The following is a 140,371-nucleotide window of genomic DNA, read 5'->3' as shown; positions in this document are numbered from 1 at the left end:
TTTGTATCTAGTCCATAAACATGCACATGTTTAAATTTTACTTTTTTTCTTAAAGATTTTATTTTTAGAGTGAGGGGAAGGAAGGGAGAAAGAGAGGGTGAGAAACGTTGATGCGTGAGAGATACATCCATCTGTTCCCTCTTGCACACACCCAACTGGGGACCTGGCCCGCAAACCAGGCATGTGCTTTGACTGGGAATCAAACCGGGAACCCTTTGGTTTGCAGGCTTGCGCTCAATCCACTGAGCTACACCAGCCAGGGCTAAATTTTACTTTTGCTCAGTGACTACTCATTAATTTAACAAATATCGTGGCAGCTCCTACTAGTTGCCAGGTACAGTGCTAATCGTTGCTGGGGATAAGTGGCTGGCAATGCAAACGGGGTCCCTGCCCTATCGGGGCTCACAGTTGATAGCCAGCAGTTTACTTTTAAGGAAAAGATCCAAAACAAATTATGAACAAATATAGCGAATAAAGGTGCTATAAGATGTAACTATTTTGTTAAGCAAAAAAAAAAAAAAAAACAGGTAAAACTTTTTAGACAATTTAATTATAAGCACATGGTAGTGTTCTTACAATATGACCACAAGGGAAAGGCTTCTAGCAGGCCAATTCAAAGATTCACTCTTGATAAAAATATTTTACAGGAAAATTGAAAAGTTAATCTTTTTAAATTGCGCGTAAAAGAATGTTTAACAGGTCCCTCTATGGGGATGGGCAGAGTGGTGAGGGGAAAATGGAGACAACTGTACCTGAACAATAAGAAACGCGGAAAAAGGTCACTGTAGTCAGTTAAATGGATGGGTGATCAGCTTTCCCAAAATAAGCCCTAATCCAGTTAAATTTTGGAAAACTCCTTCTGCATTTTATTAGGAATGCTAATTTCTTTCCAGTCTAGGTTTGGAACAATCTTCCTCGTATAGTATATTTTAAAAAGACATTTCAACATACTTCTTTGGTTCAACTTTTAGCTGTGAATATATTCTATTTTCTCGTATCGTCAGTCCTGCTTGCCGTGAAACCAGTGGTAGAGACAAGCAAGGATTGCAGGGGAGCTCTGGTTTAATGGAACTGGCAGGGCTGACGTCGCTGGAGCTGGTCTGTAAGTTGAAGAAGTCATTTTTGAGGTCTGAAGAAAGACAAAAAGATAGTCAAGGGAGATGACAGGGGAAATATTCCACTGGGGGGACATAGCTGTATGCAGGCTCCGAGACAGTGACTCTGAAGATGGCATTGCCTGAGGAAAGGGACGGAGAAGGCCTGAGCTCAATTCGCAAAGTTGAGAGTTGGGCTCTGATTGGTCCATTCTGAGCCCTGTAGCTAACCCCATTGGGTAAGGTACTATGAATAATCTCAAAGAAACTAGGTTGAGGTGCTAAGACCAGAGGAAGGGAAATAACCACCCAAGAAGGAGGGGATGGGGGGTAGCTCTTCTTCAGATTCCCATAGAAAAAAGACTTTTGTAGAAATTGATCCTCTGAGGTCATCATCCTCTTCTGCACATCAGGGAAGAGTGACTTCTGTGATTCGTGCCATCAGGGCAAGCCCTGGGAAGCAGGAGCACCTCACTGAGAGGCGTCCAGAGGCTCACACCACGGACTCCAGCTGAAATGCTCTGTCCTGCTGGTGACAGCGCTTATGAGGCGTGTCCTGACACCCTGTGCTGCTGGCCCAGGCAGTGTCTTCCTTACAGACCCAGATCTCTCTAGAGATGGGTTGGAAAGGCTAGATGAGAGGGATTAGGGAAGCCCTAATTTAGCCTCAGACTAAAACCACGTTACTCCCAACAGTTTACAGGAAACCCCTCCCTAGATCTGCTTTCCAATGGCTTCCGATTGGAAGGGGGAGATGGGAGAGATGTGCTCCCAGACCTCCAGCAGATGGATTTTGGTTAGATATGAGGATATCTTGAGATACTGCCTTATGAGTCAGGACTGTTAATTATAAAGACAAAAATTCAACTCAAACTAGCTTAAGGGAAAAAAAAAAGCAGTTTATTTGGCTCACATATTTGGAAGAACAGGAGTGTGTGTTGAATTAAAAGTTTCTGCCTCTCGTTTCTCATCTCTACTTGGCTTGGCTTCATTCTCTGACTTCCTGTCTTCATTCTTGGTGCCTTTAGCCTTTCTCTACCTGGTGAGACAGCATCCAGTAGGGCTACTGGATGTAGGCCTAGGGCCTACATCGCAGCGTAACTACCCCATTTTTCTCTCCAAACTTGTATATATCAAATCCTAGGTAAGATCTCTGGTTGGCCATGCTTGGTTAGGTCCTAACCTTGCTGGTCAGGGGGAGGGGCTCTAATGGGCCAGACCCTGGTTATGGGCCCACCAGTTAGGCCAAGCCTGCCTGAGTATCGTGACTCAAAGTCCTATAAACAGGAAGGGTTAGTGTCCCAACACTAAGGATACTGGAGAGACAAAAACTACAAAATCCAAAATCCAGAATGGGAAGGGAGGTTAAAGGTAAATTATTCCTACAAGAGCAGCACAAAAGAAATGTGAAAATGACTACAGTCTAGCTTGGCCTTTCTCGTCCAGCACTCAATTAAATTATTCTTCTTAAAGAGTAGCTTTTGCATGAAATAAAACTCAGGATAATAAGAAAATGCAGCAGGACAGGAAATAATCTTGTTCTCCTCAGACATGTAGAGAAAGGCAAGAACTGGACAGAAGTGGGTTCCACCCATGAAGCAGGGAAGGACACAGATAGAGATATAGTTCCTGGAACTAAACTTATCTCCAGAAGGTAAAGTAAGAGACAGGCAACACTCTAAGAAAGCACAGTCCCAACAGTAAGTTGGAAGATCTTAGATGGTTCGTGGTAAATGCTTCTCTGTATAGTTTCCAAATATTGAGAGTCACCCATGTGTCGTGTATGTGGGCTGAGGATATGCTGCATGCCTCCAGTCTCTGGTGCACCAAGAACAGGGACTGGGAAGAAGGCAGGGCCTCTAGGTATAAAGTGTGGTTCTCAGCAGGTTTCTAAGTCAGGGATTCAGGCAAAGGGAACAGACAGAGATGTAGTTATGAGATCTGATTACCAGGAAGTGGAAGGATGGTCTTGGAGGCAAGACAGAAGCTTCAGTTGTAGGAACAGGGGGTCAGAGCTGGCCTAACAATGAGTAGACTTTGTGTGCCAAATTTTTGGCTGATGGGCAGGAGGCAGGGATGCCTTTCAAACGTTGAGACTTATTTAAAGGACCAGATAGTTGGTATCTGTGGGCAGAGGGAGGACATAGAAATTGGGAGTCACGCAGTTGACAGAAACAAGGAAAGATTATTCCCTATGCAAGTTGAATAGAATGTGTTTCGATGAGATGACACCCCAGAGTAGTACTGAAATATACCAAAGGAGATATTTTTTAAAAGGAAGAGTCCACCTCTGATTTGAAGCGCCTGTGGCTGGGAGAATATCATGACTAGTGAGCTTAGGCACACTTGGATCAGAACAGTTTGAGATTCACATGCACCTCCAAGGTGTGCCTCTCTGCGTGAAGCTGTCTGGGTAAAGGCAGAGCTTCAGTTTCCAACTAGAAACTGGGCACCATTTCCTTGCAAATTAAAAATACAAGCGAATCACTTACATCGCTCCCAGAAACAAAGATATTATACCTCCAGTAATTTGGACAATGCTGTGGGTTGAGTTTTTACTTATTTATTTTTTAATTCTAATTAAGCTACCCATCACTTTGAGGTGACAGTTTTCTCAAGTATGCTCTTCTTAAAACCACTAAATTTTATTTAGTCTTCTATAGAATGAAAAATGTGGACTCTTAGGGGAAAAATCTCACGAAAGTGGCCATCCGTTACTTTGGGGGAGGGGAGGTGTAGAGGAGTCTTCTCCCATGCTTTCCGTCGGAAAGCCATTGCTCTCCCAGGCCACAGGCTTCTGGTGGGCATGGCAGTTACGAGACTTATGAACTGGCTGCCAAATCAGACACTCTAGGGCCAGCTATTAGCTGTCAGGACCTTTTTTCCCCCCACTTTCTCAGTCAATTATTAATCTTGGATTCAGACTTCAGTTCAAGATTCTAAATGGGACTCTAAGAAACCCAGGTGAGAAAGTGTGGCCAAGAGTTTGGAGGGATAGTCCCGTTTCTGAATAGTTGCCACGCGGCACGTGGAGAGTTTGCTACTTCAGAAATGCTCTTGGCCACAGGGGAGCATCCTCTCCAGGGCTGGGGTCAGGGGTGGAAGAGATCTACTGCCCTCCAGTGGCTTTCCTGGTAACTACGACAGCCCATGCAGCGACTTCCTGAAGACCGCAGAACAAACACTCCTGGCAGGGCAGGAGGGAGGCAGGTTTGCCTGGCAACAAGAGGCAGTAAAATTTCAGATATTACTGTGAATGTGACTGAATCAGCATCTCAACTTGGTGAAACCTGGTGAAATATGAATTGTAAGTTTTCAAGAGAATATACTGCTTTTATAATCGGAGAAGAGGGTATATATAATATATATATGTATATACATATACATATATATATTTTAATAGAGAGGAGAAGGGAGGGAAAAAGAGAGGGAGAGACACATCGATGTAAGAGAAAAACATCAATCAGTTGCCTTTCCTTCAAGACCGGGGATTGAACCCATAAACTAGGCATGTGCCCTGACTGAGAATGGAGACCTTTAGCTTTGCAGAATGACACCCAAACAACCGAGCTACACTGGTCTGGGCAAAGGAATATGTAAGTTTAACACTGAATAAGAATTTAAACATTTTTTTTGAACTGAGAAAGGACCATGCAACCTAAAAATGCAAAATAACTAAAGATGAGGGGGTTAGAAAAAAATTTAAGATCAAGGGTTATATAAATAAAGGCTAAAATTTTACTTAAGTTGGGGAGGATGTTCAAAAAAGGAACCTTGTGCATTGCTGATGGGAATGTAAAATGGTGCAGCTGCTGTGGAAAACTCTACGGCAGTTCCTCAAAAATCAACGCAGAACTGCCATGTGATCCAGTAATTTCACATTTAGGTATATACTCAATATAAGTGGAAGCAGGGATTCAAATAGAGATAATATTCCTACACCCATATCCACAGCAGCATTCTTCACAATCACCAAAAAATAGAAAGAACCTAAATGTCCACCCACAAATAAATGAATAAACAGAACGTGGTGTATACATACAAAAGAATATTATTCAGTCGCAAAAAGGACACACAATACAATATGCGTGAGCCTTGAAAACACTGTGTCAAGTGAAATGAGCCAGATACGAAGGACATACATGTAGGATTCCATTTGTAGGAGGTCCCCAGGAAAGGGGAATTCATAATGACAGAGAGCATAAAGGAGGCCACCAGAAGCTGCGGGAAGTGGGAGATAAGATGTTATTGTTCAATGAGTAAGAAACTTCTGTCTGGGAGGACGAAAAAGTTCTGAAGATACACAGCAGTGACGCGTAACACAACATTGTGAATGTAATCAATACCACTGAATTGTATATTTTAAAATGGTTAAAACAGTGAATTTTATGTCATGTATGTTTTACCATAATAAAAAAAAATTTACCTAAAAAAATCCAGTAAAATGGATTCATTATTTTATCTTTCAAGAAGTAGGAAATGTTTCTTTTGTTTGCTTTTTTAAAATGTTTTTTTGGACTTTATTGGCTGGTTTTTATTACACAATGAATGTATTTAAAGGGGATTGCTATTATATACTTTAAAATAAGGTTGCAATTTCATGGCCTCAGGCATAAGTTTTGTGCATTTGTCCTATGGCCAGCTGAAATGAAACTGAAGGCTGAAATTTTTCCATCCATCTTTCAGAGAAATAGCATTTGAAAGACTTTGTGCTATTTTTTTTTCCATTTACCAGGTAGTGTTTGGTATAGAGGGTAATCTTCAAGTTATTGTGAGTCAGCTATTCCCAACTAACTTAATAGTTTGGTTTGATTCATGGTTACTATATTCAACTTTGCTTGTAATTAGAGAAAAATAAAATGGTTCTAAATAGAAGTCTAAATAAAAGCTTATTAAAAATTGGTTCTCCGAGTGGAACCCCAGAGTGGAAGATCCTATGTTTCTGCTATTGAAGTTTGAACTTTTCCAAACATAGGATACAGGGTGTATTATAAGCTGTGTGAAGCTTCACACAGGAGCTCTGAGCTCCAACACACGGGCCTAGGGCGAGCCTGACTGCACCCCACGGGGCCTGGAACGGGGTGGGCAGGCAGTGAATCTGTGCTCCCTGAGCCGAAGATTGAACGTCACTCTCTCTCCCCGAACCTGCACATCTTCATCTGGGACAGAGAGGGAGGCGGACACAGCCAGCGCGTCTCAGCCCTGCCTGCATGTTGGAGTCCCCTGGGAAGCTTTTAAAACTGCCAAAGCTCACAGACTACCTGCAGGATGGCGCTGAAAGTCAAGAAGCCTGAGAAGACAACCTGGAGGTTTGGTTTGGACTGCACTCATCCAGCAGAAGACGGAGTTTTTGATTCCGCAAATTCTGAGCAGCTTCTACGGGAGAAGGTTCAAGTCGGTGGGGAAACTGGAAATCTTGGGAGAGCTTCTTACAATGCATGCTTTGCGAATAAAATCACAGTGGTTTCCGAGACACAGTTCTCTGAAAGATGCCTGAAATGTCTTACTGAGAAATACCTTCAGAAGAGCAGTCCTCACGCTTGGCCTCGTGGGGTCGCACCTGACGAGGAGACTCGTGAGCTTTGTCACTTCCAGACTGGTCGAGATGAGCATGGGTCTCGGTTTGAGGGCCAGGGGACCCCAGCTGTTACAGGGCTTTGCTTACTAATAAACAAATGGAGCGCACAAGAGAAACATCTAGTAATGGACTTGTAGTTTACCAGTGAATATACAACACAGCGCTCTGCATGTTTTAAAAAAACCCAAAAACTTTTCATGCCACAACATGAAGTTTGAAAACACTACGTTAAGTGAACAAAGCCAGACACAAAAGGACAAACATTGCATGATTCCACTGACGTTTAATGTTGTAAAAACAACGTTAAAAAAAAAAAAAAGTCCAAGCTAAATCCTCTCTGGGGTTGAACAGAGAAGTTTTCAAGAAGGAGGAGACGGCGGTTCCAGGCTCTGACAACCCGTTTCCTGGGAGGCCTGCCTCTCCACTGAGGGTCTCTGCTTCGGATTCCTCGGACCCCAGGACCACACCCGCCCCCAGCAGCCTGGCCGACGCCCTTCCACAGAGGACGGAACTAAGGAGTCTTTCGTTCCTCTGTAATATACCACCAAGTCTCATTTAAAAAAAAAATTCATGAATGAATTTCAGTAAGTAGAAATGGTATAAATATAATCATATATCATAGTATAATAATATATGATATTTAATATCAATATATACATATAAATACCATGCAAGTATTATATAAATAATCTATAAATACAATATATGTAATATAAATATATAAATCATATAGACACCTAGGCAGTCTAAAGAGCATCTCTTAAAATCAAAATGTCCTTACATGGCATTCCAGGATCTTCATAATCTGGCCCCCAGCTTTCTCCCCATCTCCCCAGTCTTAGCCTTTTCCGTTTTCCTTTGTAGCTTTTGTTACAGTGTCTCCAACAGTGTCTGTTGCTCTCAGCATCCTAAATAGGTCAGTGCTGCTCACACTCCCACACTTGGGAACACCAGGGTCCCCTTGCTGGGGGTTGGAATGCCTCTTGTCCCTGTACCTCCTCTTCAGCTGTCACCACCTCTGCAAGGCCAACACCAACTCCTCATGCTGGGCAGACACCCCACCTCTGATCTCTGAAAGCACTGGGATATACACCCAAACTTTCCTGTCCATAAAACTCAACTACTGGTACGTTGTTTGTCAATAAGCATATTCCAAGATCCCAGAATTTCCATGGGAGGAGCTTGGTAATCTGCACGCTTAACAAGCCACTCAGGAGCTTCTCAGTTTCAGAAAAGTTCGGGAAACGCTGCTTTACATTACAGCACTTCTCACGTTGCCGCTGTCTGAATGACCTGTCCTCCAACAGCTTGCAGGCTGCGCGGGTTCATCACGGCATTCCCTGTCCCCACATAGGGCCCAGTTCATGGAAGGAAGCAAAATATGAATGAATGAAAAATCTAATGTGTACGTTTCTTGCTGTAAGGGTCCTGGAAACACTGGGAAAGCACTTTTCTGAGTTCTTTCTTTTTTTTTCTTTTCTGCATTATTCATCCTCTTATTCCTCTAAAACTACACTTAAGCTTTGATAGCTTGCCCTTAAGTGTGTTCCTTCTTCCTTCTTGATGCCTCTGCTGGTCACTTATTTCCCACTGTCCAGGAGCTACGCACCACGCAGGCCTTACCGAGGCTGGAATTACGCGTCAGTGTTCTCTGTACGAAGTGAGAATGTTAATAGTTCCTGTCTCATAGGTTTTTGTGTGAGAAGTAAATGCAATAATATATACAAAATACTTAGCACAATGTCTAATATTAGGAAGTGCTAATAAATGAGGTAATAACAATGACAAAGACCAGTCAGGCTTAGTAATTTGGGAGATGTTATCGCCCTTGTGAAGCCAAAGTATAAAAATGGAATTCACAATGTGATGTTTTGAGTCACTTCCTTGAAGGGTACACTTTAAAAATCCTTTCTCCTCTTGCCACATTTCAACATACTGTCCGAGTCGGCCTGTTTTCCCCTACCACTACAATAACCCACAATTCATGGCAGAGTTTATTAAGAGAAAGAGAAGAATCAGCATGCTAATTCAAATTTATTTTTCCTATTTGGGAGCTTGTCCTTGGAGGTTTTCTCTAAATATTTGTCTTTCAAGTTCTTACTACCTTGCAATGTCTAGTGCCTGCTCATGAGCCCTGATTTCAAAGGGCCAGAAGTTCAGTTATACCCTCACCCCAAGATGCCCACGATCAATACATCAATACCAAAATGTCTTCTTCCAAGGGTAAGATGATGGCCAAATATTCTGGCTGCAAAGAAACCTCAGGTTATCACCTGTTGATTTTGTTTATTTTTATTTATCTTCTTTACTCCTTACTTGAAGCTACAATTATTGATTTTTCAGAGAGAGAGAGGAAGGAGCAGAGAGAGAGAGAGAGATCCATTGATGTGAGAGAGAAACATCGATTGATTACCTCCCATACGTACCCTGACTGGGGATCGAACTCACAACCTAGATACGTGCCCTGACCAGGAATCAAATCCACAACATTTTGGTGCACAGATGATGCTCCAGCCAATTGAGCCACCCAGCCAGGGCCTGTTAACTTTGTTTAAAAGACAGAGAAATGCAAAATGGCAGAAGGCTATGTTCTTGCCTAATCCTAGACAACAAAGGAAAAGAAATATTAACCCAAGATATTTGGTTGCATGCCCAGGCTACTTCGGTGATAATCCAGGATAACCCTCAGTTCCCACTGCTTATCCCACCCCCTCCTCACTCAGCACATTTTTCCCCTACTAAAGGCCAATCTCCTTTAAAATAGTATCTTTACCTACTTTAAACCTACAAGATCCTTTAGGAATGTCCCAGTTAACCTTTCGAGGTTAATACTTGGATCACAATGCATTTGCAGTTTTTTGAAACCTTGGTATCTGCTCCACCCAACTTTGCGCCTTCTGTCAGACTCAGGTCAGGGCCATCCAGGGGCAGGGGCAGGTCTAGTCAGAGTGGTCTCGCCAATCTGCCCATATAGTGATACTTGAACTACAGAATCTATAATGAGACACAACATCCTTCTCAAAAAGCCTCAAAGCTACTGCATTTTAATAGAAAACAACCATACTAGCCACCCTAATCTCAAAGTATTATGGGCCGTATCCCATTCCAGACACACTCAAATGCTTTCTGTGGGAAATACCAGCAACATTTCCTTTTTTTCTGACTCACTTCTCAAGAAATTGAAACCTCCCAGGTCAGATGACATATTTATCTGGAGTAAATTTGTGTGTCACTGTGTGGTCCGGCCCACGTGACCCCCTCAGATTTACAAAGCATTTACTGAGGACCCACTCCGTGCAGGAGATGGTTCTAGGCACAGCCTCAAGCATCTTACTGTGATCTACCTCCTTTTATGGATAAGGAAACAAAAGCTTAGTAACATTAAATCACTTGCCAAGTTTTCAACATAATTCAAACTCTAGTCCTACACTGTTACTTACTCTACCAAAATATAAAATGCAAGGTATCTTTGCACAAAGCAGAATTGAGAAATAATTTTTTTCTTTCCTGATATGGAACAACTTTTTATTCAAGAAGTATTTATTGAGCACCTACTATATACCAGATACTATCCTAGGCACCAGGGATGCAGTGATGAACAAAACAGAAATTTGCAGAGCTTACATCTGAATGGCAGGAAACAGAAAATAAACAAATGTCAACTGATAATATGTAAGATTACAGTTAGTGCTAAAAGGTCCATGTTGCTCAATCCAGAAAGAAACTCCCTGCCCTTATTTTTCTTGTCCCAGCAATCAGCACATTTTGCAACTTTGACACAGTTGATCACGTCTTCCTGGAAGTATTTTCTTCACTAAGTGCAAAAGCAGCTGCCTTCACAGCTGTTCCTTCTCCCCCTCCTTTACCGGTCCCTCCTCATCTCTCCCATCTCTGGACAGGGCAGCCTCCCACAGAGCAGCCCTCCTGTCTTCTCTCTGCCAGCACTCATGTTTCATTCAGTCTCACAGCTTTTTTTTTTTAAGATTTTGTTTATTTATTTTTAGAAAGAGGGGAAGGGAGGGAGAAAAATGCCTATGTGTGAGAGAAACAATTGGTTGCCTCTTGCACGCCCCCAACTGGGGACCTGACCCACAACCCAGACCTGTGCCCTGACCAGGAATCAAACCAGTGACCTTTGGGTACACAAGCTGGCACTCAATTCACTGAGCCACACCGGCCAGGGCCAGTCTCATAGCTTTAAACACCATCTATGCACTGATGACTCGCAAATATAGACATCTCCCTCTGGGGCCTCTCCCCTGCATGTCTTAGTGAAAGATCTTGGATATCTAACAGGCATCCCAGATTTAATGTGAAAAAGGACTGTATTTTTATCCCAGACTTCCGATCACTCAGGTCACAATGGTCAGAGTCATCCTTGACTCCTTTCTTTCTGCCATCCCCACATCCAATTCATGAGCAAATCCACTCTGCTTCACCTTCAAAATACACCCCGAGTCCGGACACTTCTCTTCCTCTCCACGGCTGCCGCCCTGCCCTCGCCACCATCACCTTCACGCGGATCACCGCAGCTCAGCGACACTTTCACCTGCGCTCCCCGCCTCTGTCCTTGCCCCTTCCATTCAACCACCAAATCCATTCGTCTATGTTAGCCCACGCCACTCCTGTCCTTAAAGCCCTCCGATGCGTCCCCACCCCGCGTCGAGTGAAGTCTTAAAGCTCCGATGGCTGCCAAGGGCTTGAATGGTCTGAACCTGCTACTCTTCTCAGCTCATGGGAAGTTAAAGGCATCCACGTTCAGCCGTTTGTGTTACAGCACCCACCAAAGGTTGCCACACAAACGAGCGCTTCACGGTCACTTCTAAATGCGATGCGGTCATGGCCAGGGAGCCTTGCCTCTCTGCCCCCGAGAAAGAACCTGCAGTTCAGCTGCCGGGAGTGCCCTCAGCCGAGAGCCTCCAGCTGCAGCACCTTGGGCTCCAACAGCAGCACAGCACGGCAGGGATTCTTGGGCCTGGCCTTTTCTGTCCAACACGGTCCCTTCGAATGGGCAGTCTTGGCTCCGGAGCTCCCTCTTGGGTCTGCTGAGACTTTGTTGTTTTGACAATCTCCCTACCCAATCCTGCTCCCTCCCTTTTATCTTTCACAGGTATTGCCTGCTCTCTCAACACATCACCTGTACCCCTAACTCCCTCTCAGCATCTGCTTCCAGAAGTGGGCCGAGAAAACAGGTCGGGTTTGGGGACTGGGTCGCTCACCACTTGGCTGGCAAAAGGGACCATCAAGGATACATCAAGAATAGTATGTGTCGCCTGGAGAAGTTATGGCAGCAGGTGGCAGCCGGTTGCTTAAACTTTCACCGGTGGTGACGGGGGAGAATGTTTCAGCGGGGGAGATGCCTCAGCCGGAGCAACAATTCAGACTTGGAAAAGTACAAGGGGCTGGGTGGGGAGGAGGACGGGGACAACATGTACAAGGAGGCTGGTTATCATCAAGGTGCACTGACACTCTACAGGGTGGACAATGAAAAACTGAGGACCAATAACAAACAATTGAAAACCAAATACAAAGGCCAGAGGGCCTCTTTGGTAGCTTACAAAGAAGACCTTATACCTTCAGTGAGAAAGCAGAAAAAGTTGAACACCAAACTCCAGATTTAATATTCAAAGTTGCAGAGCTTCAGACGCAACTGAATGCTCGGCTGAGGTAGCTTATCACCCTGTGGCTGGGGCCCTGGCATGTGGACTCTGGACCTTGACACAGGAAACAGAGTCATCTCACACACACCCCTGACTGTTCTGACTTCCCGCTGTCCTCCAAGTCCTCAAAGACTGGGAAGGTGCCCCCTCCTTACCTGGAGCTAGCGCTGCCCGCTGAGAGAGATACCTTGGCAGGCTCATCCTCACAAGACAACCTCAGCATGGGCCTCACCTCCTCTCCTGGCTGCCAGGTCAACCGCTGTGTGGAGCTGCAGCGTGATTCAGCTGGGTCCATCTGATAGGGGGGGAGGGGGTTATCTCCTAGGAGGCTGCAAAAAAAAATGAGCCAGCGTGTCCCAGGAGAAGCCAGACAGTACTCACAGGGCTGGGTTTTAAGGGTGCTTGATCAAGGGGGACAGAACATAAGACCAGTTAAAGGGCAGTTTATTGAAATCCCATATCCCAAGTCTCTCAGGATTTGGGGTTAACACCCTGGCAAGGGCCCTGGGGATGGTATTCACTCACCACTGGGGTGGCTCTTAGAAGCGTGGAGCAAGCAATGGTCCACTGTGGGTGAAGTCCTGTCTGAATTGCCTCGACAGATGGTAGAGAAAGGAACAAAGAAGCTGAAGGAAGTGGTTTTGTTGGAATATATATTTTATGTGAGGCCAAAAGACCCATCGGGGGATTATGTGACTCACATAGGCCCGGAGTACACATCATTCATCCAAGCCATCAGGCAGATGCTGGTGACAGGGACACCAGCAGCAGTGAGAAGTTTGGTGGTCGCTGGGGCCGCCAGTAGGAGAGACCGCCACAGAGCCTGGCTCACTGATGGAAACGGGCCTGGCGGGCCCCTGAGGCAGTGGAGGCCAGGGGACACTGAACCCCCAGAAGCCGGAGCAGACTGCAGTGATTTGAATGACTGGCTGGGTGGAATGGCAGCCAAGGGAGCTCAGCCCAAAGAGAGCTGTGGAGGTCAATGGAACGTGGCATTGTAAAGGGCAACAGAGATGGACAGCCAATGTGGGTGTTGTTTAAGACATTACATAATTAAAAGAAAGCAAGAACGGAGAAGCAGGTGGCTAAGAACAGCTGCCTTAATAAAAAAGTCCCAACTGGGGAACCAGCAAGAGCTCCATTGGAAGCACAAGCTACGGCTCCTTCCTGGGCATTTGTGGTCCCCTGTGTCCATGGATGAGAAAGCAAGAAGAAGAGTCACCGTCCTGCCAAGGCTAACTGGCTCTAAGGAGCAGGAGGTGGGAGGGCTGTTGTTACAAAACGGGGACAAGGAGACATGCATATGGAACTCAGGGGACCAACCTGCTTCTGCGCTTCACGGCATGTGGACAGGGCAGCAGGCCCAGACAGAGAAAGGTGTGGTTTCCAGTGGGCCAGAGCTCTCAGAAATGAAGATCGTGTTTCATCACGAGGTAGGTCACTGAGCACAGTAGGACAATAGCAAAGAGCAAGTGAATTTAGAATGGATGGTGAAGCTGGGAGAGCAGGAGTACCAGCTGCGGCCCCAAGACCAGCTACAGTAATGAGGACTATGGTTTATCCCAATAGCCTTTCTCTTCTAAGTTTCTCTGCAAGAAAAAATGTTCCCTGGGCCCTGTAGGAGCTGCTTCCCGAATGTGAATGAAGAAGGGGATCCTCGAGGTAAAAGGGGGTGGAGTGAGGCAGTCAGTGGGACGCACCACTTGGGTCTCCCTTTGAGAGAGAACTTCCAGTCCTGGCCAGATAGTAGGTTCGATCCCTGGTCAGGGCACATACACAAAACCAACCAATGAATGCATAAATAAATGGAACCACAAGTTGGTATTTCTCTCTCTCTCTTTCTAAAATCAGCAAGTAAAAATTTAAAAAAAAGAAAAAGAAAAGAACTTCCATCCCACTGCAAGGAGAGCAATCAGCCAGCAGCCTCTGGCTGCAGCGCCTTCGAACCACACCTTGGTGCGTGAGCTGAGGCCACACTCTTCCCGAACAGCCGCCTGGCAATTACTGAACACACTTATTTAACCAGGGCCAAGCTATTTCTGCCCAACACGATCTCGAGTTGGCAAGCTTTGCCAGAACTTCGTCAGATCTGCACTGTGCCCTGAGTCACTCCTTGTCCAGTCCTGTTTCCTGCCCGCTTTTCCTTCACAGGTGTCGGAGCCTCCCATGGCCCACACACTTCCCCCGACCAACCCCGCTGCCCCGCCCTTCTTCCCTTCACAGGCGTTTTACCCCAGTCAGCGCCTCATTCTTCACTCCATCTCGGTGTCTGCCTCCTGGAGACACAGCCGACACAGGTGGTCAGAAAAGGTGACTGCCTCCCCGTGTGACTTTGGGCACAAGAACTTGACCTCTCTTCGCTTCAGTTTTCTCAGTATAAAGTGAGGATATGATGACCTCTCTCACTGGGTTTTTAGGGGGCTTAAATATACAAAACAGTTAAGATTTTTGTGAGAATTAACTGAGGGACTACATGTAAAATTTTTAGCAGACAACCTTGTACATTTGGTCAATGTTAGCTATTATGCTAATGAAACAGATAAGGTAGGCTATGAATGAAAATTCTTTAGCTTTTTTACATCCTGGTGGATATGTTCATTTGCCCAGCAGTGGAGAATTATTATTTTCTTCCCATTGCCATGAACATCTTTCTCTGCACTGAGAAAAGTATTGATTATGCCAAACCCAGAAGGTAGAAACAGACCCCAAGTAAAGGTAACAGTAATGGTTTCTAGAAAGGTGATTTTTAAAAAGACTTTGTTTTTGTACAGAGGGGAAGGGAGAAAGGCAGGGAGAGAATCATCAGTGTGTGGCCACCTCTCACACGCCCCTTACTGGGGACCTGGCCCGCGACCCAGGCATGTGCCCTGAATGGGAATCAAACCGGCGACCCTTTGGTTCACAGGCCAGTGCTCAATCCACTGAGCCACACCAGCCAGGGCTAAACTTTCTCTTATTTAAAAAAAAAAAAAAAGTGGAATACCATTGGGAACTTTATCCAAAGGGTTAGAAGAGTCTAACTCAGAAAAAAACAAAAACAGTCCAGTGGCTATCAACTGTCTATGATACGGTTTGTGCTGAAATCATATCTGAACTCAGTTTATGGTACAAGACTTTATTAGAGTACCTATTACTTCCTCTGGCGAGTCCTTCAGCTAGTGGAACTTTAAAGACATGTAACTTGGAGGATTTGCTTAATTACATTCTGCATTTGATTTTAATGGAGAGACCAGTCATTACAGAGCAGTACACCATGAGACTGAAATAACTGTCCTTTGGGAGAGAAGCTGACATCCTTCTATGTTTAATTTGGTAATTTCCTGACAGCCATGCCATTTTTTGCATTTGTTGCTTTTTAAATTAATTTTGAAGAAATTTCCTTACTGCAAGTGGACAGTGTGAAAATGAAAAATCTCTGCCCCATGAAAACACCCAGAGTACTTTATCTAACCGTCCCACCAGGAACTCACCTCCCCACTCAGATGAATGAATTCACAAATTTGAATGCACATGCTTTTTCTGGAAAAATAATTTATAGAAAAAAAATTTCTGCTGCTCTGTCCATTAGAACTAAAATGATTTCCTTTTCTGTTTCTTAGAATACCATCCTAAATTTCTGTTTCAATTATCTTAATAATTTCCTTGATGATTAATGGAATATAAAAATCATAGCACACATCTGATCCAAAATAATCATTAAACACATTGTCCCCATCCTGCTACTTTAAAAAGACACTAGAGCATAACGTTATGCAGCCTGCACGTTCCCTATCTAGTCATGAGCTACTTCGCAAAGGCAAAGCCACTGGCACGTCACAGAGCGATCCCTCCTGTGCCATCGCTCCTCTGTGCGGCCGTTGAGAAGCTCTTCCCGTCCTTTTGTTTGCTTCCAACATTGCACACATTTTCTTCTCCTGCTTAACAATAAATGTCAAGTTCCTGATCTTTTGTTAAAGATTCATTGCCAAAGATGGTTTCGCAGCAGGAATCTTCCTAGGGAGAGGGTTGGCTCACATTCCTGCTAAGAACGCAACCTGGGAATGATGGAAAAATAATTACAGTCAATGTCAGGGAGCACCGGGTTCTCGGGAGGCCTGCCCAGCGGGACCTGCTCTAACCCTTCCCATCCACTCCCAGTCGGTTGACTCCAGCAGACAAGTTCCTCATATTTGGGTAACTGAAAGCCCAAATCTCACACATATTTCTCCCACATGTAAGTGGTTTCTGAGAAACCAGTAAATGCCTTGCATTTCCTAGTCTCAGTGTCTATAACGCTACTACTCTTGTGTTTTTGTGTCTCTAAATATGAAACTGCCTATTTCTATTTTATCCTTTATCCTGGGTGATCCTTTAAGGTCGGTTCACAGATAGTGAAAGAAATGAGGCCATTTTAATATATACATTGAATGCCCCCCCACTTAAAAGGCACTGCACTTCATGTTGATGTGTATTTCAGCTAAACAACACCCCAACAGACTATGTCACTGTGAAAAGGGGAATAATGCTGAGCTGATTGAATGGCAGCAGAAACACCTGGTGCATATCATTACAGAATAAGGTCCTGGGTGATTTAATTAAGATCGTTCTTGTCACAAAGGGGCTTTCCAAGTACTTTTCCACTGAGCTTATATTTTACTTTACCATCCACCTGCTTTGCTTCTCTTGGAACACATGCCAGGTGGTGTGCAGTTCTTTCAGGAGAGATTATTTTTTTTGTCTGTGACATCTCAGAACACAGGGAAATCAGAAACAGATTTGAATTTTCCTTACAAGCCTCTGTGTTTCAAACATTTGAGGCCTTAGAGCAATTTGCCTCTTTCTCTGCACAGTGGGAGGATAAAAATCCAGTTTCTCTTTTAAATGATCATTCAGTCTATTATTTTCTAAGCATAACTAAACCAATAAACACAATAAATACATTGTATGCTATCTTATTACACAATTCAGAGAGTAGACAAAGGAGGGACATTAAATATTGCTAGTTCTTGTTTCCAATAGTTAGAACATTTTAAGCAAAGAGAAAAAGGAATCGGAAATGAGGGTGCCTTTCGCTACAATAGAGCTCCATTCACAAATCTAGCACTTAATTAACAAAGATACAATAAGCTGGGTGCTGCTTCTCTGTCCTAAGCCCCGTTTGCTCCTATTGAGATACTCAGTGTAGCTGTCTGAGCATTCAAGTCAGATTCTAAAATAAAGATCTTTAGGGGGAGGGGGATACTGATACTGTGATTTCCCCAGCCATGCACCCCAGCCCCACCTCCCACTGCTGCAGCTACAGAGATGAAATGGCTTTTTTCTCCAAGCTTTGTCATCAGCTTTTAGGAAGACTTGTATTTCACTTCTTATTTTTCCCTCAGTATATGCCTGTAAAACCTAAAAAACTCCAAGATGACCAATATCCCTGAAATCAACTGGGTACAATTCTGCATTTGTAAAGTAAAATGAGTCAGAAATGGACTTTCTCACATAGCAACTATTCAGAGCAGGCTGAAAACTGGAATTCAAAAACTTGAAGCATTTTTGACTCAGTAAAAAAAAAAATCCTAGCTCTATTTTCTCTGGTCTGACTGAACCTAGAAATCTTGGCCAGTTTACAAGGTGGCTAAATAAGATTATGAGAGTTTTCCTTTTCTTGAGTAGGCCACGCTGTGCTTATCAATAATAAAAACGCCTCACCCACTCGTTCACTCGTACACCCTAGCAAACTGTGTTCCCAAGTTCATTAGTAAGTTGGCTGTTTAGGAATCCGAATGGCTTTTCTTTAGGCCTGACGGTATACATGGGAGTGAACTTGCGAGCATAAACCCCAAATCTGATTGACCTCTGAGTCACTGGAGCAAGTTCCATAGGAGCCTGATCTCCAGCCGTTAGGAGTCAACATCTGTGCTAATTATTCTCCCCTTGTCTCCCTCTTTGTCACCTGCTCTGTGCTCTGGAAGGCTGTCCGCTTATGAACAGGTTCATTTACTCGGGTTCCATGGCTGGCTGGCATTCACTTGGCTTCAGCCAGGGAGTGGCATCCATCAGAGATGGGAGAGTATGAGGAGAGAGAGCATGGGCTATCACTGCACCTGGCAGTGGCTGCGTCCTTCCAAGCCTACACCTGTAGCTAGGCAGCCCCTCTCCAAGGGCTGCAGCTGTTACTGGCTCCGGGAACCCCACTGTCTCCTGTTGGCCGTCAGCCATGGGGGTTAGCTGCTCACTGCTCTTGCTGGTCTTTAGTATCTCAACATCGGTGCTGGTCCTCTTAACCTTGCCCACACCTCACTTAATAATCCCTTCACTAAATTTTTTTCATTTATACCATCTGAGTGGAATTTCATCCATCTGACCCTGACTGAGAGAGTGAAGGAAGAAGAGTTTCTAATTCCTTCCCGGTGTGCAGAAGTCGCTGGCAGGATTTCAGACAGGCTCTGGATGCATCTAACAACTATTCATTATGCTCTTCCAATGTGCCATTCATTGCAAACAAAACAGATCCAGTCCCTACCTTCCGGAAATTTACTTTCCTAGTTGGGAAGACAAACTTAGGAAATACACAAATGAATAAACAAAATAGTGATATGATCCAGGGAAATACGACATAGGGAATAAACAGGGAGTGCAGTCCCTGGCTGGGGAGGCAATTTGGATGGAGTGGTTGGTGAAGACCTCACTAAAAAGGTAGCATTCAAATGAGACCCCCAGTTTGATCACAAAACAGCCCCAGTGTGAAGGGCTGGCAAAGGCCGGAGAAAGTGTCTTCCACCCAGGCAGAAGGGGCTAAACGTGAAAAAGGCTTCGAGTTGGGAAAAGAGCTTGGTGGGAAGACCAGGACCTATGGCAGCTGTTTGACTTTGGAGGAAGTTAAAGGTGGATATTTGCAAGCTGCAGGGGGAGTTGAAAGCAGAAAATCATGACCGAAGTAGGGGCCAGGTAGAGAGTGGTACAAGACGAGGCTGGATAGGGTGCTCAGAGAACTCCCTCCGAGCAGGGCCCTGCAGGCCATGGTGAAGAGTGTGGGTTATTTTGTAAAAGATGTTATGTGTTTAATTTTAGAGAGAGTGGAAGGGAGGGAGAGAAACATCAACCAGTACGTGCAGGGACTGAACCTGCAACCCAGTCGTGTGCCTTGACCTGGAACTGAACCAGGGGCCCTTCGCCTCGTGGAGCGACACCTGACCAGCTGGGCCACACTGGCCAGAGTGAGGAGGATGTATTTTATTCCAAGTATAATGGGAAGCCATGGAGAGCTTCAAAGAACAGAGTAGTAGGATTTGCTCTATCTTATCCGAAGATCTCTCTAGCTGCTCCATGGAGAACGGCTTTGGGGAAAAATAAGTAGAATCATAGAGAAGAGTCAGAATGCTATTAAAATAATCTAGGCAAAGCATGACTACGTTTTGGGAGTAGAGATGGAGAGAATCATACCTCTTTGAGTTTGTTGTTGGAGGGAGACCTCACAGGGCTTGATAAGGGACTAGCTGTGGGGGAGGCAAGGGACAGGGAATGACCCCCGAGGGTAACTCCCAGGAATCTGGCTGGGGCCCCAGGCTGGCTGGTGGAGCTTTTTATGGGACAGGAGGAAGACAAGGAGACAAACAGGAATGGAAAGTTTGATAAGATGAAGATGTCTCTGAGTCATCCAAGGGAAAAATGTCAAGCAGGCAGATGGCGGTCACAGCCTGGGGCTTGGGGGAAGGGTCTGAGGTGGGGGATCTTTCTGCTAGTCTCTCAGAGGTCAGGCAGGCTTCTCAGGCCAAGCTGGGGAGGCAGAGAGGGGCTCCCCCCCAGGGCCACATGTGCTCACTGGAACTCTGCCTGGGGTTAGATGCAAAGCACCAGTTAGTAAAAAGCTTTCCTGTACCTTGCTTTGTCATTAGAGCACTTTTTTAAAGAAAGATTTAATTAATTAATTAATTTATTTATTTATTTATTTATTTTTAGAGAGGGGAAGGGAGGGAAAAAAGAGAAGGAGAGAAACATCAATGTATGGTTGCCTCTCACACACCCCCACCGAGGACCCGGCCCACAACCCAGGCAGGTGCCCCAGACCAGAAATCAAACCATCGACCCTCTGATTCACAGGCCAGCACTCGATCCACTGAGCTGCACCACCCGGGGCCAGAGCACTTCTGTTCTGAAGGCCCCAAAGAAAGAGACGGCCAGCTGAAAGCGAGATTTGAGCATTCCGAGGTCCCTGACTAAATGCCCTCATAATCTCGCCTCTACAGCTCCTATTTCCACATGACTTAATGGTGTATTTAAAGAACAGCCCCCGGAGTCCAGTTTGGCTGACATACAATAATGTCCTTATGGGGAGACATGCACCCATAATAAGAGATAAGGTTCCAAGGCTCCATCCCCTTGAAAACCTGGTTCCAAGGTTTTCATCCCCGTTGTCATGGCAACAGCAGCAAGCGCTCTGGAGGTAGGAAGAAGAGGGAGGAGGAACCAGGGCTGTGGTGGCTGTGAGTCTTCAAAAGATAATTAAAGACAGATATTTGCAAGCCCCATAGAGAACCCACACTGCACACCCAGGGCAGTTGTAAGTATACAGTTTGTAAATGGACAATGTGTTGATTTTAAGAGCAGAGATAAACACGGAAACTTGATTTGACTTGGGGCCGAGGAGCACACAATGAATCCGTTCTATTCACTGTGCCCGGGGCTCCAGGTACTTGAGCGGATGGATGAGCAAGTGAGGTCCGCAAAGAAGAGTCACTGCTCTACGCATTTCACCTGGGTTCTGAAGTGGCTAAGTAAACAGATCCTTTGAGTAAAGATTCTATTTTACATGAAAATCATATTCGTCTTGTGGGCAGTTATGACGGGGCAACAAGTCTGAACAGAAGGCTCACCCCAAACCAAGTCAGGAAGTCTCACTCCGTGGGATTGTTTCTGATGACTATTCATGAGCCACGGAGGGGGTGTTATGTAACTACACACTTCCCATGAGGGTTCATTAAAACAATAGGCTTTGGATCAGGTTCTTCAGGTGATTAAATATCATCTCTAAACAGAGGATCTTTGATGTGCTGAAAGTTGTGGAAGTGAGGAAAGGTGACGATGTGATGAAGAATAGAGACCCGTGCTCAGGGGGTTTGTCAACCCTGAGTAACAAGGAGACCTGGGGAATGAAAATCTGTTCAAAGGGCTGCAGCGTAGCTGGCGCTCACAAACACCCAGACATGCCCACAGGAAGATCCCAGTGGCAGGGACCCTGCAGGAGCCTTGGTAAAATACCCCTTCAGACCTTTCAACTCATCTTCCCCTTCATTCTGTGCTTACCGAGCAACCCATATCTTAGTTACTAATTGTTTCCTTTCTATGCTGAAGAAGGTCCCTTGGATAAGAAACATGCGTATCTGGGTCCTGGCTGATGTGGCTCAGTGGCTTGAGTGCCAGCCTGGGGACTGAAAGGTTGCCAGTTTGATTCCCAGTCAGGGCACATGCCTGGTTGTGGGCCAGGTCCCCAGTTGGGGGTGTGAGAGAGGCAATCTGTTTCTCTCACACATCGTATTTCTCTCTTTCTCTTTCTCCTTTCCCCTCTCTCTAAAAAAAAAAATAAATGAAATCTTAAAAAAAAACATGATGCCCTGGCTGGCGTAGCTCAGTGGATTGAGCGCGGGCTGGGAACCAAAGTGTCCCAGGTTCGATTCCCAGCCAGGGTACATTCCTGGGTTGCAGGCCATAACCCCCAGCAACTGCACATTGATGTTTCTCTCTCTCTCTCTCTCTCTCTCTCTCTCTCTCTCTCTCCCCCCCCCCTTCATTCCCTCCCTTAAAAAAAAAACAAAAAAACAAAAAACATGAGCATCTGCACCTGAAAATAATACAAAATAATATTGATTGTAAAACTGCAATTAAAAAAGAAAAATAAAAAAAAAGAAACACACATATCTGATAACTGGACAAGTACATTATTTTTCCAAATTGCACTGCAAGTCCAAGTCCCAACCCGCATGACCTAGCCCCCACTGGCCTCTCTGACATCAGCTCCTGCTCTCTCCCCTTCCGTGCTCATCGCACTGGCCTTCTCTCCATTCCTGAAACACTTTAAACTTTTTCCTGCATCACAGTCTTCGCGCGTCCAGGTTTACCTGCCAGCAGTACTCTTCCCTGAGGCCTCCCACGGCTGGTTACGTCTTCCCAGTCGGGTGTCAGCTCAAATGTCACGTCCTCACACAAGTGTCCTCTGATCTCTGTGCCTGTCATTGCAACCTTTGCCCTTCTCTGCCCCATCTATCCCTCATCCAATTTTACCACTAAATAGTATCTTACGCACTTGCTTATCATCTGACTCTCAGACTGGAGTAAGAGCCCAACACAGCTGCAGCCCCAGCACTTACCACAGAATCAACCCTCAATAAATGTTTGTCAAGTGAGTTGAATGTGGGAACCCTGAAGCACGAGTGGATCTAAACCAGAGAGAGGAGATGCGGCCAGGGAGAGGAGGTCCGAGGTAAATGGGACCTTCCCTGAGCCCACACTCTTACTCTTACGAAGCACCATCGGAGCCCTAGTCATTGCACGTGTTTCATTTTTGTGTTTGCATATCCCTTTGCCCCGACTCCGCTTTTGAACACGGACAACCTGGGGACAAAGACTTTGTTCACGTTGCATCCCCAATGTCCCAATACATGTTTGTCCGATCCCTTCACACCCTGCTGGTGGAAATGGGCAGCTTGGAGAAAAATGAAAGGCTTTGTGTAGGGTGGGCTTGGCTTAACTGGTGGGGCACAGGCCTGCTGGAATGAGTTCCTCTAAGAAAATAGAGGTGTGTGTGGATTGCTCGGCCTAGGGCGAGCCCTTTAGCCCTCCTTCCTCTGTAGGGCTCCATCAGCACCTCCAAGGAACCTCCCAAAACATTCCAGGCAATTCCCCAACCAGGTTGCTGCTCTGAGCAATTCCTGCCTAAAATGCTAACACCATCTCTGTACGTACGTGGAAGTCAGACAGAAACCAAAATCCAAAAAAGAGATGTGAAAACAGCCCAGCCGGAAATAAGGGTGCACCAGGGAGGCACCGGTGAGGACCAGCATTCGGCAAGGAGGGACTGGAAAGAACTGTTTCATGTTTTAAATGTTGCCAAGCTGAATGACATGAGACAGAACTTGTTATTTAGCTCAACTATATATAGTTTGCATCCTGGAATTCGCTCATACTATATATAGTAGAGTTTTATTCATGCACTTGAACTGATTGTGTGTGCTGGACTGAAGTGTTCAGTGGTGCCAGAAATGAGGAGGAAATGGAAGTCTTCCATGGACCTGTGGGCATGTTCTGTACGCCCATTGCCATTTTCTCTAATCCGTGGTGGCGGCAGAAAGCTAATTGAGACCAGCCATGGAATAACAGAGTAGAACCTCCCCCAGAAAGAATACCTCCTTTCAGTCTTTCCCTTGTGGAGTATTTATTTATTTAAAAACTGGCTATGGTTGTGGTTCAGAAATAACACACGTTCAAAGAGGGTTGAAAGGCCCAAATAATAACCCAGTTTTTATAACAAAAGAATCACACACACACACACACACACACACACACACACACACAGTTTACTGTCTACCTCAAAAAAGATGGTTCTATTAAACTGCTCATCAACTGTTTCATAAATTTCGGTTTGTGGAATGTACACCATTTTCCTTTAACTTCTGCTCTTTCTTGGTTCAAATAGCAATGTTACTGACCTGCTTTGGAAAGTAAAATGTTCTCGGAATAGCCTATTTCAGGCTGAGAAACTCATTTTAATGCAGGAGTCCTAAATCTCTCTTCCAAAGCCACTCTGGTCACCTCCCCCAAACCTGAGATGTGTGGTGGGGGTGAGCAGCCAAGTCCCGGTGGGACAGAGCTTCTTTCTGACGGGGTGGTGCCGTAAAAGTTCAGTGTCTTTACTTCCCAGCATTGAACATCCCTTCCTGACAACAGGGAATTTTCCCCTCCTTCTCTCTACCTGAGCACTTCCAGTGAAGCTGACTTCACTCCTGTCCCCCCAGCCCTCCCACCCCCCCAGGGGAGCATGTGACCTAGACTAAGCCAGTGACAGCACCCAGCTCTTACAGTGATTAGTTGGGAGGTGGGCACATGCTTCAAAATAGGCCAATCAAAACACGTAAGATTCAATGCTGGAACTTTTATTGGACCTATTAGAGGAAAAGTGGATCTTTCTTCCAGAATTGGTGGTTGTGATGTTGATAACCTGAAGCTACCAGGGACCACTGGCAACTGCAGAACCACGCTGATGCTGAAGAAGGGGAGGGGAGGACTGGACTCTCGTGTCCCCTAGTTTAACGTCTGAGTCAAGCTGTGCCTGAAGATCTATATGTGGACTTCTTGGCTTACATCAAGCAATATTTTTTTTTCTTTGTGTGTGAGTGTGTGTGCAGGTCATTTGGGTTGGGGTTTTCTGACCCTGCATCAGAAAACCCTGATGCAGGGTTTTCTGACTCCTGCATCAAATACAGATAGATCCTTTGGAAAATTTAGTATTTAAGCAGGAGGGGAGAGTAGATCTAGGGTTCATGGGGCTATGTTCATTCAAAGAGTACCCTTATTTGGAATCCTATAGTGCCTTCTATCATTCCTGGTTGCTTTCCACACAATGCTTGAAATGGCTCGGAGCCTTATTTAGTATACCCTACCACTTCTCTGCTCTATTACTCTGGAGACATCCTGATTGAACACCACAGGATTCTATCTCACCAGCATTAGAGAATTCAAATTGAGGAGCTAAAATGAGGGTCCAACTGTAAACGAAAAAAAGAAACACATCTAGAAAGTCTAATCTGAATACCAACAAACAGACTGCTGCTGGGGGAAAGGAGTAACAGGGGAATAGCTATGCAAATAAAAATGCCAAGAAATCTAAATTTTTAGACCGAAAGGAGAAATTAGCATTGACAGATACATAGGCAAATATTCCAGAAAGAAGAATGTATATTGTCACCAAATGATCCATGATTTTGAATTGATGTCCAAATCAGTTCTCTTGGTTGGGCAAAAATCTCTGATCAATGTAGTACATTGACCCATATGCTCTTATCACTCACAGATATCTTACTGACCCTTTCAATAGACAGTGGCTTAAACAGGGTTCTGAACCCTGGCTGGTGTGGCTCAGTGGACTGAGCACTGGCCTGTGAATTGAAAGGTTGCTGTTCAATTCCCAGCCTAGGGCACATGCCTGGGTTACGGGCCAGGTCCCCAGTTGGAGTTGATGTATCTCTTGCACATCGACATTTCTCACTCTCTCTTTCTCTGTCCCTTCCCATTTCTCTATAACTAAATAAATAAAATCTGGGGGCAGGGGAAAGCTTTGCCCTGACTGGTGTGGCTCAGTGGATTGAGCGCTGGCCTGTGAACCAAAACGTAGCTGTTTGATTCCCAGTCAGGTACATGCCTGGGTTACAGGCCAGGTCCCCAGTAGGGGGTATGCAAGAGGCAACCACACACTGATGTTTCTCTCCCTCTCTTTCTCTCTCCCTCTCTCTCTAAACATAAACAAACAAACAAACAAACAAACATTTAAGCAGAGTTGTGGCAGAGGCCTGACAGCTTCCCAACTCAGACCTGAACACACAGGGTAATTCATTCGGGGCAATGTGAAAGGGAACCTTTTCAAACTGAGTCTATGAGGTGGAAGAGCCAAAACAACCTTTTTCTAAAAAATCATAGTTAGCTTTCCATATGAGAAAAATGTCTAAAAGAATATGAATTTCAATGAAACAATGGATTGAAAATGAAACAAAATCTACAGATACACTTGTAATTTCACTGCAAAAAAGACCTAAGAATTCACCCCATTTTATTAGGCATCTGGCGCCTGGGTAGATCAGGCACCGTGCTTGGCACACGCTGGATGCTGAGTAACTCACTCCTGCAGGTGAGCGAACAGATGACTGTCCCTCCTGCCCAATGCGTTCATCCTTGATTTGCCCTCATACCCGGAGGCAAACCACCCTCTGCAGATGGTTCCTTAGTTCATTTCAGCAGTTATGCAAAGGGTTCATAGCTTTATTTGGTAGGGGAAAACTGTTTTGCAAAAAGGAAATTACCATTGGATCTTATTTTTTGGTAAAATAAGATCCAATGGTAAAACTTTTCTTTTTTCTTATATTGTAAAACTATGTATTGACATACCCAGGGAGGGCTGATGTTGTCTCTGGATTGGTTAGATTTTAAATTGGTTACATAACACATTTTCATTTTTATGGTTTCATGCAGGATTTAATTAGAATAAGCCAGGCATTGTTATTTTATCCTTTAAATAATTAGCATTTATTGCTTGCTTTCCTTTTGATCTTCCAAAATTCCAATTGGTGAGTTAGAAGAGTCATGAGAAAAAAATTTTTTAAATACTTAGATAAATATATTTGCCATTTATATCTTACCAAGACTCAAACCCCAGGGAATAAGTACAAATTCAAATTAGATATTCACAAAGCAAAACAAGCCTTCTAACAATGTACTCTAGTATCTGTAAAACATAGCCTTAATAATTAAGAGTTGGAGCTTCATCTTTCGGTCCTAAAAATGAAATATTTGTTTGCTGGTCAGATGATGTTGTAAATGCATTTCCAGATGCCAGGATTTTAAAAAACAATTATGGAACATACTTTATTCTAAAATACAGGCTATTATTAACTTAGGAAAATGTTTTATGCTATTGCCAAATTTCAATAACTTTGTCTTGGTGGCAATAAAGCAGCCACAGAACTTATATGTTGGAGCGAATGCTAAGAAAGCACATTTTATAAGGGCTAATTCAGGATTAAAATTATTCTAGTCATAAATCCTTAGACTCAAAATGTGATTTAGCTCATAGATTTACACTTGGAAAAAAGCAAGGTTTCAATTAAAAGTCAATAGGTTATGCCTAAGCATCAATTAATTTTTGCCCTGGGGCACCTACCATTTCTATATTAAGTAGCCTAATAAAAAACACTTTAGCTTCAAGGTTTTATTTCTTCACTAACACACCATGTGTGAAAAATACATTCTTGGCACAATATATTATACAATAGAGTTTGATTACTTACATATGTTCCTGACCTTTACAAAACCTGCATTGTCCTCAGAAGGTAATACAGAGTACATGAGGCCATATACTACAGACAACAGAAAAACAAATCGGTTTGCAATTTGAATAGACTGGAATGTGTAACCAGGAACAATGGAGACACTCCTTGCCTGTGGCTTTTCTAGAATGTGGTAAACAACTGCCTTTTAAGGACGGGTCACCAACCAAAAATTGAAATAACACAAAACCTTAAGGAAGCAGAAGAGAAACTAGTAAGTACATTAGATGAGTAATCCAAAGGGGGAAAAAATAAAAAAGACAATGAAATTCACAAGAAGATTTGGCCACCAAGAAATCTGTGCTTATATACATTTAGCTAACAACACGAAGGGACTTTTGCTCTGTTATAATGCAGATCTAAGGGTAAGTGGAATTAAAAAAAAAAAACAAAACAAAACAGGAACAGCTACAACAAGGACAATCTTCCCCTGTTTTCCTTCTTTCTCCTAACAGCTAACTACCCTCTCCCAGAGCTCCAGCTTTGTCTTGCTCAAGGATCTTTGATTCACTTTTAACCTTTACAAATTTAATTGACAATGATGCTGTTACCAATATCAAATTACTCCACATGAAATGATCTGCTTTATAATGACTAAATGTCACCATTAAATTCTAAATCCACCTGCCTTATAAAAATGCCTTTATGGGGTGAATCTTTTTTTTTTCCGGCTTTCTCAGAGCTGAGAACATCTTATCAGTCATAAGTTTTAAAAATAGTATCAGGGCACAGAACTTCTAGGTCTCAAACTATTTTATGGGGCATTTATGTCTCAGACATTGGTGCCTCTGTTGCGTTTGTGCCGCGGCCATGCTTTGCCTTGGATCTGAGTTTTTGCAAAGTGGCCTATGAGGCATTAGATTTAATTTAGGTCACGCTCTTAATCACTGGTTATCAGAATGGTAACATTTTCTATGTGCACGTTTTTATATATTTCCAGAACATTACGGTGTTGCTGCTTCCTTTAGACCTTGCAACTCCTTCAATGATCTCAGGGTTGTTATAATCCTTTAAAAATATTAAATTGCTTACATTTAAAAAACCTAATACATATATTTAAAAACAAATTTATACATGATGCTGCCTGTAGCAACAGAAGGAATAATCCCAAACTAAACTCAAGGAGATGTGGAAATTTCTTTGCCCTGGATTATTTACAACAGAGAACCCTGTCCAGTTCTGCTGGCGAAAGAGAAGTTAACTAATGATCAACATTTCACCGGATTCTATCCAACAAGCCTGAATTAAGTTGCTTTTTTGAATGTTGTTTGCATAGTTTAGGTTTAAAAAAAAAGGAAATATCTAGAAAGGTGGGATGGGGAAATAAATACATTCCCGTGATGTTTTAAATTTGTGCATGTGCACTCTAACGATTTAAACATTACTCAACACACATGCTAGCCAGCTCAGGTTGCTAACTAAATATAGGTCCCAGGAGATTAATAAATGTACCTGTCACCTTCGGGGAACTCTAGTTACAGGTCTGCCATTTCCTCTTCCTGTCCCTGCCTCTCCATAAGCAACTTCTGTTTTGCATTATCCAGCATGGCCATGTCCAACCTAAGTAAAACATTCTGGTTCTTAACGAGAAGGGTTTCAAATGCATCTTGCCTTCAGAGTTGGCTCTCAGTGAACAGCCAGGGCTAAAGAGCTGCTGTTAAAAGAGCTGGATTTTCTTTACAGTCAATTCTTGCCTGGAGACGAAGGCATGTTTGGCTAAGGATACTAAATTAAGACAGGCTCCTTCATAAAAAAATAAAATAAAATAAAACAAAAAAGACATTAAGAACAAGTTCTGCAATGTTTTTATAATAATTCAAACTGAAAGCAAATGAATGTTCCACTTTTTAGGCACATGGAAAAAATGAGTATATATTTCATTCTATTTATTTTTCAAATTATTTCCAAGAAAAGGCAGCTCTTTACCCAACCCTGTTTGGACTGAGTCTTAGAAGCACAAAAATGGATTAAGTATCTGTTTTAGGAAGAACGATGCTACAGACCCAAGAAGAGGCACCTGAGAGGGGCTGACGGAACTGTTAAATGCTCAGACTTCAAGGGGCTGTTCCTGATTCGAAATACTGTAGGATATGCAGGGGTTTTAAATTAATTAATTAATTTTTAGAACTAGGTGAAGGGAAGGAGAAAGAGAGAGTAACATCAGTATGTGAGAGAAACATCCTAGTCAGTTGCATCTCACACGCCCCCCAGCGGGGGCCCAGGCCGCAACCCTGGCCTGTGCCCTGATTGGGAATGGAACCAGTGACCTTTCAGGTCACTCTGGCTGGTGCTCTATCCACTGAGCCACATCAGCCAAGGCAGGACCTGCAGGTTTGTTTGTTTTTAATGGCTGTTTTGGTGGTGTTTACCTTTTATACTTTTCTCCTCTGAAACCTTGTACAACCAAATTAAACTATTTTTATTCTCACTCTTAAACAGATATTAGCGTCTCCTCCCATCCCTGCCTTCCCTCCACTTCCTCTGGTACACGGGTTCCCAGCTCTTCCTTTGTCCCTTCTACCCTTTCTTTGTTCTTCTTACCACTCCTCCCAAAGGCTGTTTCTTCACTAAGCAGTGTTTACATCTTGCCAGCCAAACGCCAGGCACATCGGTGCATGGGCTTGGTATGTGACGGTCTCAGGCCTCTTCCTTTCATCTGCCCATCATGGGCAGCCCTTGTATTTACTGCCCAGTCCTGTTATTCCCGAATCTCTCCCGTCCTATTCTTCTCTTCTCAAAAGAGAGCAAGGAACTCTGCTGCTGAGAACATATCCAATCAACATGACAGTGAACACCAGCCTAAGAAAATGTCCCCATTTTCCTTGCTCATGTTTATGAGGACACTTATGATGTGGGTCTACATCTGTGTTATTTCAGTTTATAATATTCGTGAGAGAAAGAGCTATGAGTCCTGGCTCTGCCACTTTCTGTCCGGGTGATTTTGGACAAGTTACTTAACCAAATGCCTGAAACCTTTCTGGAATAAAGCAATATCATAAATAAATAAATGATCTTGCTCACACTTAATTTCTTGATTATAGAGGACGGATCACTTAGAGGTTAAAAGCACAGGCTCTGGACTTGAGTGGGAGTCGTGGACTTGCCGCAGACTTTATAATAGGGCCGTAGTTTCCTCGTTTGTGAAATGGGGCCAATAATAACATTAACCTCATAAGGTTGTGGTGAGCATTCAATGAGATGATGCATTGAAAGCTTTTAACACAGTCCCTGGCGCTCCATAAATGTTAACTATTATCACTTGATGCTGAAACTTGTCATTAAGATCTTGGAGGCTGTATCTTAAGGTTAACAGTAAGATACCCAAAACTCCTAAAAGAACACACAGGCAGTAAGCTCCCTGACATAGGTCCTGGTGATGGTTTTTGGAACCTGACACCAAAAGCAGATGCAACAACAGCACCGATAAACAAGCAGATCTGCGTCAGACAGAAGAGCGTCTGCATAGCCAAGGCAGCTCCCCGAGAGGGAGAAAATATTTGCAAATCACACCTCTAATAAGGGGATAATGTCCACGATCTACAAAGAACTCATACAACTCAACAGAAAAAAAAAAACCCAAAAGCAAAAAAAAAATCTGATTTAAACACAAGCAGAGGGTCTGAATAGACATTTTTTTCTAAACGAGACATACAGATGGCCAACAGGTACATAAAAGTATACCCATGATGAGATATCACCTCACACCTGTTCGAGTGGCCATGATGAAAAAGACAAGAAGTAAGTGTTGGTGAGGATGTGAAGAAAGTGAGCCCTTGTGCACTGCTAGTGGGAACATAAATTGGTGCAAATGCTATGAAAAAAATGTGTTCTTCAAAAAAATTAAAAATAGAACAACCATATGATCCAGCAAGTCTACTTTAGGGCATTTATATTAAGAAAACAAAAACACTGATTTGAAAATATATATGCACACCGTGTTTGTTGCAGCATTGTTTACAATAGCCAAAACATGGAAAGAACCCGTGTCCATAGATGAATAAATGGCTAAATAAATTATATATAATATGTACACATATATATTTAATACTATTCAGCCATAAAAAATCATGAAATCTTGCCATCCGCAACAGCACGGATGACTGGGCCTCGAGGGCATTATGTGAAGTGAACTAAATTAGAAAGACAAATACCTCACCATCTCGCTTACACATGGAACTGAAGCAAAACAAAACCACAAAAGACAAGCACACAGACGCAGAGACTAGATGGGTGGTTGCCAGAAGTAGGGGTGGGGGGTGGTAGAAATGGGTTACAAAAAACTTTTTTTTGGGTTACAATAAATTGAATTTAAAAACATTTTTAAAGGGAAATATCCCTTTATAGAAATAATAAGACACACACTTGTATATTTTAGTATTTGGTTTCTACCCCCAGCTCCTGTCACAAAGCTCCTGAAACTCCTGTCAACAGTAGTGCCTGTTGACAGGCACTACTCACAAAAGAGTCTTCTTTTCTAACGTTCAGCCTTTGACCCCAGTTCCTGACACAGCTCCTGAGCTCGTGGTGCTGTCCCCACAGGAAGGTCTGGCACAGATCTCCTCAACCCTCTGGAACTTCCTGGGAGACTGGATTGTATTTTTTTGGCAGGGCCCTGGATGGAGGCTGGTCACTAGAAAGCCAAAGCCAGGATTAGAACCTCGGGAGTTTCAGTCTTCCCCTTCTGCTCTCCGGAGAAGGGAGGGGATGGAAATGGAGTTAATAATTGGTCACACCTATGTGAAGACGACTTGTAAAAATCACAGTCACCTGGGGCTGGGAGGGCTGGTGGGCGAACACATCGCCCAGCCCGCCCGCCCGCCGGGAGGGTAGCACACCCATCCCCCTACAGAAGTTCGCTGCTTGGGCCTCTTCCCACGCGCGCCCTGAGCGTCTCCGCACCCGGCTGTTCATTCACGTCCTTTAATATATTCTTCCTAATAAACCAGTAAACATAGCAAAGTGTTTCCTCGAGGTCTGTGAGCCATTCTAGCGAATTACTGAACACAAGTCTGATTGATGGGTCGGGTATTCGAGATGTGTTTTGTACCGGGGGAAAGAAAAAAATGTTATAAATGTACATATACACACACAAGATAAACATCATAAAATTAGGGTGTGTGTGTGTGTTACTGAAACCACAATAAGCAGACCAAATTTTTGAACTGGAGCCAGGTTTACCTGGAGCATTTTTTCAAATTTAAATTTTAATTTAATTCCTCTTAGGCCCAAATTCCCATCCTTTCGCCTAAGCAAAGAAAACATTCATTTTTCAATTTCATTTAGCTCTACACTTTTCCAGCCTGAGAAGAAAACCCAAACTTCAAATGCCAGGCTAGAAATGTATCCTAAGAGTACCACGGTTGCATAAAATAATTTTATTTATTTTTGTAGCAGTTTTGCCACGGAACAACCCGGAGTTTAATGCCAGCTTCCTCAATATTTACGTGCCCACCCAGTCTCCTCGATATGTACGCACCCAAATGAACAGAGTTCAGTACTGCATCTGGTCTCTACTGAACAAGTGGGTCAGTGCTGAGTCGAGCAAACTCGCAGGGGCGCGGGGGCAGTCGGGAGAAGGGGCAGCTGGGACACGGGACAGCCAGCTCGGCTTCTGCCCTAAGCCAACAAGTTCCCTTGGATGATATGAGAACAGTGCCCAGCACCTAGCAACAGTGCCTAAGTCAAATATTTATTGAAAGAATTAATACATGATGCTGTTTAAAGAAAAGATAATTTGCACATAAGTGAAAAACTGACAAATGGTATAAATATTTGCCTATTTGCTGTTAGTGATGAGAAAAGGCTAGAGCTACAAGGACTCTTGGTGGTGACCTAAGTCCCTTTCTTCACCTCAATTCAAAAAGGAAAATACGGCTATTGGAGGGGATTAATGACTTTTTTCAGACACGATCTTCATGTTTTGAAAAAGTGAAAAGCAATTTTAGTATTCTGTATATTCCTAATTTTCAGTTCTTGTACTTGATCAGTGTTTCAGGAACTATTGCTGCATAATAAATTACCCCCAAACTTAGGGGTGTAAAAAAATCACCACCATTTTCTTTTGCTAGTGACTTCAGGAGTCGGGAATTCAGGAGAGCTCGGGCGAGCAGTCTGGTCTGGGGACCTCTCACAAGGCTGCGGTCAGAGTTGGCTGAGACGGCGGCCATCGGGACGCACCACGGGGCCAGGAGGTCGAGGTGGCGGATTCACACAGCTGGCAGCTGGTGCTGGCAAGTTGGCTATTTTTCTATTCCTTGGAATTTATTAGTTGAATAAACTGGGTTATGCGTCCTATAAAATTTCCCATAATCTGGATTTTGCTGACTGCACCCCTGTAGTAAAATTTTTTAAAGATCCTATATATTGGGGGTTTGATACCAGTGTTCAATCTGATCCGAGTTTGATTTCTTTGGCAACACTGCTTCACAGGCGGCATCGAGCGCCTTCATCAGGAGGCACAGGACTCCTGGTTGTCTCTCTTTATTTCAACATCCACAGTCTCTGATGCTCAAGGCCCAGATCCATTCATTTGTTAAGAATTACAACATGGTGATCTTTTGTTTCCAAGGTTCTTTTTTCAACCTGTTATCTGGAAGAGTTCTATAAAGAAAAAATGTCCTTGATCTACCATTTGGTTATGCAAGGGTACAGTTTGAATAGGAAAAGGAGAATTGCAGAATAAATGCTTGGTTCATTCCCTTTATTTTTCAGTTTTTAAAATAGTGAATTGGTAGGTCACTTTTAAAAATTCAGGTAGGAATTTATTATGTGAGAAAAATAAACTTTAGAAGTTATAGTGTATATAGTGTATAAGCATCAGTGGTTTTCTGCTTTGTTTTTTTACATTTTAATGACACACAAAAATAAAAGGCTAGGAATTCCCAGATTGGCAGCTGTGGGCAGCCCCAAAGAACATTTGCCCAGACAGGAGCACAAAGGAAGATTCTGGGAGAGTTCTTGGCATGTATGAATATTTGAGAGACATTCTGGATGTGTAGATGGCAGGGTATTGAAATGCGTGGGGAAAAACTGGATGGGTTTATGGGCAAATAGACAAATGAAAAAAACATGTTGGGTTTTTTTTAACATAGGAAAAACAGAGATTGCACAAGGAGCTGTGGTGGAGATGACTGCTTGGCAGGTCTGTCAACAAGGTTTGCTTGGCCAGCCCTGGCTGGTGTGGCTCAGTGGACTGAGCGTGGGCTGCAAACCAAAGGGTCGCTGCTTCGACTCCTAGTCAGGGCACAAGCCTGGGTTGCAGGCCACGTCCCCAGCGGGGCCTACATGAGAGGCAACCACACATTGATGATTCTCTCCCTCTCATTCTCCCTCCCTTCCCCTTTCTCTAAAAATAAAAAATAAATTTAAAAAAGATTTGCTTGGCCATAACACCGTAAACACCGACTTTTGATGTAACAAAAAGTGTTGATATGCTGATGAGGGGAACACGGGAGAGAGGGAAATAGGAAACATAGTAAAAAAAAAAACCCCTCATCTCTAAATCAACCAATCAAAAAGTTAAATAAAAGCATTTTATTTAGACAATGGTGATAAATACTAGTAGAAACAGCTGAAAGAGTTTACGTGACTGCCTCTGAGAAAGAAAATTGGATGGTATGTAGGGATTAGGTAGGAAACCAATTTTTTGTTGTTAGAAATCCTTAGACAATGTTATCTTTTCAAACTATTAATACATGTATTACATGTATAAAAATAGAAATTAACCTGGCAGTAAAGTAATGGAGCCCTGGCTGGTATGGCTCAGTGAATTGAGTGCTGGCCTATAAACCAAAGGGTTGCCAGTTCAATTCCCAGTCAGGTCACATGCCTAGTTTGTGGGCCAGGTCCCCAGTAGGGGGTGCATGAGAGGCAATCGCACGTTGATGATTCTCTCCCTCTCTTTCTCCCTCCCCCTGCCTCTGAAAATAAATAAATAAAATCTTTAAAAGAAAATAAAGTAACGGATTGTCCATACAATATGAAAAATATAGAAAAAAGATTTCTGCAAAGTAGTTTATGGTCAGAAAAACAACACACAGAAATGTTTCCACTTCTATTTTACCTGTAGCTTTAGTTTTAACAATGATCTCTTTCACCCGCTTGCCATGGCTTTCTCTGCTTTACAAACAAAAACTGGATCAATATATTTTTATCTATTTTTGGTACATTCTCTCAACTGTACTCACTAGCTTCCACTTCGGTCCTTTGCAGCTTATTCCGAGAGTTTCTTTATCTTACCTCATTCCTAACTCTAAACCTGATTTCAAGCTATATCCTCCTCTGGAAATGGCCTATCTACTGCATTGATCTCATTGGAATGCTCAGTCCACTATGGAATAGTGCCTAAGGGCTTGGAGCCCTGGAATCCAAAAGTTTACATCTAATCCCCGGGCTGCATTCCTGCCGGGTCACCTGGGGGTTAGAGGACTTGGGAAAGTTGCTCTCTTTGCCTCAATATGTTCATCTACTCAAGGGGTTGGCAGGAGCACCAATCTCACGGGTGCAAAGGTTGAGAGTCCAAATATTTGTAAACAACATAAGTCTCCCAAATAAATGAGTTACTTCTTTTTAAAACAAATCAAATGTCTTTTATTTTCCACTGCAACAGCGATGCCTGGTGTCGCTTTGCTACCTAAGCTGTGCCTGCTTCACAGTCAAGACAGCAGGTAAGATGGTTTCAATAGCAGGCTTCCCTACCTAGCTCCTCCACTCATTTTTTCCATTTTTTGATTGTGACTATCAGTTCATCTTAAATGTCAAACTGTGTCTATTTGTAAAAGATGATTATGGATCTCTTCTATCACATTACAATACATTTCTCAAGGAATATTTATAATATATATATAAATGTACTATTCCTATATGTAATATTCAGAAAGGACTTACTCTTTTTTTTAATCCTCAACCAAGGACATTTTTTCATTGCTTTTAGAGAGAGAGGAAGGAGGAGGGGAGGGAGGAAAGGGGAGATGGAGAGAAAGGGGGGAGAGGGAGGGAGGGAGGGAGGGAGGGAGAGAGAGAGCGAAAGAGACATCAATTGATTGCCTTTCATACATGCCCCAACCAGAGATGGAACCTGCAGCCTATGTATGTGCCCTGCCTGGAATCGAACCTGTAGCCTTTCAGTGTACTGGATGGTGCTCCAACCAACTGAGCCACACCAGCCAGGGCAGAACGTACTCTTATTAAAGAGTAGGCAGACATGCATCTAGAGGCATCTCTGGGAACTCTTACCTAGAGAAACTAAATGCACTGGTGTTCCTGAGCAGGTGGCTGGAGCATTTCATTTACTGAATGCCTGCCAGTGACCACTACATGGTAGACACTGGAATGTAAGATAAATAGGACACATCCCTGGCCTTCGAAAGATCTAACATTAGAGGAGGAAGCAAATGTATAATGTGGTAGGTAGTAGCAAAAAGGTAGAAGAAGGAACATGCTCTCCCTGATGACTGAATGGGGTCACCACGATTCCCCATGTGACAACCACTGTTTTGTACAGTGGCATCTAGAAGGAGAATCTGGGCTCTTCTTCCAGAGCCACAAAGGAGAGCATTTCTGTAAAGCAGATTCCCTGCCCAACAAAGGGACACCAACATGGAATCCCCTAGCACAGTGGCAGGGACGGTAGGTACAGGGGTGAATCTTGCAATGGGCAAGACCTGCTAAGCTCACCACAGATTGTATGATTGTGTTAAGTATCTTCTTAGCCTCTTTCCAAACTGCAATGGACTCGTGGCTGGTGACAGCCCCAGACTGGCCAGGAGAGAGAGGACTAGGAATACAGACAAGAATGAGAAATAAATAAAATCTCTGTGTGAGGAAGAGCAACCTGACCCAGAAGAAGCCTGGCTTTTGCCCTCGGCTATGGAGAGGGGCTCTCTAGGCCCCCGGAATGTCCTGATAGGAGTGTCCTTGTTTGCCTAGGAGCTTTGGTCATTGGGCAATCTAACAATGTCTAACAATGTGATTTACGATGGGGGCTTTGGGCCACACCATGTCAGTTCTGACCTCCAGAAGGGGCTGGAGACTAGAGGTCAGCATTCAGGCAGCATGTGATCACGTCCGGGCAAGACCTCTAGATGCCAAAGGCTTGCGTAAGCTCCCCTTGTTGGCGATTCTACGAGCACATTGTCACACGTACCGTGGTCAGGACTCCGCATCTCCACACGGGGGAAACGATAACCATGTCTGGGCACCCCCCGGACTCTGTCTTTGAATCTCTTCCCTGACCGATTTTATTTTGTATTCTTTTTATATAATGAAACTGTAATCAGCCCTGGCTGGTGTGGTTCAGTGGTTTGAGCACCAGCCTGCAAACCAAAAGTTTGCCAATTCGATTCCCAGTCAGAGGACATGCCTGGGTTGCGGGCCAGGTCCCCAGTTGGGGGTGTGTGAGAGGCAACCACACAGTGATGTTTCTCTCCCTCTCTTTCTCCCTCCCTTCCCCTCTGTCTAAAAATAAATAAATAAATATTTAAAAACCAACTGTAATCATGAGTGTATCACTTTTTGAATCCTGTGAGTTGCTCTAGCAAATTATAGAACTTGAGCGTGATCGTGGGAACCTCTGAGTTTGAGGCCAGCTAGTCTGAAGTAGGGTGGTCCTGGGAACCCACAAACTTGTGGTTGGTGTCTGAAGTGAAGGCAGTCGTGTGGGGACTGGTCACTCCAAATGTATAGTTAGCCAAACTCATTGCAGCAGCTAACCACTGGGGAGCTGCCAGGGCAGGAAAGACCGTGTGAGACCTGTAGGTCCTTTTAGGTGAGTAAACAGATTCTGCTCAACTCTCTAGGCTGTGCTGTGACCCTCACCTCATGCCTCTAACCACTGGGGACCTACCTCAGGTTCAGCACCTCTTTCCTGCAGCCCCAGGTCTCAGAGAACAACCCCAACCTTAGGTGGTAGGGCTGAAGGAGTACTGACCCGCCACTCTTGGGCTCGTCGCCATCACACTGGTTGGGAATGGAGAGATGCATGGCCTAGGAGTCAAAGCCAAAGCCTCCAGCAACAGACAGACCTGGTGGAGAAGCCAGAGTCTCACTGGAAAGAAGACTATTCAAGGACATATCATATGTCCTGGCTAGTGTAGCTCAGTGGATTGAGTGCCAGCCCGCAAATCAAGGGGTCACCGGTTTGATTCCCAGTCAGGGTATATGCCTCAGTTGTGTGCCAGGTCCCCGGGGGTGGGGGGGCGCACGAGAGGCAACCACACATTGGTGTTTCTCTCCCTCCCTTTATGCCTCCCTTTCCCTCTCTAAAATAAATAAATAAACAAATAAATAAACAAAATATTTTTAACAAGAACTTATTATAAAGGGGTTTCCTACAAAACAGTGGGTTCCAGGCAACCACAAGGGACAGGGTGGTAGCTAAGAATAGTAGCCTTAGACTCAGAGACACAAGGGGAGGAAATGGAAGGAGAGGCTTCCACAGAGGCAGCCACTCCGTGGCAGAGCCAGTCGAAAGCAACCTCTCTCTCCTTTCTCCTCGTCTGGAGGGCTCTCCCGTGACAGATACACTGCCGCTGGGACAAGGGAGGCTGTGGACTGCAGCCCATGCAGGTCAGCCCCTTGGGTGGAGAAGAGCAGAAAGCAGATCTGGTGGGACAGACAGAAGATCATTAGCACTCAGGTTCAAATCCTTGCTCCCTCTGTACCTACCGGCTGTGTGATCTGCAGCATGTTCCATAAGCTCAGGTCCTTCTCTGGGAAAACAGAGGGCTTCGGTAAGCAAGGACCAAAGGAGGCAACGCACGTGAAGTGCTTGGCCGGTCCGCCCATTCACAGTGAGGGCTCAGTATCGGCAGACCGTGCACTAAGGAGGACTTCTGCTCCGCCTCTGCCTCTCCGCTCAGCTCTACCAGCTGGGTTTCTGACTGGCACTTGAGACCCAGTTGCCTCCTGAACTCCATTCTGATCATTGGATCCAAGTTATTTTCATTGTGCCCAGAGGCCCTGTCTTGTTATTTGTTTTATCCTGAGGCCTCCTAGGAGTGACATCTTGCTGCATGCTTGTGGGTAACCATGGAAACCTAGTCATCAGGTGACTAAAGACAAGTTGGTAACAGCCTGATGATGGGGGAGAGAGGCTGAGAACAAAGACTTTTAGGAGCCAGGTTAAGCAAAGTCCATGCTCTCCATCCTTCAAGCAAGTTAACACTCAGCTCTACCTCGGGGACCCCCACCCTTACGCCACAGTACTCACAGGAGAGTGTCCTCACGGTGCAAAGCAGGGCTGGAGGTCCCCAGGCCGCTCTGCCTGCAGACTTCCAGGGAGCTCTGCGCACCATGCAAGCTCGGCAGGAGCCGCTTTGGTGGAAAAGGTCACCACAGCTCCACCTTCACAGAGACCTCAGTTCGGGAAACCGGAACTACCTTTGCCAGAAACAGAATGAACCAGGTCTACAATTTTAGAGGAATGGGGTATATATTTTTTCAAGAGTTACTGTAACAAAGTAGCACAGAATGGGGGGCTTCAACAACGGAAATCCATTGTCTCACAGTTAGAAGTCTGAGACCAAAGTGTGCGCAGCATTAATGCTTTCTGAGGGCTGTGAGGAGATCCTGGTCCACGCCCCTCCCCCAGCTTTTGGGGTTTGTTGGCAATTGCCGGTGCTCCTTGGTTTGTGGGAGCGTCGCCTGGTCTCTGCCTTTACCTTCACACGACATTCTCCCTGTGTGATTGTCTTGGTGCCAAATTGTCTTTCTTTATAAAGACAGCAGTCATATTGGACTAGGGCCCACCCTTATGACCTCGTTCTTTTTTTCTTTTAAGACTTTATTTATTTTCAGAAAAAGTGGAAGGGGAGGAGACAGAGGTGAAGAGAAACATTGACTGGTTGCCTCTCACATGCCCCTAACTGGGGGACCTAGACCACAACCCAGGCATTTGTCCTGACTGGGAATCGAACTGGTGACCTTTCGGTTCATGGGCTGGCACTCAATCCACTGAGCCACACTAGTCAGAGGCTCATTCTTAATTAATTACACCTGCAAGGACCCTATTTGCAAATAAGATAATTTTCTGAGGTACTGGGGCTAAAGTCTCAAACATACAAATTTTGAGGAGACAAAATTCACCCCATAACAGGAGGTATAAGTGGAGAAAGGCCATCCCCTCTACCCAAGTATTTTAATTAGCTTTCCTGGCATGAGCAGGTAAGAGGAACAGGTATCTTTCCCTTCCTCTCCAAGGAGAGGAAGAATTTTACAGGTTCCTGAGATTTCAGCAGTGGGCCAGAACCAGATTCTCTGAGTGCTAACAATTATCCTACACACTTCCTAACTTAGCTCCAAAATATCCACACGTTTTCAGACAGGGTCAGGAGCACCTGATCATTTTGAAAAGATAATTTCCTCAGATGAGAAGTGAACCCCATAAGCAGTCATTATGTGCATCCCCTCCTGCTCCTCCTCGGAAGCCAAAGTGTGATTTAATGTATTTTAGGAACCAAAGTTCAAGATGTGAATTTCCTGCGTAGAGAAAAATAATCTGTCAGAAAGCACTTAGGAAAAGGCAGAGCAGACAGCTTAAACAACCCCGTTCACGAGGGTTCCACCCCCATAACCTAATCACCCCAAAGGCCCCACCTCTAAATGCCAGCCAGCACTTTGGGGTTAGGATAATATGTGAATTTTAGGGGGCCACAGGCATTCAGTCCGTCGGAGACATTTACTGCTTCCCCTGTCGTTTTACATTTCTGTGCATGCACGTCTTATCTCCCCTGCAGCACTAGGACTTCAGCTGACAGAGGAGGAGAAGGAAAAGAAGAAGAAGAAATGTCACTCAGCAGTTCGTAGGTGCTGGGCACTTCAGGTACATTATCTCGTTAATCCAGAGAGGCCCGCGGTACTAGCTTCCCTACACTGGTGGCTGAGCAAAGGTCACCCGGAGCGTAAGTCCTGGGGCGAAGGGTCCAACGCAGTCCCACTTCCAGAGCCCGGGGTTCCGCTTCTGGTTTTGACTATAGGTTTTATACTTATACAGCAATAAAAATTTAAAAAGAAAGCAAGCAGAATCTTAGAAATGATTAATATTTTATGATCAAGGCTTTCTTTGTACTTTCGGTTGATCTGCGTAGAAATGTTTTGCTTGGATTGACGCTACGTCTGGTTAAATGCACAGAAAGCCATAACGTGTGCAGTTTTCAATGCACTTCCCCCATGATCGGCTATGAAAGTTCTTGTTCTTCTCCATCCTCCCTAACCCATCTCTATTCCAGAGCTCCTGGGCATGGCCCCAACTCAGGACAGCCCTTCCTACCGTTCAGTTATTGTACCTGAGTCTGTGCCGTGCTGCCTACCAGGGCTCCTGTAGGAACCAGGCACTCATTCCCGCACCTGCTGGGAGCCTTGGCTGACAGCTTTCAGGTGTGCATCTCTTCAAGAAGTGTCCTTCCTCAACTGAAGAAAGCTGCCTTGCTCAAGGTCATGCTGCCCTCCTTGGTGGCAGCCACTTCTAATCACTGGCCAGTGGTAGGGGACTGGGGCTGGGGGATAGAGCCCAACTGCTTCAGTGTGTTCCATGGGAAGACTGTGCTCAGGTGGGGTGGGCTCCAGCTTCCAAAAAAGAAAAAGATGCCAGGACAGGTCACAACCCTCTTCCCCCAGTGGCACCCCACCTGCAGCTGCGGCATTCCAGCCCCTTTGCTTAGCCTCTCCCCCCCCAAAATATTGTGTGCCTGGGGGTCTGGGAGCCAGGTGGGGGCGTCGCCACCCTGAAGGTTGAGAGAGAAGAAGAGGACCTCGCTGGCTTCACAGAGTCGGGGGATGTGGGCCAGAGCCATCGGCCTTCACCTCTAGCTGGAGAAAGAGAGAGGGCAGGCGGAGGGGCTCTACAGCAGGTAGCTGTGTGCCAGCCAGAGCAGTACTATTTAGTCATCATGAGGCAAAATAGCGCCATTGTACAGGATGTTTCAGGTTATGTTTTTAAAAAAATTTTAATCCTCACCCAAGGACATGCTTATTGATTTTAGAGGGAGGGGAAGGGAGGGAGAAAAACATCTATGTGAGACAGAAACATCAGTCAGTTGGCTCTCGTACGCGCCTGGACAGTGGGACCGAATCTGCAACCCAGGCATATGCCCTGACTGGGAATTGATCCCACTGCCCTTCAGTTTACCAGATGACACTCTACCCACCTGAGCCACACCAGCCAGGGCTTAGGTCAAGAGTGTTCAACCTGTGGCCTGTGGGCCACATGTGGTTCAGGACGGCTATGAATACAGTCCCAGGATGGCTGTGAATGCAGTCCAACACAAAATCGTAAGTTTACTTAAAACATGAGATTTTTGTTTGTTTGTTTTTGTTTTCGTTAGTGTTTGTGTATTTAATGTGTGGCCCAAGACAACTCTTCTTCTTCCAGTGTGGTCCAGAGATGCCAAAAGGTTGGGCACCCCTGGCTTAGATTATGTTTTTCTTGTGGCTTTCTTACTAAGTGCAGGACACTATGCCACTACTCTGCATGCATTACAACAGCCCTTGGGCACCAGGTTTGTACTAACTGATTAAAAAACGAAAGTTTATAAAGATGAAGGAATTGCCCCTAGGACTCACCCCTAGTAAAGCACAGCTGTCAAGTGGAAGCCAGGTCTACCAGGGATTTCAGAGCTGTGACTACGGCTCTCTGTGGGCTCCCCATGGAGCGCATCCCTCTGGAGCCTCTGTCCAAAGAGCTCGTGTGACAAGCCTGAAAAGATCCAGCTACTGTCTTCCTATCAGTGGTGCCTAGCTTAGTGCTTTGTCCGTAGAAACCGAATAGAATTTGAAAGTGCTGACAGATCTCTTTAATAATAGATGTCAGCGTGATAGACCCCAAGCCTACAGAAAAAGGCAGAGGCGACTATTTATTTCACACCGTGGAAAAGAACTGAAGTCTCATCCTTGTTCATAGGGGCCTCTTATTTCCTGTTACAAAGCAGAACTGACAACATCAGAATCCCACGGCGATGTTCTTCTCTAACTGAAAGTACAAATGAGTCAAGCGCTATCATTGCTGTTGGAGGTAAATGGGGAGGGGGGCCTGTGTGCCCGCTGGAACAGCCTCCTTCCCCGGCTCCCCTGCCATGAACAGGGAGAGAGCCTCAGCTGCCTGCTTTGGCTCCTTGCTAGATCCCCAGCTGCTGACACAGTTCCTGGCATGCAGGAGCCTCTGGGTGAATCTGTGTTGAAGGTCAAGGCGCTGTTCTGAGGGAAGTCTCAGGGCACTGGGGTTGGGAGAGAGAAGTGAGCTTTGCGGACACCCACTGAGCACAAGCCCTGTGCTGAGGGCTGCAGGGCACTGAAGGTAGATTCAGGACAGCGACAGAATTTGCAGGGCTCGGTGTGAGATGGCATTGAGGGGCACCTGCAGCTTGTTCAAAAGTGAAGGATTTTGAGATGGTGACAGCAGATCATTAAACCAAATGTGTGACCCTTCTGAGCAGGGGGTCTTGGGTGACTGCACAGATGACAGGCCCAGGAAGCTGGCCCTGGGTAAATCGGGAAGTTTCTGTTACCACAGGGCTCTCAGTTCAGTGGGCAAGACAAAGGCATAAACCATGGTGATTCGGTGTGATAAACAGTGTGTGTTGGGGGGTGAGGCGTTCTGAGGGCAGACTCATTTAGACCTCATATTGCTATTATAATCTTTTTTTACCTAAACTATTTTTTAAAAGATTTTACTTATTTACTTTTAGAGAGAGGGGAAGGGAGGGAGACAGAGATGGAGAGAAACAGCAATGTGTGAGAGATACATGGATCAGTTGCCTCTTACTCACCCACCACTGGGGACCTGCAACCCAGGCACATGCCTGACCAGGAATCAAACTGGGAACCTTTGAGTTTGCGGGCTGGCACTCAAACCATTGAGCCACACCAGCCAGGGCTAACCCAAACTATTTTTAATGTTTTACCTGTTTAACAGCTTTGAAATATATTCACAAGCCATGCAATTTGATTTGCCCATTGAAAGTTTACAGTTCAGTAGTTTTAGTATATTGATAAAAATGTGCAATCATCACCACAATCAATTTTAGAACATGTCATCACTCCAAAAAGAAACCCCATTCCTATTAGCAGTCCCTAGGCAACTACTTCCCTTTGCCCTCCCTCCCCCCCAGCCCTAGGCAACTACTAATCTGTCTCTTTCCATTTGCCCATTCTTAGGATTGGAATTGCTGGGTTATATGGTAAATTTGTGTTACCGAATTTTTAAACAACAGCTTTATTGAGATATAATTCCTATACCATAAAATTTACCCTCTTAAAATGTACACCTCAGTGGTTTTTAGCATAGTCACAGAATTGTGTAACCACTATTACCTACCTCTAGAACATTTTCATCAGCCCCAAAAGAAATCTCACAGCGCTTGGGAGTCACTCCCTGTCACCCTCCCTTCAGGCCCTGCAACCACTGATCAGCTTCTCCCTGTGGATTTGTCTGTTTGTACATTTCATATACATGGAATCCCACACTGTGTGGCTTTTGTGACTGGCTTCTTTCACTTAGCATAATGTCTTCAAGGTTCATCCACATTGTCGCATGTAGACAATCTCCTTTTTGGAGACAAGGAAACCAAGACTCCGGGAAGCTAAATGATTCGCACAAAGTCAAATGCTACACAATCTTAACGACAGGGATACCAAGTTCGCTCACTTGGTTAAGTTGGTGTCTAACAGATCTCTCCCTGGCAAAGATACATTTTCCTTTTGGAATTATTAATTGATCTGTGGGGTGCTACTTTGACCCCAACAACCTTTTACTCAATGGCTTTAGCACCCATTAATGATGCTACCCTGAATCAATTATTATACTGGTAGTTGCAAACTCCAAATCTACCATTTGCCTGCATTTATTAGCTGGCGTGCTTATGAATCACTGTGAACTTACCCATTTTTTACATTTCATTTAATGTGTCATAATCCATTACCATCATTAACTTTCTGAGGCCCAACTTGTCCAGAATTGGGCAAATGGGAGCTCTTAAAATCCAAAATTTGAAAGGTTTTTATAATAACTTAATCTGTCACAAAATACGATGGTTTGGGGAACCATGAAGCTCTGAAATATAGACTATGTTCAAATACTTTTCGGAACAGTTTGTGCATAAAATGTTTGTTGCCTGAAACAGTTGACAATACCTTTGATTTTTTGAGAATCTGTATTGTAGAGCATTTTCCTTGAACTTGATGTATTCTTTTCTTTTTAAAAAAGATTTTACTTATTTATTTTTAGAGAGAGGCGAAGGGAGGGAGAAAGAGAGGGAGAGAAACATCAATGTGTGGTTGCCTCTTGCACACCCCCCACAGGGGACCTGGCCTACAACCCAGGCATGTGCCCTGACTGGGAATCAAACCAACAGCCCTTTGGTTTGCAGCCCGCGCTCAATCCACTGAGCTACACCAGCCAGGGCTTAATGTCAATGTATTTTAACAGGATTTCTTGCTAAGAAAACCAGTGAATTTTGAACTTTAGATATTTGCAAGAAGATTTCAAGTGTCTTTAACCCAACTTTTCAAAGAGGCACAGGAAGAGTTAGAAAATGAATTCAACTGCATAGGATGCCAGAATGAAACTTCCTGAGCAAGGTTGAGGAGTGTGAGAATAAAAGGAAACTCTAAATAGCCCCAAATAGATAGGATTGGTTGGGATGCAGTAATAGAAAACCAGATAATACTGGCTGTGCTCTGTAAGGACTAAAGTTTTTCTTTTGTAAAAAGAAACGCAAAGGTGGTCAGTTCAGGACTAGGGGAGCCGTACAATGGCACCATCAAGCCTTCCTCCTTCTTTACACTCTTCCATCCTCAGTCTGTGGCTTTTGTCCTCATGCTTACAAAACGCTACTGAACCTCTAAGGCAGCCATTTTCAACTGGTGCGCCACGAGGCTTTTTAAAACACACAATACCTGACTATTTAGTCAGGGACACTGACCTCTTTTCCCTTAGATTGCCAAATTAAAAAGTGACAACAGCCAACACAACAATGGCCATCTGGTGTGAATGAATCAAAATTATACCTATATTTTTATCAGATTGGCAAAAAAATACATTTTTGGTGCACTGCAGAATTTTAGCAATCCGTTTACGTGTGCCATGAGATGAGAAAGGCGGAACATCACTGCTCTAAGGTGTCGCACCTGTTCCAGGTCAGGAAGAAGACGGGAGGGACAGGAGGCCACACTGAATCAGTCCCTTTTAGGAAATGTTCTTACAAGCCCCAAGCAGATACTTGTGTTTCTATCTCGTTGGCCAGAATCGGATCCCGTGGTCCTCTTACCTGCCTATATTGAAAGAAAGCAAAGGAGAAGGGGGCTACGGATAGCTTTTGGTACCCAATCGACAGCATCTACAGCCATGTAAACATTTCATAAAAATTACATCTAAAGAAGTTAACATGGCTACAGTGTGTTAACTATATAGCCTTCCATTCATAAAGCAAAAAATGTTTGAGCATCTTCTGTGTACTATTACTTCACTGAGGATATAAAGATGAAAGTGAAATACTGCTTCATTTGTTCTCCTTAGAACATATTTTGGAAAGTTCCAAGCAGTAAGTCTTAGGACTCAGGAGAAAAACAGGTGTACTGAATTTTATGTTGCCTCTTCACAACAGTTTCAAATCCAATCAAAACAGAGATGAAACCATTTTATTGAGGTACCTAGCTTAGTCACATATTCAGTGTTCTTCTGTGTAACAGCCCCCTTTGTGAAAAATGATCGTCAATTAAATTCACATTCAGACAGCTTTGCCAAATGAATTTCTGTAGCTAGGTAGGACCAGCATCGTTTCCCACATTTATAGTAGCATGTGTGTATTTACAGGGTAGTTATGATAGTTTGTATTATACTAAATAATAATAGAGAGCTATGTTGGATGTCCTACTGACAAAGAGAACTATAAAATTATAGAGCTACCACCTAACTCCTTGTCTTTATAGGCAAAGATTAAACCTGCAGGTTTCCTTCAAGGAAACTGTTGCATTAGGCTGCAAACGCTCTTAGACCTTCCAGATCAGAGACTGGCAAACTAAGGCCCATGAGCCAAATCTGGACTGCTACCTGTTGTAAATAAAGTTTTATTGAAACACAGCCATATTCTGTTTAAAGCTATTTTGTAGTATCTAAAGCTATTCTGAAACAACAACTGGCAGAGCAGAGTAGTTGTGATGGAGACGGTAAGGCCTTCAGTACCTAAAATGTTTACTATGGTGCCTTCTGCAGAAAAAATTTATTTATCATGACTTAGCACATACTAGGTACTCCATAAATGCTTCTTGATTTACTGAATGAATACATTCAAGGCTTTCCAGCTGGATGGGGGAAAATGAACAGATTAACAAATCTAAACACAAAGCGTTTGACTTCCCCAATTTCTCCGAGGCTGGCTTGTTTGGTTGTAGTTTGCCATGGTTCACGCTGCTTCCCAAGGGCCATGTGAGCACTTGGGGATTCTAGAATGCAAATTGCTCCAGATTCAAATTTTCAAAGACTTGGCCTTTGGGGTAAATGTGTCATTGGCGTGTACTGACCTTAAGCAAACAGCCAGATATCTCTCCAACCAAAAATGGGTTTATTCGGGAACAACAAATAAACTGCAATTCAGAACACGCAGTCTAACGGCCAACCACAGGCGAGTCCAAAGCGCAAGGGAGAGTTCATTTTTAGAGGAAAGGGGGTTCAGAGGGGCTGTTGGAAACAGAAAGTCTATAGGAGGAAATTGGAAATTCAAAACGCAGTGGCTTTACATTGGCCGCGAGGTCACCCTCACCTGGGAGAAGAAGATCCTGCTCTTCCGGCTGGAGGAGTAGAGTAGAAAAAACATCTTGCTCTTAGAGACAGAAAATGCGTCTCTTCCCGTTTTGGGTGGTTGACGGCGAGCGGTGGGGCTGAGAGCTCTCCCTACATGGCCTCCCAACGCCAATTTAAATCGGGTTTCCTTTTATTAACCTTCACACGTTTTATTTGACCCACACAATGCTGCTGTCGTTTGCTTTTAAAGCAGCACTAGCTGCCAACATTCAAAAATAGGGAGGCTTGAGCTGGACCCGCCGCCATGGGGAAGGCCTTCGTTCAAGCAGTGCCGCGCCTTCCAAACAAGAGCAGATGTCCAACTTACCCCAAAGCAGCATCCATCCCAAACCCTGGTGATGCCAGAGCGACACAAGAGTGAGAAGCAGCTTCTTGTCCCCGATGAAACCTAGTTTCTCGTGTCTGATCACGTCAACGGGAGTGAACTTGTCAGCCTTCTCCCTGCTGGTGGATGGGCAGGGAGAGCGTGTGTCCGCCCCCCTCCCCCCGCACGCCCCCCCCCCCCCCCCCCCGGTCCGACTGCAGAAGTGGGGGAGAGTGAGGAGCGTGAGGGGGGATTCCTGTATATTCCATGACTCTCAGGAGACAACTGGAGTGAAGTTGTAAGTGTGAGAGAAGAAAAATGCACCTGTTCTAGAATTTTTAAACCCTTACCAAAGAAAAAAAGTGTGGGGGGGTGGGGGGGTATTATCAACCGAGATCCATCAGCTCATCTAATCACATACAACCAAAACAGCCGAGTTCCTGCCCAGGAGTTTTAGAAAGCTGTTCTGTGCTGTAAGCAGGAAAACTGAGCTCCAAATGGGCACATTCAACTTCGGAAAACGATATTATTTATTTAATCTAGGCTGTCTCATTTTTGAATTTAGAAGTTTAAAAATAAAATACTCCGCATTCTAAAAAACAAGAAATAAATCAGGAGACTTCACATAAGAATTCAAATTTCCAGCTTCTCTTGAAAATTTGAAAGACCGGGCAATTTGAGTTCACAATTTGGTCAGGGCGAAACCGCCTGGGGCCTGAGTAGCTACTGCCTCCTTAGATGGGGTAAGCGCTCCAGCTCACCACAGTCCCTACCACTCCCTATTGTCTTACCCCTTACTGCCCCCATCCAGGTACCTTATCTGCTTGGCCCTTCTGGAGACATTTGTATTCAAGATCCTTACTTTAGAGAGTATCATTTGCCACAAAGTAGTTTGATGGCTATACGTTTACTTCATTTTCCTGGCTTGAAAACAGACTGGTGCCTGTGAAGACAAAACAGGAAAGAATGACAATGCTGCTAAGCTGCTGCTTTCATTTCAACTAGAATGAATGGAACTTCATTCTCCTACCCCCTGCTTTCCTTTTTCAAACAAGCCTGAGGACTCGGCCTGCTTTCCTTGCCCCTTTCCCCCGCTCCCCCCACCCACTCCACCTCCTAGACTTGTTTTCCTCAAACTCTGAGGACGTCCCTCCAGCTCCCTGTTTCCATGCTGCCCTTGAAAACAAACACCTTGGCCCTTTTTGTTTTTAGAGTTTCACTGCTAATCACTACAGGGAAACAGACAGGAAATAACAATAAGGAGGAAATTACAAAGTTTACAAAAACCTTCCAGTTCTTACAGTCATAGTCCCTGATTCCTTGAATGAGGCGGCACCTGGAATTTCCCTGTTTTTATTCTCTCCTGTGACCTTCTCATAGCTGCTGGATGATGTATAAAGGGCCTAGAGGCTCTACACTATGCAGATGGTGCTGAACAATCACCTTGATAGAGTAGGAACCATTAGGTGGCAGCACAGGGCATAGCTTTTCAAGTCTTTCCACAGGAGGTTACCGGATGCGAGGCACCAAGTTGTCTACAAGCCATAACTTAGTACAATATCAGGGCAAGCGTTGGGGCTGAGACCAGGGAGGGGGTAAGAGCCAGCCCAGAGGCTCCCAGTCCCACTATGTTGTCAGCATAGCCAGGTGTGAAATTCTCACCTCCTGTGCCTTTCCCAGGTATGTTGATTAGAATCCCAGACTGTTAGGGCTGACAAGAATCTTCCCATCTGACACTTTGATTTCACAACAGGGGGACCAAGGCCCTGAGAGTCTGGACATGTCCTGTTGTCTCCAGGCCCTGAGTAGGAGCTGAAGTCTTTGCAGTTTCACCCGTTGCATCTTAGCCTTCTGGTCTGTCCCTCCTGGTTAAAAAGCATTGCATTGAAGTCTGCTTATTATAGTTACAGGCTAATTTTCCTATGTTCACAGGTGAAACTAAGAGGGAGTTCTTTGCCTTTGACAGTGAAGGACTTTACACAGGAAGCTGAGGCTTAATGGACACAGCTAAACACTATTTCTGTCCCCACCTACCTAACCTCCCCGGAGAGAAAAGTGAAGGCCCCTGGTATGGAAGGGGAGTTAGGGTGCTCAGCACTCCACGTGGCTTGAATGTACTCCAGCTGAAGGGAGCAGCAAGTATAATCGTGGCTCTTACCAAACGAGAGTGGCCTGGCATGACAGGGCTGGGCCCTGCACGCCCAGATGACTTGCAGTCCTCTCAAATTGCATTAGTAAAACCACTCGTATCCCTAGAATCTAAACTCAAATTCAAATGACTGCATTATTACAAAATCATATCCTTGGGCTCAATTAGTTTAGAGGACAGTCTAGTGATCAAAGAGAAAGGGCCTTATTGTGTCTGAACATTTGCTTGGAGGAGTCAGGCCCCAGAATAGAAACTTTCCTGGGAACAACTCATATAAAGCCTTAGTTGTTCTTGTCAAACACCTTACTGGGCATTATAGGGCCTTGTCACTCAAAACTTGCTCTTCCAACCAGCAGCTGGTTAGAAATGCAAAATCACCCCCTTCTTCTCATTCTGCTCTGACCCTCTGAAAGCCCCAGGGCCCCTTATCTCATCTCTGCCTCAGAGTGTCTGACACACTAACCAAGTTCCCTTTCTGTCCCCAAACCTCTCGTGCATGTGGGATCTCCCCTTGCGTCATGTATGCACGATTCCCACACATAGGTATCTATTAAATGTGCTTATTTTCTCTTGCTTTTAAAAAGAAAAGAACTTCAGACTCTTGGACTCAACCTATGGCTCCTGAATCAGCACCTTCATTTTAGCAAGATCCCCTGTTGATGCCTCTGCACATTACAGTCTGGGAAGCACCACTTTAGGGCACTCCAGAGAAAGGCCAGGCAAATGACACCCCCTCCCCCAGATGGTCCCCACCTCAAGGAGCTTATATGCCAGTTTAGGAGCACCTACCACACAAGTGGAAAATGTCACGAAAATGGCCATCAAGAACTGTGTCACTAATGCCATGCGGGCTGCCCCAGGACAAACAGAACACATGTTTTGAGAGGGTACAAAAGAATGATTACGGTTACGAGGGGTCAGTCTGGGCAGTGCTCCACGTGGTGAGGTTTTGCTAAGCACGTATAAACTGGGAGGGAAAGGACAGGGGAGAGCACTTCAAGTGGCAAGATCAAGATAAATCTGGGAGGAGGCAAACTGTAAAGTATAGGCGATGGCCTCCAGAGCTCTCAGTATCTCACGAACAGCCCCAGACTTTCACTGGACTCCCCGGCACATCCTATGTTGCTGTGGCTTTCCATTATATAACCCATCACATTTATCTTGGTTTAGCCTGTGGTTCTCCTGGGAATCCTGCAAATGTGTTCACTGACATCCAACTTTTCTCTTTGGATGGAACCAGGCAGGTGCTCGCCCTTTCCTTTCTGGTCAGTTGGCTGTGATTCCTAGTTCTTTTAGAATCAGGTAAAAGGAAGTTCCTTACATGGCGGGCTCTCCTAAATTCCCAGAACCTACTGTAGTGCAAACCTCCTCTGTAAGCCTCTTAATCAGATCTCATAAATGATTAACTCAAATGTGTTTTGTTCAGTTTCTAGAGAAAGTTAATCATCCTTGAGGGCCGGGAATTCACAGAAAAATAAGGAACTTGCTTGTTCCCTTATCGTTATATCTAGATTTAGTTTACAAAGCAAAAATGATTGCACAGAAGATGAAACCCAGAGTTTCAGTGTTTATTTTCCAAATGAGCTGGGTGATGGGAACCCCTCTCCTCTTCGTACAGGTATCTGACCCCCGGCACGGCTGTCCGGAATGAAACAGTGGGTAGGAAGTGGAGAATGGAAGAGCGCCCCCACTGGATGCCCGAGGGAGAGCACCAAGGGAAAGCTCCAGGAGCCTCTCCTCACAGCTTCCTGGAACAGAAGGAAAGGAAACTGGTGGCTCTGGAAGAGAAATTGGGTCATCTGGAGGAGATCATATACTTTACATAATTCTTCAGAATAATTCCACCGTAAACTCAGGGAGTCTTCCCCTACTCTGAGCCCTGTCGCCGGTCGCTGAGATCAGAATGGAGCCCTGAGTCTGTCCACGTGGGTATCTGCCAGGTGGCTTCAGAGCTGCGATTTCTTTGCCCAGCAACACTGTGGCGGGAGGGCCCCGACTGCGACTGCCCGGAGGGGCTGGCTGCCCGTCTCCGTCTCCGTCAGAGCCTATCAGCGTGCGGCTTGTCACCAGCCGCCCAGCGCGCCCGGAGAAAACGGTTCTGTATTCATAGAGATAATTTGGGCTGATAGGAATAGCATCAGGGGAAGACAATGGCGTCACCAAATCAATACTTGAGCTTCACAAATGAATGTCTTGGCTCTGGCTCCGTGTTTATATGCAGGAGGCCACCGCTCCCAGACAGGGACGCTAAATGGAACAGACAGTTCGCTCCCAACAACTGCAAATTCCCTTTTCCTAACGAGGAGTCCACTAGAGACTTGATACGTTCAAGAACATTCATCGGGAACGTCCATTGACTGGGAATTTTCCAGTGTTTATCGTGGCACGCCTCTAGGAAAGAATGCAGAGTTGCTGGGAGAGGGGAGCTTCATGCCTGGCACGGATGCTGGCTGCGAGGATAGATCTTTCTGCAGCCATGTTCAGAGCGGCGTTACTCACAATAGCTCACACATAGAGGCAACCCGAGTGTCTATTGATAAACAAATCATAAACAAAGTGTGATGTATACAATAGAGTATTATTCAGCCTTAAAAAAAATTCTGATACAAGCTACAACAGGGATGAAACGTGAAGACATTATGCCAAGTGAAGTAAGCCAGTCACAAAAGGAAAAAGACTACATGACTTCACTTGTATGAAGTACTTAACGTTCATATGAAGTGCACAGAGACAGAAGGTAGAATGGTGGTTAGCAGAGGCTGTGGGGAGGGGGCACTGGGGGTATTGTTTAATAGGTACAGAGTTTCAGTTTGAGAAGGTGAAAAAGTTCTCGAGATGGATGGTGGTGATGGTTGCATAGCTGTGTGAAGGTACTTATTGCTACTGAACTGCCCTGGCTGGTGTGGCTCAGTTGGTTGGAGCATGGCCCTGTAAATTGAAAGGTTGTGGGCTCAATTCCTGGTCAGGGCACGTGCCTAGGTTGTGGAATCAATGTATCCCTCCCTTCCCCTCTCTCTAAAATCAATAAGCATGTTGTCGAGTGAGAATTAAAAAAAGTTTATGAAAATGGCTAAATGGTAAATTTATGTTATGTATATTTTGCCACAATAGGAAAAAAGAAAAAGAATCTTTCACCCATCAGCCAGAGATCAAGCACTTTATTTAAACAGATCTTAACATCACTGGTTCCAAGGAGGCTTCTTGGAAATGGTCAGTAGGGTACAAAAGATTTAACCTCTAGATTGAGTTCACTTTTGGACACAAATTTATAATCATAGAGGTTGATAAACTGATTACATATCAGTCATGATCGCCATGCAATGACGTGAGGTTTACCAGCTAAGCAGTTTTTGTATCTGGTAGATCAGGGCTTTTCAAACTTGAATGTGCATGGGAATCACCTAGGCATCTGGTTAAAAATGCAGATTCTGGTTCAGTAGGTTTTGGGTGGGGCTTGAGATTCTGCTTCTCTAACCAGCTCCCAGGTATTACTGATTCTCCAGGTCCAGGGACCCCATTGTAAGTACCAAGAGTAGAGACATCTCTCCAGCCAGGGTTCCCGTTCACACCCTGGGAGAACTAACCCCTCATGAAAACTGAACACAGGCCCAGGCATCTCCAGGTTCCACTGGGAGGGGAGGGAGAGTCTCTGGGTGACAGGAGTTATTTTAGAATCCTCCCACTTTGACTGTCTGTGCCATCGAAAGTCAGGTGTCAGGGATCTATGACTCCTTTTTTTTCCAACACATGCTTGGACAAACCATATATAAATCCCTTGCCTTTTAGGTGTAGGCCAGATAAGGTGAATTTTCCAAAATCATGCTTATGAGAAGGAAGAAAAGAGGGAGGGAGGTGGGTGGAAGACAAGCAGTAAAGAGGGAGAGAGCAAGAGAGAATAGGAAAAAGAAAAAAAAGCAAAATACTTCTTTTGTTTTGTTTTAATAGATCTTTAAAATTTATTTTAGAGAGAAAGGGAGGGGGAAAGGGAGAACAACATCAACGTGTGGTTGCCTCTCATGTGCATGCTACAAGGGACCTGGCCCACAACCCAGGCATGTGCCCTAGACAGGGAATCAAACCAGCAACCCTTTGACTTATAGGCCGGCACACAATCCACTGAGTCACACCAGTTAGGGCAAAAGACTTCTTTTGAAGTCCTCTGTAAGAATTCTTTGTGGCTCTCCATTGCTCTCAGGCCAAAATTTCGGACTCCGTAAAAGGATTCTAGGCTGAGACCCCTGTCACTTGTTCATTCCCCTCCGTGTTCAGCCATTATGAACTCTGCTCTTCCTTGCTTTTACAGTTGCTCTCCGGTTGATCTGGAGCCTCATCCCCGCCTTGTATCACCAGTCTCAGGCGTTGTTTCTTCTGGAAGGACTTCTCTGACCACGTTGCCGCCCTCATTTCCTCCCCTCTCTGTTGGATTGTCCTTCTCTGTCTGCAGCTGCCCACAGCGCTCACCTCTAATAACAGTACTTCACAGTATGTCTTCATGGTGTTCCCTTTTCTATGTTCCCTGCTGGACTGTGAGCTCCTTGAGGGATGGGACAACGTCTCTTGTCTCTACCACAATGTGTGGAACATATGAAGTCCTTGAACAATGTTTGTTGAAAGAATGAGCAAATGCAAATTGTAAGTGTATGACATTTGAAGAAGACATTGCTTAGCTCATAACACACCATGAAGTTGCCCTCAGAATGACTTTTCTAAAGGTCAAATACATTGACACCAATTTCTGTGTTCCAGCAACTGTGACTGAACTCCCCTATTCTGATAAACCGTGTTTCCCCAGCTTCCTCATTTTATAGTATCTCCCCTAGAAGATCAAATGCAAAAAAAAAAAAAAAAAAAACCAAGGTGGTAACAATAGTTTTTAAATAAAATTTAGCAGAAGGCTAGAATCTCTTTGACTATTAGTGAGCTAGTTGTACTCTCCTTATGGCCAGTTTTACCCTAAAATGAGTCTTTAAATTTGCAGTGGCTTCAAATTTGAGATCTTGGGACATGTAGCTCTTACTAACAACCTCCCAATTGGTATATCTGTGCATGTAGCTGTAAATTTTTACACACATACTGCCTGCTTTAGGCAAAGTACTGTGCCAGGGCCTATAGGGGTTACCAAGCTTGTCCTTGACTTGTCTGGTCTGTGCCATTTAATTCCATGGCTTTAGCACCTCCCTGACTCCCTGCCAATCTCCACCTTCCATCTCTCTCATCAACTCTAGACGCGTATTCCCAACAGCCAGTGGGGCTTGCCCACCGGAATGCCGTGCGGACCTCTTAAACGCAGTGCATCATTATCTTTCCTCCCAAACCTGCCTTCTGTTGCCTGCTGTGGTTAGTGGAACCCTCATTTCCTCAGCTGTGGAGGCTAGTGATTTCTAAGTCACTCTTGACTTCTTTCTTTCTCACACCGTCTCCCATCAATCAATTATGAAGTCTTGCTGGTTCAATCTTTCAGTTCCTTCTTCAACCCATTCTGTTCCCCCTTTCTCTTTCTTTTCTTTTTTTTTGGGGGGGGGGGAGGGGAGGGAATACATTTCAAAATATTCCAAAACAAATTCCAGACAGATTAAAGATGTACATTTTTTAAATGAAAGTCTCAAAAGAAGAGAAGAGAACATGGATATTTGTGTAACCTTGGGATGGGAAAGGTTTTGAAATACCAGAAGAAGAAGGGCAGAAACCATGAATGAAGTGGCAGATTTATTTGACCAGATGTCACTTGAGACTCACAGAGCCTTGTAGCTTCAGAACTAACAGTGACAGTGTATCAATCTCAACTCTTTTCAGATGAAAGACCAGCTGTCACCTGGTGGATTTCCAAAAAGACCCTTGATTTGAAAACAAGATTATCTAAGGGTGTCCTGGAGTAACTGAGCCTCAGCTCAACTCTGGGAAATCTCACCGCGCTTTCGTGCCCCACGGCGAACCCAGCATAAAGTTATTCTCGGGCACGGCATGCCCTCACTTCCCTTTGGTTGGCTTACTTCTAGTCTTTAAAACTGCAGTTTCTCATGCAGCTGCTTTAGAAAACAGTCTGGCAGTTTCCTCAAAAGGTTAAATATAGAGTTATCAATGTGGCCCAGCAATTCCCCTCCTCGGTGTGTGCCTCGTTCTCATCATTAGATGTTTTCTTTGCAGACTTATCGGAACCTTCAATCTCCATAATAGGAAATTGCTGTCCGTTTGTTCACTCTTTCTTTATTGCATTAATCCATCGCTGTCAGCAGCAGCAGCGTTGTGTGTTTTCTGTTACTTCTGTTTCACTAGTTTTGTGCTGCTTTTTTTTCCTTGTTTTTCAATCGTCAGTCGTCTTGGCAGCACGGGGTGGGGCGCTGTTCTGTTTTCCAATTATCAGGATCTTGCCTCTTCTCACTTAAATTGTTTTTTTTTTTTTAGATTTTATTTATTTTTAGAGAGAGGGGAAGGGAAGGAAAAAGAGAAAGAGAGAAACATCAATGTGTTAGAGAAACACCTCAATTGATTACATCTTGCAGGCCCCCAACTGGGGACTTGGCCTGCAACCCAGGCACATGCCCAGACCAGGAATTGAAAGGTCTGAACCAGCGACCTTTCAGTGCACAGGTCAGCGCTCAGTCCCCTGAGCCACACCGGCCAGGGCTCACCTAGATTATTGCAATAACCTTCCTGTTGATTTCCTCGCCTCCAGTCCCACCCCAGGACGCCCCTTCCTTCAGACTGCTGCCGGAATGTCTTTCCTAAGCCCAAACGTAATGTTGTCCCTCCTTTACTTAAAACCCTCCAACAACCCCCTTCGATCTAGAAAATAAAGTCCAAAGATCATAGCAAGATCTACGAGGTCCTGTGTGACTTACCTTTCCTCCATTTACCTTCTCAATTTCCGCTCTGACATCCTCCCTACATACCGAACGCTACCATTTCCTCAGCACACCAGGCTGGCTCCTTCTTCGGGGACTTTCCGGACGCTGGAAATTTCAGCCTAGAAACGTCCTGTTTATCTCCAAGCCCCACCCAGATGTCACCTCCTCTGTGAAGACTTTAGCTCTAAGCACTCAGTGCATGCTTCTATCACAGCACCACTCATGTTATCATTATTTTATACGCCTCCTTCCCTAGTGGACTGGGCTCCTAGAAGGTAGGGACCGTGTCTCACTCTGTTTTGTATCTCGACCTTCGACACAGTACCTGGTGCATCTCCAGCTTGTCATGAACGTTCAATGAGTGGCTGACTGAATAATTGAATGAATAAATAATTGACCGTGATATGAGTCAGAATAAAAACAGTAAGAAAGGTACAAATAAACTGTAGGGTGTTCGGAGGACTGAGTCATATTTATTTGAGAGACCAAAAAAGACTGTGTGCAGTGGAGGAGATTGCTGGGGGGCTGGGTGAAAAAGGTGAAGGGGCTAAGAAGTCCGGATCGGTAGTTACAGAACAGCCACAGGGACGTGAAGTACGGTATAGGGAATAGAATTGGTACTATTATAGTAACTATGTATGGGGGGGGGGGGGGGGGGGGGGGGGGGGGGAGGTGCTTGAAACATCAGGGGACCACTTTAGGTTCTCTAACCACCTGGTTCTCTAACCACTCTGCTGGACCTCTGAAACAAACAGAGAATAAGATTGAATGTAAACTGTAATTGAAAAAAAAGAAATAGATTTAAAAAAAGACTGTGTATCGTCAAACCTCAGTTCTCAAGTGTCTCCCATCTCAAACAATTCCATTCTTGACCAAGTTGTTCACGAAAAAAAACATCTTGGTTGTTGAACAAAACTTCAGTTCTCCACCCAACAACCCTGTCCTGCTGGTACCTGTATGACATCAGTCATGTGTCTCTCGGGTGACAACGGAGAGACTGTGCGAGGGTGAGTAGGATTCGGTTTTCAAACAAACTGCTTCTCAAACAGCCTTCTGGAACGAACTGAGTTCGAGAACCGAGGTTCCACTGTAATCGATTACAATCTTCCGGTTAAACCCTTTCTATTTGTTCATGCCTTAATGCAAGGTTCACTCAGATCCAGGCTCGCCACACTTCTTTTCCAACCTCTACCCCAAATGAAATTAGTTTTACCTTCAATCTCTGGTATAGTCTGAGGTCTTTAATTCGTTTTACTTTTGTATAGACTAATCTGGTTCCTCATAAGAATTTACCTACTTGTGAATGAAAATCCCTTCTTTTTCCTAAAAAGGATTTTGGTGGCAGCCTCATAACTGCTTATGTGTTTCCACTGTAGCCTCTTGTATGGGAGATACTCGACAAATGTTTATTGGGGGGAGAAGTAAAGGATTGCTCAGGCCCCAGTGGCACTTCTGGCACTTCTGAGCCGCTCGGCAAGCACTCGTATCCCTGGAGAGCTCCTCCGGTACTCCACCGAAGCGCTCTCTCCCCACCCTGCAGGTTTGACTGCATTTCTGTCCTTTCTCCATTCCTTTGGGTCACACCTGGTTTCACACACATCTTTTGAACTTAGAACACTGAAAGCCTGTGTACTTATTATCTTCTCAGCTCCCAGCACCTGTGGTGCTGACGGGCCCAGTGCAGTTCCTGTCTCCCACCCAAACCTGAATGTCCTCAAATCTGAAAGAAGAACACACGCACATCAATAGACAGCTCAGGTTTATTTGGTGACGGGTGCTTTGTTTATATAGAACTGGCATCCCTCTCAGGCATGTGTTTTCCTCCTTTCCACAAGGAGAAAAGGGTTCACAGAGCAGGAAAATTCAGCTCAAAGGCAGTTCCTGAGGGGCCCAATCAAGGGGTGAAGTCTATTCACCTCCAGAACTTTCCTGAAGGCCCATTGTGTATGGGGCCCTGCACAGAATTTAGAATCCAAACCTCTGAATTTTCAGGTCTGGGCTTGAGTTCCCAGGTAATAATGGGCTGTCTATGTTTTCTGCAGGTTAATTTGTTCCCTCAGAGCAGAACTATCCTTTCATTTCTTGTTTTTTCCCTCTACCATCAATACTTGTCGCCTGCTACCCTTCTCTGTCCCTAAGAGGTACCCACACTTCTGAGCCACGTGGAAAGGGCCCAGCCATCTTCCATGCAGGGATGGGCCTCCTGGGTTCCAGCCCATCCTGCCACACAGAGCCCAGCTGCTGCTTTAGGGACGGCCTGTGACCTGAATGGTCCAAGCAGAGTGCACCTCCGGAGTCTGCCGGGAATGCTGGGGCTTGGACCCTTCTCAGCCTGGTCAGTGGTACGTCTTATTTCTGCTGCAGCCACAGTGGGAAGCTTGAAGCTGCCAGGAGTGAGGAGGGGTTGCACCACGTGGCGACCAAAGGATGACTCCACCCAGAGGAAGCAGAGCCGAGGCGTGGATCCTGGTTGTTTGAGTCCTGGACCACATTGTGCCTGAATCCCTCAAGAGCCAACACATTCTCTTTATGGCTTTAGCCTGTTTGAGGTTGTTTATTTCACTTGGAACATTAGACTTTCTAACTGCTACACCTTAGTTAGATTATAAACTATGTGACAGTAGAGACCGCGTCTGTCTTGATCACTATCGTGCCCCTGGCACAGAGTAGGAATGCAATAAATATGTGTTGAATGAATATATCTCAGCTGGAAGGAACGCTTTTTATGGACTCCCCTTTGCCAGTGTGACTACAGAGGAACTTGGTGTCCTGCAGGAAAACAGTGATGTGGCTCTGGAAGCCAGGCTCTCAGCCCACCAGGAAGTCTCCCAGGAAATACGTTGGGGTCTTGGAGAAGGCCCCAAAACAGCAGCCCCCCCCCACTCTCCTGTGAGTTTGGAACTGAATTAGAAGATGGCAATAAGCTAGATGACCAAAAATAAACTTTATTACTAATAAAGCTTTTATTACTCATAAAATTACCTTTATTACTACTAATAAATAACCTTTACTACTAATAAAGTTGATGTTAGAGGATGTGGCTTATATTATCAAGCCAATGAGCTTCCCAATACCCAGCCTCAGGTTTAGACACACTTGATCAGACCGTGGTCCCCTTCCCCTGCTCAGGTCCCCTACAGAAAGAAAGAAAGGAAGGAAGGAAGGAAGGAAGGAAGGAAGGAAGGAAGGAAGGAAGGAAGGAAGGAAGGAAGAAAGAAAGAGAAGATGGTAGGAGGGACAATCTGTCCTTCCAAACTCATCAGCCCTATTAAGCCACTCCTTCCCAGGGAAGGATGAGGGGGCGGAGGGAAGCCAGGAGAGGAAGGCTAATTGGGCTCTTTCACAAGGAAGAAAACAGCCCGAGTGGAAAGATGAGATCTCCCTAAAACATCAAGCGCGGTTTGGTCAGGTCCATTGATTCTGCTGTGTTTTCAACCATAATGGGTTATTTTTCAAAGGGGTGGGATTTGTTTGCTAAAATAATCTCCATGGAATAACTGACATACCACAGTTATAACCAGCTTCCTGAGGAGTTAGAGACTATTTAAAATCATGCAAAATTCAAAGGAAGACACAAGAATCCACGATAAAATTACACAACCAGGAGCACTAGGTGCCAATAAACTTTGTGCTCGCTCACCACTCCCGGTGCCCGTCAAAGGCATTTCAAGGGCACTGAAACCTCACACCTGCCGGCTGCCCTCTGGATGATCTCAGAGTCACACTGTGCCTCCTAGTCACCAGGAAAGCACAGTCAGAGTTTAACTGCTTGGTGGCACAGGGGCAACAGAGCTTCACAGTGGATTCCAGGAAATCTAGGGAAACACCAGCCAGGAAGTCGGTTACCATGTTCCCAGTTTCCCCAATGGCAAGGCTGGGGCTGAGAGCATTTTTCAAAACAAATGGTCGAATCATGTGACTATCTGCCACATGCTTTTGGATTTACTTACCCAGAACCATTTTCCTGCTTTAGTTATTTTTGTTGAAGGTAGACATAGACCATCCAGACTTTAAGAGGTTTTCCCAAAAGACCACTGTTTGTAAATTTGAAGTCTGGTGGACAAGTGAATTACCAGGTCAATGGGGCAATAATAACCTCCTGAATCAGCCAACAGCACATTTAAAGTTCAATGGTCTTTACTGAAAACAGTGGTGCAGGCTGTGCGATGCAACCCCAAACACAGTGAGAACCAGGATGCCTTGAACCCAGCATGGACCTCCTCCGGTCTGGCGGCTAAGACGAGCCTTGCTCTCATCCTGCGCAGATCCCTGGTGGACCGTTTACTGGAGGTCACTAAGGAGGCTTCGCTGGCCAGTCACGGGCGAGAACCCAGGCTGACAATGGAAACCCGCAACACAGCAGATTGAGACAGTATGTTCCCGTCCTGTCTTCTCAAATGCAACCCTATTTTCTCATCTATTCCCTGCCCCTATTTTTACCATCAGGAGCTCTCCAGTGCCACTTGAGCTATCAATAATTGGCAGTGAGTTTTGCAATTAACAACTGCTCAGAATCAGTTCCAAGGAACTGCACAAAAACCACTTCCAAAAAAGCAGATTTGGGGATTACTCAGCTGCTTCCCTGTCCCCTAATCCCTTTCTTACCCTACACATTGTCTGCTGGAAGAACCGGAAACTGCAACCATGCACTAAATGCCAGTTCTGGGTACGTGGTAGATACCTGAGAAATTCTCTGGTTGATGGATGATTGACCCATGTGTACCTGAAGGAAGGGAATGAGCAGCTGCTGTGTGATTCATAACAAGGAACTACCTTCCTGCCAACTCATATCTCTCCTTTCTATTTTCAGACCAGAGACCCCAGGGAAAGATTTGGGTAAGAAACTTGGCCTCAGGGAAAAGTGCCAGCAGTCTCTTCTCCAGAAGAGGAGCAGTACGCTGCCACCAGCAACTGGGATGGGCGTGTCTCAGTCTTTGGTTTATCTCGCTCATCAACAGTACCAGCGAGGGGTCCTCTGTGAAGCCGAACTTCCCACCTCTCCCAAGCCAGCTGGCAACCGTAACCCAGGGCCCTGCTCGCATGCGGCCGGGAGTCGGTCCTCTTACCAGGGCGTCCAAAGGACACTTTCCAATGCTGAGGGCTGCGGAGTCTCCAGTTACTTGAGAACTAGGAGGCCTATATTTTTAGAGACATTCTGTCATCTGGGCAGCCTCGAGTGGATATTTTTTTTCCGTCTGTCTTCAGTATCCTGATTGGGTGGGTGTGGGGCAAAAAAATAAAAAAATTTAAAAACCCTCCAAGGGCAGCAAGCTTAGAGGAAGTGCTTGTTAATGCAAAGGGAGGGCGAGGGGGCAGCCAGCTGCAGCCCACAGCCGCTCAAGCTCCTGGAGCCCTCGGCATGCTCGCGCAGAGACTTATGGGTCTGCCTTTCCCCCAGGACCCCACATCAACCTTAGCCAAGCAGCTATCAAGAGGCCTAGTGTTTCCAGAAGAGACCGAGGTAACAACCGTGGAGATGCCACCTCTGTTTGTATACTGGCCCAGTGGTCAAGGGCTCATCCCCTGGGCTGGGAGGGCGACTTTTGCTCTGTCTCCTCTGTGCAAAATGCCAGAATGCCTCTGCCTGGACGAGGTAGACTCACTTTGTCGTCAGCTGTGGGAAAAAACCAGCCAGAGTTGCTATTTACACCCTGAACTGTGAGCTGGGTAAAAATAGTGCTAGCAGCTTGGTCCAGCTTCAAACTCCACTGCAGAAAGATTATTTTTGGAAGAGAAGACTTTCCTCCCCACCCACAGATCTGAAAATGGCCACATCCCCGGAGGAAAAGAGGGGAGGTGTTCCCACGCAAAGGTGAAATGTGCCCCCTTCTCCACAGCCCTGCAGAGGACAACACAGCAAGAACCAGTTTAGAAGTGCCTTCCCCGGGCAGCCCGGGCAGGCCCAGCACAGGCCTGTAGGTGACCCAGTTCGAGGTACAGTGGGAATTAATTAACTTTGACTACAGTGAGAGGAGGCCGGCGTCTGCACCTGGATGCTACCGCCAGCCTGTTCATTATTGCGGTGAAGCTATTTGTGTGCCTTTCAAAACAGGAAGAAAAAGAATTGCCGAAAGTGTACAGAAGACTTTCAAACAATAGCTTAGATTATCTGCTGTTTGAGGGCTTGGGAATGACTCTCCAGGCCTCTCAGGATGGGGTATAACGTGGCTATAAAATGATGACCAAGCCACCATAAACCTGATCCGGTTCCAGTTCTGTTTGCAGGGACTCTTGACTGCTGGGGGCCGAAACCCTTCCCTCAAGTGCTTGCTAGAGCTTAAAGCCTGGTGTCTGGGGTCCTGGGATCTCTCTGGATTCAGGAAGCGACCTGTGTTACAGTCCGTTACCGGAAAGCCACTTCTTTCTTTCCAGGGAGCAGGTATTTGCAGATGCGTGTAAGTGCATAGACCGTGGTTCCTGTGCAACTCTACAGACAGAGGCATGGAGATAGTTCCCCGGGTGTGTGAAAAACAGTCGGAAAATGCCAGATGAATAGTGTTATTAAATCGTGCTACAGTCTGAAAGTGCCCCGGTCACCCCGAGCTGAACCCACTAGATGCACAATAAGTATTTTAGAGAAGAAGGGGGAAACACCCCAGATCCTGTCTCTGCCTGAGCCTCCTTCTTCCAAGGTCCAGGAACCAAAAGAAATCTTCTACTTTGGGGAAACATACCTAGGCATACCTAGCCGACTTAAAAAAAGGAGGGGAGACGATGACAACATATCACTGCCCAGCTTCTCCGCGCCTCCCAGCAACACACACAGACCTTCACCCCCTTGCCCTCTGCAGTGGCCACGGAGGAAGGGACAGCTGCGTCCAGGTGGAAGCAATGGGAAAGATGGGGACAGACCTCGGGCACACCGGCGGCTCACTGCAGCCTGGCCTTTCCTCTGGCCTCTCAGGCAGACCTGGGTTTTAGTCTTACCTTTGCCACCTCCTAGCTGTGTGACTAAGTCACTTGGCCTTTTTAGATGCCCCCTGTGGGTGGGGGGGGGGGGGACTGGAAGTAGCAGCATACAGAGAGCATGTGTCCAGTGCCTGGTGCCAAGGAAGGGACACGGTGAACCCAATGCCCAAGGGCAGTTCTGTTTTCCCTCTGGTGCACTGTGGGCCAGGTGTTGGAATCTATCCTGCTCCTGGCTACCAGGTGATGACAAGTCTCCCAAATGGCTGGAGTCTCAGCTCCATGGGAAATGCATTGCATTGCTTTTACAGAAGTTACTGAAAACTTCCTTCGACAGCATTAGGCCTTTCTGCACCCTGCCCCTTCACTCGCTGCAGACCTTCACCTCTGTGCTTGCAAGCCTTCACCTCTCCGCTTCCACCCACTTCCCTGAGCCTTATCAAGAAGCCAGAAATAGAATCTCCCTACTCAGAGGTCTCTGCCAACGGCCGAGATCCGGCCGGTGGAGGGCTGGGTCAGCACTGGCTTCTCCGCGAGGGAGGCCACAGAAATAGAGCCCCCTGTGCTCCTTTCCCAGTTTTCCGACTGATGACGTCACGAGGGAAGAGTTGCTGCTCAGCTGTGTCGTAGCTATTTAAGCCATTTGTTCCCTGGGCTCTGAGACTCCCCAGGACCCGGGCAAGACATCTATCGATCTGTCTCATGGGGACTGCTCCAGGAGTCTGTTTCCAAGGCTGAGAAATTCAGGTAGAGCTGACTGCAGCCCAGGAACGAAACGAGCTCCGGTCTCTCCCTCTCCGTCTCCAGCCTCTTACGAGGATTGTAGGCCAAGGCGGCCGGGCGCCCCTCTCCGGCCTAAGTCAGCTTCCTCCTGAGTCAGCCTTCTTCACCTCCCTATTAATAGCCACTGCTCTGGCTGGCTCCGCGCACAGTCCGATTACAGTTCAATAACACATCTCAAATGAGGAAGCCGAGAACTTCCTGGAGCCGGCTGCTGAGGGCCTGTGGCGCTCAGGCAGAAGGAGCAGCTGGATGGAGTGGGAGCGACTAAGTCGTTGGCCTTCGAGACAAGGCGCTGCTCTGGGGCGTCTGTGTTGCTGAGCAGCCCCCGGTTTAGGGCAGGAGACAACAGGCATGCAGGCTAACTTTTCACTGGAGCTTTTATTACCACAGATAGTCCTGGGCAAAGCTGTAAACACGTGTTTCTTATCCATTAATGCAGATCCTTCAGCTACCCTGGAAGGAAGGTGTGGGCCAAGCTGGGTGAGTCCTTACCAAGGCCACCTTTGCTCTGCCACTACAGCAACAAGGTGCCCTACTTAGAGAGGCTCGGGTTGTCTGGATGTGGCCGGGTGCAGAGAGCTGATTGGATAAAGTTATGCCGCCTCCCCCTTCTCTGTCTGTCCCCAGCAGACGCACTGAACCATCTTGAGTGTTACGTTTATGCTGATAAGCAATGCGGTCTGGGCGCCCTGTAATTTCAGTATTCTTGTTCTTTGTGGGCCCTGGATGGGAAGAACGTTCCGGTTCAGGAGCCAGACAACCTGGGTCCGTCTCTGAGCCAAGGGGACTTAGTACATTTTCTACCTTTCTGGACCTCCATTTTCACATGTGTATAAAAGAAATAATAATCTCTCCTGAAATGGGTTTAGTATAAATTAAATGAGACAGCTTTGGAAAAGACGCCAAGCACAGTGCCAGGAAGGCAGGGAAATGTGAGGGCAAACCAAAGGCATCTGGGCCACTCAGACTAGTGGAGAAAAAGAAAAGACCAGCATCCCTAGGTGTGCAGACCTCTGATAGACACGTCTCTGTGCAAAGGCTCGTGGGAACAAGGAGAACTTTGCTTCCCTTCTCTAGACTCACTCCATTTGAAAGGCCAAAGAAGAGGCCCAATCCAGACTTTGAGGCATCTTGCTGAAGCCACAGTGAGGAGTCTCCTGGCTCCATTTATTTCTCCTAATGACATTTACCAGAGGCCCCACGGTTCATGCACAAACAATGGCATCAAGAAGAATGGGTAGGTGCAGGAGAAGGAGGGGCATCTGTCTGTTCCACCACTGGGCCCTTTATCTGCATTTCAAAGTCCCCCTTACACAAGCAGGTGAGCCTGACCTTAGGGCGAACCCAGCTATCAGCCAGGCCAGAGGAGAAACAAAATATCCTGCACGCCCTGTTTTTTCAACCCACCCAGAAACATTCTGGCCCCCAAACACCTGCTTATAGATGGCAAAGAGCTAGGCCTCCTTAACCCAGTACCAGCTGGCTCCCCTCAGCTGACTACTGCCAGTCGGCTGGGGTGTGGGGGAGGGCGGGGTGGCGAACTCTGTTCTTGCTACAGCTTGCTTCCTTCTTGGTTGCCAACAGCAGGCACATATCTGATGGGAGCCAGCCAGAGCTCCTGGCAGCACAAAGTAAGGCAAGCCCCAGCATGACCTGCCCCCAGCTGGGCACGCCCTGGGGCTGAAATAGGGGAGCAGAGAGCTGGGGCTGAACTGATGTACGCTCACAGTCATAAAAGCAGACAAATGCAGCCCAGAATTCCCCTCACCTCAGTGGGCAAAGGAGCAGTACTTCCCCTGACACCCCTTAGGGAATGGTCTTTGTGTCCCCCTTGGACCTAATATGGTTTTATCTATAAGCAAATGTAAGGACGGAGCGGTGAGCACACTGTGATTCATTTCCATGCCACAAACACCACCCAATTCAAGGATCAGTCACCTGGACACTGCTCACACCTGTAGTCCCTCAGCAAACAGTTTTTGACTGTTTACCTCACACCGGCACTGTTCTAGGCTCTGAATATACGTTGCTGAATACAACGAGGATGGTCTCTGCCCTAGGAGGAGAGCCAGACAATGAATGTGGAAATTAATAAACGTGTAATTACACATGGTGAGTGATGCTATTGAGAGGTGTGCGCAGGTACACTAGTCGTAGAGAATGTGATGTGGTTGCAGGGGAGGTGTCCGATTTAAATGTGAGGGTCAGGAAGCTGACATTTAAGAGCTTGGGGAGATTTTGGTGGCAGTTGCCTATGAAGGTGTCCCCTCACCGCTCTGCTAAATGCCCTTCTCTCCTAATGCAAAGAAGTCTCTGTGGACCCCCAGGAGAAATATATCCTCCAAGAAGGACTTCTGTGGCTAACTGGGCCGAAACTCATAACCAGAGATTAGCAGCCACATTCTAGAGCTGCTCACACTGCATTTCAGGGAAAAGCCACAGACTGAGCTTTCAATATCCTGCTGTCTGATCAACTCTTTAATTTTTAATTTTTTTAAAGATTTTATTTTTCTTTACTTTTAGAGAGAGAGGAAGGGGAGGAGAAAGAGAGGGAGAGAAATATCAATGTGTGGTTGCCTCTCACAGGCCAGCCACTGGGGACCTGGCCCACAAACCCAGGCATGTGCCCTGACTAGGAATCAAACCGGTAACCCACTGAGCCACACCAGCCAGGGCTGATCAACTCTTATAAGAGAGTTCCTGGTTTTTTCTTTTGACCAATGAACTGAAACCTACCCCGTCCAATCAGAACTGCATAGTTATATCCTCATTTACATATAAACTGACCAATCAGAACACACAATACTGACCAATCAGAACTGTACTAATTTGGAAGCCTCATTTGCCCAAAACTGGACTAAAGGAACTAATGGGAACTTTCTCTATAAAAGGTGGCCTCCCCTTGGTTTCAGGTTTGTTCCACTGGCTGCGTTTCCCCGGTTTGCAAAATGTTCACCTCCATAAAGTGTTTCCTGTTTCACACCTCACATTGGGAATTTTTGTTCTAAGAGGAAGGAAAGGGTGCCTCAGCCAGGGATGCAGTGAAAAACATTTTGGGGGAAGAAAGAGGGATACAAAATCTTTCTTCCTAGTCTCCTGCTGTAGATACATTTACTTCTCCTTCCTTTCTCCCCAGCCCCCACCCACCAGACACCCATCTGGACTATGTGTAGGGTCCACTTGTTTCCCTACAAGCTCCTCCCTGTTTCTGTCCCCCAGCGTTCTCATCACTGCGAGGATGGTGCCCTCCCTGGCACAGCCCGGAGAAGCCTTTCATGGGCTCCTTGTCTTTGAAAACAGTTTTCTCCAAGGTCCCCACAATCCTGCCCTTGAATCTCCAGAAGCCAATAGCTTTGACCTGCAGCAGATAAAACTCACCATTCCTGCTGGGCCAGCAGGCTAATTATAGTCTTCTTTCTATGATTCTTTATCTCGGGGTTGTTTTCTTAAATTAGCATTAGTTGGGTTGCTATCAATGCCATCTACGCCAGGCTTTAAGGACTTGGCCCTCTAGACTGTCTGGAACCAGCCCAGGCTCGGGAGACAGACAGGCCTGGTTTGCATCACAGCTCCCACCTTTACCAGCTTTGTGATCTTGGGCAAGTCAAGAATCTTTTCTGGGCCTCGGATTCCTTATATGCAAGCTGAGGAGGAGGATAATACCTAGTCTGCAGAGTTTGTGTAAGAATTGTTCAGGAGGAGGGAGCGTAGGAGATGCCCCACGAATGGGAGTCTTTGTTATGGTATCAGCTATGAAATAGCCTGGCTAGAATTTTGGCGGTGCCTCTCAGGAAGGCGACTGATGGCTCTGTTAAGAATGCCGGTCAGGTCTACGTTTCACTATCTAAGTGGCCACAGTAGCTCTGTAATCTGCGTATTGCTAAGGACCAGGTGAAAGAAGGACACTTCAGGACGTGGTAAAGGGCATGGATCCCAGAATCTCAGATTGGAAAGAATCCTGGGAAAACTCTAGTCCAAGTTCTTGCTATCAGACATGACTGAATTCGAGTCTCAGACAGATGGAAATCTTTTCCAACACAGAGCCGGGCAGCTGTCCCCAGCACTGCCGCAGTGGTGCTGCTCCCAGGGTCACACACACTTCATTGTACTTATGTCACTCATGCAATCCTTGACTGAAAATATTTATGGAACACCTACTATGTGCTGATTACTATAAAAGGCACAAAAGAGAGAGAGGGAAGTGAGAGGGAGGAGAAGGAGAGGAGATAAAGAGGGTACAGAGAGAAAGAAAGAAAAAAGGAAGATCCCTGGCTGGGTAGTTCAGTTGGTTAGAGTATCATCCCAATATGCCACAGTTGGGGGTTTGATCCCTGGTCAGGAATCCACCAATGAATGCATAAATAAGTGGAACAGCAAATTGATGTTTCTCTCTCTCTCCCTTCTTTTCTCTCTCAAAAATCAATCAATAAATTTTTTTTTAAAGAAAGAAAAGTGATATGAAGAAAAGAAAACAAAGTAACAGTGTAGGAAGTGATGGGGGGTGGTTTAGTGAGGCAGGGTGGCCAGGGAAGTCCTCTCCGAGGAGACCCAGACAGGGGTCTGAGAAGGCGCCAGACAGGGGAGGAGCACACATAGCATCCTAAGCAGCAGAGACCTCAGTGCAAAGCCTCCCGGGCAGAAACAAGCTTGATGTGTTCACGCACAGAAGTAATTTCCGTGTGGCTGTGGGTAGTGAAGCTGCAGGTGGCAGAGGATGTAAGCCTTGAAGGTTGAATTTGATTCTAATTGCAGCATTTTGAGCCGAGGCCCAGCAAGGTCTGATTTATGCTTTGAAAATATCCCTGCAGTTCTTCGGAAATGTGCTGTAAGTGGCATAAGTGAAAGGAAGGAGTCCAGGCAAGGGTAGAGGGCGCCTTGAACCAGGCCGTAGCATTGGAGGTGATGAAAACTGGCCAGGCCTGTTATACACTTCGGGGGTAGAGTGAACAAGAATTGCCTGTGGGTTAGATATGGGATGGGGGTGATAGAAAAAGGAGTCAAAGCTGACTTCTAGATTTTTCAGCCTACTAAACTGGAGAACAGCAGTGCTGTTCAATAGATGGGGTTATTTGGAAGGGGTTATTTATTCCACATCTTTCTCTTCCTCTAAACCGTGAGTGCCGTGAGCGCAGGGCCTCGCACCCCTTGTGCACCCCCGCATGCTCAGTGTCTGGCTCAGCCCCGGGCTTGCAGAACAATGAAATCAACTACTAGTAATTGAGTGTTTCATACACGCACAGCCCTGGCTCCATACTTTATATTCTTCCTCATTTGATCCTCACAAGAGAACTGTGAGGAGATACTTGTTTGAATCCTCATTTTACAAACAGGGAGTTGGATTCAGAGAGGTTGTATGAGAGCCTCGACGACCTCACAGCTAGTCAGTGGTCAAGCTTAACAGTGGCGTGCCTGGCTCCAAGTGCTGGGCTCCTCACCACTGCACCACACAGTCGGACAGCCTGGATGGGTCGGAGGGTGGGTGGGTGGGTGGGTGGGTGGGTGGACAGATGGACCAGAGGATGGATGAATGGATCAACTGGTAGAAGGGAGCATCACAGGCTGAAAATCATTTGTTCCAAAGTGTCTCTGTGCAAGGGGCAGATTTTCAAACTGGAAAGATCTGTGCCTGAAAGAAAAAAGTAGAAGAGCCAAACATGAATCCCCACTGGGATTGTGTCCAGGAATTCAGAGGGGATAGAATGCACTTGGGGAAAAATACATAGAAAGTTCCAGAAAGCTTTGTAACATTTTAAAAAGCTTAGAAATTTGAAAAAATTATCTTTCCAGGGAGCATTTCCTAGTACTTTTTTTTTTCCCAGTGATCTGGGATTACTTTAAGAGCCTTAGGATCACATGAAATATTTTTGATGTTTGCAAAATATCTTTTGAGAACTTTGATCAAAACAAAGGCAGAAAATATTCCTGTGAGTCAGGCAGCCCAGAACCTGGGGCTACTCAAGAGTTTCGTTTATTACTCCTAGGGCTAAACAAGGACACCGAATCTTAATCGAGGCCCATTAGGATGGGCTGCGCAATGGCTTTCAAAGGTGCTCTGTTAGACTGTAGCCTCCTGGAGGCGACCACTGTGCACCTAGTTCACGGCGGCTTGGCGACTCAGGTAAGGACCCAGGACCTGGTCTAGATCAATCCTCTTCACTCACTAAAATGACATACACAGAAAATGTGCTGGGCACTTACTGTACCAGGCACTGTTCTAGGCACATGGATCTCATTGGATCTTTACCACGACCCTGTGGCGTAAGTAGTTAGTGTCTTCATTTATGTGAAGAGGCTGAGGCCGGGGGATGAAGTCGCTTGGCCACGTCACACTGCTAGTCAGTGTATGGACCCAGCGCAGCCTGGAACCACAGCCTGTGTGGTTAACCACTGTGCTGCCTCATGCTGCAGTGGTCCTCAGATCCCGGGGACTCGGTCTCGCTAACCATTCTCTGGTTCGTCTCTTCCTCTCCATCCCCATGGACACAGCCCTCGGTGAGGCACTGTGTTTTCTCTCGTCTACAAAACTGCAACATCCTTCTAAATCACCTCCCTGCCGTCATCTAGCCTCTCTTTCCTCCCATAATTGGCCAAGTTGGAATGTGATGTCCACCTGACCGTGTCATGCTTCTGCTCAGAATCCTGTACTGGCTTCTTGTTGCCTGGGAGTGAACCCTAAACTCCCTCCAAGTCCCTTCAAGACCTGGCCCTGGCTTCCTTGAGCAGCCTCATCCTCCTCCCCTGCTGTTTGCCGTGAGGCCCGTGTTTCGGGCATCACCAGATGTGCTGTCTCAGGTGTGAATGCTGGGGCTGGGCTGTCGCTGAGCCCAGAATGCTTCTTCCTTTCTTCCCCTGGTGACACCCCCATGCCATATGCATGAGCTTGTGTGCACACACGCACACACACCCACAAGCATGCACACACACCTTATCCGTTCAGTGATCACTATTTTTTGAGACTCAGCCCCTAGGATGCCTCCTCTGTGAAACCTTCTCACTTTCACAATCAGATTTAGGCGCCGCTTCCTCCTTTTTGGCGTTGCCCCTTCATGCCTCTGATGAAACACATCATTTTTTTTCAATTGTAGTTCTCTCTTTACCAACCGCCTCTCTCCAAGATTGTCAGGTCCGTGAGGGCAGGAGCCATCGTCACCTGGTTACTGCTGCACCCCCAGCACCTGCACATGCCCATGGGTCTCCATTAAATGAGTGGCTTGTTGAAATAAATTTGGTTTAGAAGGTAGATTTCGAAATCTGGGAAACATATTGTCCTCACATTTTGCCACGGTCAGACTTACCTACCCAGAGATTTTTGTTGCAATGGGGCCCCAGTTGTAAGTACAGTATATATAGTGGTTCAGAATGAAGATTCCAGAGACACACAAACTGGGTTTAAAAACTCGGCCCTACCATCTTGCTCGCCGTGGGCCCTTAGGGGGTCACTATCTCACTAAGCCTCGGTTTTCATTACCATAAAACAGGGTTGATCATAGGACCTACTTTATAGGGCCAGCGTGAAGGTTAGTGTAGAAAGAACACTCGGAGCGTTTGGTGCTGGCACAGAGCTCACACTCGATGCGTGCGGCTGTTATTAATAGCTATTTTCCTGACAGCTTCACTTGACCCCATTGTGTCACCATCACTTTTTGAACCAAATGTCTGGAGTCCGGCTCTCAAACATGGATGCTGAATTTCAGCAGGCTCTGCATTTGCCATAGTATCTGCCCTGGATACGGAGCCTTGGGGAATATGGATGCAGATAATGGCTGAAACCAGGCGCAGCCTTTTGCTTGTGAGTCATGGTTTATTGCCTAGAAACCAAAAGTAAGCATTGCCAACCAGTCAGCAAGTTACCTGAATTCTTCAAAATGTTCACCCCTCTGGTCCTGTGTTCTCCCTTGCATTTGATAAAAGAGAGGTGATTGGTGTAGGTAGTTTAGGATACAAGCAGCAATTTCTCCTTGGAGGAAAGGAAGTGGGATGTACAGACTCTCAGGGTAGGCTGCGGGGTGTGTTCGTTCCTTCTGCTGGCGGCAGAGAGGTGTGTAAGAAGCAACCTGGGTAAACAGAGCCCTCCGTCCGTGGTCCACGCGCAGCTGAGAGACATGCCTTCCTTTCAATTCTCATGCACAAGGAGGGAGAGGGCAATATTCTTTATTTCAGACCTAATTTTTCTGCATTTAAAAAAATTATTTTTGAGAGAAAGAGAGGGAGGGAGGGAAGGTGGAGGGGGAGAGAGAAAAGAGAGAGAAGAGAGAGGAGAGAGAGAGAGAGAGAGAGAGAGAGGGAGAGAGAGAGAATTTGTTGTTCCACTTACTGCTGCATTCATTGGTTGATTCTTGTATGTGCTCTGACCGGGGATGGAGCCCACAACCCTGGTGCATCAGGACGATGCTCTAACCAACTGAGTTGCCTGGCCGGGGCTGATTTTTCTAGGTCTTGATTCATGAAGCCTCTTTTAGAGGTCATAATAGTCTCAATAGAACCTTGAACTAAATGGCCAAGATTATAAATTGCAAGATTATCCGGCAAATGTGTGCTAATGAAGTGAATGGGGAGTGACAAGGAAAAAAGCAAGACAATTCCCCAGCAGGATTCCAAGACTCTGCATGTCAAATGTCTTACTAAAGAACTAAGAAATAACATAATTCTGGGTCAAGAGGTGAGGTTTTCCTTTGAATGTGCCATTCTGTATCATAATTTTACATGTGGCTATTTTAGCAATGTTATCATCCCAGCCATCTTTCTGAAAGGGCTGGCATTCTAGTTTAAGGGAGAGCAGGTTGGAAAACAGGATTCAACCAAAACAGGTCGTGTTCATGACCTATGCCAGGAGAAAGTGGATTTTTCTGAAAGTATTAATCAGAAAACTTGGCCAAAGTGTATGCTTCCCACCTAGATGGATGACAAAAGGAATCTGTCACACTGGGAAGATGAGGAGACCCTACAACGGGGGCCTGTTCCCAACACCTGCCCGCTCTCTCGCTTCTCCAGCTTTCATTCTTGTCTTCCTGTTTGCTTACGAAGCAAAAGGCATTTTTGCTTATTGTATCAAGTCGCTCTTAAATTTCCTCTTGGCTCTTTATCTCGTCTGGTCAGATAGGATTTTCTATACAATTATCCCAAGGGAGGAATGTGGTGGTAGAAATTAGAAAGAAAAAACGAGTACCCACATATATCAGAACAACTAAACTGACAACCAGGTAGACAGACAGACCATCCAGGGTGCCGACAACTGAAGCAACTCAACATTCAGTTGCTTCAGTGGCGTGGAGCAACTGAAATGCTCTCACACGGCTGGTTGGAATGCAAATGGCACGCTACTTTGGCCCTATGAGCCAGCAATCTCCCTTCTAGTAATTTGCCCAAGAGAAGTGAAAATATACACGCACATACACTATACACAAATCTGTCCACAATGTTCGTGGCAGCTTTTTCATGATAGCCTGAAACTGGAAGCGACACAAATGACCATCCATTGGTGAGCGCACTTCCGTATCTCCATACAATGGAATATTATTCAACGATAAGAAGAATGACCCACTGATCTGTGCAACAACACGGATGAATCTCCAAAGCGTTATGTTGGAACATGATGAAGAAACCCGACTCAAAAGGCTATACAGCGTATGGCATTCTGGAAAAGGAAAAACTACAGAAATAGAAAACAGATCAGTGATTGTTGGGGTTGGGGTTGGGGGAGAGGGTTCATTATAAAGGGGATGTGAAGGAACTTTCTGAGGTGATGGAAATATTCTATTATCTTGAACAGTTCCGTGACGGCATGCATTTGTCAGACCTCGCAGAACTGTACAAGTGTGAGTTTTACTATCTATAAATTATATATCTGACTTTAAAATATTTGTATTTCTTTGGCTTTTGAGTTTTAAAATCCTAGGCCATCAAGAGTAAAAAAAGAATTCCCTAGGCAAGAGCAATGTATTTACTAGAAAATACCATAAATGAAAGCAAGCCTTTTTCCACCTTCATCCCTCGCTTGCAAGGGATTGCCTAGATTAAAGAGATTAGGGAAGAGAGAGGAAGAGCAAATGATCAGATTAGGTGAAGATGGAGATGAAATGAAGATGAAGATGCCTGAAGATGAAGAGGCTGAACGTAGAGCGTCCCACAGAAAAGGCAGGGTCCACGTTCACCACTCGCTCAGCCCGCAACTGAGTGAGCCCGTGCGCTGCTTCCCCGCCATACTGGTGACGTCTTCTCTTGGGCAGCAGACAGCACATCACCCTCTGACCAGCCAGTTGAAATGACTCACGTTCGTGCCTTCCAAGACTTTGCTCATGTCTCTATCCGACACACACTGTGGGAAAAATCCTCCTCCTTTCTATGACATGAGTGACTGCCAGCCACCCCAGGCTCCCACCACTTGTACTTAAGTTAGATTGTACGAAACCATCTGACTACTAACTGTTAAAGAGTTCATCAAAGCTCTGGCCAGCGTGGCTTGGTTGGGCATCATCCTGCAAATTGAAAGGTCACTGGTTCCATCCCTGGTCAGGGCACACGCTTGGGTTGTGGGTTCGGTCCCCAGTTGGGGCTCGTGTGAGAGGAACCAATACATTTCTTTCTCACACTGATGTTCCTTTCCTCTTTTCCTCCCTCCATTCCCCTCTCTCTAAAAAAAATAAATATTTAAAAATTGAAAAAAAAAAGAGTTCATCAGACATCCCCTGGGCTGCTCCTCTGGCCAGCTGTAAAGAGTCTGGGCCCCAGCCCTGGAGGGAGTCCTGGGAGCTGGTGAGGACCACGACAGAGACCTGGGACAAATGCTAAGGGGACCCAGAGGACGAGGGGCAGCAGGAGGCCCCGGGAAGCCTTCTAGAACTATACTTTCTAGTCCAGACCAGTAACTGCTGCAGTAACCTGACCTGTCTTTCACTGGGCAGCCGCCCACGCCCCCTTGTTAAACAAGCATTCCTGGAGGGGATTGAGAAACCTCCCTGAGGGCAGCCACCTTGCCTGCCTATCCCTGGCATACCCCTGGGCTCCTGGCTCTTAAAGACTTCTTGAAAGAATGTGTAAATTATTGTTCTGAGGGATATTTACTATCTGCCAAATTCCCTGGAAAGAAATGTAAAATAAAACATGTTCAGGAAGTGCATGCAAAGAAAAAGGATAGTTATAAAGCATCCCACTAATAATCCTAGGGTTTGTCTAGTGATTCGCATGCCTTTTTCCACTTGAAGTAACATACCTCCATGCCTTGCCTGCACTGCGGCTGACGCAACGATGAACGCTGCTCCAGCTCTGGGTGCCAGGCCTCGTCCGGGCACTTGATGCACAGTATCTTACTCGGTCCTTACGAGCCTCTTCACAGTTCAAGTCAGTTGAACCTCAGAAGGTAACTGACCTATCCAAGGTCACACAGTTAACTACAGTCTGGAAATCTAATTGTTTAATTGTTATTGGTTTTTTTTTTAGAGAGGGGAATGGAGGGAGAAAGAGAGGGAAAGAAACATCTACAACGAGAAACAGTGATCGGTTGCATTCCCTATGCACCCCGACGGGAAACCGAACCCACCACCCAGGCCTGTGCCCTGACCTGAATTGGAGTGGCGATCCTTCGGTTTGCAAGACAACGCCCAACCAACTGGCCGGCCCACTTAGGGCCTGGAAGTCTGTTATTTTAATCCCCACCTGCCCCGGGCAGAAAGGAGCTCACAGTCCTCCTCATCCTGAGCTCTGCCTGCTTCGCGGCCTTGCTGTTCCAGGAAAGCCTCCCTCTGGCGAGACCCAGGTCTACCTAAGGCAAGGGGACATGTCGCATGCACTGGACACAACAGGTCCAAAACAGTGATCTCTGTGGCAATTCTGACCTTTTCTTTGCAATAAACACCCACTCCCTCTGGCTGAACAGAAACTGCCAGAGGTCCCTCCCACAGCTAGGGGCCCGGAAGGTCAGTGGCACTCCCTCTGTCAATCCGCTTCCCTCAGATGGCACCATTTCTTTAGAATATCATTGAAGTAGAAAATGAAATGAAACGTGAACTTTGGGCATGTCTCGTCACCATGGAAACTACTTCAAGTTGGAGTGCTTCCAGGTCACGTGGGTGCTGTCTTCCAATGACTGTGGAAATTAGGAACTGGGAACCAGACAAAGATAAAACACATTCCTGTTGGATTAGTGGCAGCTTGGGTAATAAACGTGGCACATTCAACATAGGATTATGGTTATATTATGACCAGCAGCATTACTGACCTATATTCTCCATTCCTGATACTGCTGGCTTGGGTACAACGTGTTAGCCAAATGAAGGACAACTCAGATTATCCTATTTTGGGGAAGAAACATCTTAAACTCTATCAAGGTGGCTCAAAGAATGTCCTAGGAAAAGAGAATAAACGAGTAATAAATTCCAAGAACATTCTGTAAATGCATTTTTGCTTCTGGGAATGGGAAAGCAAAAATTTCCCAGGAGACTCCATTATGAAAGCCGTAAATAAAGTCTCCCTGGCTCAGTCGCTTGGTGGCTGTGCTGGTGCAGCCCGCTCCGCAGAAGTGGCGTGGCGCTGGAGGCAGGCAGTCCCAGGGAGGCTGTGAGCGAGTCTGAGAGAGTTCGGCTTCCTCTCCCATGTGTTGCCTGCACATCAGACCAGAATACAAGGGTAACGGGCCAATTCCGCTTTCCTGAAGACCACCACTGATGGTTAGTATAAAATTTTCAAGCAGTATCCTAACATTCAGGGTGTTTTTCTAGCTGATGCTCTTCTTGTTCATTCCGCAAACCCCCCAAATGTGTACATTCTCCTCCTGAAGTAGAAGTAGGTAACGTGGTGCCAGGTAATGGAGATGCCTGGCCCGATGGCCGAGGTGCTGTGGGTTTCTCTTCTGGCTGTTACTTACCTGGCCCATGACCAAGAACTGGTTTCCTAAGTGCCCCTCGCAGAGGCAGGTTAAAGGGAGGAATGTCGGGTCCTGAATATCCTATGTGCTAGCAGTGCCCATCACAGTGAGTTCCTGCCACTCGGGGGTTGGGAGAGGGAGGCAGTGACATTTGCTAAAGCCTACTTGATCTGGGCAATGTGCCAGGCACTTTGTGGCTGTTCTGTGAGCCTCACAATAACTTGTGTGTTTTTACAGATGATGGGATCTGGTCCTGAGAATTGCTGTGACTTCCTCGAAGTGAACATGTACAGACACGCAATCAGGCTTAAAGTCCCCATCTGCCCCGCACCAGAGCCACCCTCCTTCTCCTTGACCCTGCTCGTGGTTGATCTTGGGGCAAATCAGTGACATGACTTTAATTTTAAATAAATATAACTTGATAGTTCTGTCAGAGATTTCAAATAATTTGCTAATGCCTTGGAAAATTCAGCATCTCTGGCAAGTCTGACTCTCATTAAAATGATCCCGTATCACTTGGGAATTAGAAGTATCTTGTGTGACATCAACTTTCAATCCTCAGCTTGTTCCAAGCTGGTCTGGAGAGTTGGTCCGGAATGGCCCCATAGAGATGGTGTCCTCATGGTCAAAAACTAGGGGGAGGGTGGTAATGGGAGGGAAGTGGGGAGGGGTGGGAGGAGGGACTGGACTGGGAGTAAAAAGGAGAAAACTGTATTTGAACAATGATTAAAATAAAAAAAAAAAAAAAAGATAGTGTCCTAAGTTAGGACACTTTAGTCACTTCTGTGTGAGCAAGGTTTTGGACTTGTATCTCTTAAAGCAGGCTCAACAACTGGAACTGACACTTCTTTCCCCTTCTAAGAAATATAAAATCAACAGGCCTGAAATCCTTATAAAACAAAGGTATAATACAATGCCACTCTTGTCTCAGTTCTAAGCTCTTGGCTTCCCCTGGAAAGGCCAGGATTTTCATTTCGTGAAAAAAGAATTAAACATAAGAGAACAAAACAGCCATGAAGTTTTGGGTGTGTGCTTAGATCTGGCAGAGAGTTTCCTATTTGGTGGTTACTCCTGTTTCCTGAGTGGCGAGCTGGGCCCACAGACTGGGTGTAGGCTTCAGAATCAGGACAAGCGTTTAAAGAATCCATGTTATTTACCCTCTCAGAGTCCCCATTTTTCCCCTGTACAATGGGGGCGTTTGCTGCATAGGACTGGGGAGAAATATATAAACATATATTGCACATAAAGAATGAATACAACAGTCCTCCTTATCTCACTCCCAATTCAAACAGATGTGAGAATCTGTTATAACAACAATTAATTTATTATTGACTTATAATATCCCAGGGACTGGGCTGAGCCCTTCCCACACAGTTCCTTTTTCACTAAGGGAAACAAGCGTTTGAGGGCAGGTGCCCCAACTCCAGGAGCTTGCCCTGCTCCAGGCTCTGGGATGTGAGCCCTTTATTGGGACCAGATAAAAGGATTTATGAGCAATTGCTTCTGCAGGAAACAGCTGTCTGCAAGGGTCAGGGTCGTGGCTGGCGGGGCTGGGTATTCGGCCAGCCCAGCGGCAGGGAAGGGGGCCCTGCGGAGCCCTTTGTTCCCCGCCCTGTGCAATTAGCACCACTGAGTTTCTGCTCCCTGGGGTTAGTTTCCTGACTAGACAGGGGAACGTGTTATGTCAAAAATAAATGAGAACAATAATTTGATGGCTCATGGTGTAACCATTTACCTCACGTAGAAAACATTTAATGCTAACCTCATCTCCATTCTCCTCTTAGGGATTCTAACACGTTGAACAGAATGTTTAAAGCTATTACTTCTCTACCATCCACGTTAATTCAATGTTCACCAAACCATATTAAGTTCCTATTGATCGAGGGGCCAAGGATTACATATGTAACCCATTACACAGAGTATTAAAAGACAACAAAACCCAGCTTACATTCAGCTATGGGTTATACAACATTTTTTCATGTAGCACTGACTTTTGTGGCTTTGTTTACATTAAGTTTCTCATTTGCATCACCTGAACCCTTATTTATTAAACAGTCACGTGGGAGAGTGTCATCTGAGGCCACACTGGAATTAAAAAGGCTGGAAGAAGAACAAGGTTGAAATCTGGAACATGGCACGGGGATGGAGGAAGGACGAGGGTGAAACCTGGAATGTGGAAAAGGGGATGGAGGAAGGACGAGGGTGAAACCTGGAACGTGGCATGGGGAAAGAACACAGGCCTGTGAGAAGTCAGACAAGCTGTTTTCTGACCCTGCTGCTAGCCAGAAACCTTGCAAAACCTCAATTTCATCATCTATAAAATGGGAATAGTTGATGTTTGATTTCAAATCCGCTTTCCCACAGGGTGGTGAGGGCTCCTAGGATGATGTGAGGAGGCACCTCATTGCAAGGCCCCTAAGTGAGGACACACAGGCAAAGCACAGGGTCTGGCTCAAACCAGGCACTCAAGGAACACTAGTGTCCTCCCCTCGCTTTCTCCAGCTTGATCGCCCAGCCACTGACAGTCACTGACGGGGCTGAGAGCTGGGAAGGGCACGGACCCAGGAGACTGGGTGTCTCCTGCACATGCTCTCTTCTCTCTCCTCCCCATCTGCCAAAGGCAAACAAGAATGACACGATAGCAGGCACATCTACTGAAGCAAATCAGGTCACAGGAACATAATGCACTCAAGGACACACGGAAGTCAACTCTAGCTGGGCACAGACAGGTAGGCGAAACTTCATGGGAAGGAGGGGACTTCCTATTTGATAGGGAATTGGCTTTTAAAGTATTATCACTGATGAGAAAACACACACACACATACACACATGGGTGTGGTTTTAATTCTTTCTTTCTTGGTGATATAGGTTGCCTGTGCAAGGTGGGAACTCCTTGCACAGGCAAGTTATGGAGGCAAGTTTTTGGGAAAAGTACTTTAAAATACAGTATAAACTGATGTCTAGACCAAAACGTTTAAAGGACGCCAGAGCACCAAGCCGCACTTGCAGCTGGCCACGCCATGCAAGGCTGGGAGTGTGCTCGGACACGGCTGCAGGGAAGGTGCCGGGGAAACAGAGAGAGCTGACGTATCAGGACGGTCGCACTGCCCCGCCCTGTGCCTGGAAACCAGTAATGGATGTTTGGTATCTGTTCGTGAGTGGTTTTCCGCATGTTGTCACCGCGAGTATTCCTCTCCCTTTGTCAGGTATTCCGAGGTGATGCTACCTCTTTCCGACCTAATTCTTTTATTTCCTTCCCCCCTTACCTAATGCACTCTTATCTCCAAAGAAATCGGTATTAACAGAGGAACTGAGAATATGGGGCTTGGTAGGCAGAAATGATTAAGGTCATTCATGCATTTCTCATATCTAGAGCCAGGAAAAGTATTTGTAGATAAGCAGGAGACCTACTTTTTATTCAGTTGGCCAACTCTCCTCGGAGAAAATAAGTCCTCGGGGTCTCAGCTGACAGGTCTGTGAATGGGGTTACAGATGACCTCCGGCAGGCCTTTCGGTATTAAGTATCAAGCTAAAACTGGCTGGATCAATTAAGGCAGACGAGCCCTCCAAAGAATATTTGAAAACTTTATTTTCTCAAATGAGCACCAACACAGATCGGAAATATGACAGAAACAATGCACTTTTGTCTAATACTGAATCACTATGTACAAATACAGGAGATGGTGAAGACAAATTATTGGAAAATTATGATCTTTGTTATTAAAGCAAAGTGACCTGAAAAATGCCACAACAACAACAACATAAACAAAGGAAAGAAAGTAACAAAACCCAAACCCAACAAATCGTCTGTAAACACAAGCATAAACAGTCTGTATTTAAAGACAGTCTCTGCAGGTCGGAAAAGCGAATTCTCACTTTCACTGAAATGTTATACAAAAACATACGGCAGAGAGAATTTGGTTAAATGGTGAGAGCTTGCTTCTTGGCTTTACCTTTCACTACTGGCAGATTTCATGACTGTACTTTAATTTAAAAAAATTAAACATCTCTTTCCTTCACCCAGACCGTTAGCGTGATTTCTCATTTGAGGCAGACTTTTAAAAAAATAACATAAGTTGATTGTGTTCGAGATTTGATTTCTCAGCCTCTTCCTGAACCTGAGGCAAACTGACCTTAAAAAAAAAAAAAACATTAAAAAGCTGTTTCCCAACAAGGTATGTGCATTATTTCATCACCGATCTTTCCACCCAAACCAGTCAATGTTTTAACATGATGTGGCTTCTACAGCAGCTGGAGCCCTGGGTTCCGCGATGAGCACACTCACACCCCAACAGAGCTGACTCTGCTGCGTCTTCACAGACAACAGATTTCCTTTCCAGTCTGTAAAAGCTGAGTGCGCAAAGAAAGAAAAAGGAATAGACTGGCGACAGCTCTGTGCTCAGGAAAACGAGATCTCACAGTTGTGCTGCTGGTCCACTCAGAGAGAAAACCACCACCAGAGAGAAGGAAGAAAAGCCTTATGTGCCCAAGGTGTAAACTATAGGTACAGTGTCCCCAATGAAAAAGAAACCAGGAGGCACAGTCCAAAGTGCTTTTCTCTCTCTCTCTCTCTCTCACACACACACACACACACACACACACACACAAGATTCCCATTTTCCAATTTGTTTCACTCTAAGTTGTTACTAAATTTATTTGATTATATTTATTTTCTTTTCTGGCCAATACTGGTGCAAGAAAATAGTTTGATTCTCAACCTGGTAACGTACTGTAGAGTTCATTCCATTGGGGGAAATACAGAGAGGCATTGCTTTATTGTCTCTAATGTGATAGAGATGTCTTTAAAAAAACAAAACAGAACACAATACATTGGTGATCACTGTTTCCCTTAAAATATACTTCAAGAAATGCAGAGGAACCTGTAAAATTTAAAAATGAAAATAAAAAGTGCTCTCAGGGGATCTGAGAAAACAGCACCAAATATATTATTTAAAAAATTAAATATTATTTACAAAAGTATATTTCACAAGCAACTGTTTCTTTTATATATATCCACTTGAAAATCTTGTTATAAAGGGGCTACCTCTTCTCCCCCACACAGACCCACCAGCCCAGACTCCTCGCTCCTGTCCCCAGGCTCACACCGCCGTCGGCGTTGGGGCAGCGCTCAGCCGGGCCCAGCTGACCACCTGTGACCATCAGCTTCGGCTGAATCTGATTCATGTTAAATCAGCCTATGAGCAGCCTGAGACGAGTATCAAGGGTGGGTAGGGATGGGGTGGGGTGGAATCCAGGGCCACCAAGCCGTCTGAGCAAGGATGGCACAAGGGAGATGGAACTGGAGGGTCTGCGGCTGGACTTCAGCTGAAAATGAAGGCAGCTGCTGGCTGAGGTATAGAACTCCACGCCTTTCCCTTTCTCCCTTCTCCCTTTCCCCTTCCTTCCTCCCTCAGCCCCACCCAAGCTTTACATGGAACTCCAGTTCCCTGAACCTACCAGGGGTGAGTGGATGAGGTCTTTGGTTATGCTCTGAGTCAATAATTTGGTGAGGAAAATTAAAGAATGAACTGACTGAGGCCATCAGTTGACGCATCTCCATTGCTCAGCTGCGGTCTCTCCAAAACTAGGACGTTAGATAGACAAGCCATGAATGGAGCTGAAGTTTTAAGAAGCACTTTTGGTTTCATCGACACAAAGGGAAAGCCTAATGGTCTGGGCTTTTGATTTTCTGTAATTAATGGAAAAACCAACACCCTGCTCAGATCTCTTACACCGAGCATGGCGCCATCCACCCACTGGATGCTCAGCAGGTAGTAGCTGCAAACACCCAAACCAGGGTTCTGCTGGAGCCTGCTCTGACCCGCACACGTCAGAGTTCCCAGCGCAAGGAAGAACAGTGACACACGGGTCTCCCCCGCCTGGTGATAATTCTACAGCCCTGTGTCTGGTGTCCACGTCATCACACTCCATTTCTACTTTTAAAGACGAAACACCTACCCACGCTTAGCCCCCATTTTCTTTTTATGGGAAGGAGTATCAATAGCCAGGACGTTCCCTGAGCAAAGGGGCCAATCAAAACCCATAAATGAAGGCCACTACCTTCTGCTGGGGGCGCGGCTGGAGGGGAATCTGAGTTCTGTGCTGGCAAGCCAGCTGAGGAATGTGAAAGTTAAAAAAAAAATTTTTTTTTTTTTTGAGATCTTGGGCCTGGAAGTGCCTGGGAGCCAGAGGAAGTATTTCTCTGGGAGCAGAAACACACCACTTTTTCTGAACCTCGGTCTGCTTTTCAGTATTGTGGGGGGAACAACAATCTCCCAGGGCTACCACAGCACCGAACGACATGGGCCAGAAGTCTTTGGGCACAGAATGCCATTTCTAGGACTCCTTCTGTCTTACAGAGGCAGTGGCTGCTGAGCCAGGAGCCACCTGTGTCCTGCCGGTCCTGCTGTCCGGCCCTGCCCCAGCAGGGCCGTGCCCACCCGCACGTCCCCTATTCAGCGAGCAGCTCACAGAGACATGGAAAGCCATGTCCACCGCGGACTCGTTCCCTATGGGAATTCGGTTCAGTTCTGAAAATGTCCTGGGTTGGCTGCTTAAATCTTGGTTAATCAAATGTATAGACTTTTGTCTCCATGAATACATTCTTTTATGACTTTTAAGGTGAATATTCCTACTTGGAATATAATTCAGCCTACTTGCACAATGAGATACTGAGAATCACCTGCCATACCCTACACATATCTGAACAATAATATTTTCAGTCTAAGCAATGAAATTAGCTAGATGAGTTTCGGTCATGCACCGTGTACTGGCTGAATTGTTGCAGAACAGGCTTCACAGTGTTGATTGGATGTAATGGACTCCTCCCCCTCGCAGGAGCCCTGCAGGGATTGGTTCTCCACTTCCCGTAGTACAACGAACTTTGGATAGGGAGGTGAGGAGCAGGGGGTAGCATTAAAATTTGTCACTTGACATCAAATCTAAGTCCTCCCCACCGCTGGACCACTCTGACTGTTTTCTCTCCACACAAAACATCCAAGTCCAAGGAGAACAGCTAGAGGCATGAGGAATCTACCAGCCAAGCTATCACTAAGCTCAAAGCCTTGGGACTTTGTTTTCCACAATCTACAATGATAGAACTGGAGAAAAACACCCAAAACTCTATGTACAAAGAACTGCTGATCTCACTGAAGCCACCGCATACCAAAGACGAAAGATGCACCTAACCTGTCGTGGTTCAAATCTAAACTACTCCCAGCATCGCCCCACCCCACGCCCTTCCTCGCCACAATGCTCTTCTCTCATTGAGGGTCAGGGGAAAAAAAGGTTAGCGATGCTAATTGGTTTTACTTCTTTTTTCCCCCTGGCCCAACATCTGAGCCATTTCCGCAGGAGCTCCCCAACTGCAGCCCCCTTTGCCCCCTGCTCTCCTCACTGACTGACTGGACCCGGTTCCTGGTCCAAGCCTTCAGGACGTTTGGATTTTGCAACCACTGCAAATGGCGGTCCCCTCTCCTCTCACCTACGGTGGCTGAAGAGGAAAAGATGATTACCCGGAGCAGCCGTGGGATTTCAGAGTCATCAAAACCCATCTGGGCTTTTCCCCCGAGTCACTCACCGCTGCCAAGACAGCCCCCCAGCTCGGCCCAGGAGAACCAGGCTGCTGCCCCGCCTGCTAGAATCAGGGTCGCTTCTGGGGTCACACGCTAACCTGGCACATTGGGGGCAGGAACAGAAGCTTCTGATCAGAGAGAATGCGGTCATGAGGTATTTTTTTCCTGTTGTCCTTTTAGACAAGTTGGTAATTTCAAGCCTAAGTTACCAGGTCTCCAGGAGTAGCACAAGTCTGTCCCTACTTCTCCCCTCCCATCCCCTGCCCACCCCCGGAACCCTCACGGTTCCCCCCTTCCCCTCCTCCTCACACCCCCACGCGGCGCACTGCTCCCCTGGCAGGAGGCCGTCGGGCAGCTCTTGCGTGGCCCCGGGCCCTTATCATGGTGGGCTGCCACCCCGTGGTCAGGCATCTGTTCCTTCTGGTGTTTTGTTTTCAGCCAACACTAGGACAGAGAGAGAAGCCAGGACCGACTCACAAACAGATACAAAGCAAAGAGACAGAGAGACAGCAGTTTAGAGGCCGGGCACCGGAAAGGCGGTGTCAGGGTGGGAGGGTGCCCCAGAGGGCAAGGCCCCTAAACGATGGAACCAAGTGTCCAGTCACTCTCTCGCGCTTGGGTAGAATGTTCGGTTGGACGGCGTTCGCGCGGACACTGGGGTGGGCGGGCGTGCCGCAGTCAGTCCCAGCCGTTGTCCTTGATCATGTGTGCTAGCTCAATGATGTATTTGCCTTCTTTATACTTCTGGCTGCTCTCAAAGGCGTGTTCCTAGGAGACACAAGGAAGAGGAAAGACGCTGAATGACCCGAGACAAGCAGGTGACTTCTGGGGAGCGGGAGCCAAGATGGGGCCTGAGACAGGCCCTGGAGCCTGCCCCCAGCTCTGCCCAAACTCACCGAGGGACTCCGGCCACTTACACACACTACGTACATCCCCTCAGCTGACCACAGCTCTGGGACGACACCAGGAATTTCCCAATATAACAGAATTTCTTTAGAATCTTGGCTCGTTCCAGTCTTTGCCCAAAGTTTACCCTCTCGCTACTTCCCAACCATTCAGCTACTCAGAATCCCAACTTCCACTGCAGCCCCCCCCCCCCCCCCTCGCCTGCTGCTTGGTCGCCACAGCCCTTGCCACTAGCCAGCTCACCGTAACTCGCCCACCTATTTTGTGTGTCGACCCCGCTATGGCAACAGAAACTGTTTCGTTCACTGCCGTGTTCCTAGTGCCTGGGAGATGGCTCAGCACAGAACAGGGCTGCAATAAATCACTGCTGAGTGAATGCATGAATGCGTATATCTTTTATCTTAGGGGAACCTGGTTTCCTATCCAACCCAAAATCTGCCCTACAGACGTAGCCATGAAGTTCCTGTGTCCTAATTCTAAACTGGACTGTTAGGCTTAGAGAAAAGACCCTCGGGGAGAGAAGCAACGTATTATGAGACAGAACAGGTCTTCTTTTCATGTCTTGCTGTTTCTACGTCAGATGAGTTAAGTCTGTGTTTCCTTCACTGCCTTTCTCCAGAGAACTCCAGGCTGAAGGGCCCAGCAGCCCTCGAGCCCCACCCGGCTGCCAGGCCTCTGGTGGGAAAGCTCAGGACAAAGCACCTGGCAGCTTCCCATCCTCAACTTGCAGCGCTGTGGGCTTTCCCCGCTTATAATGAGCCCCACAGAAAGAAGTCCTGCAGAGATGTGAGATCAAAAGGCTGTTTTATCTGATGTGAGATCAAACAGCTATTTTCTCTGCAGGCAGATACCTGAAGACCTCTGGGTGCACCATCAGAGCCATTAGATGGCTAAGCTGGATGCAGAGAGGCAGTGGACACCAGCTCGCCCTCCCGAGACCCCACGTGAGTTAACCAAATCCTACTGTCGAGAGGTTCTGGGCAGCGCGAGTATGAACTGGATCCTCTGAGCTAGAGCTCGGGGCCTCGGGTGGGAGGAGGAGAGGCCGGACCAGTCTTTTGTTGAGAGGAATCAGTCCAGATCATGGGGAGGGGAGGGGCACCAAGAGGGAATGCGCACACAGCATCACACACACAAGAGCTGCGGGCTCAGCGGGAATCTCCCTGACACGTCATTCTCCCCTAGCAGGGTGGGGGGTGGGGGGTGGGGGGTGGGGGTGGTGGTGGTGTGTGTGTGTGAGAGAGAGAGAGAGAGAGAGAGAGAGATACAACAGACAATGTGGTTCAGGAATAAGACCTACTGATCCATAGTAGTATGTTCCGAGTGGGCAGACGACAAAACAAAACTAGCAAAGTGAGAGAGTTCCCCTATTAAATTAAAAAAACCCTCAACAGCCCCAGGGCATTTGCAAAATGACACACCTGGACTCCAGGGGCAGAAGTGCTACTTCCGGAGGCCGCAGCACCCCAGACTGAACTCCACTTCTGCTTCCCAGTATCAGGAGCATCGCTGAACCGTTTACGATTTACAAAATTATAAACTTTCCATTTACAGAATTGGGATAGTCATTAACACTTCCCAGGATTCTGATGAGGGTCAGAAGGAGTAATTGGAAAGACAATCGGAGCCCTGGGTCCGGCCCAGATAGTGACTGATGACTCTGAGGGGAGAGGTCTCCCTCCTGCCCCCGCAGACCTGGCACCTGCCAAACTGCACAGTTTACCTGAGGCCTTCCTCCCCAGCCTCTGACTGTACACACCCTGAGGGCCAGGACTCACTCTCTTCACTTCTATATCCAGCACAAAAGCTTTCAAAAAAGCTCTGCCAAAGGAGTGACTCTTCTGACCTGAAGTAAAGAGCAAAGCCAACTACCTCAGATTTATCTTCTGTCTGTGATCCAGCACAGCCTGAACAGAGTAATATTACCAAGAGGCTGGGAAATAGAGAAAGGCAGAGCATTTCTGGATAACTGACCCAGCCCTGTGCCCACAGACCGCCCAGAGGGGGCCCGTGCCATACGGGGTGGGGGGTGGGGGTCGGGGGTCGGGGGTGGCCAAGGCCAGCGTCTCCCAGAACCACCCTGGCGTCACGAAACACGCTGTCTCGGTGTTTTCCTTCCGAATCCTGAACGTTTCAAGGGAGATGAAAGTGCTGCTCCATCACAGGCTCCGCCTGCAGCTGTTTTTAAGATTTGCCTATTTTTGAACTTGACTGAAATGCAAGCACACTTGGATGCCTGGCTGCCATTGTTCAACAGCATTTTTTAAAACAGACTTCACAGTTTTCAGAGCAGATTTTGGGTCACAGCCAAAAGGAGCAGAAGGCACAGAGGTTTCCCCTATTCTCCCTGCTCGCCCCCCACGACCTCGCCCACTATCGGAAGCCTGGGGAGCGGTACCTTTGTGACAGTCGGCACAGCTACATGACCAGGCACTACCACTCTGCCAGCTCCTGGTGAAGCCACCTAACGCAGGCCACGTGAGCCAGCCTCACACGGACCCCAGCCTTTCGCAGGGAACGCATTGCCCTCCCAGAAACAGGAAGACTCGCTTTCCAATGTCCCCGGGGTGACAGAGAGGGCACATAAAAGCCTTGTAGAAGGTCATCCAATGATATGGCCACCACAATAATATGTCTGTTTTCACTGAACATATGTACTCCATCGCCCTGGCAAAGGACTGCTCACTTTCCAAGGTACCAAGAAGACATGAAGAATATTTTTGGGTCAAACAATGAAGGAATGAATGTGCAGTTGGGAAAGTCCAGCCATGACTGTATCTGATGGTGGGCATTAACTCACAGTGTCTGGCGACACCTGGCATAGGGCCGGGGACCTGAGAGACGTTCTGGGGACGTCTGTTGGAGCTCCAAAGAGCAGAGGCTTAGTGAGGAAGAGAGACTCGACTTGGGGTAGTGAGCACACAACACAATACACAGAGGATGCATCACAGAATTGTACACCTGAAATCTATATAATTTTATTAACTGATGTCACTGAATAAATTCAATTTAAATTAAAAAAAGAGTCCTGGCTGGTGTAGCTCAGTGAATTGAGTGTGGGCTGTGAACCAAAGGGTTGCCAGTTTGATCCCCAGTCAGGGCACATGCTTGGGTTGTAGGCCAGGTCCCCAGGAGGGGGTGCATGTGAGGCAACCACATATTGCAGTTTTCTCTCCCTTTCTTTCTCCCTCCCTTCCCCTCTCTCTGAAAATAAATAAAAAAGAAAGAAAGAAAGCGCATGAGCTCTGCTCTGCAGTCACCACCTGCACTGGACACACTGTTAACCTCCGTCAGTCTCAGTTTCCTCATCCACAGAATAGGACCTGCCCTCTAGGGGTGCTGTGAAGAAAGGGAATATATGCCTGGGACATAATCAGCTGTCAAGAAATGCTTTGTGCTAATGTTATTATTGTTGTTCTTTTTTTTAAAAGATTATATTTATTTACTTTTAGAGAGGGAAGGGAGATAAATAGAGATAGAGATAGAGATAGAGAGAAACATCAATGTGCAGTTGCTGGGGGTTATGGCCTGCAACCCAGGCATGTACCCTGGCCGGGAATCGAACCTGAGACACTTTGGTTCGCAGCCCACACTCAATCCACTGAGCTACACCAGCCAGGGTTAATGTTATTATTGTTTATTAAATCAAAAGGCAAAGGGGCCTGTGTATGTGTGTCCGTCCGTCTGCCCACTGCAGGGGCAGGTGTGCGGGAACGAGTCGAGAGAGAGGACCGTCAGCAGAAGGGAAGAATGCGTGTGGCAAACAGAGGAGTGTGCCAGGCGCTGCTCTTTGAGCTCGGTCTCCTGTCCTGGTCAACACCAGTCCCACGGGCCACAGAGAGCTTGCTCCTGTGTGAGGCTCTCTCTCAGCCACCCCCTTCACGGCCCTCTCTGCACCGGATTTCTCAATACTTACATATTTCCAGCCCAGAGTGGTTTTGCAGTTTTCACAGTAAATGTCTGCGACTGCATGCAGTCCCGTTAGCAACACTCGCTCTTCCGCAGGCCCGCAGCCCACGTTAACTCTGTGCCAGGGGACAGAGAGAGGGCGGGCAGTTAGTCACATGCTCATCATCAGTTGCTCAAGCTGAGCTTCCAGCAAAACACTCACTGAGCGCGCCTGCCTCGAGGGAGGCCAGCGCCGAGAAGGGCCTCGTCTATAACTGCAATCAATAACCACCCCCAAGGGGCAGCCGCGTGGAAAATCTCCACTGAAGTGAATTTCAGGTCTGCGAGTTCTGATTCAACGAGTCTACTAAAAATAGTCCTGATGGTTGAGACTTTGGCATTTTTCTAACAAGCACTTTTAATTTGGGGGAGTTAAGGGGACAAACTGGTGGGCACACGGTGAGTCCACAGCTACGGGCGCGGGCCCTCAGAGCCTCCTGGTGACCGAATGCAGACGGGAATGTCAAACATACTCTACTCCTCTGCGGAGCGCACATTATCTCAGGCTGAGCACGCTAGATTTCCATTTTCACAGTTCATCGGGCTTGTGGGAGCTTCACCTTCCTCTCCCGGGAAGAGGCCATAACTGACATGCCCGGGGACCAAGGCTACTGCGTCTGCGGAGGGTGGGGTGGGGACCGTCCCTGACCGGGCCTTCCTTCCAGCCTGAGGCCCTTCCATGGAGGTTGGAGTCTTCTGTTCACTCTCTCCTGCCCAACAACGTGTCTCAGACCCGGTCATAAGACCTCAAGTCGAGGGCTCTCTCAGAAGCACCTCAGCTTCTTCCCTCCGAGACCACAGCTCTCTGATGTGCCTACTGGGGATAGCGAATATATTATTTTTAGCAGCCAAAGATGGTGCCAAAAAAAATTCCCCTAAGATAACTGGCTACCACTTGTGGAAATGAGCACTCCACGGGTTTTTTCCTGTGGCACAGAGGACCATCGAGAGTTTTATTCTTCCCACCCCTCCACGTGTACACCAGACAATGGAGGTGCAGTCAGAGACACTCACACTGAGTTAAAGAGGTACGCTCGTCCTTGGCTTCCTTGGAACGACTGAAATGCAAAAACACAAATCGATGGTTAGACAGTCCCTTCCTTCCACCCACTTGGGAACCAGCCCCAGGTCACAATGATCATGACCTTCCAGGACGAGCACAGCAAAAGGGAACAGTGAGACAGTTAATAGTTCAGCTGGCGGATGGCATGGCTGGGGGAGAAGGCAGAATAAACGGCGACAGAGCCCAGGCCAGCCCACACCTGGACTGTGTGTGCCAGCCCAGGTGAGAAGATATGAAAAACACAAACTCCACACTATCATTAAAAACTCCTTCCCTCCGGACAGCATCTGACACAATGGATCAGCCTGAGGCGACCCAGCCACACTGGCCTTTCCTGGCCCCCCCCCGCCCCCCCGCCACCGACTGCGGTCACCTGCACTGGCCACAGCTCTCCTCCAGGTTGTGGGGCCTGGCAACCAGCGCCCGCACCTTTGCCCGCCTCTGGGTCCTGCTCTGCAGCAGATAGCAAAGAATTGCTGGGGCAAGAATAAGCCACCAAATCCACCTTCTTCTCACTCGTGGGGCCTGCGTGCAGCCCTAACTGCTGCGACAGGCACCATCCTCCTAAGGCGGAGTCTCCTCCTGAGGTGTGAGCCACGCAGTGTCTCGGTCACAGGAAGGCTCATTAGGCAGCCGTCCCCGCTTTCACTTCTACTCAACTACGAGCTTCTTTCTTCCGGCCGGAGGTGGCAGGGGACAGGAGAAACGGGAGCCAGAGCCTGCCATGCCACTTGGCGTCGACTTCCATTAACACAGGCCCGGTGCGTGTTTTCCTCCTCTGGTTACACGCCATGTCTGGCTGACATGAGCCAGCCGTGTTCCGCATTGCTGCCTGCATTTTTAATGTGGCCTGACAATCGGACCCTGAATTAAGTGCCCTAGTCGGCTCTGAAATCCACTCTAAAAACAAACCAGTAACAGGCCCTCCCATGACCTCTGCTACTCAGTGGCTGGAGAAATCTGGGGGGGACTGGTTCACTAGAGAGAACCAGACAGGATACAGATCACTGCCCACGAGGCCGTCGCTGTCAGAAGCAGGACTTCAGGGATCGGCGGCGCCAGCCGGAGAGAAAGGCAGGGTTCCTGACTCGTGAGGAAGCAGCCTTGGGGCAGCGGGGCTGCTGGTCGCTTCCGGGTCCAAATGCGCCAGACGCCTTCACTCCCAGGTGTGGCTCCCAACGTTCCCCAGTCCCGCTCACACCTAAACCAGCTCTCTCTTTTCCTCTGGGTCTCGAAGCACCCCTGGGGCTCCCAGGAGCTCCCAGGCGAGAACTGAGCATGAATATGAGTATCACAGCCTTGAAACCGGGGACTGGGGAGTCCAGGCCAGATGTTTAGCTGAGACAACGTCCCAGTAACACGGACTGATTTGGCCAACCTGTCAGCTCGACCTTAGAGCAGAGACACCTGAGTGCTACCAGGATAGCGACAGCGTCACAGTCTGGCCCCACTGACCCCTGCAGTCTCTTCTCTTGCTCCTTTCCCAGCGTAGCCTTTGCTGTAGTCGGGCCAAACGACGTGAAGCTCCTGGACACTGACCTCACCAGCTTTGCCCACAGTGTCCCCTCAGATGGGGAGGCTCTTCGCCAACCAACCCTAAGTCTCAGCTCGGCTTCCTCTGACCTCCCGGGAAGCGGTTCCCGGGTGGCACCTGTGTTCTGGACTCCTCTTGTTCCTTGTCTGCTCCTTTTTTAATTTGACTTTAAGAAGGAATCTGGACTAGCTGACCTCCAAGTCCCTTCCCAGCTCCCAAACTGTATTTGTTCATGGTTCCATGGTCCTATGGATGGATAACAGGAGTGCCACCCTCTAAAAAACATGTAAGACCTTCGGTTCGGAGCTCAGAAGACGGTGGCTATGGGAAAACACATCCTTGAAGAAAGCAGACAGGAAAATGACAACATGAAGCACCACAGCTTCACCATTTCTGACAGGAAAAGTCACTTATTTCTCGAACATTCACAGATCACCTACCACCCGCAAGAAAGTGTTCTAAGACTTTTCAGGGCAGTGGTATCCCCAGAAGGTGCACGACCCTCCAGGGTAGGAAAAATACTAGAAATTTTATCTATTTTTATCTTAAAAACTTTCACCAAATAGTTATAAGATATGGATTGCCAGTGGGATCTTCCCTGGGCTAGCATGTGCCACGTGTATACCAGTGTCTTAAAGGAAGTATGGGACTCTCCCCGTGTGTGTGTGTGTGGGGGGGGGGTACGCTTCGGCCTCTGCTTTTAGCACATCCTGAATACCACTACTTCTGTGCTATATTTCTGTGTCAATAACGAGGCTAATCTCAGAAGATCTTAAGCAGCTCAATTCACTGAGCTACACCAGCCAGGGCACAAAGGTGACATTTTAACAGGAAATGGAAATACGAGTATAATTCCTTTTAGAAAGAAATATGCTATGGAGAGAACTGGTATTTGGCAATATTTTCCCCATATGATCTTTGTAGTTTAAAATTTATATGCCTATACAAAATTAACTCAAAATGGATTTAGAAGAAAATGCAGGAGAAAAGTCCTTTGTGACTTGATATCTTAGCTATTATGCCAGAAACATAATTTATTTTAAAAACTGCTAAACTGAACTTCAAAATTTTAAGCTTTTGCTCTGAAAAAGACACTAAGAGAATGAAAAATAAGACTTAGACTAGGAGAAAATATTTGCTAATAACGTATCTCACAAAAGACTTATATCTAGAATATATAAATAACTCTCAAAACTCAAGAATAAGAAAATGGGAAAAGATTTGAACAGACTTCAAGAAAGATAAACAGATGACGAATGGGCCCCATGAGAAGATGCTCAGCATCACTAGTTATTAGGGGAAACGTGAATTAAAAACACAGTGAGATACCACTACACACATATTAGAATGGTTAAATTCTTTAACTGAGAAAACCAAGTGCTGTCAAGAATGTGTAGCAAGCAGAAGGAACTCTCCTACATTGTAAAACAGCACGACCACTTTAGACAAAAATTTGGTGGTTTTGACCTGACTAGTGTTCAGTGGGTTGGGTGTCGTCCCACAAACCAAGGGGTTGCTGGTTCAATTCCTAGTCAGGGCTCATGTCTCGGTTGCAGGCTTGCCCCCTGTTGGGGGAGCGTGAGAGGCAACCGATTGATGTTTCTCTCCGTCTCTTTCTCCTCCCCCACGCCTGTCAAGAAATAAAATCTGCAAAAAAAGATAGTCTGGTGGTTCTGTGCAGTCAAGTCATATGGAAACCTATGTTTACATAAAACCTGGACAAGAATGTTTTTAGACGCTTTATTTGTAATTGTCTAAAACTGGAAACAATCTCAGTGCCTCGCAATCGGTGAATGAACAAACAGCATGAATGAATCGGAAAGGCTCTGGGCTAAGACAGTCAGTGGCTGCCACAGGTTATGGGGAAGTGGGGAAGCAGACCACAGAGAGTTAGCCGGCGAGGGAACCGCTCCGGGGCCATGACTGTGGGGTGGTTACAAGACTATGTGTTTGTCGTACTCACAGGACCATACACCAGACTGTATTTTACCGTGTGCAGAATTAAAAGTAATTTTTTAAAAATCCAATTTTTAAAAATAAGCCATCTCTAAAATTTCCTGTTATCTTTACACTGTACTCCTATATTTGTACAATGAAGAATTGTAAAAACAATTTCTTTATCGATTTAAAAGAATTCCAAACAAAGAGTTTTAGAGGGGTTTGTAGCCTTGTTAAAACCCCTTTACCGGAAATCTGCAAGGGCAACTGGGAAGTTCAGTAAAAACCTTCGTGTCACTGGTGAGCAGACTGGAAAGTGGGGATCATGATTTTTTAAGCACAAAGATGCTACTCATGTTCCATCTGAGTGTCCCTTTCTGAGGGTGCAGCGAGGGAGACTGTTAAAATGAAGCACTGAAATGTGCTCTGCCTTTGAATACTGTATAGAAAGTGGTAAGATTTTTTTTAAAGAGTGTATCTTCATGAAAATACGATTAAAAGCAAATTCATAATTGTTTCATTTTTTCTTCCACCTTTTAAAATTACATAAATCGTTAAAATGTTCCTCTTATATATGCATATAATGTACATGTTCCACAGCAGCAGCACACACATACCACTCACATACCGCTCACGCAGTAAGGACACGTATTTGGAGGACGTGCTCAAACATTCTTCGGACAGGGGTATGTGATTTTAAAAGTCTGAGGCCACTGCTCTGGGGGCTCCAAGGCAGGGCCGAGGAGGAACTTTCCCCAGCCCTGACACCGATGAGAATTCCTAGAAAGTGGGGCTAGGGCAGGACACGTGGCAGAGAAGAGGAGCGCCAGCCAGGCCCCAAGGCCTGCACAGGGCCACCACGGTTCCTGCAGGCTTGTTCTCCGAGAGCGTGCTGGCCGAGGCCACCCTCTGCACCAGGGTGCCGGACCCAAGCAGGGCTGTCTCATGGCAGTATCTCCTCAGGCAGCCCCTGGGTGACAGGGTTCCCGGGCCTGGTCCTCAGCCTGGCTTCGGGAGCTGCCGAGTTTCTTGGGGCAGAGCTCTCCGGCGGGGCTTCCACCCTGGGGCCCTGCCAAGTCAACAGCAACGATGGGAAAAACAGCCGCGGAGAACAACAGGCATCTTGCAAATAGACACAGACAAGAATAGGCCCCGGCTGGGCCCCTGTATCCGGTGGGGCCCGGCCCAGTCTGGTGCAACCAGGCACAGCCCGGCACTCCCTGGAGTGAGGGTGGCACAAAGGTAGGGAGACTGAGAGGAGGGTAGGGAAGCAACTGGAGCGAGGCCAACGGAACCTCAGACCAGGAGACCCGAGCAGACTGCCAGACACAGTTGTCCGCTGTCGTTCCCTCCAGGCAAAGGCGGCTCTCTCCCGTGCGGTGTGTCAACCACAGCTGGTATTCAGGGCTCCAGGAAAGGGTTTTTTTTTTTAATTACACAAAACTTTTCTTCTGTCTTTTATAGGAAAGTAATCATTTCAGGCCCAGCCCTTCCAGCCAGCTCAAAGGCACGGAAAGGGCTTTGCGTTTCCTGTTTGGTAGCCAAAACCACTGCTTTCTGGCCCCTTTGAAAGTGTGGAAGACAGCAATTGCTTTCAAAAGTAGGAGGGTCATTGAAAAATGAATACTTTGGGGGGAAGTGGCAACAGAGCAAGCATTCAGGCTCCTTCCCCTTGGTGACAGGCGCAGGTCCTCACCCTGGAGTCCCGTCTGTTGATGGACTCAGGTGTGAAGTCCCCTGGCATGAAGCACAGCCTCTCAGACATGGTCCCCTCCCCTCGCTGGGGAGGTCAACTGAGCATGGGCCTCAGCAGGCGCCCAGAGCGACGAGGGAGGCAGGTGTCCACCTGGAAGCTACTGAAATAGACGCGTATCTGCATGTGATTACAGGACCTGGTCTCGGCACCAGAGTTCAGGATCAGATTCTGGTTTTACAGCTTCACCTTACTAGCTCCTTGACCTTGGAAGAATTATTTAGCCTCTCTCAGCTTCTACATCTTTTCCATGTGTAGATGGAAACCATGTCTGTTTCATAGGGTCACACTGAAAAAACAAGGTACCTGCAATGCCGAGTAAGAAGGTTAGTCCCCCACCTTCCTCGCTGGCCTTCTCTGGAGCCCCTGAGGAGAAATGACAAGGCTGATCCTCATCTACCTGGGAGACTGTGGTCTCCCCCTTTCTCTCCTATCATGACAAAAGGCAAGTCTTTCACTCTTTGCAACTCAATGTCTCCATAAAAATGGAGCAATGGGACCGAAGCTTTCCATGATCCCTTCCACGCATAATACTCTGTGAATCCTTGAAAACAGTCAGTGCCTGCTTCTCCCACCTACCATCCACAGGCAAGGTCTTAATTACATGGGCTTCTGAGAGGCAGACTGACTGAGTTTGGGCCCCGGCTCTGCCATATACTAGCTATTGTCACTAACCTGAGCAAGCCAAGAGTTGCTCTAAGACTCAATTTTCCAATCTGTATAATGGGCACAACAAACCAGTGTTCACATTCACACCAGATTTGCATACAAAACAAATGAGATGATGTGTACAAAAGAAAGCCCTTCCTAAATTTCAAGGCATTATATGAATTTTGTTGCTGTTGCTAGAATTTCTTTTATTATATAACTATAAAAGAACTTATTGGCACAAAATAAAGGTGAATTTTGTCTAATGGAAATGTAATTCACATTTTCACAAAAGTCACCTTTTTAAAGTACACAATTCAGCAGCTCTTGGTGTGTTCACAAGGCTGTACCACCATCACCACCATCTGATTCACAGCCCCTAGCAGAAACCTCCCATCATTACCAGTCACCTCCCGTTTCCCTTGCCTCTGGCAACCGCAAACCCACTTTCTGTCCCTACGGATTTGCTCAAGACACCACATACTATACCATGGACCATCTCAGTGAAAAGGTAGCTTGTTAGGTAGAGACACAAAAGAGGAGCAGTAAAACCCCTGCCCCCACCTCAAAGGAAGTGACCTTGGGCTGTGGAGGGTCAGGCCAGGATTTTTTTTCCTTTCTCATTCTTTTCTCTGTCCGTAGTTAGACTTGGTGGGGTTTCCTATTGAGGGTCAGTGTAAGCCACAGGCTCGACTCCAAAGAGCTGAAACCCAAGCAAAATAATACTGGATCCTGTTTGGATTTTACCCTGAGGAAGCATATGGAGAAAGTGGAAAGGGTGATGATAAAGAACAATGAAAATTATGAAAACTTCCAGAATATGAACTCTAACATTACTTAAAAAAAAGAAACTGTCAAAGAAAAAGAAATTGTGAACACTTAGCTAAGAGGAAAGAAAATGAAAGGGGATTTCTTCCATCTTCTCTGCAGTAAAAACAAGAGGAAATGCACTTGGATGGGAATGGGAGGCCTGGGTTAATTATAAGGGGAATTTCCTGACTCTGTACAACTTCCACACTGGGACACAGGTCACCAGGAAAGACTAGGGAAGAAAGGACAAAGCCATTTGTATGTCTTGATGGTCCACGAAAAGCTTTCCCATATCTGTCCAGAGATTCTGAATGGGTGAAAGGCCACATGTGCCGCCCAGGGGCAGAAGCATGGCCTCCTCTGGCCCTCCTCCCCGGCTCGGAGCTCTGCTAGGTCTCAGTGCAACCTCACGTTCCCTAAATGGATGGAGGGAGGAGCAGGGAAGGGACTGACTCTTAAGAAGGAAATATCTGCTCTGCAGAGTCATAAAATTCCAAGGGCATGGGAACATACACTTACAAGAAACAACCCACAAGCACAAAACAAAAGGTGGTGAGTATCGTGGGTGCCACATTTTATTGTTGAGAGGGGGAGATGCTGAGATCTACGTCACTTAATCATCAGACCCTTCAAGTTCATCTTCCTGTTGACCTGCATGAGCTGGGCTGCTTGCAGGGGTGGGCCTAGAGTAAAGAAACAAAGTAGAGAGAGACCCTGCAAGGTCTGCTCCCTCCTGGTGTGTCACGCCTGCCTGATGTGGAGCAGAAAAGATGCAGGCTTGGAGCTAGGCAGGCCTTGGCTCCAGCCCTTGCTGGTTGTGTAACCTTGGGCAAGGCACTTCATCTTTCTGAGCCTCCAGGTCCCGTCTGCAAAAGGGAGAAACAGAATGCCTATTCCACAGGGGCACTGAGAGCGTTAAGCAAATGCCCGAACATAAAGCACAGTACCTGGCTCACAGAGTATTTAGTAAGCGTTTATTTCTTTCCAAACCACCACCGGCTTTCAGGACTTAAAATGGGAGCTAGATGACTAGTCTGGAAGGGCTGGGCTGTCTACCAGAGCTTCCCCAGACCCTCTTCTGAACCCCTCTACAGCTGCAGCCCTACACAGCTCCCCCACACCTCTCCCAGCTGTCCCGAGGGCCTCAGATGTGGCTGGGGGCCGTGTGGTTGTTCTCTGATGAACCGAGAGCAGTGGACAGGCTCTGAGTCTGTGGCAAACGGCTGGGACAGGAGATGCCAATGTCAACACACAGCCGGTGGGAAAGCAGATGCTGCCAGCGCTCGGCTGCCTGCACTCCCCCTTCGCGCTCCACAGAGGAGGCATGGAAAACACGCCTTCTCCTGAGGGGCGGAGCGCAGGGAATTCCTGTAAGCACACAGGCCTGTCCTCTACAGAAGGAAGCCTGGCATGTCGCCCTCACTTGGTCTCTTCGGGGAGTCTGGCTTCTGAGTTAGGGAGCAGAGGTGCCGAGTCGGGATGGAATGGCAACGAGCCATTCACAGCTGGGCCCTCTGCAGTTCAACTCAAATATAAACCTAAAACTTGACGGGGGCTGATATGATGGTGCTCAAGTGTCTCTCAAAACCATTAGACCTTTGAAAACAATTCACTGTGAGCTGCTAAAGCTAAAAGGATAATACAAATTAGTAAACCTAGAAAGGACAAATACCAAGTTCTCAGATTTATTTATTCAATCTATGCTACTGTCTCCAAAGCCAGCTGGACACTGGCAAACCAAAGCGTCCTCACCCTCCAGAGGAAAGCCCGCTAAAACCTGTACTCTCTGCAGTAAGTCGCCCCGCAGCCAGTCCGCGCAAAAAGGCCAGAGAAGCTTCCCTCCCAGAGTGAAGCTATGGCGGGAGGGATGGCTTTTTAATTATTCCCTAAGAAGCAATCCCTAGAGTGATACTGGAGAGAGTTTACAGTTGTAAGTGAGGTGGCTCTTAAACTGCGGAACAAGAGCAGCGACGGCTCACATCTGTACAGTGCTCACCACACGCCAGGCAGGACTCGAGCTATTTTATGTCAGCCAACTCAGCTAACCCTCTGAACACTCTAATGAGGTGGGTACGGTCATCGCCCTCATTTTACAGATGAGAAAAGTAAGGCAGAGCGAGGTGAAGACGCGTGCCCCCGGCAGCCAGTACCCGACAGAGACCTGGGTCGCCTGGCTCCCAAGTCTAGAGGAGAGCGAAGACAGGGTAACAAGGGTGCTGGCCCAGTGGCTTCCTAGAAGAAAGGAGCCCAACAGAATTAGACAGACACTGACACACACCTCGGATGTTCACACACATTCACTGATTCGACCTCCGAAAGAGGAGGAAACTGAAGCCCAGGGCGGCTCAAGGGACTCGCCTGGTTTTACACTGTGAGCCACGGTCAGAACTTGACTCCAAGCCCCCGAATTTTTCAGGGGCACGTCGTTCACTTGGAAAATCTGTCTCCTTGATGAAGGAGGATGGAGCAAGCCATTAAGACTGATTAAAATCTCTTAGGCTATCTGACTTCCTCTGTTCTGATTCCATATTTACTTAGCAACTGCCTAATTTCAATTCTCTCGCTCAAGTGGGTTTACCTTCAAGGAAGATAACGCACAGTTCAAGCTTTCAGGACTGTCTGTTCCGCTGTAAATTAATTAATTAGAATTCTGTCCTACCTATTAGCTTCCTGGAGCTGTGTGAGGGTGAATCACTTCACCAGAGCTTGGCCACTCTTGAGTGACCGGATACAATTAAGTTTGTAAACCACCCAGGGCCGTTCTCTGCATCCCAGCCTGCAGAGCCTTCCCAGCTCACTGCTGCATGGATGATTCTTATTTTACAACCCACAGAAAATAAATTAAAAGCAACGAAGCCCCTTAGAAATCCTTTCTTTGGCACCTGAATTTCATGGCAGAGAGTGAGTCAAGAACCCGGAAGATTGCTTGGGGGGATTACAGAAGAGAAATACGTAATTAATTGCGGTCTGCAGGAATCCTATGCCATGGAGCATAGTAGAGAATCTCAAAACAAAAGCAATATATGCTTATGACTTCATCTAGTTTTAATGTCACACTACTGAGATTTGAAGAAGCTCCAAAGGCCAACCACTCACCTGATGCATGGACCTTGTCCACCTATCTATCAAACCTCTGCTTAAATACATCCAGAGACAGGAAACTCACCACCAGGTGCTCTGACAGTAGCAAAATTCCTATGTGGGTTGAACGAACCCTGTCTCCTGACAGCTCCCTGAGTCCTCCATCTTTCCATCCTTTGGTGCCAAACAGCGTGTCAAGTTACAGCTTTGATGCTGTCATCTTGCCCACATCAAGGTTTCTTCCATGGGCTAAACCCCTCCCAGTGTAACACCGTGGTATAATGAAAGAGTTAAGTAGTGGGATGAACTAGACTGAATTCTCAGTTCTGGCACTTTCTGTATCATATATCCTTGGGCATGTTCACCTCTCTGGTCTCAAGTTCCTCCTCTGCCACATGGGATAGTAATGCCCACCTCACAGAAAGTAAAGTGCCTGGCTTCGAACAGGCCTTCAGTACATGGTGGCATCCTTCCTTCTGCGAGTTCCTTCCAATTTCCCAAGGACAGCATGGTTTTATTCTCACCAGGCTTACCGCTGTCTTCTGAACTTCACTTTTCGTTTCATACCAGGTGTTCTCTAACTTCCAACACTTTCCTCTCCTGGAAATGCTACCTGAAGCGCTAGGCCTTCCTCAAACAGCTGGGCTGGAGCCTGCACACAGAAGCCAGAGCAGATTCATGAGCTCACAACTGTGTTCTCCCAGCTGGGAGGTGCACAGGAGGCTTCCCTCCAGTGAGCACGCTCGCACAGATGTGCACCTACCTTTGCATTCACCCCCCCCACCCCCTGGGAATGGGCTTCGGAACAGAGCTGGGAAGGAGAGTTGATGTTACTCAGAAGGGTCACGGTGGGAAGGAGGCCAGGGTGGGGCTTGAAGAAATCACAGCCAAAGAGCTCTTAAGAAAAAGACTGAACATACATGTTACAGAGATTTCTGCCGAAGCGCACAAGCTGGGCTGGTGGTTGCCGGCATCCCCTCTAGGAACCTGATGGGACTGGATCGGGATGGCCAGCCTGTGCACTACCCGCCGGGCCAGACCCTGTGCCCCTGACCAGCATGATGTCCGTGGACACATCCCTGATCCCGAGCCGGGAGCTGTGTCATCTGTGAAATGAGGGGGTTGAGTAGTAAGGCCTCTTAGGAGGGTGAACATCTTGTGAGCCCATGTCCTCTAGAGAGAATACGCCTCGCACATTAAGCAAACACTTCTGACTCAGAGCTAGACCTCTTCCCTTGTGTTTTCAAACTTCCTGTTTATCTGCACACAAGGTCTTTCCCCCTCACCAGCTGATCTACTTTATCTGATTACTTCACCCTGAGACTCTCATCCTCGAGACACAGAGACACTTAAATCCCTTTCACGTCGACTGGTGCTCAACCTTCTCCCCTGGCCGATGCAAAGGTCTCAGCCTACTGCAAATACCAGGCATTGGAAAAACCATCTCCCAGGCAAACAAGTTTTGTGTCCTACTAAAGTAGTCTACCTATGACACTAAGAGATTGGGAAGTGGGGGAGCTAATGTCCAGTGACAGGACTATGGCTCAGAATCTCGTGGTGTGGGTCAAATGAAGGAGATGGGACCGGAGAGGACGACAGCATGCCAGGTGGGCTCTGGGCGGCTCCGCAGGGGGCTTTCCTTGGATAGGAAGGAGGGCTGAAGAAAACCTTGAGGACCTAGCACAGCCTGCGTATACATCTCTTTCCTTGGTGAGAATACCTCAATGAGAACTCAGCGGTGGCCCCTAGATGCTTGCTACATGCCATAGTAAAAACAATAGATAACTTCTATCTCCCACAGCTGGATACCACCTCAGGGCACTGTCCCAAGTATTACTGTGCTTTGTAAGCAAGGAAAGGCGATAGCCAATGGGGACAGAGCCACCCCCTAGAAGCCAAATCTCAAGAAGCCCCTCTCTTCTGGACACCTACTTTGTTTTGAAGTGAGTGTGAGCATTGTCTATTGTGCACACATCCGAACACAGGGCACTCTCATCGCTCCCTATCCACTAATCTCCCCTCGATGACGGGGGTGGAGAGGGTGTGGGATTCTCAACAGCACTGGACACAACATCTGAAAGCAGAACTTGTTCATTTTTAAACAAGGACCAGCCAGTTGGACCACAGAGTGGGTGTTTCCATGCAAATTCCAGCACTTTCAAGTTGCTCCACGACTGAGCCCAGCCAGGACAGCAAGCCTGGTTGTGTGTGTGTGTGTGTTTTTTTTTCTTTCTTCCAGCCAGCTCTTTGATTAGGTCTGGAGAGGGACTCGGTTAGCATCATGGAAACACAGAGCAGATTTCAGAAAGGAAAGGTCAGCGCGAGCCCCAGCGTTTGCGATCAGCCATCTGCCAAGCAGGAAGTGCTACGCAGTTCTATTTTTAATCACCTTCCCCAGGCGAGGGCTCCTGGGGGAGCGTGCAGGCCAGCCTCATTCCACGACAAACAGTAATTGCTACCTTTCTGTACATATTTTTCAATAGTCTCTGGATATTCTGGGTACCAACCTATATACCCAGAGGCCCAGTTCTTGGGTTCTGTTACTTTGGCACCGCCTACAAGGTTATCTTTGGAGGCCACGGTTGGGGATCTCTTCTTGGGGAAATCACCTGAGACTGTTTGGAATATCGACTAACTCTACGTAACACCATAATCCTTCCAACCAGGTTTCAGGTATTTGCTCTGGTTGTGAGTGACAGAGAAGAGAAGAGGTGGAAGTTTAAGTCCAGGATGCAAGTTCATTCCGCAAAGCGGGAAGACGAGCACAGCGGGAGCTAACTACGTGAACTTCCTGGTCACTCCCGTTTTTATTTAACCACTTACAGCACTGCAGAAAGGTGAATTAAAACCAGCTCATCCAGCAGTAAATTTCTCAAGATACGGATTAGCTAGAGGAGAGACTTTTCACCTCTTCCCGCAGGGGCCCAGCCTAGGCTGTGGCTGGCCCATCCTGGTGGGAGAACACTGCGTCCACGGGCGGCTTCTCCCTCCTGACTAGGAGCAGCACTCAGGACTCGGTCCCACCCAGCCCAAGGAACGAAACCTCTCTGCGAGGCCTGGACAGGGAGCCTGGCTCGGCCATGGCAGGTTAGTCAGGAACAGAGCCTGGCTCAGGAGTCCCTGTGTTCTCCCAACCCACACACAAACACAGAGAGTCCTTGTCTCTTGACACTTACAAACTTTCAGCCTCCAGTCCCCACCCTAAGGTAAAGCCTAAGCATATGTCCAACTGTGGCTTCGCCAAGTCAAGTTCTGTGGCCAATAATGGACGAGGGCCAGGCAGCTGGCCAGCACCCCGTCCAACACAACCCTGGGGTGCTGCAGGACCCACTGGGCCCCAGGCCCGGGGACAAAGAGACAAAGAGTTTGCTCTGGTTTACCCACCTCCCCACCCTCACTCTTCCCTCTTCTTAGGAGCTTATCTGTCAGGGAGCAGCAATGGGAAAGCTAAGCTGAAAGGGCACCTTGGCTGTGGGATCTGTGCCTGAGGACGTGAAATAAGAGACTGGGTATTTGGGGCAACTTAATACCAGCAGGAGCCCAGCCAGGGAGCCAGGGAGGAAGGGACTGGCAGACATGTGCTTCACAGGAGACCGAACTCCCCACCACGCCCCCTCGCACCCGCTCCCCCGGGCAGGGGGACCTGGAATCTCTCCCCTTAGAGCTGCTGAACTCTGCTCTAGTTAGCTGGGCGTGTCTCTGAAAAAAAAAAAAGCGGGGGGGCACTGCACAGGGTCACCCCCCCGACCCAGTTGGACCACAGATTAATTGGGGCTCCGAGCCCTGCTGACTCTTGAGTTCCTCTCCTTTCTGGTTTCAGGAGCAAAGGGAGTTAGTCAATCAGTCACCAGCTGAAGCCGAGGATCACCTGTGCTCTTCTCCCACCGCTCCCCGCTTGCTGTGGTTCTGTGAGTCAGGAAGCCCTGTTTTAAAAACCATGCACACACGGAGGAAATCTAGGGCTCCGTGTTTGCTCAAGTGCAAAACCCCAGGTACAGGTAGTTACCTACAGATTTCAGAATCAGGTAGACAACCTGGGACAGACCAGGAGAGGGGCTTGAGCTGGGTTCCTCTGCTAATTCGGAGCAAGAAATAAACCACGTGGTAGAGACATGGACTGGGGGTCCTGGCATTTCCTGGATGGCTGCCCTTGATGACTCAATCCGTCTAAGTTTCCCTCCTCCATCTGAGGATGGGGACAGTAGTAGCACATCTCTCTCTGGGTCGGTACCAAAACATGTGTTACATAAAAAGCGCCTAGTACAGTGCCTGGCATTTAGTACACACTCAGTAAACTGATGACTACTGTCATCGTTAGAATTCCTCCAAAGAGCGGTTTTCTTCTTCAAACAAGAGTTAGTCAAAACCACCCTTTGGGTCTTCAAGCAGTGGAAAGGGTTAGAGGGTAGACGGTGAATGGCAGGGACAACATGGGTCACTACACTATTTTCCAGTGTAGTGAGAACATCTGTCCTAGAGCTGTCCTAGGGAACAGCTCTAGTATTAGTATTCGTATTAGCTGCATTAGTATCCAGTATTAGTAATAGCTGCATAAGAATCTCAGGGGAGCCCTGGTGGCTATGGCTCAGTGGATTGAGCACCAGCCTGTGAACTGAAGGGTCGCAGGTTCGATTCCCAGTCAGGGCACATGTCAGGATTGTGGGTCAGGTCCCCAGTTGGGTGTGTGCAAGAAGCAACTGATTGATGTTTCTCTCCCTCTCTTTCTTCCTCCTTTCCCCTCTCTAAAAATAAATAAATAAAATCTATTTTAAAAATCATCATCATCTCGGAGAGGAGAGGTGCTTATTAAAAATAAAGATCCCTCCCAGGGCTGGGATTAGGGTGAGGCCAGCCAGAAAGCTAGAACAGGACATTTCAAGAGGTACTTATTCTGAAGTGCTGCCTTTGTCTCTGTGCAGCCCTAAGAATGCATGCCTCCTTAAACCTTGGGTCCCAGGTGACTTGTTTGTTGCCCTAGTCAGGGCCCTAATTCTTGGTCCCATTCAGACCTATGGAGAAGAGGGATGTCTGCAGCTGGGCCCTGTGTGTCAGCCTTTTCACCCCGGGTTATGCTGATGTGCTGCCAGACTCGGGAACCACTGCCCAGGAATCCCCGCTTTCTAATGCTGGTCTCAATTGTGCCCAGGGAGCCCTAAGACACCTGAAGGCTGCACAAGCCACCTGCTGCCCCGCCCCACCACCCTTTCCTTTGCCCTGTCCTAAACCTCAAAGCTACACCCAAAGCCACCTGAATCCCGCAACTCAATTCTCCCTTCAGAGTAATGGCAAAACACGTAAATGTGGAGTTGACTGCCAGCCCTGATGATTCAGTGAGCCTCCAGAAGCCAGAAGGGTCACACAAGAGGGAGTGCCTGGCCCAGCGAACCAGGGTACCTGGGAATTCTGGAGAGCTCTCTTCTCAGGGTTATGGGTGCTTGGTGTTGGCCAGTGATTTATCTGATTGATGTTTAGCTAAAGGCACCACCAGGGAAGGACTGAGTCTGGTTATTAATTACAGCCACTGGCTTAATTATCATGCTCGTTAACTTTATACAATACCAACATTCCTGTTCATGCAAAGCTTGTGAATATATGATTTACGGAAGCTGGAGAAGATGAGTCCAGTCTGAATCAAATGATCTCGCTCCCCTGCTGAGGACCTTTCAGTGGCTCCCGAGGCTCACAGAACTACATCCGACACCCCAGGCCGGGCTTCTGGGCCCACGATCCACCCTGGCCGACCTCCTGAATCCCTCGCACATGCCTTCTCCATCTCTTACCTGGGGTTCCCGAGGCTCAAGCTCCTCTAGAATGTTCTTCTGCCTCTATTTAGAACAGACTTCCCTTTCTTGCTCACTGAGTAAACCCTCCTCCTGCTCTTTGCCTCCAGCACCCTGACCCATTACCTACTCACAGCCTCGGTTTCACTGCATCTTTCTCGTCTTCCCTGCTAGACCGTAAGGTACTGAAGAACAAGAACTTCATTGCATCCGTGTCTGTGTCCCCGGCGCCTCATACACTGCTCAGTATCTGCTGAGCGGTCAGAGAGGTGAAGTGACTGCAAAGCCACCGTGAACAGTGAGCGGCAGAGCCAGCCCTGGAGCAGAGGTGGCTTGACCATTCAGGGCTTTTCAAATGGTCTCCCCGTCAGCAGGGCCCCACGTTGTTTTCCCATTAGAATGCCGAGGCTGTACGAAACCTGGTGCACTTTCCGGCTTGGTCATGGAACCTTTGGTGGGAACCCATGGGTGCTAGGTGGCTGAGGCTGAAGTCTGGCCCGTGCAGTGGAATTCTCTGTGCAGCTGACACCGGAGTGTCAATCAACCTTGTCAACGAGCACAGGGCATTGACTCCTATACTGTCTCTACCAAATGTAGCCACATGTGGACTTGGAGTTCCTCCTGCAATCACATAAACCCGTTTCTCCAACATTCACTCCAACTCCTGGCCTTGGGGTCAGCAAGTAACACACAACAGCCAGTTGGGCCTCTCACCTGTGTTGCAAATAGTTTCACTGGAACACAGCCGAGTCTATGGCTGCAGAACTGAGTGGCTGGGACCACATGGCCAACAAAGCCTACAGTATTCACTACCTGGCCTTCACATAAAAGTTCTGCAAACCCCTGATCCAGCTGAAGGAACAGGAAATTAGACTTCAAACAGCTCCTTCGTCTAATGAGAGACTGGCCACCCCCACTCTGGAAGTCAGTGGACTGGCTTTTGTATGATGTCATTTCTTCCCTTTAGTGCTCGTTACGGGCCTGGGATCCAGGAGAAGATTTTGCCTAATGGAGACACACAAAGGCCCGAAACACTTAACACATGGCCTGGAATATAATGATGCTCCAGAAACGCTGACTGAATAAACAAAGGCACAGGAAGCTGGCTGGTCTGTGCCCTGAACGAAAGTCCATCCTCCTCCCTCCTGTCCATTTCAAGGTGACCGGTCATCCAGGTGCCTGCAGCAGCCTGGTGACCTAGATTTGTCGGCCCATATCTTATCGGCTTTCCTTCCTCATGTATTTACCCAACACCTGCCCCCCAGGGCCCAAGGCAGACTGGCCAGTGGTTTTACGGAGGAGACAGACGGGGAGGAGCTCTCCTCCCCCACAGATACACTTTGCTCTTTTCTTTCTCCTGCTGCCGGCAGGATCTAGAAACGTGGGGAATTAGAGCTTAAGGAGCTGCAGGATGTCTGGTTCCTCTTGCTTCCTCTCTCCTTAGGTTTTTCAAATGAATGTGTCTGGGACGAACCTTAAGGGACTCTTCAGAGCCCTTCCTGTCCTTCTGGACATTTGGCATCGAAAGGGGAGGGGCCAGCTGAGGGTCAAGTCAAGCTGCTTTCAGAAGTGAACAATGTGGTAAAATTTAAAACAACAACAACAAAACAACCCAACAAGTAAACAATGCAGCCACCATGCAAGGGTGAGAGGCCTGGTCCTGGAAACAGACGTTTCTCCAGAGACACACCCGAGAACAGCGGGCCTCACTCACCAGCCACCTCAAGCGGCAAGAGCCCAGCTGGCAGCTTTAGGAGGCTGGACCAGCCTGGGTTGACATGACAGGGGAGGAGAGGGATAGTCTAGGGAAAAGCTGTACACATTTGGGCATGGAAATCAGGCAAATGGAATGGAAAGTAGTATGGAAATGTTGGCTCTTCAGCTGCCCCAGATGACTCGGTACCAGGCTCAGGATGGAGACCCCCACCTCTGCTGCCACCAGCTGTTCCTGTAGACAAAGGGCACTGGGTACGCGCTGGGTGAGGGCAGGGCACGCATCTGTTGCCACTGTGTCCCCACTATGTGAGAGGAGTCGCTAAATGGGGAACAGGTGACAGGGCGCAGTGCGGGAGGCTGTGCCCTGGGACCTTTTGCTCGGGTGAGAAAATGCTTTTCTGTCTCCTCATGTATCTGTTAGTCCAAGTTCCTGGTGGAACCAGCCTAACAGGGAGGAAAAGGAGTTCCTGGCCCCCAAAGACAGCTTATTTAACTTTCAGCAATCATTAGTTGCCCCTTTTTGTGGCCTCTAAGGTGTTGGGGATGAGGGGGAGGGGAGAGCCAGTGGCACCTGCTCTGCCTCTTGACATTGCTGTGGTCTGGAGGGAGGGCGTTTGTGGACCGATGAGGTGTTGTTTTTAGCAGCAGCAGGCAGAGCCAGTCTCCTCCCCGGCTCCCCCTCCTCCCCCGAGTCACCAGCCAGCCACCAGCAGCAGGCAAAGGAGGGTGTGGAAGCAGAGAGCTAAAGCTCCCCCTGGCCTGGCAACCCTGACCTGAGACAATATTCTGGGTCACCAGGTCAATTCCCCCTCCCCCGCCCCCCCTGCCCCGCCCCCCTCAGGAACAGGCTAAGTACTTTGGAAACAAAGGTATCAGAGATTCTTTTTTCTGTTTTTTGGTGTTTTTTTTTTTTTAAGATAAGCAAAATGACTTCTCTCAAAGGAAGCTCACACCACCACCAGCACCACCCAGCCACAGTGAACCAAACTGACAAGCAACTTAGCTCCTGCTTAGACACCCAGGCCCTGGATTCTCTTCCAGCTACCTGGGCGGCTGTTACCGCAGTAGCTGGAGGTCTCTGTAAGCTGTTGGTGGGTGGTCAGAGGCAAGATACCCACCTAACAGACAGAAAGGAAGGGGATGGGACAGATTTCTCCATTTAAATTCTAGAGAAACCTGGAGCTGCCTACAGGTAAGGCCCAGAGAGCAGGGTGGAGGCTGCTGCTGCTGTGATTTAATTACCTCCAAAGACCTGTTGGTTCCTTTGGAATTCTAAGTAAGGAGATGTTCAAAGATCACAGAAGCCTCAGAAGACCAGCCGTATAGCTGAAGGGCAGAAGCAGACAGAGTCTCTCAGAAAAGCAGGAGCAAATACACCAGACAGTCATGGGGGCCAGGGCCCAGCTATGTTTCAATGCCACTTTCTGTTTTTATTTTGCTCAAAAGTCATAGAAAACAACAGCAGCACTTACTACATGTCAGGTACTGTGAAGTACTTTATATTGATTACCTCATTTAATTTCCACAAGAATTCTATGAGTTACGGTATCTAATATCAATACTAATCCCATTTCCCAATGACTTGCATAACCACTAAGTGAAGAAGGCAGAGTTTGAACCCAGTGAATGTTCTGGCTCAGATGTTATACTGTTAACCACTGAGTTCTGTTGCTTCACATCCCCTTTTGCTGCTACAGTAGAATCAGAAGATGAGGGAGGTGAAAGGAATTTTCGAAGACAGTTTCATCTAATGCCTCATGTGGAAGGATGAGGAGAAAGGAGAGGCAGAAAGAACAGTCTTGCCCGAGACCACAGAGCTTGCTGCTCTCCTTCTCCCGGCCGCCAGCCTCCTCCCCAGCGTTCCCAAGCACCGCTAAGTACAAGGCAGTCGGTGGTCTGGTGGGGAGGAGGCGGCACAGTGCAAAGTCAAGAGGCCCTCAGTTTCTCTGGGCCTGGGCTTCTTGACCAGTAAAGCAAGGAGCTGAATGAGAACCCCCAGGTTCAAAGGCCCCTCCGGCTCTAATGCTCTGGGAGTCTATGACTCGAGATCACTTAGAATCTTGTTAGGAAACAAGACAACTATACACAGAAAGTGCATGTAACCTCAGTAACACAGACCATATTTATTGTAAGACAGTCATTATTAATTGCCAAGTGAACAACCCAGCAGTGAGTTTTGTAACCATTCAGTGGGGAGATGAAATCCCATTGTCTAGGAAGACATCCTAGAAAACTCTTATGCTGGTCTTGAATGGATAGATTTTACTTATTTTTCTATTAAGCTGGATGGAAATGCTTATGGCTGAAAAGAAAAAGTTTTTTTGTTCATAATTGTCAATGAAGAGGGCTTACCCCCCCCCCCCCATCATTCTATCAGCTTTTTAATACAATTGCCTAGTACAATGCATAGAATATTGCAGGGGCTTTTTTCTTGCATTTCTCTTTCAGCCCCTTTCACCTCGTGTCCTTACCATTAGAGGAACAGTTGTCTGACCTCCTTCTAGGTGGTTAATAAAGAACACACAGCCCTGTACGCCTGGCTCGATCTCCTCTGATCAAGAGATCTGATGGGAACATGCTGCTAAGTGACCATTATGGTGTTTGTCTGGGTTTGGTGCTGTTTTGCCCACAAATGTTGTGCATTTGGCTACGTAAGGTGCAAAAAAGCAAAGTAGATTTTCCTGATCTTATATTATTTAACTGCACTGTATTTTGCGTTTTAAATTTTTCTACCACATATTCAATTTTAATAAATGTATGAGTAGATGCAAAAAAAAAAGAAAAAGAAAAAAAAGATGGGTAGAAACTGAATACAGGCAAAGAAAAGGATTCTCCAGGCAAGAGAGGGAACCCAGGGTGGGGTTTACCACCAATGTCACTGAGCGAGGCCAGAGAACACCCAGCGCCAACAGGAGCTACTGAGGCCCATCGGGCAGTGAGGGCACAGCCCCATCCAGAGCTGTGTCCCATGCAGCTCCTTGGTCATCTGCAGCCTCGGGCGAATCACTTCATCCCCACCTTGAAGGGATGTTGTAAATGATGAAAGGTAAACAAGCCCTCAGCACACTGTAGATGTTCAATAAACAGCAACTAATAGAAGCAACGTGGATGTTTCATCCTGTGTTTCTGATGTTCCCAACACCACCTCACCTGTAACTTTCTGTCCTCCACAACACAGTCTTTCATTCCCATGTGCCCCGAAGACGCAGGAATCATGTTGGCCTCACCTCCCTATTTCTAGGACCCAGACTAGGGCCTGGCATGTTGTTTCAAATGCAAAAACATATTATCAAACAGGATGAGCAGTGTATGACGGTGGATTCTGGTCAGGCCCCAAAACACAAACAGCCAAACCAACAATGGTACAGCTTTACCAGAGACAGAGGGAGTACAGTGTGTAAACAGAGACACAGAAGGGGAGGTCCTGCACCCACTGCTTGCTCCCCAGGCAGAACACCCTGTTGAAAAGGGTTTCTTTGGATTTTGACTAGGAATGCAAGTTTGCAATCACCAGCGTCCTTACTGAATGCCGACACACTAGTGTACCAACCAATCCTATGATTGGAACCGTACAGGCACTTGCAAACCACAGAGTTCATTTTCGGAGTACGCCTCGTAACTCAAGTCAACATTTCCTTTTGGTATCGAAAGCAACCACAAAGGATCACATCTGAGCCGATGCGTGTGCTCCAGCTGCCTGCTGTCTGCGGCACACAGATGATTCACCAGACTTGGGCCCTGGCGGCTGGTGGGCAATTCTACTTGTGCTCAAATTTTCACGTAGAACAGGCATCACTATGGGACAGACAGGTCACCCACTCATCCAAAGAGGGTGACTTCCCGCATTCAATTCCTCTTGTTCATGGTGGTTACAAATGACAGAATGCTTATATTTCTCCCCCCAAGCAGAGGTCAACAAGCGTGTGCTGAATGATCGCCGTGTGCCTGCCTGGCACACCTCCGGATCACTGCAGTACATACACACTGGTTTCTCCATTTCTACTCTCTTCAGCCATTCACCTACCACCCACAGCATCTGCCATCTCATAGCAAAGCTCTGGTCATGCAATTACTTCCTCCAAGTCTTCAGCAGCACCCAGCTGCCAGCAGGATCAAGTCCGAACTTGTATTCTTCCAACAATCTGGCTTCAACCTAACCCTTCAATCTGTTCCTCAATATCTAACCCAAAAGAACGGCTGCTCCTTGCGCACTTCCTGAGTCCACTTTTTTCAGCTGCCCTTTTCCTAACCCCTCCCCATCCATTTCCACTGGTCCGGGCTGTTGCTCTAGGCGCATCTCAAAGTCACTTCTACCAAGTTTTCCTAGAACTTCAGTCTCTAGACAGATGGATCATGAAGGGGTTTTTGAGCAACAAGCCCTCTGACAACCTGATGAGAGCCATGGAACCCTCCCAAGAAAAATACACAAGCACAGAGAATTAACCATCCAGTTTCAGGGATCCCTTGAAGCCAATCCATGGACCCCAAATTAGGGCCCCTGACATATGTCTATACCCTAGAGTAGTGATGGTCATCCAGTCAGATATTCGCCGAACACCTACCCGTCTCTAGGAGCTGTGCCGGGTGTTACAGAGCTGACATCACAAGCATCTCAAGTAGTTCACAAGCTAATGGGAGACATGCATCATTACACTGTGATACCTGCTTTCAGATAGAAACATAAGGTGAAGTACAAACTTCAAGAAGAGATGACTTACGAACCTATTATCTCCCCAACTAGAGCTGAAGTCCCTTGAAGATAAATTCCTTAAGGGCAGCATCATAATACCAGTACAGCACTGCACACATGTACACACAGAGCACATCGTTGCGTCTGTGCAGTGACCGACCACAGCCAATGAGACGAAAGAGCAAGACCAGGCACAGTGCCCACTGCCGTCACCCACATACAACGGAGGCCTCTGAGACCCTGCTCTGGTGGTCCCGTCTCAGAACAGTCATGCCATACAAAGTATGCCAGCCTGATCTACGGCTGACCTCACCCCGAACTGATTCCATCTGTCTCCTGTGGCCAGGGTCGGGGGAGATACCAGAAGATATTATATTTTACAAGCTCCCAATGGTTTCTTTTTCACCAAGAAACACTGTGATCTAAAGACATGCCTTTGTTTGGAGATTTTCTGTGTAGACTTGGTTCACCTCTTGCTCCTTCCTGGGTGGTCGACAGATAAGCTCTTTTGCACTTCTCCAGAATGAAGACTTCATCAGGTGGGAGGTTAAGGCTTTCAAAGGTCAAATACTTGTAGAGAAGAAGTAAAGTAAATAAGTAATTTTAGGTTAGAGAATGGGATTTTCTTTACAGAAGCTAAATGGATGGAATGAGGTTTTAAACTGGGCTTACTGGCTTATGTTGGAACTCTTCCATCATTTCTCACACTGCCTTCACTGGACCTCAGAAACGCTCTCTGGGAAACACCAACAGACATTCACACTGGTTTGCAAACACTGCAAAAGTGACAAAGGCACCGCAGCGCCTGGGCTGTTCTCAGTGTTTTGTTGCTCATTCAAGCTCGTCAAATCACTCCGGTAAAAGCCTGGGTCCCACTATTTTGGAAACAAAAAGTTCACTTTTTATGAGATAGATATTTAGAGATCTACATACAATCTGTTTTTTCTTGCCTTGCTAGAATAGAAATACTCATTTTTTAAAAAATCACTGGCATATCCATTGGATACCAAAGAGCTCTTAATTGGTAAAATCAGATTTCAAAATATAACTTGCAAGGATTATCTAAGTAACACATCTTATTGTACATGTTCTTTATGACTTATTCTGCTGCATGTGACACAGCAGCCACTAACAGGACCAATGCACACGGTAATATCTGCTGGAGTACCTCGGGAAAACAAAATAAGTCGATTTTTAAAAATTCTGTTCCTGTATTTTTTTTACATATTTTCTGGCCATAAATAATCGCATTACTATTTTGGAGAGTTGTTTTTATTGTACATTAAAGACAGGCTGGTGGGCGGTGGAAATTCAGAGAAACGAATCCCTGATACAGACAGAATGGGTCAGAGTTCTGTACTTCCACACTGGCACCCACCACCCCTAAGCCACCGTGCAGGGGCTACCAGTCCGTGTGAGCGTTGCTGGCATCGAACACTAGTGCGCAGGGGCAGAGGGAGGGGGCCCCTCAGCAGCAGCTAGATCACTGCAACGCTTCAGAAGAACATCCTGTTCCCTGCCACCTTCCTCAGAATGTTGACAGCGGTGCTTCATCTCAGGTCTAGGCAGGCAGGGAAAACCAAATGCCATCGACTGTAAGCCCAGTGGAACTCCACAGGGAACAAAAAAGAACCTGCTTCCAAAAAGCCGGGAACCTCAGGGGGAGGCCCAGCTCTTGAAAACAAGTGGAGCCGGAGCTGTTCTCACAGAGCGCAGCTGCACAGTGTGCGGCCGGCACGCCTGGCTCTGAGGCTGTGTGACCTCAGCTGGTCACTGAGTGGCCCATGGCCTGCTTCCTCACGAAGGGGGGTGGGGGCTGCGTTCCATGACCTGCGCCTCTGGGAATTCTGCATTTGTCACACCAGAAGACAACTGACCTGAAGATCTGACACAGTAAAAAACAGTTTTGGAGGGTGAGCAAAAGATTGTCCCTTTCCCCTTCACTGGACTCCCCTTCAGAGCCTCTTCCGACCCAGCGCCCTAAAGCACCCGCGCCTTGAAATGAAGCCCCGTCCCCAGAGTGGGATCAGACAGATTAACCGGTTCGCTATTCCCAAAGGCCTGCTCCACCGTGCCACGGAAGGGCAGTGGGTGGGAGAGAAGGGAACGACTACAGACAGAAAATTTTCAGGGAAAAGCTTTGTTAAAATCCAGCTTTCCATAACAGTGCCCACTAAAAATAGAATATTTATTTTTAAAAAAATATTTTATTGATTATGCTATTACAGTTGTCCCATTTTTTTCTCCACTTTATTCCCCTCCACCCTGCACCGGCCCTCCCACCAGCATCATCCTGCCCCCCAGTTCACGTCCATGGGTCACACGTGTGACTTCTCTGGCCTCTCCATTTCCCAGACTATTCTCAACCTCCCCGCTGTCTATCTTGTACCTACCATCTATGCTGCTTCTTCTTCCCTGTACCCTTTCCCCCATTCTTCCCCCACCCCTCCCCACTGATAACCCTCCACGTGACCTCCATTCCTGTGATTCTGTTCCTGTTCTACCTGTTTGCTTAGTTTGTTTTTGTTTTTTGTTTTTTTTTAGGTTCAGTTGTTGGTAGTTGTGAGTTTGTTGTCATTTTACTGTTCATTGTTTTGATCATCTTCTTAAAAAAAAAGCATTTAGATTGCTCTCACTCAGGGCAACTAACTGTTACAGTTGACACCATCAGTATTTTATAACCAAGGCCCATTTTCATCCTGGGGCTTGCACCAGTAAGTATGAAACAACAGCATGAGCTGTTCCTCATGCCAACTCAGAACACCTCTGCTCGCAGACACCCCAGCACTCAGGCTGCAACACCTCCAGGAAGAAGCTGCAGGGTGCCCCCTCAGCACATTCCCTGGATAGTTCTGTTATCTATTCAGAGTTTCAGAGTTCCACACCTCCCCAACCCCCACCCACCCACCATTCTACAGAGCAAATGCTGCCGGCACCTTTCTGCAAGCATGCGCACCTGTGCTGAGGATTTCTTCTATTTCCTTTTCCTCTCTACCCAACTCCCTCGCCCCACGTTCCAAAGTGAAACTATCCTGGCTAATCTAAATGTGCCTGGTGTCAGACGGGAATAACGCCCTCTGCCCCACCCCTTGCCTTTCCTTTTTCCTTTTTTTTTTTTTCTCTTTTTTTCCTTTTTGACAGCAAGTCCAAGAAAAGCAGAGGAACTACTTTATACTTGCATACAGCTTTCTTTGATTTGCAAACCACCCACACATCTATGATCTCATCCAGCCTCATAACAACCCAGTGAGGTAAACCTGCTCCCCTCACTCAGCCTCAGAGATGCTACACCTACCACACAGGACTGTTCTGGCGATGGCACACAGTGCTAGCGCCCAGGCACTAGACACAGCAAGTATCTCTCCTTGTTGGTGAGAGACTGAGAATCAGAGGTTGGACAGTTAATTCCAGGCAAGCAGGCCTCTGGAGATCTAGAGCAAGCTGGGAAGGTAGAACCCTTGGTGCTGGATTTTTTTTTTTAAGACTTTATTTATTTTTAGAGAGGGGGAGGGAGGGACAGGAGAGAAACACTGATCAGTTGCCTCGTGAACACGCCTCGACCAGGGACCAAATCCGCAACCCAGGCATGTGCCCTGACCGGGAATCAAACTGGTGACCTTTCACTTTGTAGATGATGCTCAACCAACTGAGCCACACTGGTCTCCTTATACCACACGTCAACATAGGCCCTAATTGTTTAAAACTTGATGGCTACACATTTCCATGGGGGCTCTGCCGCACTGACAGGAAGGGAGCCCCAGGGTCCTGACTCCGGTCCCAGTTCTGTGCTGGTTCCATACTCAGAGCTTCAGTCCTCTGGACCTTTGTGTGTCGCCTTCTCCAGAATAAGGGCAGATCCACTTTTTTTTTTTTACACCAAACAATGGAATGTCAAGCTTCCAGATGGAAGGCTCCATTACAAGCACCACGTATCATTTAATTACACGGCTGCTCCATTATCTGCTTCCCAGCCCCGAACTCCCACTGGGCGGATTCTGAAACCACATAGGAGACCATGTCAAGAGGGGAGAACAGGAGAAACATTCTCCCCCCGACCGTTCTTAAATGGAAGAGAGAACCAAATGAAAAGAAAGGCCCATTTTCCAGGGAGGGGGCTGGGGCAACGATCTTCCCGTTAAGCGGACCTGCACACGAATCTATGGATTACTTACCGCCGGGGGTGGCTGGGCAGTGGAATAAAGGGATCTTTGTGCCATGCCAGCCGCCGTTCCCTCAGTCCCTCCCCACAGCCAGGCAGTTAACCCAACTCTTTAAATCATCAAGCTCTAATGTACCCCATCTGTGCACCAGTGGCAGCCAATGAAACTGAAGCCTCTGCTTGACTCTGGCCTGGATTTATGAATGAGCCTTTCTGCCCCGAGAGGGGCACGGAAAAGGACACGCGGCCAACAAGGTCTCTTTTGCTCATCACCTGTCTTCTCCAAAGCTCAGGCTCTATCCACGCATTTATCTGATCGTTCACTAAGCTCTTGCCAGGGGTCTTTTTATCTCTGGATCCCAGAGACACAAAAGTGGTAGAAAATAGCCCCAGGTGGGAAAGGCTGTGTGGAGCTCCCGGGAGACAGGAAGGTGAAGAAAAAGGGCCGCTCTTGGCCGAGGCACGGCGGCCTGAAATCCCCTATCTGTCTATTCAGTTCCAAGTGGCTGGAACATAAAGCAAGGAACTGGCAAGAGACCTAACTCAAAAGGCAGGCTCTGCCAGATTACCCAAAACCCTACACACCGGGCCAGAGATAAGACGTGATTTCCATGGATGCACTCTGGCCCACCTTGCACAACCGCCTGTTCCAGAAATCCTTGAAGACGCTCAAAGTAGTTGCTCTCTCTTCTCTGAGCCTCCAGTTTGAATTCTTGGACAACATTTATAAGTCTCAGCTTCTCCATCCACATAAAACATGACTGATATTACCTACCTTAAAGGCTTCTTACGAGGGTTGAGGCAACAGTTAAAAGTGTGCAGGGAGCAGTTTTTAGTACAGAGAACGCATTAAAATTTTACAGGTACCTCAACTTCTTACGCTATAGAGCACTTCTCCCTGGCATTAAAAAAAATGTCCTGGCTTCCACCTTCTCTGGAGGTTTTCAGAAAAAGAACAACTCACATTTCCCAAGCTTGCAGGCACTCTTCCAAAGCAAAGAGGACCGACTCCTGTCTCCCCTCACTGACATGGCCTCCCCACGGCCACACTTCCAGACTCAAGGGGTTCCCCAAAGACCCAAGGAATATGAGACAAGATGAGTTAGGTGACAGAGAAGGGAGCGATGGGCTGGGTAGGACATAAATAGAGTCAAGGAGAGTAACTGGCAGAGAGAAGGGAAAGTGGGCCAGGTGCCAGGGCTCCAGGGTGTGAGCTCTGTGGTAACCCCAGACCCTGGAAGAGGCCTAGAAGGAGGAGTCCGTCCTCAATCCCGGTTTAAGAAGCCCCACCCCCCAAGATGTGGTTGTTCAGGCAGCCTTCCTCCCTCTCTGCCAAATCAGCCAGCCGCACAGGACTGTTCTAGAACTGTTGACCCTTCACCCCTTTCTGGCTGGGGCCACCACACCAGAGGAAGGGAAGGTGAGGCCACCTTTTTTAGCAGCTTTTTTTTTTTTAAACTTAGTCTGGGTCTGCATAAAGGTTGTTTGTTTCTTTTCTTTCTTTCTTTTTTTTCACTTTAATGGCATGCAGTCCAGGTTCTGAGGAAGGTGTTTTTTTTTTTTTTTTTAGGGAAAAGTCCCCCATGATCTCTTTCTCCTTTTCACACAGCCTAGTAAAACCTGTTTCTCCTCCCCCGGGGATTCGGGGTCCGGAGGGAAGTAGCTCCCCCAAGAACACCGTCTGCAGGAGCCAGCTCCTGGATCAGGCAGCTGGGATGTCAGGTTTATCACTTACCAGTAATCTCCTCGCCCCCACCCCCACCTTAGAAAGCAGCAGCCAAGGCTCCTGGGGAGAACAGGGTTCCATTTTTTTCTTCTGCTGGGGAGCAAACACCATGCCGTGTCACCTCGTGTAAAAAGCCCCCAATGTCCCCACAGGCCAGCGCGGTGGCTCTTCACCAAGTCACTCTTGGTTCTCCCGGGTCAACAGTCTCGGGACCTTCCCTGGGATGTGGAGGACAGCGTCCCCTCCCATCTCAGCTAAAGAGCCCCGCAACCAGATACCCCGGGCCCACCCACGTTCCTCAAGCTCCCTGTCCAGGCCAGCAGCACTCTGGACCGTGCTCATCTGCCAACCTCGGGCCCTCCCCTCCGGCCTGCCTGCCAGCCAGCCACAGAGACGACACCTAATTTCCAAAATAACAAAACTCAGTTCCTTCTCAGTCGAATGACACAGCCCTGTGGGCCAGCACTCCCTACACAGAAGATGGAGTACAAATATCCCCGGCTCTTTGGGGGAGCTTGTAAACCTTTGCAACCTCAGGGACAGGAAGTCCCCCACCCCCACCCCAGGAAAGATGAGAAAGGCCCTCAAGGAACGTGTACCTTGGAAATGAGTTCGTCATGATTGGCCAAGTGGGCCCTGCAGTGAATGCAGCTGTAGGTCCGGTGGCAGGAGGGCAGATACGCCTGGAAAGTCTTGGATCTCGTCATCTTCACCATTGGTGCCGTGGAGCGTGGGGCGAACTCTGGGGTGGCCCACGAGGCACTCCCACAGGATGGGTCGCAGGGGAAACACCGGAAGACACAGGTAAAGGCCGTGGTTTGGCAGGGGGTGGGTGTGGGGCAGGCTCCACACACTGGCGATGTCTTCAGAGGAAGGGCCCTCCAGCAGAGGTCTGGGGCCGGCTCTCAGCAGCCTGCAAAGCCAAGTGAAGGGGAACAGCATCAGCCGACGGAGCTGGGCTTCCTGCAAAGCAAGTCGGGGCCAACAGCCACTAGGAGGGTGACATTTACAGGACAAAGGACCACCCTCTGTTTCTTGCTAGGTGTCTAGATGCCTGGTGAAGGAAAAAGAAACCACTGGCGATCCCAGATCCCAGAACTGCTGCTCTTCCGGAGTTCGGCGCTCTCAGCAGTCCCTGGGCAACGGGCACCGACACCAGCAGACTGGCACGGCCACCATTCGAGGGAGCCCTGGAAAAGGCCAGGCTTGAAGACGTGCTACCTACAGCCCCTGGTAAAGGACTCCAACGGCCCCCTCCTGAGCCAACTCAGATGAACACTAGAGTGAAGGGAGAAATTCAGGCTCCGGAGTGTCGCTGCGTCAAGTCACATACGGATTTCTCATCCGTTTCCAGAGGCCAGCAACCCTCCCAACACCTGAAACCCGTACCTGCGGAGACAGCGACCCCGAGCCACCCTCTGCCCATGGACGGCGCTGGAACTCGAAGGACTGGGCTCCCAGCCAGCAGGGCCCCTCATGGCCGGCCAGCTGTTTGGAGAGCAGCGATTCCCTTTGCCATAGTGTTACAGGGTGCAGCCAAGAGGGGGGCCCCAAAAAGGCATTTGAAATGGGGTCCAGAACTTAAGGTGTCCAGGAGATTTTAAGATGTCTCCATCCCCCCCCCCCTCCAGGGTGTGGGTTGGGGGAAGGGACAAATGGAGCAGGGCCATTGAGAGCTGTTTTGCATAGCAACAGCCTTGCAGCTAACCTCTGGGTTGGTCATTTAACATATCTATAGCCTTTGGCTGGTTGCATAGATAGGTTAAGTAGCTGTGATCAGCTCTAAGACAGGGGAACAGAAGTAACTTCCCCACCCAGAAGTAACTTCCCCACCTAGATGTAACTGGGGGGGCGGGTCCCCTGAGTTACAGCGCCTGCGTAGGAGCTCAGAGAGGATTGGCTCCAGGACATGGGGCCACACCTGCCTAGACTCATGATGGCAGCCCAGTAAAGCTGGAAGGATACGAGTTCTGGCATGTGAAGCCGAGTGTGGGAGGAGTCGGAAATGAGGCTGCAGAGGAAGATTGGCCGGGAGGATTTAAACCCAGACTTGGCGGCCATTGAGAGGAAGAGAACCATGCTGCTTTAGAGAGGAGAATCATGCTGCTTTAGGAAGGAGAAGCACGCGGACTTGATGGAGTGGAGACTCCTGCAGCCCTGGAGAGAACCACGCGGCCTGGCAGAGTGGGGACCCCTGCAGCTTTAGAAGGGGGAACCACCACCTGGTTTTAGTAGAGATCCCGGCGACTCAGCTGAGGGTGCCGGGAACCCAGGGAGGTCTCCCAGTCGAGAGGGAGTACTAACTGGGAAGAACCAGAGGACTGTCTAAGCCATGGACTTCTATTTCCTTTCCTGAGATACGGTACTCTGGACTGGGCAAAGGGGGAAGGAAGGAAGGACTGTGTCTGTTTGTGGGTGTTTTAAGGGACTTTGGGATTTTGGTGAAGACATTAGGTCACTACTTTAAGTTTGTATAGCATTAAATAAACGTTTCCTTTCCTTTTCACGAATCTCTGGCATTGAGAGATGTCTTTCCTCTGGCGGCGGACATAACGGACCCGGGGCCTTCTTTCAATAATAGTATATCATCCCAGGCCCCCGTTGTTGTGTGTTCTGTAACAATAGCTTGCCCTAAAGTAGATGCTTGGTACTTTTTTTTTTTAACTCAAGTGAATAAATGAAACCAATGAATTAGTCCAATCTCAGCACCTAAAATTCACAATGAGGATGAATTTTACCAGAACTCTTCCTCAACCCTCAAACCTCCCATTACTCATCCCATAGCACCACACACCGCCTACCAGAACCTCAGCTCTTCCCTTCTGTGGGGGACCAAGGACACGGAGACCGCGAGGTGGCTCCGAGGGTATGTCCAAGTGAAGGTCTGAGGGCCCCACAGTCTAAGCCTCACGCTGCCTTCCCAGGCTCACTACCTGCCCATTCCCTGAGCCTCACTACCGGCGTGGTGTTCCCACTTGCCTCCCTCCAAGGAGAGCCGGAGTGTTAATTAGCACCTGTGTCATGCTTTGAAGATAAAATTATTTAGAGAGACCAGGAAGGAAGACAAACAAAACCAATCATCCTTGCTGGATTACGTCTGGGATCCATCTGGGTGTCTAGAGAAAGTCTGCAAATCACAGGTCTCCTTTCCCTCCAAACCTGCGTGGGCTCAATCTTCCCAGGGAAAGCCACCTCCTCGCCGACACCCTTCCCCCACAGCGGTCCCCCAAGGCCACTACAGCCCTGCGACTCTCCACTCCCTGAGTGGTCAGCATTGCTCGCCAGCACAAGGCTGAAGGACAGCAGTGGTCACTACCCCTATTCCTGCGTGTCCCTTGGGCGCCCCTGAGCCAAGCAGGCTCCCCACTCGTGAGATGTCCACCTGCTGAAGGAATTCAGACCTGCAGGGCCCAGGCATCATGCCTTCCCTGCACAGTCTATTTTTAAAGGTGTGAAATCGGGTTACACTGAATTTTATAGAAACACTTGAGGAACATGGAGGTGGGAACTGATTGGCCCAGTGCTAGGCCTGGACACAGCCGGAGATGAGGCAGGAAGACACAGGGCCCTCGGATCCCGAGCCCCCAGGCACCTTCTGGGAGCGGGTAAAACCCCAGCCCGTGGGAGACCGACGCTATTCAGTGTGGATTATTACAGGTGGCAGAAGGAGCCAAGGACCCAACTCGGGGCACTCGGTTTCCTGAAATATGCTTGAACTTTCCAACACTCCTATTCTGCTTTCTCAGGTAGGACAGTATTTCCAGGAGAGGAAGGGGCGGTAGGGCCAGGTAAGGAAGAGAAAAGACAGGCAGGGGAGGCGAGCAGGAGGTCTGTCCAAGGCCAGCGTGCCTGAAGTCCACGGCCGAGGCTGCCCAGCGGGGCGCACCGGCAGTGCTGGCCTCGTTGGTCTTAGACAAACACGGAGGGACGAAAAGGAAACAAGGAGCCCCCGGCTGCCGGTCTGGGCTTATAAAGCGGCCACAGAGTCTGTTGTCTTATACACGCAGCTGGCTGCTAAATTACGCATTTCCCCAGAGTAGGATTATTTCTTTTCTTACTTCTTTTCTGTAGGAAACTCCCAAAACAGGGTCATAGGCAGGGGCTTCTAGTTTTGCTCCACTTTAAATCTGAGTCCCAAAACGCCTTCAAAGCTATGTCATGAGCAACAAGCATTTATACAGTCTGTGTTAAATGTATGCCCCCATACAAACACATGCCCCCACATACACATTCACTGCACACCACAGCTCTGAACTTAAAAAGATGAGAGCAAAAGCAACCACGTAAGCAGTATCTCAGGCTGCCTGGTGCTAGAGAAAACCCTGGGGAGCCTAGACAGTAGGCATTAGTCTTTGCTGCTCCACACTCACTGTCTTCTCGCTCTTCCAGAGGAATGCACAACCACCCAAAGCTGACTCCCGCCCTGGCTGGGTAGTTCAGTGGGTTAGAGCATCATCCCCATATGCTGAGGTTGTGGGTTCAATCCCCAGTCAGGGCACATACAATGAATGCTTGAATAAGTGAAACAACAAATTGATGTTTCTCTCTTTCTCTCACCCCCTTCCTCTCTAAAAAATAAGAAAAAAGAAAAAAAGCTGACTCCTTCCAAGAAGAAAAGTATCTTGCTGAAATATGAATCTTGTTCAACTAGTACAGGGCAAACTGGCAGGAATGAGGGGGTAAGAGAGAAAAGCAAGGTAAAGCAGTATCAAGGAGAAAAGGGTCCTTGAACTTGAGAAGGAAGAGAAGTAGGCTGAGTTTGACAGAGAAACAATGACAGCTAGGAATGAGAAAATAATCCCCTTACCGTCTTTTTCCCTCTTGGGGGAAAATTTTTTAAGCTGCTTCTTTGAGTAAGTTTGTAGGCAGGAAGATAAAATAGGTGAGGTTTTTTTTTAAAGGGAGAAATTAAGGGTATGGGGCTACAGGACTCACATTTTAACCTTTAAAACTTGGCACCTATTAACGGGGCTGCCAGCTCCACGGCGCTTCCCAATCCGAGTTGTTGCACATACCGTGGGATCCAAATTGATTTCCAATAACAATCAAATGAGCTCAATATTTAAAAGCCTCAGGGCACATGTACAGATTAAACACCATTTTCAGTGAAGTGATAATCCATCACAGTGGGAATTAAAGGAAGATTTGCTACCACCCCCAGCTGACTCCTGCTGATCGGCACGGAAAGAAAATGTGTGAACTATTATGACTGAAAACAAAGACCTCAGATACTCCACTCTGAGAGCCAAGTGCACCACAGGGAGCACGCACCAAAACCGCTGGCCCACCCGACAGACGGGCCTGCTCCCCAAGGAGCCACCACTGCAGCCAGGGCTCCACACAGAGCCTTCTGCGTGTCCCCAAGATAGAGGGGTGAGAGGACGAATTCTTCAGAGAAGTCACGAAGGAACCCGGTGAATGATGGGAGAAGCAAGTCTCTATGGACACACACGCAGCTGCAGAACCGAGGCGGGACTCACTAGGGGTGGCGACACCTGCGACGGCAGGCCGGGACCAGGCCGTCCCCAGGCGTGCTGTCATTTCTGGGGGTGCTCTGGTAGCAGGTAGGCAAAGACTACCTGGAAAAGAAGAGAGCTCTGGAATCACAAACCAGTTCTTCCCCTTTCCAGCTCAGTGGTTTCTAGCAAGTTATTCAACCTCTCTGACCCCCCTCTTCCTGATCTCCAACACCACCACCCGACACAGGGCGGTGGGGATTAAATGAGATGATGTTAAGTGCACTTACGCTGCTGGCGCGCAGCCCAGGCAGGCCCTTAAGCCTCTTGTCCCCTTACGTCCACCCTCCGCACCTCAGCCAGCACTGTCTGGTTAAAAGCAGATTTGACCACGTTGTCACTCTTGTGGCCTTTGGAAAGGCCACAGAGGGCACAGACAAGACAGGTTCCAGAACCAGACTTGGGTATTTCTGATCCCAGTTCTATCATTTACCAGCCGTGTGACCTTGAACAAGTTATTTAACCTCTCTGGACCTCACTTTCCTCATCAAGAAAGAGGACTATCTTCCCAATGGGACTTCTGTGAAGATCAATGAAGTTAAACACATGTAAAGTACTCAGCATGTGTGCCTGGCATGTAGCTAAGTATACGATACATTCTAAGTGTGTATTACCGTCGACAACCGCCTACCACTGACAACTAGAAATGACTTCAGACTCATCTCTACCACTTCATACCCTATGCTCACATACTGAACGGACATTTAAGGGTCAACCCCATGGCAGGAACTCTCCAAAGTGTTGGCAACCAAACTTCTTGTAGTCCCTCCTCATACGCCACCCTTGCATCTCACCCTGCAAATTTTGTTGATGCCATTCCCTCAGCCTGACACACCCTTCCCACCACTGTTCACCAGGCCCTTACTGATCCATTAAGATTGAGCCCAAATGTCGCCTCATCACTGGGCTCACGGGCCACTCCTCTGTGCCCACCTCTCTCTGACACTCACCCTCCTGAAACTGAAGTGATCGTTTCCTGCCTCTCTTTCCTCCAGTAGAGGTAAGCTCCAAGAGCAGGGGCCACATTTTAGTCATCTTTGCAGCCCTTGAACTCAGCAGCACAGGGTACAGGGCAGAGGCCGTCACTGACCTGAACTCCCTCTGCTTCGCAGTGGGCTGCTGACGAGACCAGTCCACCCACCCATGTGGGTGGAGGACGTGACTGAGCCCCCCCCCCCCCATGTAATGGAATAGGAGACAAGGTTACTCCGGGTCCCCAGGCTCATTCTCCCCCCAGATTCCTCACTCAGATCCTGTGCTAAGATGCCGAGAACTATGGTTCTTCCGGGCTATTGGTGAATTTTTAAGTCTTATAAAGACCTGTCATTGGCACCCATGCCCATACTTTGTATTTGCAGAGTCTAAGACAGACAGACAGACAGACAGATAAGATAGACGGAGGGCTGGCTGGCTGTTGGATTACAGTTTAACCATTTTCCCACTTTTCCATTTCTTACGTACTGGAGGGACTCTCAGAAAGCCTGAAGAGGGCGTTGAGGGGAGCAGGCTCACGACTGAGCGGCCCTGGTCTGCCCCCCCATCAGTGGGGGAGGAGAGAAGCCCTGACTGGAGGCAAGAAACAGGTGGCAGTGGCAGGAAGGGGACAGATGAGCCACTTTTGGAACAGGAGGTAGGGTAGCTATGGGGGCCTTCAGCCAGGAGGACTGACCTCTGTGCCCAGTCCTCATCTCACCAGAATCCTGGACCCAGGCCGGGGAGCAGAGGGACCCAGGCTCCCAGGGCTGCCAGGTGAGAGGAGTGGGTGGCGGTGTAGTCTGCTGGTGGGGCGAGGATCTAAAGCTGATGGACTGGGGTTCAGTCTTGGTTCTTCTCACCTGCTGCACCACCATCAGGTAAGCTGCCTAAAAGGGAGTAACAACAGAGCCTGCCTCATGGAGAAGACAAAAGGATCGAGTGACATAATCCAAGTGAAGCATTCTGCACAGCACCTGGCACATGGGTAGTGCTCAATAACCTTGATTAGCCGTGATCGTCCTCACCGACAAGCATGAAAAAGCACAGGAGCTGTTTACTCACAGAACCCAAACAGAGCAGTGTTCCTGTCTCTGAGGCTGACTCATGGTGGTTACAGGGTTAGGACCTAAATAAATCCACTTAAAGGTGCACTGGGGTTTAAGTAGGTTTTTGTGGCTTAGCTGGGGATCTGATACTATTGCGATGTCACTCCAAACAACAGACCACTCCACCACTTTGTGCGGAGGAAAGGCTACCTCCGCAGTCTGCCATGACTCTGCTAATCCCAGGATGGAACTACCAGTACCAGTGAGAACCTGACTGAAATGCTCCTATTAAAACTGCCTGTTAAAGCTGATGTGCAAGACATGAGGGAGAGTCGATGTCATCGTGTTTCACAGTTACCCACTTTATAGCACTGGACGCAGGTGGTGCTTCAAACCCACCCGGCTGATCAACAAACCCAGCTTGGGTATTCAAGAAACCACTCTCTTTCATAAACAAAACCAACCATTCATCTCTATCCTGGACACAGGGCCTAGTCTTGGTTTCAGGGGTATTATCTGTCAGATGATAATCCTACATGATCTTTAGGATTCCTTCAGCTTTTAAAGTCCTGATTCCATGTTGTAATCATGTCTCCGCCAGCTGACTCCTGCTCCCCGAGCAGAGCATCCATCCACCGTTCTGTTCTGACCTTGGTTTCAGTGAAGTCACAGAACACGCCAGTCTCACAGCGTCCAGTCAGAGATGGCTGCTGGCCTGTGTCTTTGCAACATCTGTTACTACAGCAATGTATTTACCACATGGCCCTGAGTTCAGCACTTTGCCCGGGGAGGCCCCCATGTGAGGTTTGCATCTGTTTGAACATCTGTGGAGAGAAAAGGCAGTTCCCTTTGAAAATACTGAAACTTGCATGTAATTTACTAGATATTAGATAGAAATAGCTGTTGCTAGCTGGTTTTGAAGAGATCAGATATCTCTTTGGGTTGTTTCTATCATTTTAATAAAAAATAATGTAAAAAGCCCAGACTATCTGTGTGAGGGTTTCCTTCTTTTTCTTATACAACTCCAAGCTCCAAAAAGGATTTAAACTGGCTCACAGAGATATTAACAATACAATCCTATTAAAACAGTTTAAGAAATTAGGATAGGAGAAATAAAAGAAAAAAGAGGAGTTAGGACATAGAAATGCATGCTGTTAAATTGCTAAACACTTAATGAATTTCAATGGCAAATTTGGCTTTGAGCTCCCTAGTAACCAAGGCAAAAAACGAAAGAGTAGTTATATGGTTTGTGTTTCCTAGAAAATAAAAGAACCTTGACTGTTCGGATTTTCTGAGAGTCATTCTCCTACGGGAGGAGACAATGAGTAACCCAACGGATGAGATTCCCCAGCCCATCCCAAAAGTTCCTTCGATGTAACCCTCTGATAAGACTGTCCCTCCAGGAAAACAGACAGTGTAATGAACACCAAAGGGCAAAGCAGTACAAAGGATTCTATGCCAGGTCAAATCGGGGCAGTCCCAGAACACAGCCCTCTGATGATCTGGCTGGGTCCAGTGATGCAAACTCTCTGGAGGGATGGAAGAGCTACAGAGCCTTCTGGCGACGCTCCATGAACATAATTTATCATAACCAGGCTTTTGAGTAACGAAAATATGGGCAGCCTGCAACCTGCCCCATCAGAACATGAATTGATACGGTCGAATGCTAACACGGTTTGGCCCTGGCGCTGCACTCAGCTCTCTCATGGGCTGCTCTTCCCTGAAACTCTCCCTTCCCCACTTCTCCCATCTCCCTGCCTGAGCCGCGGTCTCCCTGGCTGCTCTTCTCCCACCTCCTCCCCCTCCTTGGGGGCGCTCCCTCTGTGTGCCTCACCCTCCAGTCTTCAAACCTCTGCCTCCCGCTCCTGAAACCTGGGCCCCTTCTGAAAGGATGCCCCTATCTGGCTCCCAGGGTGGCACTTCAATGAAACTCACCCAAAGCTAAAACCATCTTTCTCCTCCCCAGGCCCCCATCACTTTCATCCCAATTCTATTCCTTCCTCCTGCAGGCCCAGTTGCCCAAGCAGAAAACACCCCATATTGTCTCTTCCTTCTTTGTCACACTTCACCCGTCCCCGAGGCGGTGAGTCCTGCCTCTGAAACGCACCCTCCCGCCACCACCCTCATGGTCACAGCCAGCAGCACTGTGCCAGCCCTGCCCTCTCCCATCCTCAACTACTGCGACTGCTTCCGGACTGGACTCCCTGACTCAGCGTGTGCCTCTCCAGCCCATTCTAGAATTCTATTTATACAACGCAATCTGATCACATCTCTCTCAAGTTTCAAAACCTCCACAGTGGTTTCCTAGCAGCCTACAGGACAAAGCCCAACACCTCAGGTGGCACCGAGGACCTGGTGGCTTATCTTCTCATCACCTTCCCACCTCACTCCAAACCTGTTTCCCAGCAGGCCAAGCTCGCTCCCTGCCTCTTCTCGGTGGTTGCAGCCTTTCTGCAACGCCTTAACCAATCTTCCCTGATGGCAAATGCCTGCTCATCCCTCACCCCAGCTCCGCCGAGACCCCAAGCAGAGTTGGTGGCCTTCTTTCTCCAGCATCCAAAAAGGGAATGGCCTTCATCACACTGTTCATGTGTCTGTCTCCCCACCAGACAGGGAACTTACTGAAGTCACAAGTGTAGTCTTTATCACCCTTCCACAGTTTCCCCAGGGCTCCTGGCGTTCAGAACACTGGAGAGTCTTGGTAAGTGTTAACTGAGTGAAATGAATGAATGTCATGAAGCTATGTGGCCCTATCGTGCTGATATATTTTTCATTGACTGATTGGAGAGAGAGAAACACTGATGTATAGTTCCATTTACTGATGCATTCATCGGTGGAGTCCTGCATGTGCCCTGACCGGAGATCGAACCCACAACCTTGGCACATCAGGACAACATTCTCACCAACTGAGCTACCTGGACAGGGTTAGGGCTGACAGTTTTAAAATCTCCTTACTTACTTTGCCACTATCCGGGACATTTAAAATACCAAATTCTGGACATGACATGGGATTCACATACGTTTATGCTCCACGAAGTTAAAAAGGCAGCAAACTCTGTGACATCCGCTCACTCAGACTGGCAGGAGGTGTCTAAACCTCAGGGCTGTGGAGCCGCACCTCCAAAAAGCCACACACAGGAACCTCCGACGGCTTGACCTGGCTGTCGTGTGACAGCAGGAACTCTCCCCATTCAGCCTCTCCAGGCCCTTCATGGCGTCTCCCCAGGCTGGCACTGACTTCCGGGCCCTCAGGGAAACCCTCAGGCTGCCAACCCAGGAACGTCAGACCTCCCGGGTGGTCCCCACAAACCCCCTCGGCAGGCCGAGCTGCTGTGCTCAACAACCGAGTCACAGAAGGAGGAAGTGCCAGGCTTGGTTCGGGCCAAGAAGCAAAGGGACCCCTGAGTCTGCCTCTACCCCACCTGCGGGAGAGACCAGATGGGCCCTCTTCTTCCAGCACTTTCGGCCTTGGTCCTGGGTTCTGTACCTGCCGTGCTCAGGGATGACCATCCGGCCGAAACAATGGGAATGCCTTTTCCTGTGATCTGGGGACCCAGACAGGGGTCAGATCCATTCCTCTGACCCCAGACACAGCTATCGTTAAACCATAAGGTAAACAGCCCTTTAGAAGACCTGCCGAGAAAACAAGATCTTGGAAAACAAGGTAAGAGATGTGGCCAATCTTGAGAAGTTACTTCCGCAGGGACCCTCTCCCCGCTTGGCCTCCTCCACCCGCACTGGGCAGGCTCCCCATCCACCGGCCTGTGCACTTCTCACAGCGGTAGCTTTATTTTTACTGAGGCAATTATTTGATTGTCATCTGTGTCTCACACAGTCACATATTATTTACTAAATAAATGAACGTCCTTTGGACTCTGGGCACTGTGTGACCTTGATTCCTGTCTAACTGCTGCTCCCCCAGGGCACAGCTGGGGCCCCAATTAGCTACAAACCATGCATCCCAAATCTGCCAATACAAGGTCATTGTTCAGCTGTCAGCATGCCTCTGGCTTTCAAATAAATCCAAAACCCTAGACTCTGTGGCTGGGCTCCCTGCCTTTCCACAACTGGAATTTGGAAATTAAACTCAAAACTCAAGAGAAAGAAGGGCAGGGGCCCTTTCCCAAAAGAACACTGGTATGCCTGAAGCCCCAGCCTTTGCCAGGACAAGGAGGGAGGTATTTCGTCCTAAGAATTGCTAAAGTGTCATCTAGTGTTGCCATTTCTTGAAGGAGAGGAAACCCAGGAGGGTCGAAGAGGGAGACACATCTAGAGCAAATTTCTGGGTTTCTTCTGTTCTGGGAATAGCAGACAGATTTTAATAAGAATTACAGCCCCCTTTCCCTTCCAGCCTGGCACACCCAGCGGAGCCACGCACGACTGCCAGAGCGGCTTTTTCATATAGTTTGAGAAACCGCCACAAAGCCGGTTCTTCTTTATGGGTCAGTCTTCCCACTAGACTGAGCCAGGCCTGGCCAGAGACCAGCACTGGTTAATCATCGCCCAGGCCTAGCCCAGAGTCTGGCCGGCAGGAAGAGCTCAAAAAAGCCTTCGTCAAGAGGCTGGGAAATGAGGGGAGGAGGCAGGCAGGAGTCACCTGAGGCCTTGCAGCAACAGTCAGTAAGCCTCCAGGACTCCACAATTCACTTTTCTACTGTGGGCCCAGGAGGGGCAGGTACTTGATATGCATCACCTCGGTTAATCCTTACCACCCCCCAGGGAGGCAGGCACTATTGTGATGACCTGTTTCAGAATCAACATTTGAATCCTGGGACCCCATCTTCCAAACACCCAGGATCCTTCACCTGAGACAAGCCAGAGGCAGGTCCTTGAACCCTCTAGAGCAATAAGCAAAACGTCTCCCAGAAGAAGAGTCCAAGTCAGATCAAAGGCATTAAGTTCTCTTAAAACATCTGCTCTGCCTGGTGTGGCTCAGTGGACTGAGCACCAGCCTGTGAACCGAAGGTCCTTGGGTCCATTTCCCGTCAGAGCACATGCAGGCCGGGCTCCTGGCTGGGGGCGTGTGAGAGGCAACCAGCCCACTGATATTTCTCTACCACTTTCTCCCTCCCCCTCTCTCTGAAAATAAATAAAATCTTTTAAACAACAACAACGACAAAGTCTTCAGACTCTCAGGACTGGCTCGATGCTATGACATTTCACTGCAGAAACCTGAGAAAACAAGCGAGGAGAGGGGACCCCTAGACAAGGCATGGGGACAAGCTGGTGGTTGGTGTCCCCCTGCCAAGGGGGTCTTCGGCTGGAAGGCCGCAGTCCTGTGTGGGGATACTGTTTTCCCTCAGATCCGAAAGGAAACAAATTAAGAATCACGTAAGCTAAACTAACCAAACCCCCTATTTGTGTTTACAGATTACGTCTTTACACCATTACTATGATGGCAACTGAAACAGAGTCCACCTCCACCTTACGGTCCATCTGGCAGTAGGTCAATTTAGGGAGGCATCCCCAGGAGACAGGGGCCAGAAGAGAGGTGAAGCTAAAGGGGTGACACACGCAGGAGTCACACAAACAGAAGAAAAGGAAATGGGTCGAGAGTGAGGGAAAGGGGGCCCAAGGTCAAGGATACGAGGTGGCTGGTTTCTGCCAGGGAGGCCAACCACCGTACCTCAGTGATCTCCAGACCCCAGACACGTGTGGGATGGGCTGCACTAGAAGAAAACCTGGGAAATACTCCTTTTGATTATTAAGTGCCTGCGTTGGTCAGAGACTGCCCATCCTGAACTCTGACCTCGTGCACCTTGGGTTGGCCTAGGAGTTCTGCACAACACCCCAGTATTCTCTTCCCGCCGCTCACGTGCCCCCCGGACATTCCTGACACACTGCCTCTTACGTTCACACCTCTGCTGGCTTTGCACACCCTGCTCCCCTGGAGAGCGGCTATGTGTTCAAGTCCTCTTCCTTCTCCATGGCCCCATCTTTGACACGCCTGCCCTTCCTGCTGAAGCTCTGGGATGACGTTCAACTCTGCCCTGCATTCTGGGCATTAACAAATACACGGGCCTTAACTGCTCTTAGGGACAGGGGCCATGCCTTATCTCCCAAAGGTCTTACTATCCGCTGAATAATTATCACCCAGAAAAATAAAACAATCTCCAAAGCTGAGTGTCAGCCCCAGGCCAGAGGTTCCTCTTCTCACTCGAAATAGAAATCAAAATTCTCCTGACTCAGGCAGGATGTGTTCCAAGCCTGTGCTCTCTTGCCCCAGGTGCTCCCGCCAGAGCTCCATGGGAAAACAAAACAAAATCATTATTTCCTATAAATAAAGTTCACATCAGATAAACTACAGCCTCTTTCTTAAGGCCAACCGAACTCGGCCACTGTTCACACCCAGAGGACCTTGTCGGAGCCTCAGTGGCACCCATCTGCCCTCTGAGTGTCAAGCCTTCCTTCCTTTCTAGACAGTAGGACTCTAGATACCAGAGAGTGAGTATTCTTGCTCTGAGCTGGCAATCTAGTTTCACATCAAAGCCGCAAAGTCTGGACACACCGCATTCTCCAGCCCACAGGGAGGGCTGGCGGTCCTGCAGCTCAGGAGACAGGAGAGCACAGCATTGCTGACTCAACCAGGAAACAGGAATGGGGGTGGCAAGGAGCACCTCACTAGCAGAATGCTCCTCTGGCCCATCACAGAGAAGGGGTAGGCTCTGCCTAGGACTGAGACATTGTGGATTACTTAGGGTTTTGGTCAGGAGTTGGTATTATTCCAGAATGCACAGGAGTGGAAACAGCCCTGGGCCTAAGGAACAAAAGGTATGGATTATAGTCTGTGCTTTGCCCTAATTAGGTCTATCTTGAGTTAAGTCCTTTTTTTTTTTTTTTTAAGCTTTGCCTGTTTGGGCCTCAATGTGTGTATCTCTAAAATGTAACACTTAAAATAGATTTTTAATACCCAACCCAGCATGTATTTAATTAAGATAAAGTTTTAAATCACTAACTTGAAATTAAGAGAAAATAAAAATTACAAGGATAACATCAGAAAAAGTTAGGATGCAGGGCCCCACAGTGACTGCATTCAAGCCACAAATTTGGCTTTGTGCTTCCTGGCAGCCAAAGCAAAAAGAGAAACATGATCAGTTACAAATTTCCAATTGTCCAGTTCCTCTGAAGAGGCAAAGCTTTTCCTGGAACTTGATTCTGAAAGAAATTTCTCCAATTAACTTTTTAAAGGGGATATTAAGTTGCAGCTTAAGTTTTCAACAGAGAAATGCAGTATCAAGTTACATACAGCTGAAGACAAAAGGCAGGACTCAACAGCACAGTGAGACAGTTCTGCGGGGCTGAGAGAGGAGCCCTGAGTAGCAGCTTTCAGGTGCCCCACCTTAAGCCAAGGACCAAACTAAGCATGGCCAGAGGAACAAGTGGACAACATTTCCTTTCAAAAATTTCTGTAAATATTACTTCTCCCATATGGGTATTTATTTAGAGTTGTGCATTTTTAAACTCCATTCCAGTTCTGATAGATTCTAAGTGACATTTTTAGTCTTCACTTACTTATGCTAATCTGAGATTTTGTGGATGAAAAAGGTTCTCCAGAAAGTAACCTCACAGGGTGATCTCATCATAAATTCCTGACAGGTCATGGAGGGTAGTCACATTCCAGACATAAAACTTTTTTAGTAAAAGGTCTGGCTTTGCCTGAGGCAAGCCCTGACCACTGCTCTCAAGCATCTGAGTAACATACCTTAGAAATGACCACCCTCCGGAGGGCACACAATCTTGTTCACTGCCCTGTAATCCAATCCCCGCGCTGCTTCCTCCCACCTTCACATAATCTTCCTTACACTGGCTCAAATCAACTCCCGTAAAAGTTTTCCACAGGTTTGCACATTCTTACATGGAAGGTTTGGTAGTCTTCCCCTCTTCCTGGCCATTCCCAAATCAATGGGCTGGGAATTCCTGCCGGCCGTGGAGAGGGAGACTCCAACCGTGCACATCAGTGTTGAAACGAGCAGCCCATACCGAGCACGCGTGTGCCAGGCTCCGCGCCTGGTTTCCATGCATCTCTCATCTAATCCTCCATCAACCCTGTGTGATAGGTAACTATTACCACTTCCCTTTTACAAATAAGGAACAGAGATTTAGAGAATTTTAGCAAATCACTCAAGATCACAGAGCTAATTATCCAGACCTTCCTGGTTCCAAATCCCAGGCTCTTAATCCTACTTACAGCGCCTCCCAACATTAACGACCGACCGGTGATTACTGGGAGAAATGCTGTGTCTGTCAGCAGAGCGAGGCCCACGATCAGGCTACGGGAGGAGGAAAGAGGCATTCATGAACAACAAAACAACAATGGAGTTTTTAGAGACTCTGGTGACCTATAAAAAGAATAAAGGGATAAAAAACATTGTGAAAAGCAGAAATCCCAAAAGAAAGTGATTCCAAGGGAACCCTACCCCACCCCAGGAGAAGGGAGGAAAAAATGTGTTTGCTCTTCTTCTCTCAAAAATAAAGCATTATTTTGTACTCTTACAGACCCAACCTTGGCTCCTAAGTCCTTCATTCACTGACTCTGACAACAGATACTTTACCCAGCGCTGCTCCACGCCAGGCCAGTCGGCAGTGAGCGAGAGAGAGAGGAGCTCTCTAGCTTCCAATCCAGCCACCAAATAGACAATGTATTTCCAGACGGTGTTAAAGTTCTTTGAAAAAAATAAAGTTAAGGGGATTAAGAGACGCTAAAGGGCAGGGAAGGGAGGGGCTGTTCTAGGTAGCTGGTCAGGGAGGGGCTCTCTGAGACCCGAGTGAGAGAAGCCAATTGTGCAAAACTCTGGATAAAAGGCACACTGGGAAGAGGAACTACCCCAGTAGCAAAGGCCCAAAGATGAAAACAAACCTTGCCTGCGTTAGAGACCTTAGGAGGACGGGTGTGTAGGGGGGTCAGACGGAGGCAGAGCAGACCAGGTGAGGACAGTGGGAGGTCAGGCATGGAAAGTGGGGCGGGGGGGGGGGGGGGGGGGGGGGGGGGGCTTGCGGGGAAGGAGCTGGGTTGGGACTGTAAGGGGAAGGATCAGATTTATTTTCAGAGCCCCCAGGGCTACATCTACAGCTCCCAGGGAAGTTCGGGCAGGTGTGGTCTTTAGGATGAAAGCAGAGTGCCTGCTGGGGAGAGGGGGCCTATAAGGGAACCAAAGGGTAATGTAAAAAAACAAAACTACAATAAAAAATAAATTTTAAAAGAGGAAGGAAAGTGAAGTACCATCACTTTTTATTTGATTAAGGATAACATCACTGAAAACTATCAACTCTAACGAAACACCTTCAGCCTGCAGGCCCTGGCTTTCCATCACTGAAGGCCAAAGTTCAAAAAGATGCTTCTTTCTCCAGATCTTACTACCCTTTCCTGCTAAGGAAATGCAACTGTCAGAGCACCCAGGGCTCTGGTCCACAGACCCTAGGGAAATGCCAAGGTCACACACAAGGAAACTGATCCTCATCCTCTCTCTGAATCTGCTCCTGAACACCCTTCCCTCTGCTTTCCCTCTCCTAGCACATCTATCCCACCAGTTGCCATCCTTCTGTTGCTTTCTTTTTTCCATAGGCTCAACACGAAAAATTCTAAATGTGAGCTGCTTGACCAAAACTGAGCATTATTAAAGTTAATTTCAACAGTCCTACAGTTAGGAATCCCATATAAGGCATACCTTTGGCAGAAAGGAGCATAGTTGAATTTGAACTTGGATAATTTAGAGTTTGTTCTGAAGCTAAATTGCAGCTTTGATTCGAGGAAATTTCTTTTAGCCACATGTTTGGACACAGTAACTAAGAGGGAAACACCCAACATGTGAACGCATCGGATGTGGGTGTGTCTGTGCTCGAAGGTAGACAGAAGTGAGGGCTTCAGACCCTGGGTGACTGACAAGACCCAGGCGCAGACAGGAGACGAGCAGTCACCACGGGAGAAAGAGCCAGGGCTGAGGAGGGCAAGGAGGTAGGGAACTTGTGCCTCTTATTAACAACTGCTGACAGACAAGCCTTTGACAGCCCCCGCCCCCACCTCCAAACAAGTAAAATCAGCCTACCCTTCCCTCAGACTTTACAGCCTGGAATACCCAGATATGAAACAAAGTCAACCTCTTTGTCAATATCCCAGGCACAATGACTGTGTTACTAACTTAAAATCATTAAGACAATGAAATCTCATAATCTGTGACCGCAAACCCACACATCTAAAAATGTCCAGTTGCACAAACAGTGAACAGCACCCCTTGAATGGGGTGTTAGGAGGGTAGGGGCTTCTACCTCCTACAGCCGAGTTTCATGACAACTGAAAGCAAACACTATATACCCTCAGAGTTGTCAAAGCCTAGGCTACTGTGACTGGCAGATGAGCGATTCTGGGTGTGCACAGTGTGGGGCACATACCTGAGTAAGGCTGTGCACACTTTGTATCCAAATTAATGCCTTTCATTGTTCTCTGCCCACAATTCCACTAGGTCAGGGCTTCTTATCACCTACCTGCACCACAGTCTCATGGCCCACTTATTAAAAATGTGCCCCACTGAGAACAAACATCTCCAGAGTGGATTAACAAACTGCATTTTCAAATACTCCCAAGGTCATCTTTATGCATATTAAGTTCAAGGACCTCTGCCCTAGAGCAGAGAACTGTTTCTTAAACTGTTGGCCGTGAGCCAGGGGTCAAGAAATTAATGGGTCATGACCAGCCCTTGTTTGTTTGTTTGTTTGTTTTTTAACTAAGTAGACAAGAACTGTAAATAGAGCACGCACGCTGCAGGTAGCTTGGGCAATTGAAGCGACTGCAGCTGTGAACTTCTGTGCGGTGATGTAAAATGTATTCCTCACTGCGGATCCCACTCAAAGCTTGAAAACCACTCTCCTAGAGGGAAGAAGGAAAACAGTATTTCTTGTGCATGGTGTTTATTTTCCCATTTTCCACCATTAACCTGAAGCTTCTGGATTTTAGTTCAAGCACAAGATATCAAGACAATCTCAGAAATGCTGTTATTGAATCCTAAACCAGTAAGGCAAAACCAAACTGAGGACGGGGGTGAGCCCAAGGTCCCCCACTCTACTCCATCCTGACACGGTGTATCATGGAGCTGAGGACAAGGGAAGATGTCAAAGGGATGTTTGCGACCCTCTTCAGGCTGGACCTGTCCCTCGATTTATAAAAAACAAACTTGTAGACACTTACATTAGTTCAGAAGAATTAAAATATTCCTCCTCACCAGGGCAAGACTCACCTCAGTGTTACTGGTAAGTGTGAAAGCAATGAGGGAAGGAAGGACAGAACTCACAGTCCACGTGTGCAGTCCTGTGGCAGTGAAAGCCAGGAGGGGCTGAATCCAATCCCACTGATCACAAAGCCAAGTTCTCAGAACCAAGAGCACTGCAGAGCATCAAGCGTGTGAGGTCAAGTCCCGCCCCAAGCTAGTGACATGTTTACCACAGGCAAGTCGCTTAACTTCTCAACCCTCCTAGTTCCTTTGTGCCACTAATGTTCTGTGAACAAATGAGGTCCAGGGTAGCAGTTCCTCTTCTTGTCCAGTGCTCTAGGACAGGAAGCCCTGTCTTGTACATCTTGCTGGACCAGAAGAGAGGGAAAAGGGAGAAAAGGCAGGGAAAAAAGGATGAGTAGCTAGCTGTGCTGTTAGCCTTTAGACTCACAAGGAGCAGCAGCCACTGAAAACTGCCTCGAGACTCCAGGACAGCAAATCAACCACGAGGCCAGAGAGCAAAAACCTCAGCAAAGCCCAGAAGCAGTTTCCTGTGCCACTCACAGTAGGGACACTGTGGGAGGGTCAGCTACATGCAGAACTGAAAAACACGGGGACGCTCACTCGCTTGGCTTTTTAAGCAACTGTAAACTGAGAGCGAAGTTGGAGGCAGCAGTCTCCTGGGGTGGGTCCAAAAGAACAGGTGGGTGCCCCCAGCCCCCAACGGGAGAAAAGCCACCGCTTGGGCAGATACCCAGAAGAGGTCAGCAGCCACGGAGGGTGAACTTGCAGCAGGCAGAGGCCGGGGCTGGCCCTAGGTGCCGGTTCCTGAGAAGTGGTCGCCGCGGAGGACCCTACATTCCGCTGGGCAGCAGCGCACTGGCGCCCACCCCCTTGGCAAGGACACAGGGGAGGCGCCGGGAAGCGCCAGGCAGGAACTCGGCTGCGGCCGGCCGAGCGCTCCCGGGAGCTCCGAGCGTGGCCAGTGCCCCGTAGGCCCGGGGGGGGGGGGGGGGGCGGGGGCAAGGCCGAGCTCCAGGACCGACCCGACGTCTCCCGCAAACAGCCCGCGTCACCGGAGACAGAAAACGTCCGAAGCCCCCGCCCGGGCCCCCACGGAGTCCGAACCCACGGAACTACACGAAGGAAGAAGCGGCGACCGGGTCTCCAGGTCCCCTTCACCGAGCCGCGCACCCCGGACTCGCCCGTCTCCTCCCGCGGGTCCCGGCCCGGACTGAGGACCCCGCGCGCCCCGGTTCCCGGCGCCGCCGCCGTGGCCGCCGTGGCGGGGCCGCGAGTGTTTGTAAACAAACCGGTCACGTGGCCCCGGTGGCCAGCTCCCCGCCTCCTGGCCCCGTGGCCCCACGGAGACCCCACGCCGGACCCCGCCTCGGGGGTGCTGGGCAGAGGCGCCGCGCTCCGCGGGGGCGGCCCGGAGAGGCCGCAGGACGGGTGCCGGGTGCTGGGTGCCCGGCGCTCGGCTGACAGCGCTCCCGGTGCCCCGCGCACCTGGCCGTGCAGCGCTCGGTTTTCTTACCCGGCTGCAGGCTGCCCCGTCTGGCCAGCGCCGGGCTCGGCTCCGCGGGGATGCGCCGCAGCGAAGGACCGCCCGGCCGGATCCCGGGCGCTGGGAGCGCTCTTAAAGCCACAGCCTCCGCCACGGCCGCCGCCGCCGCCACTCCGCATCCCTCCGGGTCGGGCCGGGGGCTGCCCTGTGACGGACGCGCCGGCGCGCCTATCCCCTGCGCTGGGCACATAGCAACACGCCGCGGGTTGGCTCCGCGCGGCGGCAGCCATCCCCCCCAGCCAATCAGCGAAGGACGGAACTCCGCCCCCCGCTTCCCCCACCCCACCCCCACCCCCTGTCCTGGCGGGGCTTGGGTGCGGGGAGGGCGCGGACCGCGGGTCCGGCCCCTCGGGGTTAGCCCGCGGAGCCCGGTGAACGAGCCTACCGGCCGGAGGAGTAGGGAGAAAGGGTGAAGAGGCTGGGAGGCCCTCCGTGCACGAGAGGGGACCGTTTATTCGGGTTGGGGGTTCGTCCCCAGGTCCAGGCTGGGGTTCCTGGGACCTGGGGGAGGCGGGAGGGGGTGCTACAGCGCTGCTGCTTAGGGCTCGAGACAGTACCTCTCCCCTGCACCTTAGCCGCTCGGACCCGGAGCCTGAGTTACCTGAGGAGGTCCCCAGTTCCCGGGCAGGGCAGTGCATCTAATAAGATCGTGCCGGCCCAACCAGGCCCTGCTCGGAATCGAGGCATTTTCCCTCTTGTCTCTTTGCGAGTA

At 47.7% G+C, this 140,371-nt stretch overlaps 2 protein-coding genes and 1 long non-coding RNA gene across 3 annotated transcripts; 1 reads left to right on the top strand and 2 right to left on the bottom strand.

Annotated features, from left to right (window-relative positions):
- Positions 1–6,321: 6,321 nt before the first annotated feature.
- Positions 6,322–6,840, top strand: LOC114503817 (60S ribosomal protein L22-like 1). The gene has a single exon (XM_036034448.1). It carries the CDS (start codon positions 6,363–6,365, stop codon positions 6,807–6,809), a length of 447 nt encoding a protein of 148 aa, XP_035890341.1. The 5' UTR covers positions 6,322–6,362; the 3' UTR covers positions 6,810–6,840.
- A 54,344-nt stretch (positions 6,841–61,184) lies between these two features.
- On the bottom strand, positions 61,185–66,063 carry LOC118502183. Its single transcript, XR_004904876.1, has 2 exons — positions 64,855–66,063; positions 61,185–63,319 (listed from the first exon to the last, which is right to left on the bottom strand). It is a non-coding gene; the product is annotated as an uncharacterized LOC118502183 (long non-coding RNA).
- Positions 66,064–81,600: 15,537 nt separating this feature from the next.
- YPEL2 (yippee like 2) lies at positions 81,601–139,808 on the bottom strand. The gene is made up of 5 exons (XM_028519986.2): positions 139,630–139,808; positions 119,954–120,267; positions 91,471–91,514; positions 90,425–90,533; positions 81,601–86,370 (listed from the first exon to the last, which is right to left on the bottom strand). The coding sequence occupies exons 2-5, from the start codon at positions 120,068–120,070 to the stop codon at positions 86,281–86,283; spliced, it is 360 nt and encodes a 119-aa protein (XP_028375787.1). The 5' UTR covers positions 120,071–120,267; positions 139,630–139,808; the 3' UTR covers positions 81,601–86,280.
- Between the last annotated feature and the right edge of the window lie 563 nt (positions 139,809–140,371).

This window comes from Phyllostomus discolor, chromosome 8, assembly GCF_004126475.2.
Source record: "Phyllostomus discolor isolate MPI-MPIP mPhyDis1 chromosome 8, mPhyDis1.pri.v3, whole genome shotgun sequence".
Classification (NCBI taxonomy): Eukaryota; Metazoa; Chordata; class Mammalia; order Chiroptera; family Phyllostomidae; genus Phyllostomus; species Phyllostomus discolor.
The sequence above is the reverse complement of the archived record's forward strand: the minus strand, read 5'-3'. Positions and strand labels throughout refer to the sequence as shown.

Excerpts from the sequence above, each read along its gene's own strand:
- YPEL2 (XM_028519986.2), bottom strand. The coding sequence starts at position 120,070 with ATGGTGAAGATGACGAGATCCAAGACTTTCCAGGCGTATCTGCCCTCC. Across the intron at positions 90,534-91,470 it reads GCGTACCTCTTTAACTCAGT|AGTTAACGTGGGCTGCGGGC; the intron begins GTGAGTGTCTCT and ends CCCCTGGCACAG. Across the intron at positions 86,371-90,424 it reads CCACTCTGGGCTGGAAATAT|GAACACGCCTTTGAGAGCAG; the intron begins GTAAGTATTGAG and ends TGTGTCTCCTAG.
- LOC114503817 (XM_036034448.1), top strand. The coding sequence starts at position 6,363 with ATGGCGCTGAAAGTCAAGAAGCCTGAGAAGACAACCTGGAGGTTTGGT.